Raw genomic sequence first — 122,403 nt, forward strand, 5'->3', positions numbered from 1 at the left:
CAATGAAACTTGCTCTGAATCAAATGACCAGGAGACTGGTCTCTAAAAAGAACTCAAATACCACAAAAGTCATAATTAAATCATAACACGTAGTGACACTATTGACATAACTGAGGTTAAAAGGCTGCCTTCTGGTCTTTGGTAGACCATTTTCCTGTATATATTCTGAATAAATTAATCCTCAATTTTGTCATAAAACGATCTGATTAAATCTGATTTCATCTGAACAACACAGGTGATGAAATTACAACTCTCGTAATAACTTTTTCCTTGTTAATATTCAATACTCATTGATTCCTCCCGGTCTCCCCTTTTCCAGAGTCTTTGCTCCAGCCACGTCATTCATCCTCTCACTTTGTGTAGTGCAACATAAAGTGCTGAGCCTGCTTTTGAGGTCTCTAAAGTAAAATTCTTTAATTGCTCCAGCTTAAAGCACCCAACAGTTGAATAATTTCAATCTTACCTGGCTATTTACATATACACCTAAGTATTAGGAAGGCAAATCTGTAATTCAGCAGACAGACTCTGACTGAATTTCTGCATTAATTTTAATTGTTGATAAGTCAGGGTTGGTTTCACAAAATAAAATCAGCCAAGCAATTGAAGAGTAGTTATACTTTTTAGCAAGTACAGTCAAACCCCCTAATGTAGGGGGAATGTATGTGGCACTGGAAGATACCAGTGTCAGGGCTCCAGGTGATCACTAACAGGCCCTGGCCAGCATCACCTGGGTCCTTATCATACCTACACCCTCTCATCATTGGTCCAAGAGCCACATTTAAGCTCATGCCAGGGCAGTATCATCTTTCTTAAGCTATGTCTGTGCTCAGTCTTGTTTCCTTCTGGCCTGGATTGCTTGCTGCTCCTCCAGGCTGAACCTCAGACCTATCCTGCAGGTAACTTCCCTCCTGTCCTATCTCCTGGATGGACCCTGAACTTGACTCAGTATCTTACCTTGCCTGGGACTGCTGATGGCACCAGTCATGAGCCTGGCCCTGTTCAGATCCTGCAGGACTGTGCCCTAGTCAGTGAGGACACTGTCCCTCCCTAAGCTGCCATCACTCCTGGCTCTTGCTGTTGCCTGACAGCTAGAAGACGTGAAACTTGCACTTGCCTAGAGCTCATCTCAAGGCAAGATGTGAAATTAAAATGTAAAATGTTAGTTGAATTAATGCGGTCTTATTAATTCAAGTCAAGTTCTATTGATACTGCACAACTTCCCTTTCTCTCTAAAACCTGAACTTTTCCTTGAGGAGGTTACTTGTGTGGCAAAGCGCTTGATCCAGGCTCTCTTGTAATCTAGAGAGGAGATAGATTGAGGACTAGGTCATGGAGGTGGTAGCACCTACCCATTGCTCTCCCAGAGGCTTTTCATTATCTTTCTTTCCATGAGCCAAATACCATGCAGAGGTGCACATGACATGCATGTGTGTTACCTTGAGCTGAGATCTACCCACCTTTCCCTCAGGAGAGGCTCTTTCACACAGGTAACAGAATGACTGCCTGGGCCCTGCGGCTTTTTTTTTTTTAAAAAAAGTGGCCTTAAAATACTGAAAGGAAATGCCCTCTGAAAAGGAGACTTGTGTCTCAGATGTTAAATATTATGTGAAGTTTTTACTGCTCATAAAACCAAGGTGCTCTGTGCCCAACTGCCAATGTGTGATCCCTCTCAATTACCTCCTTGCTGTCCTGAGACCTCACCAAAGCTTAAGGAAGGTGGTAGCCCCCCAAAGTCTCTCCTTGAGCGCTGAGGGAGAACCAAGCACCAGCGAGAGACGCTGGGGTGCTTGCCCTTGAGGTGAGCAACGCCGGGGGCGGCCAGCTCCACACGGCCCTCTCCCTCCCGCCCCGAAGGGCGGGAACCGCTCCGTCTCTCTCCCTCGCCTCAGGGCGCGGGCGGCTGCCGCCGCTCCCCGCCTTGTGGGGACCCCTGCGTGGGAGGGGGGGAGGCGGCGGTTCCCGCCCTCAGGCAGCCTCGCCCGCCGCCAGCGCACACCCGGCCCGCCCGAGCTCCGCCCGCTCACCGCCCTCTCCTCCCGCCCGGGTGCGGCCGGAGCCGAGGCGCCGGGCAGCCCGGCGGGCGGCTGCAGCACCATGAGCGCCGAGTGCAGCAGCTACCTCAACGCCGACAAGGTGCTGGTGAGCGCGTTCAGCTGCCCGCGGACGGGCGGCGACGCTCGCGCCGTGTACTGCTGCGGCTTCCAGGACGTCAAGTACTGCTGCGATGACCCCCACAGCTTCTTCCCCTACGAGCACAGCTACATGTGGTGGCTCAGGTAGGGGAGCGGCGGTGCCTTCGGGCCCGGTGCCGTATGGCGGGCGGTGGGGAGGCTCGACCGCTCCGGGAGGCGGGAGACCCGTGTTCATCCGAGCTTTCTTTCGGGTTTGTGTCTCCGAGGTACTTGTAGCCGGGCGCTTTCAGGCTGTCTTTGTCCCGCCGAGAGTAGCGGTAGAGCTGCAGCTGCTGCCTGGAGAGACTTCTGCTTGTGCCAGAGTGGTTTCTGAAAGAGATAACTCGTGGTCTTTGTAAGGAAGCGCTGGGAAACGCTCAGTGCCTGTGTACAGAGCATCCCTCCATCCTTTTGGTGTGAGGGGAGCAGCTCTCCTGGGGCCTGAGCGTATAAGATGCTCCGTGCATAAAGTTCCTAATGACTTTAGCTACTTTTCTGTGTGTGGTAAGGTCAAGCACTACATGACTTTCCACTTGGAAGATGGCAGATAATCAGCCTCGTGCTCTCCTGGGTCAGTGCAAGGGTCCATGTAACCCCGACTCATCTCCAGCAACGGTGGTGAGAGCTGCATGCAGCCAGCCCGGCTGCCTTCTGTGCCTGATTCCTCTCGGGCTCTTCACCATCCACACTGGCTGTGTCAGGGTGTTAGTACACCTCTGCATGGTGCTTTTACTGTTCTTTTATGGACTTTTTATCCCTGATTTTTGTCTAATCCCTTTCTGGACTTGCTTCTACTGTCTGCTTCTGCAGCCCTGGTGGCAGCAGCCACTACCTGCTGTTTGAAGATACATCCTTTTATCTGTTTTATACTGTTTCCTACTAGTTTTCTGGAGTGCCCTTTAGTATCAGTACTGTGAGATTTGGTGAACAGCAATTGCACATTCAGTTTATGCAGAGTGTTCAAAATTTTGTTTGGGGCATCAGTTTTCAACTTTCACCTCTCCAAACCTAACAGTCTCAGTCCTTTTGCATTATCATTGAGGCAGATGCTGTGTCCCACTGATCATTTCAGTTGCCTTTCATGCATGCTGTTTTTCACTCCACAGCACTGCTCTTAGAGGTGCATAACCTGGAGCCGCGTGATCAAGATGTGGGGTATGGCAAGGTTTTACACAGTGGCAAAATGCTGCCTTCAGTTTTGCTCTCAAAATCTTTCCTGTTTGCGGCCAATGTTTTGTTCGTGTCTTTGGCTGCTGGTGCACATTGGTTCTGTGATTTCAGTGATGACTCTAAAACTTTTTTTGAGTTCAGAACTGCCAGTTCTGAGTTCATTGTTGTGTAGACTTGGTTTTGTTTATTTATACATGACGTTATGTACACTGAAGCTGTCTACATGGCTTTTGTCTGCTTACTCAATTTTCTGCATGCCTTCTATCATTCCTTGCCCTCATAGTATTTGATTGCTTGCAGGGGCTTAGGATTATGAGAAAGTCAGATTTCATTCTTCTCCAGATCATAGATGAAGACACTGAATAAAATCGGTCTCAGCACTGATCTCTCTGATTTTTCTTTATACTGAAAAGGGTCCACTTAGCCCTCTGCTTTGCTCCTGATTCTGGTAAGGAGCCTTGAATCTGTAACAGAACCTTTTCCCTAATCCTGTGTCAGTTCAATCTTTTTAGTCCCACCTTCAGTGTGGGGCTTTGTCAAAGGCTTTTTGAAAAATCTAACTCTGTCCGCTGGGTTTGTTTATCCATCTGCTTACTGACGCTTCATAGACTCTAGCAGGTTAACAAGGCTGTATTTTCCCCTTACAGTAATGTTGACTCTTCAATGAAAAATTTTATATTGGGAAGCAGCAAGTGCCAGCAGCTTCCTGAGGGCAGAGTGTGGTAACAAGGGTGGATGGGGGTAGTGGCTTCACCATCAAAGGATATGTCCCTTATAGCCAGGTAAGGTGAGCGGAGCAGGTCTGGGCATCATGGCTTGGGGATAATAGTCAGGGTCAGATGAAACCCTGTGTCACACAGACGTGCTCAGTGCCCTGACATTGTGCTTATCTCTTGGCTTAGTGATATTATTCCTTTTTTCACAGACCTTTCTGTCTTGCTGGGGTGGAAGTCAATTTACTGGGCTGTAGTTCCTGGGTTCCCCTCTAGAGCCCTGTTTTAGGTTGGAGTTATGCTCCCAGGCCACCAGTCCTCTGGCAGAGTGGCCTTATGTAGTGATGGGTTGCACATCTTGGCCAGCAGGTTAGTTTTGCAATTTTGTATGTGAATTCCTTCAGGGCTCTTGGCTGAATGATATCCAGTACTGTGGGCTTACTCTCATTTAATATATCTTGCGTAATATTTAGTGTAGAATTATTTAAAATCTAGTTTGTCTGGTACAAATAGTGGGTTGAATGTGGGATTCTCCCAGCCATTCGCAGCTGTGACTGACACAGAATTACTCAGCTTCTCTGATGTGAGAAGACATCCCCAAGTGTCCTTTTTTTACACTTTTCTCATCAAATACCTATACTGTTTTAATGTTACAATTTTTTTTGCATAGTCTTTGACTGTTTCGGTTGCAGGAAGCCTTCTCAACATGGCAGGACTAGTGAAAGAGTAAGATAAAAGGTTTTGCTCTTGCATCTAGGTGAGATGTTGTAGTGAAGACCGTTAAAGCTTGATCTTTTCAGAAAGTACCTCAAAGAACTGAACCCCATGAGAGGCTTTAATGAAGCACCTCTCTGAATCTCCGTTACAAAGATTTTCTAGGGTCTGAAAAGTGTGACCGCTTAGCCTCTACCTGGGTCAGAAATTTGGGCCAAAACTTTGAAACTTCAGGATTTGTTCTTTTTTTTTTTTTCCCTTCTCTCTATGATGGCCCTAAGCTGCTGAAAGGGTCCAGGGAAATTGCAATTGGTGGGGTTTTGGTTGTGCTTAACTTCTGCCATAACTGTCTATATCCATCATAGTGAAGAGGTGAATAAATACAGTTTACCTCTAAGCAAAGTTACTGAGTGGTTAGAATTGAAATTTCTGTTTTCAGAAGTGTTTTCCAGTAACAAATCAAATAACAATTTTTAGTTACTAACAAGCTGTTAACCCTATGGTATTACAGCACTTTGCAAACTGTATACATTTGCACATGATAGTTCTATTAGGAGTTTAAGGAAAACATAAAAATAGCATTTTCTGGTCTCAGAATATTTTGGTGACTGCCTTGCCTGCCTTTGTCTCAGACTGTTGCTTATGTGTGTGACAACCATGTGTTAAAATAATCCTTCAAATGCAGCTTTTGAGGACATGCTTTTAAGACTTGAAACCCTTAAGACTTAAAACTATTGAAGAGTTAGCCAAACCAGCCAAGGTAAGTCTGGAGATTAAACTTACTGAGGAAGGGAAAGGACTTGGAAGCTCTGATGGGGGAATTGTTGCAGGTTTTGCTTTGCTCCAGAGCTTTAAGTTTCTCATCCTAAATCTTAGTTTGCTTGACTACCTCCATTAATTTGAAAGCAGTGACCAAATGCACCACCAAGTGGTTGGTGGTATCTCAGGGATTACTTGTGTTTGGTGACACACCAAGTAGAATTTCAGGAAACTATTGCATATTCTGTTGTATTTTTCCTGCTGTGGGAGACACATTGCCAGACCACTATGCAGCCAGCTGTAGTGGAAGTAGTTCAGGGAGAAACCAGCAGCCTAGGCAACCTGCAGCAATAGTCGCTTGCAGGCCTATGCTATTCTTTTTTTGCCAAATCACTGTTTCCTGTACTATGTTTAGAGCTATATACTGCACTATCCCTTGGCAAAAATGGAATATTCCATTTTCCGTCTTTTCCCCTCCCTCTCCTGCAAACACTATATTCTTTGAGTGCATCCTAATACCTGCTGTGCTAGGAGCTGCTGGACAATCATAAATAATTGACCTTTGAGCAACTCTGATGCATTTCATATTTCCCTCTGAATTTATTATCTGTTATTCAATTATTAATTTCTCACCCCTTCTTTTCTTGCTGGTACTTAAAATAAAATAATACAGTGGGGGTTTTTTTGTTAATAACAGCCTAGGTTCTCATTTCACATTTCTTGAAAAGCTGACCTCAGCAAACAAGAGTGAAGGATGTGTTTTTTCTATCTCTTATAGAAGTCAGGAGCCCATGGAAGGAAGAGACTGTTAGGAAAAGGCAAGGGTGTACAAAATTCACCAGAAGGTTATGCAGCTTTTGGAAACCACAAGCTATAAAACACTAGTGAGAAAAACACTCAACAGCTCACCCTTCAGAGTCATGTGCTGTGCATGTACATGCAGTCATCATGATACCTACTTTACCTCCAAAGCTGGGCAGGAAGGGAGAAATGCTGGGCACGTAGTATTTGTACTGAGCTGTGATGCAGTTAGGTTCAGTCAGCACCTTTTTTGTTTCTCGTTGTTTTAAAATATTTTAGAATTATTTTTGTCGCTGTGCAATTAAGTTTTATTTTGCAAATTTAAAGGGTTCTTTCAGTATCAAATAGAATTACAGTATCCATTCCAAATGCGTACCTTATGTAAGTTTAATGTAATATTAAGTATTGGATTAAAACTGGCAGGCCAAGTGTAGATTTTATTCAAAATGCTTTATTAATTAATACCCATAGAACCATGGTGGCCTAATGCTGTAGCTGAGCTTTGCTTAGCTGTACAGATCTCCAAGGGTCTGCTTTGGCTTTCCAAAATAGCAAGTCTCTTGTTCCCCTATGCACATTCTTCCAATCTCCTGGGAATATTTATGTTTGCTTTGCAAATACTGCGTACAACACATCACTGCAACAATGGCATTAGGAACATTTGATTCACTCAGATCCAGATGACTCACTAGCTTCTTTTTCATCTATCAGTGGACACCTTGCATCTGCTTAGCCAATATTTAAATTTTTCCTAGCTGTTTGTGTGGGTGGACTAAAAATAACTATAGGTTGTGTGATGCTGAGCATCCACTGACAGAAATGTCAATGACCCGCTAATTTCTCTGGACAGCAGCCTGGGGAGCCCTGCGGAGCCCGTGGAGACAGTGGAGCCTTTCGGCTCAGTAAAGCCTTTGGCTGTGCAGAGATGTGTGGCAGTGCTGCAAGTGTGTATGTGGCACTCAGTGTAACAGCCACAGTGAAATGTGTGGTATGGCGGTATCTTCATTGCATGTAGAAAGTAACTTGGGACGGGTTCTGGTTGGTCTGCGGATCTTCTACCAAACTTGGCATTGCTTATGTTCAAAGTATTGTGTAAATGCTGCCAAGATTACCCCTAGGTTTTCATTGCTGTTTTTATGCTAGGTCATAATTTTGGGGATGGGTGGGTTGTTAATGCATAGGTTTTTAGCTTGCCAGTGAGGCGACAGCTGTGGGCAAGAGTGACTTTTTAGTTCGCTTGTTTAATGTCTGTGCTGTCAGAAGACTGATCTTGAAAACACACCCTGAGGCCTGTAGACTGATATCGTGTGGACTGCTGGGTGGACTCTAAACACCTAGTGTTTAAGGTAAAGATGGGAAGGCGGCAAAATGTTTTTAGCAAGGGCTTTTCTGGGTGGATATTCAGCACCACAGTAATTGCTGTAGAATCTAGGGGACATGCTAAAGAGCTGTCTTTATTTTCAGAGGAGGGTGATCATTAAAATGGTCAGTGATCATAGTTATTTTGGTGTTTTGTTTCTGATAACAGTTTTAGCTATTAAAAAAAGAAAGAAAAGATTGTGTTCTGGTTAAGAAACTTCAGTGTTCAGAGCTATGGAAGGCATACTAAGTTCCTCTGAATTAGTTCAATAAATTAAGACACACACACCCTCCCCCAACTTTAACCCAAAATTAACCTTGAAGAAATTAATTATACGTTCTCAGAGGGTTGATGGCTTCAGCGTGTTGAGAACAGTCTGGTATTGAAACATTATGTTTAAAGAGAGTAAGTACAAACTGAATCTTAATTTCTGGTTAATTTAGGAAGTGTAATCCAGGGTGGCTGTTCAATTTTGTGATGCTGATCCCCATGTTTTGGGTGAGCTCTTTTCACATTGCTGCTGGAGCATGACAAACACTTTTAGTGACATATAACTTCTGATAAGTCTTTGACCCGTAGTAGGAAATATAGGAGAGTTCCCCAGGAACTGCTTTTCTTACCTTTGCCATTGTTAACTCACAGAGCATCTTACACAAGTTATGTAGTGATACCGATGATGCATTGTGCTGTACAATACACAACTGTATTGGTAATGTTGTCTTCTACGACTGCATGGAGGAGAGCTACAACAGAGAAGTAACAGATTCCCAAATAGAAAAAAATATTATCATTAATATGTACTTGATCTATTCAGCTTTAGGACAGCTGATGCTGCTTAATGTTTGGATAATGGTGAGCAACCTGTTTGTCCTGCGCTGTAGACTGTTGTTGAAACGGAATCTTAAAATAGGTCTAATACTGACATGACAAAAAAAGCACAAATACCCGTTTCTGAAAATGCTTTGGGTTTGTGTTACTTCCTCAAATAGATTCAGCTGTGGAGATCATTCTTGGTTCGATGGCTGCTTACCTCAGCCTCCTGTAGTGTATGTCTTCTGGTTTGTGCATTTGTGTCAAGGTGCTCCAAGTGAAAATGCAAAAACGAGGCCAGGACCCAGGTGAGACATCTGACTGTAAGAACATGTTCAGATTCCATATTAAGTAGAATACTGCTTGCCTGTAAGTTTTGTTTGAGCCAAAAAATAAGAAAAAATGTGCATAATATGTGCTAACGCAAACATATAAAGTCACTGTAGTTCATGCAGATGATAAATACCGTGAAAAATCTTCATCAGGGTAAAGCTGTTCTTTCTAGAACCAATCATTTTGCTGATAACAAATTATTTTAGTTGTGCATGGGGCTAACCATTGCACAAACTTCATTAATGGACAAATGTATACTTTGCTTAAAGTGCTCTAACAGGCTTTTCTTGCAATAAAAATGGCATTTCAGACTGAAAATATAGCTTTAACAGTTAGGTTGTTTGAGAAAAAGGAGTTTGCATGGGCTGCCTGAAGCTCTGTAATCGCTCGTTGTGTATGCGTGTGATATCATGCTTATCTGGGAATATGCACGGTGTTGGAGAATTTTTGATCTCATTGATGCCAGTTACTGCATGAAGTTATTTCTGATTTTCATAAACACAGTTTAAATCAGACTTGGGAATAGTATGCATAGGTAACATGAAATGTCATTAAGGACCACATATTCAACTGCTATGTAATGACACTGACCCTTCTGAGGGCAATGAAATAATGCCAGTTTATGTGACCTGGGTATTGAGCTCTAACTTCTGTGTGCAGTAAAAATACACAGTCACTCCCCTGCCTAAGTACAAGTAATGTCCAGACATCATCCTGACCATTGTTTCAATGGGTATTGCAGGCTGTTTGTACATTTATTTGTTTTTTCTCTCTTCTTAGTGTTGGAGCACTTGTGGGCCTGTCAATAGCAGCAGTGGTCCTCTTTGCTTTTATCATCACTGTGTGTGTTCTCTGCTATTTGTTTATCAGTACGAAGCCACGCAGCAAACTGGATACTGGTTTAAGCTTACAGATGGCAGGTAAGACCAATTGTTATTGACACATGTTATCTCCTGCAGAGCAAAAGCCTTAGTCTGTCTTTAAATGGATGTAGAGGAATCCAACAGTGTGTATTTTCATTCTCATGGGGACATCAAGATGTAGACAAGCTATCCTGCTGTTTTACCTTCTGAATGAGATGTGTACCATGATTACCTGTCAAGAGTATGTATACATATAGTAGTGATTTCATTCCAGGAATAAGAATCTCAGAAGAGCTTCTAAGTGTATTTTCTTGTGACAGGGAGAGATCATTCCTTTTTTTTTTTTTCCCCTGACATAGGATGCAGTCTTTGAAATCTACAACTCTTTGCTTCAGTGCCGGTAGGCCATACCTTTGTGCCCAAGGATGCTTGCAGGAACAGTGCATGTAGCCAGCGCTAGCTCACTGGCATGACAAAACCTGTGGCTGCTGCTGTATTTCACTACATTTGCAAAATCTGACTGCAAGTTTTGATGGTGGGATGGGATGTGATAAGTTTCACTCTTTGTCTTGGCCTTTCTAAATGTTTAAATGTGGCTTCAGTAGTTCGACCATTAAAGTTGTAGGAAGTAAAGGGAACATTGTGCTTATTTAGGCCTTGGAAGTTGAACAAATTGAGAAAGGGAAATAATTCTTGGGGAGAAGTCCCCTCACCTAAATTTTTTTTTTTAAACTAGTTTTTAATGCCTGGCAATAAATGGCCAATGAGTTACTGTAATTATAGCCTATCATACAATAGTAAGCCCCTCCCTGAGTGTCTTGTTAACACAGTCCACTTCATACCAAACTTCCTATGTCTTGTTTCGTTCTCCAGAGAGTGCAGGCTTTGGTCTAAAAGTGGTTTATGGGGCTGTCAGGAAATGCAAAGCCTCCCTTTGGAGCTACGTAAGCTGAGCAAGCTGCCAAAGTGAAAGTCACACATTCAGCAAACTGCTACTAATCTGCAAATTGAAAACTTCACACCTGTACTGGAGAGAGAGAGAGAGTGGAAATAAGACCTGCTACCTAGAATGGTCTGAATAAACTCTTGGGTGGGATAAACAAAATGCTGGGTGATCTTTTACAAGATGGTTGTGTCCTAATTATAAAGTGGCATTATGCTTTTGAACGTGTTGCTGTTTAACTTCTTCCCTCAGGTTTTCCTGCTATGGCATCAACTTTTAATCCATTGCCAGGACAGCAGCGCTGTTTTTCTCATGCTTTGTTTTTTTGTGCCAGACATGTTTGGCATGTGGGGAGCTAGGAGGGAGGCAGGTGGTATTGCATCTTTCCCTACAGACTTGAACCCTGCTGCAAAACCACATCCTGCTGTGGCATTGGAGATAGTTCCTCTCCCCATCTCATGAGGTGAACAGCATCCCAAGATACCCCACTGATGACCCAGTGTTCACATAGGCATCCTGTCTCTCATGATTCCAGGTGTTATGACTCAAGGAGGCTGAGAGCGCTTTGCTTTTTCCTAGCCATCCCCTGTCTTGTTTTGATCTTTATTCAGACTGTATTGTTTTGTATTTAAACACTGTTTTGACTTTGCTGTCATCCCATGATTTTCACTTTTATTATTCTGCTGCTTTGTCTGCTCTAATGACAATTATTTCACATCTAAATTCTGATAGCTTTAGCTGTTGATGAGGTGGGTTGGCAGAAATTGAAAGCCAGTTGCTTTGCCAAGGTTGAGAGATCTTTGAAAATGTCGAAGGATTTCATTGACAAGCTGAGTGGTTATCTTCGCCGTATTTTCTTTTGCACAGAAGTCGTGCAAGGTGTGAGTATCTTATGACATGACTGGTTAGCTGCTTTCAGGCCTGGTGAACAATAAAAGAAGCCCCTCTCCTCTTTCAGCTCTTCTGAGATTTGAGCATAATTGTATATAGGCAGTAAAAATGAACTAAAAAATTAAAAAAGTTTTTAGAAGCTTCAGAGAATTTTAGACCTGAGGACCGTGAGTTTTCACTGTGAACTCAGTTCAGCCCTGCTTCTTTTGAACTCGCATAATCTTGCCTTTAGGTGAAGGCTGTGTCACATGTTGGTGTTGCGCAATGTCTGTACCTCTGGAGCATTCAGAGAGCACTCATTTTTGAAAGCAGTATTTTTTATTATATTCAATTTCACCCATAACATATCAGCTCAGTTGGAGTTTTGTATTTAATTAAACATACAATTGATTATTGTATGCCTTTCCTTCCTCATGTAATAGTCAAAATTGGTCATAGTTCTGTGGGCTCATCCAAGATCTCCTAAATATAGAAGTGGAATTGTTGAATTTTCACAGAAATAATTTTAAGATCAATCATAAATCTAACAATAAATAGGATGTGCAGCCTTTATTAAAGTTTCTGATTCTGCAGAAGGTAGATCAGCTGGAATACGCCTCTATTTAGTCTTGAACAAATTGTCTGCAATAGCATCAATAAAGATATTACATATGGGGTTCCTGAGTTAGATAAGCATGTTTTTAGCCCTGGCAAAAATTAGCATTTTAATTTGAGAACTGAATTTCACGAAAAACTAGCTCAGTCACTGGTGTAGACCAGGAGTAACTACTTCAATGTTAATGGAGTTATACTGATGCATACTGTTGTTACTCACTTCTATTTGTAGTATCATATTGTAGAGTTCAGAGTAGATCCCTTGTATGCAAGACAGTGTGTACAGGCAAATGAGAAGATCCCATATCTCCAGGAGTTTACAGTCTACTTTCTTATCCAATCTAGTATTTCTCAATAAAAAGCAGCAATGCTCTTTATTTGCCTTTCAATTAAATCCTCTCCTTTTGCAGTCAAAGTCTCATCACTTTTTATACATTGCTTGCTTATTGCTTGCACTCTGCCTCAGAATGCAAGGTTCACCGAGGATGTGGCGTGTGGGTTAATGGTCTGCCTTACTGAAGTGTCAAAGTGCTTCACAGTTTTTCCTCTATTTATCCTCACAGCTACCTTTCTGAAGCAAGGAGATGCTATTACCCCCATCTTACAAGGAGAGAGAGCTGCAGGGAAGTGTCATATTTTTAATGCTTTGTGTGTCAGTGTAGACATTAATGTCCAGTGGAATTTTGAAAGGACATCACTAACCAGCAGACCTTTGTCCTTTTGCTTGTGATTCCTCTAAAAACATGTTTTTTAAGACTAGCTTGACACAGAATTCTGTGGTACAGAGAATTGCGCCATGCTTTTTGAAACCAAGGTGAGCATTCAAATCATTGGAGCATACTTCTTAGCGGAGTGAACTTGCTTTTTAATCATAAAAGTTGTTCGGTAAGCTCTTTCTGAGAGAAAGGATTTTTCATTGAACTCATTGTAGGTGTTTCTGTTTCTCGCATTTGAAGGCTGGAGAAATATAAAAGTGTTTCTTCTTGGTAAACAAAGGCCCCAAATAAATCCAAGTCCTAAGAATGCAAATGTTATAGATTTTCCCAAGATGAAAGGGAGTTTGGTCTCATGTTTTGTTCTCCTTCTATCCATAAAACTTCACTTGTGCAAAAGGTTTATCCCCTTCAGAAAGATACTAGGGAGTCACAAGATTGCAAGTGTTAAGGTGAGTGAACAACACTGGAGCATCTAGGGAAGATGAGGACTAAGCAAATATTGCATAACTGTCAGGAGAGGAGTGGCAAACAGGAAGAGAAGGATGATTCTAGAGGCATATCTGCTGCTCAGCTGTGGGACAGGGTGTACATATGCTTCCCTTGAAGCTGATGGGAGAGGAGTGATTGCATGTGCTGACCCCTTTAGAATGGATTTTGCCATCAGAGGTAAAAAGGTAGATAGACACTCTCCACTTGGTGACCCAAACAGTTTGTAAACACATTTTCTGAGTTGTCCCTGTATTTCTGCCAGCGTTAGTCTCGGAAGACCTGTGGGGTGAGGTATGCTATACCACTGCAAAGTGAGAATAGCAAGTTACATTTTATGATAGTAACTAATGTTTGCCTTTAAAACTTTGAATGCACTACTAAGACCTCTGTCTTACGGTGCCAGGTCAGGCAGCAGGGACCTTTGGGTTGGAGTGTGGAGAGAACTGTGGCCTTATAAATTACTCATAAGTGCTGGGAAAAATGTGCTTATTCAAGAAGAGATTAATTCTGTGTTCTTACAAAGCAGTGACATCATAGTATGCAAATGTTCATAGTTTCATTTCAGAATAAGGAAAAAATCAGCTCAGAAAATAGCCATATGACCTTCCTGTCCCTACTTCTCTCATTAATTAAAGATTCCTCATGGGGCACTATTGAAATATATGAAACATTCAGATATTTTGATGAAAAAACACCAAACTCTCATGCTTTCTCCTCCTTAGCTCAGTAGAATTATCTCACTCTACTGGTTCTGAAACCAGATAGCTGCTGTCTGAATTCAGAGGCACTGTGCGTGGTTTTTGGAGTATTCATTGATAGCTTTGTTTTCTACATTTTTCAGTAATTTCCTCTATGTGGTCTTTCTGCAGCTGGCCTTAAATTTTCCCCAGTTAGGCTACTTTTCTCTTTGCTAGCCATCTGCCTCAGATGTTTGTATAGGGGAAAAATCAGCCAAACAGGCTCAAGCGTTTAAAAAAAAAAAAAAGATTTTTATTTTTTCTTTAGGAAATTAAGAAAATTCCTATTTTGGAGTTGGGAATTAAATTTAGTGGAAAGGTAGCATTAGCTCAAAGTTATATCACTAGGAAAGGTTAAGTTTGGAAATGTTTAAATTTGACTCCTCAGATTTTAAATTTCCCAGACTTTCTTGTAGCAGTGAGTTTTTTGCAGCTCATTAAAAGTCAGGATTTTTACTGCACCGATACCCATAGATGATGTAATCTGGTTTAGATAAGAAATCTAGACAGGCTTCAAAACCAGCCTTCCCCTATAACTGATTATGAATTTTTTTTTACTTTTTGGGTTTGGGCTTTTTTATCATAGCTGAAACAACTCACTGAAAAGTCTTGGTTTCAGCTAAGATCTTGGCTTAAATATTACTGTACAGATTTTTTGAAATGTTGAACTATCAAATCCCATTTTGATATTTTGAAAGTGCAGGTTTTTTAAATTCAAACCAAGTGCAACTTTGAAAACACTTCAAACCCAAATAACTCCTTTGCCCAACTTGCTTTGTTTCAGTTTTTTTTTAAGTGAAAATACTGCAATTCGCAACTATTCATCCCTGTTGATTATAGGGAACCTTTTTTAATCACTTCCCCGCACACTTCCTTGGACAGAAGTACCCTGCCCAGTTATGCTTATCTTTTCTTTTGTCTTTGTTCTCTGTGTTGGCCCAAGCAGTGGGAAAGTGGAAAACGAGGTCAAAGACAGTATTGCACTAGAGGCTAATAGGAGATACAGGGAAATTCAGCCTGGGAGGAGGACTGACAAGCTCCGTAAGGAGAGTTAGATGAGAAGATGGAGCAGGGAGAGGTTTTGGAGCCAGTAGATAATGGAGAAACTGCACCTGAAAAAGGACCTGGGTGTGCCTGGGAGCATGTGGAAGAGGGATGGGGCTAATGGGGTTGAGAGCAGCAGAGCAGGGAGGCAGTGATGCTGGAGGGGTTGGAGGGCCAGGGTGGAACAGCGGCCGTGGGTGGGCTGGAGAGCAGAGGCGGGGTGCTTGGGGAGAGAGATGAAGAGGATGCCTTGCAGATGGGAAGCATGCAGAGGGTTGGAACAGCTAGAGATGTAGGGCAGAGAAGAGATAGGTAAAACTCAAAGTATGAACTGTTGTTCATGGAGACGGCAACTAGCATGGGAAGCACAGCTGCAGAAAATTAGGACTGAAAACAGAGTGAGGAAAGTGGGAAGAGAAAGGAAAAATGAATATAAGTTAAGAAAGAAAAGAAATTCAGTTCAAGGTGTGGTCAGAAAAGTCTTTCCTTCTAGAGCTTTGCTTTCTTTGTTGTCAGCAGGTATCAGTGAAAACCACTGGCAAAGTACCTCTCTCTTCCCTTCCCGACAGTGACCCACTGTAGACTGCTTTTGCTTTGGTTATTCTGATCAGTTGGGCAAACTCAAGTTGTCTGCACTGAATCTAAAGATTCCAGCCCGTCTGCTCCCAGCAGGGGTCTGTATCAGTTACCTGGTAGAATTTTAATGAAGTGTTATTTATTTTAACCTATGAGGTTGTGCTCTGGAAAACAATATTCAAGTACTACTAAGCTTCAAAACCAAACACTCCAAAGATGGGAGATGCCAGAACTTAAGATTTTCTGGGCAACTGGTGAAATGCCTAACTAAAAATTGCTTTATTTGCTCCTGTCATCCATTTAATCTTTCTGAAAAACAAGGGTAACACGTCTTTCATGCAAAGAAGTATTGTGAGCCCTTTGGGATCACTGGGTGGAAGGTGCAATGAAGGCAATAGTGACTGATCATGTTTGGAGAGGAGTGAAAGCTTGAGATTTCTGATCTATTTTCTTAAATATGGGAAATTTTTCTGCCATTTCTGTTAGGAGACTCTCTTGATTTCCTGCTATAAGTCCTACTTATACCACAGTGCTTCTACCTGAAACTGCTCTTCATCTTAATGTTTATTCCTTTTTAACACAAGTTAGTTAATAATTGCAGCCTCCCAGAGGCTCAGGAATGGAAAGTGGAATGGCTCTGGTCTATCCCATCCTCTAAAAATTATGGAGGAATATTCCAGGAACTGTATTTTTTCCAGTGCAGTGGGCACATCTCTGTATTACTACTTGCAACTAAAGGAAAAATAATGCTTTTAGTTTTACTAAAAATGCTTTTGTTTTACAGACAGTGAGACTAGAGGGAGTTCGATATGTTAAGAAACGGAGGCACAGGATGGATTCTACCAATGCCATAATGAAAATAGGTACAGTGAGAACATTTATTTTCATCTTACTCTATTGTATTTGTATCCCTCTGCTCTGTTTTATATGTGGTGATACAGAAACAATAAGCATTTTTCAAAATGCCATGATTCTTTGTGTGGGTTTTTAGCTTTCTGAAAAGCGCTAGCAAAGTGTCTCTGATTTACTTGTACAACCCTGATGTTGTCCTTGCACAGGGAAATATCTGCAGAGGCTTGAACAGAGTCCTTCCACAGAGAAATCTCTTCTTGATTTACTTTTACATTAATACTCCACCATGGTTGTGTGCTAGAGAAGATTGTGCTGTCTTATGCTTACGCTGTCTGTCCTTTCCCTGATGCTGTCCAGGATGCACTAGAGCTTACTAATGAGGCAGCCATTGTAACTTACCATGCAAAAGAACTTCTTTAGCAATGAACTGCTAGAAAGGCTCCTGTGTGACAAAGGGTAAGAGCAGTGAAACACCTGGTGGGTAGTTTAGTCATATTCTGCTTCTTGAGGATGCTACCTACAAATGCTGAGTCAAGTCTGACAGAGAACTGAAGAGGGTTATCTTGCAGAAAATTGTTTCATATACTGACTTGATTTTTATGCTGAAATCATGTTTAAAGGTCAAACTACCTATGGCACAGACCATGCAAAATAGTATTTAAAATGTATGCCAGTACAGATGAATTGTACTTCAGACTTAAGAGGAACTTTATGAATAATGCAAAAAACTTCAGATGGCATGAAACGTGCATTTTACTTTCTGCAGGGGGTGAAAGCTTATGGCCAAGCAGCCACAGAATGTGAGAATAGCTGTAGATCAGCAATGTCTGTCAGTAAAAAAGAAAACAGTGGGCCTCTTTGCTCAACAGTTGTTCTTAGATGAGCAGGAAAATAAATGTGTCAGATTTCCCTGCTTTGCGTATTTTCTCTTGTACCCTTAAAAAAAAGCCACCCTGTGCATTGTAAGTGCAAATGCATCTTTCTCAGTGCTCTTTAACAGCATGACAGGTTGGTTTGGGCTGCTTGTCCTCATGAAAATACTTAAGTGTAACAAAACTAATTTCAAAACTCTTAACCACCTCCACACATTTTTTTTTTTTTCTGCTGTTGCACATGAAATGGCTTGTGGGAGAAAAATGCCATGGGAAGGCTAAAAAGAATCCTGCAGTCAGAAAGCAGTCTGTAGTGAGAAAATCCAAAAATATCTGAGGCAGGCTCTAAGCACTGCAGTGAGACCCCAGTTCAGATCTGTGAATGTGGCATTGCTTTCTGAAGGTTATTAGCTTGTCATTTCCTCACGTGTCAGTTTGCCTGCCTTCCACCGTGTTATAGAGACTGATGTTTATGGAGTGCCCTGAAGTGTAGCCTGCTAACCACTATTGCTTGCAGGGCGAGAATTGAAAGGCCGGCTGCAAAGGACTTTTTTGTAGGGTTTGAATGCATGCACTGAATAAAGAACAAAAAATGTAGAAGCGTTTTTTTGTGAATTAATTATCCAATTCCTTTTTTTGTTGGCAAAATGAGGCTGACGTTATCATGAAGACTCAAAAAACCTGAGACTTTTTTTTGGGCTGAAACCAGGAAAACTATGCCCTTAGCCTGTGAGCCTTTGACTTCCAGATTCAGAATGGAGCAGCTGGGAACTTTCTGTGAAAATGAAAAGGGTCTTTTCTGAAGTTCAACAGATAATCCAGTTAAGTGTTGGTAGAAATTCCAGGTCTGTGATTGTTGTTTGTCCTCTGCTTTTCATGTTGCCCACTTGTTGCGGATTTCATGCCCTCACCTGTTATGGGGAGCCACTTCATAGTGTAGTGATAAGCTAGAGAGTCCATCGGTGGCTGCAAACCTTCCACTGCTGTGAGAAAGCTACATGTGGCAATTAGATTTGATTTAGCATGCATACTCCCTCTGCCAAAGTCACTGGGTTTTAATTAGGAACAGGACCCCCTACACCCTTGCAACTGATGTAGTTCAGCATACAATTCAATGTTCTTTTCCAGCAAAAGGGCAAATGTGGCTCTTAGCTTTAAGGAATGAGAGGAACTAAGCAGCTGGAGGCATCACTTTTAACTTTGAGTGATAATATATCAAATTGTTAAACAATTGAGTTACGCACAAGAAAAATCTGACACAGATTTCATGAAGACAAATTGTGACAAACCAGGTCTAATGTCTTTTTTTTTGTCAAGGTAATTTTTGCCTGTCAGATAAGTGGGAACAAGTGGCTATGACTACAGGTCTTTATGAAAATGCAGTCAAAGAGAGGTTTTCAGTGGCTCATTCTCAAACTCATTTTTGGAGGGAAGGATGTCTGTACGCTATCCCATTTGAGTACTAAGAGCTTGGCTGAAGGACTAAAGAGCATATATATAAACTTTATGGATGACACCACCCTGGGAAGGGTTGCAAGGCTCTGGGGATAGAACTGCCCTTCAGAATTATCTCAGTGCCCTGGAGAAATTATCTGAAATCAGAAAGGTGAAATACAATAAAGATAAAAGTAAAGTACTGTATTTAAAAAAGAAATCAAATCCTCAAATATACCTAAGGGAGAAAAACTAAGTAGTGTGGGGAAAAATATCTGGGGATTTACAGTATGCTATAAAGAGAGTATTGATGTTCTGGGCTCTTTTAGTCTGACATACTAAAGAGGGGAACTGTGTGTAGGATGTAAGATAATAATTTGGTCCAGTTAGTGCTAGCAGTACTTCTGTTACAGTGTTGATATGTCTCTTAGGTGTTGATATACTGGAGTAGAGAGAAAACAGAAGATTATGAAGATTTTGGAACAGCAAGATGGACTTAAGCTGGCTTAAGTCTAGAAAAGAAAAGATGAGTGAAAAAAAAAAAAAAGTTCTGTTATGTAAAATAGAGGACTAATTATTTTCCATGACTCTGGCAGGCAGGGTAAGTAATGTGCTGAATTCCACATTGAAGTAGACCCAGATTTAGTAACAGAAAATAGAATATAGAAAATAGAAAATCTTCCAAACTGTAATGGCAGAAGTAGTACTGGACCAGCCAATGAGGCAACCTGTGGGACTTTCTTCCAAGGGCATCTTGAACAGGCTTAACTCACCCTTGCCAAAAGTGAGACAGATGAAGGGTCTCTACAGCCTTAGTGTGTGTGGGGCTGTGTCTTAGCCCCAGGAATTCCTTAGGCCACACCAGCAGCCCCTGGCTTTTGCCAGACTGTGTCCAGGTCTGGGAAGGAAATGTGTGTCAGGCTGCTCTGAGTAGAGACAGTCTTGAGTGCTGTGTCAGGCTGTGTGTGGGTCTGACCCCTAGTCTGGAGGAAAAATAGTGGTGCTAATAGGAACATCTGAGCTCCCTTCTGATCTGGTATTAATCAGAAATGCTGTATGTGGAGATAGAATAGAATAGTTGGAAGGGACCTACAATGATCATCCAGTCCAACTGTTTGACCGCTGCAGGGCTGACCAAAAGTTAAAGCATGTTGAGGGCATTGTCCAAATGCCTCTTAAGCACTGACAGGCTTGGGGCATCGATGACCTCTCTAGGATGGCAGTTCCAGTGTTTGAACACGCTCTAGGTAAAGAAATTCTTCCTAATGTCCAGTCTAATCCTCCCCGATGTAGCTTTGAACCATTCCCATGCGTCCTATCACTGGACACCAGGGAGAAGAGATCGGCACCTCCCTCTCCAAGTACTCTCCTCAGGAAGCTGTAGAGAGCAATGAGTCACCCCTCAGACTCCTTTTCTCTGAAGTAGACAAGCCCAAAGTCCTTAGCTGCTCCTCATAGGACATGCCTTCCAGCCCTTTCAACCTTTGTTGCCCTCCTCTGGACACATTTGAATACCTTCACATCCTTCTTAAATGGTGAAGCCCAGAGCTGCACACAGTACTCAGGTGAGGCTGCAGCAGCACTGAATGCAGCAGGATAATCACCTCTTCTGACTGGCTTGTTATGCTGTGTTTAACGCACGCCAGGTTGTGGTTTGCCCTCTTGGCTGCCAGGGTACACTGCTGACTCATATTGAGCCTGCTGTCAACCAGATGGCAATACTGGGGGAGGGTACAAATCTAAATTTATGTCTCATGTTTTAATTTAAGCTGGTCAGGAATGTATAACCTTCCTCAGAGCCTTAAGCAGAAGAAAATCTGAAATCTACAAAAAGTATAACTGATAACTCAGATAAACGTCATTCCTCTCAGTGAACCAGTATTGAAGTGATGTTCTTTGCTGGTTAGGATGCTCTTTGCTGCTAGTTGCTATCTGCCTTGAAATCCAAGATTTCACACTTCAGAACTTTGGTTGGTAGCTGAATTAGCTGAGATTTTTCTGGCCAGACTTCAGTGCATGTCCATTGTTTTTTGCATAGCCAGACAAACATGTGCTTCTAAACCCAGATGTAAGATGTACCAATAGCTGTCATGCCTCACCTCAGAAGCAATCCTGTGTTAGTGAGCAGTAATGTCTTTGTATAGAAATTCTTCACTTTGTATGTCTATCATTAAAAAAATTAAATGTGTGGTTTAATGTAGATATTAGTGGTGCATTTTCCAAGAGGCATAGAAATGTTAGATGAATGACTGTCTTTATCTCCTAAGCCTTTTTTGTTTTGTTTTAGCACTATTGTGTCTTGAGCCTTTATGACATGCAAGGTGAAATCCTCACTTGCACAGCAGAGGAGCAACAGCAGATCTATGCATCCACATACATCCCCAGAGGAGACATTTAGTGTTTCATAGCTGTAGTGATGCCCTTCAGAGGTGTAATTCTTTGCATGATAAAGGTTAGGAATATAATTAGATGCTTGGAAAGAAGTAATGCCAGTGAAGTGGATTGAGCTGTTTGGTTTGTTCTGGATTTGTTTGTAGGATCTCCTTGTCAACTCTGCTGTGCAGCAGAGGAAAAAAATCTTCCCCTGTTCAGTCTAATTCTTAACTGTGATTGGTATTTTGCAGATACAGAGCTGCATCCTTCACAAGGCTCCCACCGAAACAAGCTGTTGACAAAGTCAAGTGTCTTCAAGAGGTTTCCTGAGCTGGATGGACTGTGACCGTAAGCCACAAGAGCCTGACTCGCTCTTCCAGAGGTTTCCTGGCTGTTAAAACCACTGTTGATAACCAGAGGCCAATCCTGAAGTTGTGCCAGGATATATATTTGTGTATGGTTACTGTACTGACAAGTAGTATATTTTGATGTGCACATACCAGCTGCTGCTGCTAGCTGTTTTGGTGCAAATTGTTGTCTTTACCCTGTGCAATTCCAATGAGCTAACACAGTTGTCAAGCAAAGCAGAGTTTGGCACACCATGGTGACCAAGCTTTATTTTAAGCTTTCCCTGTGCCATGTTAATGTGGTGTCTTCACGTCATGGATATATTTGTCTTTAGCCAAATATGATTGTTCGGTGCACAAACATATGTGAACGTAGTACCTCAATAAATCTGGCATTTGTGTTGTATTTTCCTTAATTTATCATTTTCCCCTACCTTTGACTCCTCAGAAGATTCTCATGGATCTTAAAATTATTTTGATGAGAGAATTTTCCAACAAAAAAAGTGAAGTTAGTAAAATGTGAATTTTTGTAGGGAAGTTCTGATTTCAGTAGCTGTTTTCACAGGAAACGGTAAATACTGAAATTAATTAAAATAAACATCCACAAATGTTTTCCAGATCCTACATCAAAATATGTTGGAATATTTATTTTGAAACTTTAAAAAAATTCCAGTAGTGTTCCAGTTTGGAGCACTGACTTGTGAAATGTTGGAAGTTCCTTCAGGTAATCAAAGAACTCTTGATAACACATTTTATTTCCCCAGAAGTCTTAGGAACGACTAGCATAGTCTTAGCTGTCATATTTGAGCTTTCAAGTCTTTCAAGCTTTCAGAAGCCTCGGAATCATAAACATTAATGATAATGTTTTCTTTTTATCTTGTAAGGGTTCTTTAAGATCAGTGATCAAAAGAATTTCTAAAATATTTAACCAAGCTGTTTATGTTAAGGCAGTAGACAGATTATATCTTTCATTTGCAGATGAAGCCTAAAGTATTTATGTACCATGTCAGTTTTGTCTCTCGTTATGCTTCAACTTTTTAAGACCAAATCCTTGTCTGCTGCTTGGAAGTGACATCTTTGTGTGTGTGAGTGCTTGAAATTTAAACTTCTTTATAGTTATCCGTATTATGCATCAAAAAACCCCAAGGGTTTCCTGTCTAAGCTACTCGTAAGTCACATTACTTGTGTGAAATAATACACCAGTGCCTCCAAAAGAAATAGGGAATGCGGTGTATCTTCTTCCTGTAGCTGTTTGCATATACTATCTCACTAAACTGGCATTTGCCATTGTGGGCTTCTAGAAAATTAAAACCACATTGGATGCACAAAGAAAACATTTTTATAACAATAGAACATAAACCTGATCTTCCAGCCTCATAACTTTCTTGACTGGGACTGTCAAAGAGCAGGATGGAAAAAGACTTACCGTTTTTGCCATCTGGTTTGCTTTGAGGATCCCAGCCCTGAGATACACATTCTGGAAGCATATGCTTCATTTTAAGTCACCGATAAAAGACTTCTAGAACATAAAAAAAAAAGAGGATTTAAGTTATTTCAACTTCATACAAACGTCAACCAGCACTTTTGTAATTTTTAAGTTTTAAAATATTAAAGATATTTTAAAGTAATAAAAGATACTCTATTCTATTTTGAATGTTGCAAATCAAAATATCTTTGATTTTTGTCTCTTGGGCAATTTCTAAGTGTTTGATTCCTTAAGTGACAAGGTTATTTTTCTTTCCAATATTGGCCTTTTTATGCATTTTTGAGTATCTTAAGATACAGAAGTAACAGAAGAAAAGTAGGACTAGAATGCAAAAAAATGCTTCCAATTCTTTGCCTATGTTTATATTTTATGGCACCATTTTAGGAAAACCCATTTCCTTGCCCTTTTAGCTAGTTATTTTATAATTGAGGGTTTCTAAATGTCACAAAAAAGTACCTCCCATGCTGGTTTGATTAGTGAGTTTGGTATGCTGCCCGTAACAGCTTTCAGACGTAATGTGCAGTCTCAACAAGGGTGGCTCCCTGTGCTTAATAGATATAATAAGGCTTAATGTACTTGTTAGGCATAGCCCTAATTTTTGCCCTGGGAACGTTTTAAGCTTAAGTTGTTTAAATGGCCATAGTAAAGCAAACTCAGGGCTGTTCTGCTACCATCAGCCATACAGAAGCTAATAAAACTCACAGGAGCTGCTATGAGCATTTTTTTGTTGTTTTTGAAAGTTGAGGAATTTTTCTAATCATAAGGGCAAAATAAAAATGTGTAATAGTATGCAATAGGCCTCATGGACTGTAGGATATAGGAACTGTGCTTTGTCTCTGTACATTTATAGATCCCAGCAGAGCAGCACAAGCGGCAGCCCGTGATTGATTTCACTGGGACCAGACTGGTTGGGTCGCACTGGTAGTTCTGAGACTGGCTGCATCTTTCTTTGGAGTCACGCTGGCAGAAGTGGCAGCTCACTCCGAAGTGATCTACCTTTCTCATCCTTACCATTCTCTATCTATTTCAATATTAATCACTGGCTATTCACTTGTAATCTTTAATCTGACTTTGGATCTAAGTAGAAAATACCTAATCAATGGTCCCACAGTATCAGTCAAGTGCATAATGCAAATTAGTTCATAATGAATCACCTTATTTAAGTATAATTCCTGAAAGTTTTGGGCTTTGCAATTTCTAAATTACGGAAGAAAGACCAAAGAAAAGTCATGGTTTTATGGAACAAAAATAATGTCTATTTTAGTTGATTTCCTTACAAGACAAATGTGAGAGATCCTCAAGATTGTTGAGTCCTTCAAGCTTTGGAAAACATGAGGCAGGAAAAGCATAAAGATTCAGCTACTTCCTGGGAATACAAATGAGAAGCTTTTAAGTTTTCATATATTAGCCTGAAGCTCACAGAAATCTTGTCTGTCTTAATTTGAGGTAAGGAATTTAATATTTTGTTGAATAGATGTAGAAGTGATTATAGCTATAAGGTCAGAGGAATGGTCAGTTAGTAGAATGGTCAGGTAGTAGATTTCTGTGGAAGATCTACTTGTTCTTAGCCTTTTGTTTAGAAGTTTAAAGTTAAGAAAAAATATAAATACACTTCATATTTTAACAGGTGTTGAGTAGTTGGATAAAGATCCATTAATATATTGCATTAAAAGCAGAGGATGAAAGAATTCTGCAATGGATAAGTTTTGGGGAATCAGTTCCTAGCCACATGAAGCTATTTCTGATTCATAAGAGAGATCTCTGCTACACTGAGAAATTGAAAAAATTGAAAACCTGATCTGAACAACAACCAACACCAGGATCTGTCAGAGTTCCCAACCACCATTTATTTCTGGAGTAGATCTTTGGAAACAGGGTGCTGGTTTCTAGTCGTCTTAGCTTAGTGGTTTCTTAGCTTCCCATTTCTGTCATTTTGTTGTTCCTTAGTGACTGTGACAGTGTGTCTACAAGTAGAGAGAATTGATCTCTACATATATGTGTGTGTCTATATAGCATGTTTGTATAAAATGCCTTTGTATGGGAAGAATCTATCCAGTTATCTCTGAATCCATAAATCTCTACCAATATATGAAAATTTAGGTTTTCGGTATGTTATACACTTACTACTTAAAAACATCATTTTAGTCTTCTCCATTTTTCCTATGCTTCTTCCAATCCACATCCTTTAGAAAAACTCTTGCAGATCCTTGCTTTATATACAGAAGAGTACATTTTGATAGCAACAGCAACACAAAGTGTTGAAATTGATTGGTGAAAACAGTGTAAGTACAAAGAGCTGCATATAAGCATCTTTTTTGCAGCTGATGGTTCAGGATACTCTAGCTGAAGAGTATGTTATGAAACTACAGCTTCCCTTTATCCCTTGTTAAAAAAAAGCTGGTGGCAATAGGGCGGTAAGGACCATGATTTTTTTCTCTGTTTCATTAACTGTGCTGAGCATTACACCAGATGGGTCAAGCAGTGTCACCTAGAGGGAGAAGATGGGGTGTTCAGGCTTTTGTTGGCTGTGGATAGACTTCTGCACAGGGGCATAGAGGTGTTGATGGGACAGCATCCTGAACCTCCTGAGCCCTCGTTCGGGCAAAATCTGTATCGATTCCAAAAGGGTTTGCAGAAGCAAGACCTTTTGCTGGTTCACCCCCAGAATTAGAGGGAAGTGGCAGGGGGCAGCAGGCAGATGGCTGATGAACTTTGTATGTTTTCAATTCTCATTTTTACTATGATAATCTGGATCTATAGGTAACACCTTGCAATGGCATGGTCCTTTGCCATTATCTCTGCCTATATGGTCTCCCTCTTTCACACAGCGCGTAGCAGATGGAAACCCTTCAGATGTTCATGTAGGGTCAAGAGAGTACCAAAATAGCTCTGCAGATGGCTTTCAAATAGCCATGGGACTGAACTCCATCTGGGAAACCAGAAGAACGTTGTAGAAACCAGGCCTCAGGTCTAGAACCATCCCTGTACAACATTGTGACTTAATCCAGGGAGGTGAGTGAGATGTTCCTCTTGTTACTGATGAATGACTACCTGGTTCTGCAAACAAATGTAAGGTAAGTACGTTTCCTATAATGAATGCACTGCAAAACGGAATCAGTATTTTTTCCTAAATGCATCAACCACAGAAATTTCAGTAAATTGAGTCTGCTCTTTTTACAATGCTGAATCAAAATGTCAAACCAGCACAACTCAATTATAGGAGAGGAAATAAAGCTACGTGCTGAATACCAGCAAGTTATTTATGAAATACTTCAAATTGCCAATGCCATAACTACCTGTGGGAAATGAGAACAGACAAAAGCATAGATTCAGCTGTGAGAAAATTGACTCAGAGCAACTTGTTTGCAAAGTTTCAAAATTTGATTTTTCACCCCATCTGAGCTTTATAGACTGGTTGCACCCTTCAGTCTATTACTGGTTTTGCTAAAGAGATTTTTTACGTGCAGAGAATTGAGGGGAGGGAAAGGAAGAATCAGAATTCACGATTTGGATTTTAAAAAAGGTAAAGGAACTTGTTATTTTTTCAATGCAATATTGTTTTGCATTTTGCTGTTCTTAAAAAAGATCATTCACCCCAAAATCCTTTCTACAGAGGAGACATATGTTGCAGCTGAATAATTTTTCTTTGCATTTTTAAGCAGAGATAAGTACCTTATTCCATATTTTAATGATGCTGAGAGATAAGGTGCAGTGACTTTAATGTCATGAGTTGTATCTGAGTGCTTCATATTGAATGAGAAGCCAGATATTTCCAGTGAAATAAATAGCTTGCTTTATGACAAAAGCAACAAATTCAAAATCTCTCCACAGTTAATGGGAGACGTTAAGTAGCTCCAAGAAATACATCTGGTATTCATGCAATACATTGTTTTTTAAAAGTAATAGTAACAGTTTGAGCCACAGTTGGGAAATCAATAACTAAAGCTAACGGCTGTAGTGACTACATGTACAGCTCACCTCTGAGTTATATGATTCTTCTAAAGGGCAAGTTACTGGATCCTGTAATTTGTGAGTATTTCCTATTTTTTATTTTCTGCATTGCCATGGAAAGGCAGGAGCTGGGAAAGCAAAGGTCATGAGGTCTGGTCAAATCTTTTCAAGAGCTGGGTGAAGTGGCACAGGTGTCCTACAGATCCTTACTTCTGCTCCTGAGGGTGAACATACTGAGCCTGAGCACAAACTGGTGGTAAAGCTGGTACAATACTGTGGTAGGACTGTGATACATAGTCCTATGTATACTATCATGACATATCCATATCATGATATGCTCCATTTGGGGCTGTTGATGTCATTTTCTTGGGTCTTGCTGTGCCTTGGCTTTCATTCTTTCCTCTCCTCTCCCCAGGGCTGTAATGGTGCCCCGTATGGCACCTCCACTCCAGCGGGAGAAGGGCTGGAGGCAAACAGCCCTTTCCTTCTCTTCCCCATCACATCCTTCTCTGTTCCCAACAAAGCAACAGAGCAGAATTGGCTGCCTCATCTGTAGTTGTTGGGTTCCAGGAGAGTGGTGTGCTCAAAAAGGGAATCCTATATGCTAAAAAGTAACTGCAAGACAGAGAAGGTCCCAGCAAGTGTATTGTCTCCCTGTGATAGTCTTCGGGGTTTATCATAGGTGATCACAGTCTTCCAGTGGGATTGGCTAGGAAGGAAAAAGCAAAATAAGAAAGAAACCTACAGTTCTTTGAATTTCTACTGACCTTTTCTTCAAAAGGTGCAATAGCACTGCAGAATGTGGGAGCAGTGTGACACTTGTTTGATATCAGCATCATGAAAAATTCAGCCCAGCCCACCTGTCCACCACTCTAAGTCTTACAGTTCTCCAACCACACACCATGGCCATGTTGATGACAACAGTGCGAGTGAGTCTGTGAGGGGCACTGATGGAAAGGAGATACCTGGTTTTGCACTAGAACTGACGGAATAGATGTAACCACTGTTGGGAGTACCCACTTCTTACCCCACGAGAGCCAGGCTGTGAACTCAGCCCCTGGCAGAATAAGACCCACCCAAACTCCGTTCTGGCAGCTCTTGATTTTCAGTCATGTCGGCAACTTCTTCTCATTTTGGTTATATGGAGGAAAAATGCCAGAATTCACTCGGGGTGATTTTAAAGCAGACAGAGTTTCTAAGATATGGTCTCTAATGTGTTAAGTGACTTCACTTCTCATTGACTAGATGGAGACTTGAGAGTACTCAGCCCTTTCCAGGATGGAGATCCAAAGAGCAGCCAGCAAGAAGTAGCATGCTACCTTCTGCATAGCATTGCCTGTTTCTAAGCTGTGTTCATGCTGAGAAAATGTGGAGGTAAATGCACCTAAGCCAACACATTAGGGATGTTTATTTTGTGTTAGAGACAAAAATGGTATGGACAAATTGCATTTGTTTGCACAAATTGCATCTCATTTCTTTCCAAATAAGAAAACTGAGAGTTCAATCTGAGAATGTGGAAACTTCATTCCTAAAAATTCCCACTATATTTAATTGTCTAACATGCAATTTACTTTATCAGATGCAGAGTAATGGCTCATAATGCAGACCAAAGCATGTCTATCCCTTTCAATAGCAGCAAACCTGGGACTGGAAGAAATTCTCACTGTAAACCCAATAATCTCTCAAAGCTTAACCTTCCACCTCTGAGGAGTTAAACTACCACGTCAGATACAGAAGTCTTTCGCTCTCAGATGTGAATATGAATCCCAAACCTGCAGCACAGCCCCACCTCTAGTGTTAAGACAGTAAGTAGAAAGGATGAGACAATAAGGAAAATAAGCAGCAATAAACCTTCAAGTGACCAGGAGTCTGAGCGGTGTGACCTAGTGTTTGGCTAACTCAGATAGACACACTGCCTTTGCAGACCTTGGAGCTTGGAAGAAGGCAGATACTTAGGAATGCATCCAGCCAGCAAGGGCCTATAGAGAGAGGCAGTGCTGGGACACTGTGTGTAGCAGATGATCATGGACTATTTTCAAGTGTATTAACTGCATTTTTTGAAGATGGAGTGATCAGATCATTTGCAGGGAGAGGGAGTCTAGGTCACTCATGGGAAAGCAGGGTGAAAGTTTGGGTTAATTTTTGACAGCAATTTGGCCTAGGCCAGGGGAAGGGAGACGAAAGGGAGGTAGAAGAGGATGGGGCTGGCATTCTGGGACTGCAGGGGAAATCTCTAATTCTTCCACTCTGACTCCACTTTTCATTCATGAGTGGTGATTCACCATTGCTTCTTATTCTTTTTTCTGTGTATGGATATAAAGCACCCAGTCTTCTTTTTCCAGGTATGGAAAATACCTCTCACATAAATGTCATCTGCTTTGCGGAGAAAAAACAAAAATACCATAAAGGTACAGCAGATCTCTGCCAGCCTTACTGGTGAGTAACATGCAAGTGATTTCCTTCAAGTTTTAACGAGTTTTTTGAGTTTGTGGTTTTGGCTATGACCTTTTGCTGCTGATTAACACATTAATGGGTGGCAGCTGGAGTAAAGATCCATCCAATACGTCACAACTGGAGAGCTTGTTCCACTTGAGGAAAATAATGTTCCTTGCAGGTTATCAACAAGTGATGCTTCATATTTATCAGCTTGGCAACAGTAACTGGTATGAGGTGCTGAAGAGTCCTCAGTGGTAGCAGTAACATTTCAATAAAGTAATTTTCTAACTTATTCAGAATACCGCAATATCTTAAATAATAAACAAAAAGAAGTGGTGAAGTGGTTGCACTGAGCAGTCACTGCAGTGTTAGACAGGGGATGTGGAATAATACTTTAACTAACCAGGTAACTGTTAATTATGAGCCAGCCAAAAATAAAAGCACCACAAAACACGATGCTTTGTGCAGCTGCTTGCATGTCTTTTTGGAATAGCATGAGAAAGCATAAAATACCCCAGGACAGAGAATAATGAAAGTGCAGAACTCTGTTTCAGTGATATAATTGGACTAAATTAAATCTGGAAGTTACCCTTGGGGATTCAAACACCCACAGAAGGAATTCACTGGTGGATCATTGGGCTGTATCTGAACGGTGCTCAGAATCCATTGCTAATTCCACACAGTAACATAGAGGAAAAGGGAAATAGAGGAGCAACAAGCATGCACAGTAGGAAAGGATGGAGTTAGAAAGGACTCGTTCTACATCATATATCAGATAACAGAAAGCCTGTGGAAGGCATTGGTCTGTCTGGTCATTTACACCAGAGATAAAATCTGTAAAATTGTGTTGATATGTCCTGTCAAGGACACTGGGCAATAGACAGCCAGGACCAGCTTTATCCTAATGTGCAAAAAAATTCTGTGGTCCAGGCTTGTTTGGGACAAAGTTGTGAGGCACAGTGCCAGGGCTAGACCATCTGTTTTCTTGTGCTATTTGAAAAAGCACATAAAGAAAGAGGAAAAGAAGGACCAGGTGAGACAAAAAGATTCTCCATACAGGGCTTATTAATCCAGAGGGGATGCAGATGTGCTGCTGTAGCAAAAGAATTCAGTGGAGGTTGCTTTCATGTTATCCTTCTGCAACTGTGAAAGCTCACGCTGTTGTACTCAGCAATGCTTGCATTACAGTCACCCCTGTGACTTGCTTTTAATGACAGATCACATGACAGCATGACACATTGTCAAGTGTTCACATCCAAATGTTCACACGCTTCTGTACTTTTCCTAGTGTCTAATGTGGCAACAGAAGTGTGAGAGAAAGATTTTTGGGAAAGTTATTTTCAGCCTTACTGATTTGAAATTCTTCCTTGTTTCTGCCTCAGGAGGGAACAGCATTTGTGCAGATTTCAAGTCTCGCAGCATAAGATGATTCAGGGAAAAGTTTTGACTTCTCGTACATACCTCCCTTAACATTTACACTTTTCCAATTTGTCCTTCTCTTTCAGGAACACTCTGTTCAGTTCAGTACCTCAAACTCGGGGGTTTGAGTGGAAAATGTTAGATTAATCCCTGGTAACGTTTGGAATCTAAGCTCTTCTGAGTTTTTTTGAGGTATGTCTTGAAACCGATTTGGAATATGAGTATTTTAACAAATGTTTGGGTAACACATAGGCTTTCCAGTCTAATGACTAGGAAGAATATGATCCCACAGTATCAAAGTCACATAACAAGTTTTTAGGAGGCAGGAATGCTGCACATGCTTAAGAAAGGAACTGGAAGGCAACACCCAGGAGCACACATTTCTCTAGCAGTTAAGGAGCAGACTTAACATCTTATTAAGCATAAATTGAGCCTGAGAATTAGATCAGTGTTTATCCGTTACTTTGTGCTAATAAGGAACATAAGTTTAAAAAGAATGGTATCTCTTAATAAAGCAAAAATATCATCACAATTATTGTTTCTTATTTTAGCATGAAGAAATATAGTAGTTTCATGGTACAATTACATCATTAGAAGCAATTTAAATGTCATCTTATTTCTCTATAGAATGTGATTAATACATGTCTAATGTACCAAGAATGTTGTTCAAACTTGTACTAACTTCATTTTCAAAACACAAGAACTTTAGACAGAAATCTTGAAACTCTAAGTAGCCACTAGCTCTCAGTGTTAGCAGTTTTACAGAATATTGCTTGTTTACATTGAAGTGATAACTTCTTACCTCACTGTTTCTGCTGTGACTGCAGTTCCCAGGAGCTCTGAACATCATATTCTAAAGCCTAAAAGTGCCATTAGACAGGACTGCAAGCATTTCTTAGACTTCTACTGTCTATATTGATTCTGTGCCTTTTCTCGCACTTCAGAATCCTTTGCTCCATAAGGAGACACTGAGCTTCATGGCTAATGGAAGTGCACGGGCCTCTCAGCGTGGAGGAGGACCCCCAGCAGCACAGGGCAGCTTGGTATGATAGCTGTGGATGGATAGTAAAGAAGAAAATACACACAAGATGCACGTAGCTGATATGTAACCAGGAACTTGGCTGGACAAAGGGTTAGAGATGTTGCTGTGAGGGATTCAGGTAAATGTAGACTTTTGTGATATTGCTATCACAACGGAAAGAATCTGGCTTTTCCTTTGGATCGCTTCTGCACACTGATTTGAGCTGCTTTGAGGGCAGGCAGTTGTTCTTCAGCTGCCAAGGCTGCATAGCTGCAGGTTCCACTTCGTATCTGTTGACTCCCTTTCTGCTGCGTACCTGCATCCCTGGCAGATGATGTTTGTAAAGCTGGACCTCCGGGGAACGATCAGTAAGCAGGTCACTAGTGCCAGAGGTTGGGTAAGGTGGTGTGGCAAGGAAAGCTGCTTTGCCCCAAACAGCAGCAGCACGCCCCAGCCAGTCGCAGGTTTGCTGCCTAGTGCCACAAGTGGAGAACTGAACCCTCACTGAATATATTCAGACATGTTTCTTTTCTGTGTACTAGGGCTGAACAAAATACTTAAGGACTACCAGGCAAACACGCATGCCCCAGCCAAATTAATTTCCTCTGTTTTCCGTGGCATTTTTCAGCAGCAAAAAGTGATGAGAAATACTTGGCTACTGGTATTTTCAGCTACATCTATTTAGTCTTCCAGAACTGAACGGCTTAGCTGGATGCTAGAATACCAGAGCAAAAGCCTCCTCATCAGTTAGTGCACTGAGACCAGCCACACTGCGCTTCTGCTTCCATTGGGAGCTCCTGTAGTATCTGGCAAACATTTTTCAAGTCTGTGTTTAAAACCCTAGGAAAATACAGACTTGACTCACTCTTGGACGATGCTGTGTGGCCTCGAGCTTCCTGCTCTGCATCTGTGATTCAAGAGTGCTTTTGTCAGGTCACAGCTGCAAGCAGAAGGGGCCTGATGCTGCCCTCATATGCAGTGGTGTAAGCTGATTTGTTCAGAGCCCCTGGTATGAATGGCTCTGAACAATATCAGAATTAGGCCTTGAGTCTTAACTAAGTATTGTGATCTTTCTAAATCAGTTGCTTTTCTGTCTTCTATGCTTTATTTTCTCAGATAACTTTTAGCACATATTTAATTAATCAAGTTCTGGGCCAGAATGTCCACTCTGTTGTGCTTCGTGCTACACAGTTCCTTTCCCTATATTCCTTTCCCCAGCCCTTCTAGCATGTTACAAGAGTAGACAAAGGACTGTGGGTTTTTTATAAATCCACTGAGGTAGGATTTTTTGTGGAGAGGGAAAAAGGAGTTACTTGAAGTAATTTTATAGAAAGAAATAATATTTTTGTCACCAATGTTTGATGTGTCTATCACTTTTGAAGTACCAAAGTCCCATAATTTACAGAAAATACAGAATTACAGTAATAATCTTTTCATTCAGAACTTCCTATTCATCCAAGAACATCCTAAGTACCTACTTGAAACTCAAAAGCACCTAAGTGATGCATGTGAACGTACAGAAGGAGAGGTCCATTGGGACATCTGCAGTATGCAGGTGTTCCACTGCTGTTGACTTTGATGGCATTAGCACCTAGATGCCTTGAGACAGCCTTAGGTGCTTACCTGTGTCCTTCCTGTCTCAAACATCTCTTCAAAAACTTACCTGTATGGGTGATGGGGTGGTGGGAAATCAGGGAAAAGATAAAGCTCCTCTAGTAGCTTGAAAAATGGGATGTGAATACTTTTAAAAGGTACTTTGTTTTTCTGTGCTCCAGTCTCCCCATTTTTAAACAGAAGTGAGTGGTCCTAGATATGCTGTAGTGGTAATGTTTAGTAGTCAAGTACTGTCTGTTCCAAAGTGCTTTGCTCCTGAACCCAGTTATGGTTGCTAAGTGACAACCTAATTTTCTCTCATGACTTTGACTAAGCCAAGCATTTAAAAGCAAGAAAGTGAAGTGCTAAGGACAATGCAGCTCTCCTGCTGTCCGTGTAACAAACCAGTTTTGGTACTAATCTGTTTTCTAGAGCAGACAAAGGTATTTGTTTGTTGTTCTTCTCCAGTAACTTTATTCTTCCCAAGAGTATTACAAAGAATTACATTAATTGCTATGGTAATCATAACAGGAAGCAATTACTTCCAGCAAATAACAATTACTTCACCTTCCCAAATTTGTTTGTGGCCACACCTGGCCTTAATCCCAGATTTATAATATACATTTTTCTAGAAACTATGAAAGAACAGATATTGCTTGCTTTTTGGTAGGGAGGACTTACAAATCTGTATGCTAGGATCTTATCCCCTGCCAAACCTCAAGGACACAAACAGTTACTTAAAAATCTCATTATTTTTGTAAGCATCTCATCGTATTGTCAGGGGTGGCTTAGGACTGCTTTTTATTTGTGATTGTTAGTGTGGTGTAGACAAAAATGCAAAATACCTGGGAAAAGGCTTGAATCCATGTAAAAACTGGGACCAGCTTGGTTTCACCTGACAATCCACTATGCTGGTTACTTTCCTATTTCCTAAGTAACTGCTATGTTACTTTTCCTGTTGTTGTGGTTTAACCCCAGCTGGCAACTCAGCCCCGCACAACCACTCACTCACTCCCCCAGGTGGGATGGGGGAGAGAATCAGAAGAGTAAAAGTGAGAAAACTCGTGAGTTGACATAAAGACAGTTTAATAGGGAAAGCAAAAGCCACACACGCAAGCAGAGCAAAACAAGGAATTCATTCACCAATTCCCATGGGCAGGCGGATGTTCAGCCATCTCCAGGCAAGCAGGGCCCCATCACACGTAACAGTTGCTTGGGAAGACAAACACCATCGCTCTGAATGTCCCCCCTTTCCTCCTTTTTTCCCCAGCTTTCTGTGCTGAGCATGATGTCATATGGTCTGGAATAGCCCTTTGGTCAGTTGGGGTCAGCTGTCCCGGCCGTGTCCCCTCCCAGCTTCTTGTGCACCCCCAGCCTCCTCGCTGGTGGGGTGAGAAGCAGAAAAGGCTTTGACTCTGTGTAAGCACTGCTCAGCGGTAATGGAAACATCCCTGTATTAGCAGCACTTTCCAGCACAAATCCAAAACCCAGCCCCATAATAGCTACTATGAAGAAAATTAACTCTATCCCAGACAAAAGCAGGACACCTCTCTATGGACTTTAAAGAAGGTACCTATGTGAAAATAGATACAGGAGAAAATCTTAGGAAAAAACACAACAGGGCAAACCCATTTTCTGTGTTAACATATGATTGTTACTATGCAAACTGATAAATACGGTGGCATTAACAGTACAAAAATGTTATAGAATGCCTCACAAAGACGTTAAGTGATGTCTAAAGATAAATTCTTTAAGTTAGTGCTGTGTATAATAGCTTTCCCCTGTGTTCCTTTTGTTTTTTAAGCAGAAGTTGTATTTTACCCAGTACTGTTTCATAAATTTTGGGTTTTTTAAAATCCACTGTCCCTGACCTAGGTTGAAAATTTTCATTGATAAATGACTACAGCAGTGTTTGGCTATTCACAGCAGTACTCCTCAACATCGCTAATATTCATTAAACCTGGCAGAATGAGAAATCCCCAAACTACTAATTACCAAGGTGCTGTGCTGTTCACATAAGTAAACTGGAAAACATTTTGTCCTTGTTTTGTACTAGAAAGATGGATGGCATTTTCTGTTGTTTGTGCTCTCTGGTCCAAGACCAGCTCTGGAAAATACCCAGGGCTACTGGTAGCAGGGGATGCTTTCATCTAGCCAGTATGAAGGTACAGATGGAGGATTGATAGTAATTGATGCCCTGTTTCCCACTGGGCTTCCACGTTCAAAAGTGTTCTTCAGGGACTCCAGAGAAGTAGAATCAGTAGCTGGAGGCTGGAGTCAGCACAGCAGGCTACGAAAACAACAGGGAGCTCCCACTAAGTTGGCTTGCTAAAATCTTCCGTATGTACTTTGTGGCCCAGGTTCTGTTTGCCATGACACAAGTAAATCCCAAATCCATAAACTGTGTTTCATCCCTGTAGGAACTGTATTTTCCCTGGAGAAAGAGCTCTACAATGTTAAATAATGTTAATGTTTTTCACTGCTACTTATTTCTAGTACAATGATTTGTGGTCCGGGACCTGATAGGCAGGCTAAGTAGATTCCCTGTGGGTTTGCTGGCTGAGAACATTTGCAAAGCCCTGAACAGCACAACACATAATCAGACTGTTATGGCCAGATTTGCTTTTAATCTCTGCTTCACTCTGTGCCAGCAATTTGGAGGAATAATTTATGTTACCTTGATATCTAACGGTCTGCCTACACAGTTTTATGAGCAGACATGATCTCACTCTGTACTTGCTAGGAAAGTACCATCTCCAAAGAATGGGCTAGCAAAGCCCTGACTCTGTGCTGATATCTGCATTTGCTCAGCTTCAGGACTGTGCTGTCATAGCTATATGGCTCTCAGCCAGCCTGAAACACAGGCTGGGAGAGCTAAGGGGAGAGTTGGAGAAGAGAAAAGGAAGATGGACCAGTCTTGAGGAAGTTGAAGTGAGGTTTATAAAACAGACGGTAGCCTACTTCATCCCTGGAAATACTCAAGGTCAGGTTGGACGGGGCTCTGAGCAACCTGATCTAGTTGAAGATGTCCCTGCTCATCGCGGCGGGGTTGGACTAGATGGCCTTTAAAAGGTCCCTTCAAACCCAAACTATGTTATGCTTTCCTATCCTAATTAAGCACTTTGCTGCATCTCCAGATACTTGAATGTAATTAAAAACCTTACTTAATGTGAATTAATGTGATTGGAGTCAGAATTCATCTTGCTAGGTGCTTTCTTTAAATGAAATATAACCTAATTATACATGCCAATTATCAGAAAAACTGTATCATAACTCCCTCAGCACAGTTCCAGAATATGATCCTAATGGTTTGGCGTTTCGGACAGTACAATGCTGCAAGTTTGGGCACCATGTGATTTTTAAGTGATACAAAAAGGATGTGAATTGCCATTGTACACATGTTGTCTTCCAATACCCATTTTTTTAAATAGCAGTTCAATTTTCAGTTTTGTTTATGTGGTGCAGAAGGGTGAAGGACTGAAATAAAACAGCTTTTCCAACAAAGCCATGTCATTAAATCCTGACACTTGGCCACTAAAGAATTCCCCAGTGGCCAAATGAAAACTGAAGAGTGATGAGGGATATTAGTGACATGCTAAATCATATCTGGCTCCCAAATTAGAAACTATCAGAATTAGTTGAGGAAAAAAAAATTGCTTTATTCATGTCAAATTTTAAAAGATACTGTATTATTAGAGTGAAGTAAATTCATGGGGAATGTGAAGGACAGCTGGGAATGTGAATTAATTAGAAATATGGATATGTAGACCATGAGAACCAAATTGTTCAACTAAATTGTAGCAATAACGTTCTTTTCCTCTTCCCAGAGAATTAACAAACCAGATCATCTCTCCATTTTACCACTGATAATAAAAGCTGATGAAGTCCCGTTGTAATGTTGCAAGAGAAGGCTTTCAACCGTAAAGCCTGGGTACTGCCATTGCCTCATGCACGCTTACGACTGACGGTTGCTCTCTGGATACACCAGGCCACTGGGTCTTGGTACCTCAATTCTCTAGGTTTGCTGGGATTTCTGATCACCATTGTGGACTTCATCATCAGAACGAAATAACAAACTTGAAGCACAAATGATGGGTAAGATACTCAACCTAGTATTGCAGGGCTAGTCAGGCAGTAGGGTACTTTATTCCTGAATGTATAAAATTAGCTTTAAAAATTAGCTTTAATTAACAGGATTTTATGCATCTGCCAGATTACGTAAAAAAACATGTGCAGTCTGGCTATGGGACTGAACCAACACCCTGCAAAGATAAAGACTGAGCTGTTGCAAGTTGTGATAAAAATGTGACCATCTTTAAGGTTGGGTATAAAATTCTTGTCCTCTAAGGGAAAGGTACAAGAGGCTTGTAATACTGGGTGACTAGTGAGTTACATCCGCAGGAACTAACATCTGACTATGATCCTTTCAGATTACCCAGAATCTTACTGGAAGGAGAAGAAAGCATATCGTTTCAGTAGCCAAACAGTATAAATAATAATGAGGTAAATTATCCTTTGAACAAGCTACTGATCCTCAATGTATATATATACACTTTAGTATGGGAATTTAAAAAATGCTTACTAAGCGTATATCAAGACTCCATAAAAGTGATTTTATCTTTATTCTATGTGATGCAAATGTAATTCATTTTTCCTATTCATATTCCCTGTTCAAGTGAATAAAAAAACAGCTTAGGCTTTTAAAAATGATAGTCTTAGCATGAAGAACAATAGGCATCTTTCTTTTGGCACCATGGGAAAGTTGCAATAACCATTTCTTTAAAGAAAAGACATAAATGCCATTAATCTAGATTACCAGGGAGTGGATGAGGAGGCTAGCTAACAAGTCATTTATTGTTACGAAAGAAAAGCATCCTTTTATGCGTATGAGCATCAGTGATGCTGGCGTAGCTAAGATCCCATTAAGAAGCTTAAGAACCAAGTTCACTATTCTAGTTTCTTTAGCATGATCTCCGTGACTTTTAATTATTTCATCATGTCCATGATGGTAACCTCATTATACAATCCTGCGCCCAGTCTCGTCTGGAAATCCTCCTCTTACCACCTTCTTGCTTTTGATGCTAGGTTTGCACCACTCACAGTACTTAGGCAGTGTGTCCTCTCTTCCCACCCATTGGTTTCTAGCATGATTTACCTGCTGTGCTCCTCCCTGATCTTAAAGCACGTTTGACTGTTTTTCACATTAGTAATGGGGTTGGGTAAGATGATTACTAAATGTTTTGCCATGGATTGTCTCCCAGGAGCTTGCACAGATCTGGGAGGAGACTTTTCTCTACAAGAGCTACACTGTCACTCTCCTGCTCAACCATGTTTGTCCGTAGACTTGTTGATTCAGTTTCTTGTAATCATTTCCACAAGCTGGCCTGGTGGAGCTGTCAGCCTGAGTGGTCTTTTCATTCCCTGTAGTTTCTCTTGGAATACTTTTTAAATCACACTGTTCACTGAGGAGCCAGTAAAACACTTGAGCAGTTTTGACTGTCACTTCTCTCCAGCAGAGAACAACCCTGGCATGGGCATGTGCCTGTCCCCCTCCCTGTATGCTCCCCAGCTCCCTACACCTGCCTTCCGCCAGAAAGAAGTAAATACAAGTGAGAAAATAAGGTGGAATCATACGATGTTCTAGGTTTTAAAAAAATGAAAATACAAATTAGGCTAATTTTAAGTTTACATGAGTGAAAACCCCCACCCGAAGCATTTCCCCCAACCCAAACCCTGCTGTACAAACAAAATAGTTATAACACAGCAAATATGTGTAAAAGGCAACGTCTCTCTAGCATCAGGAGTGTACTATAACATATGGCTTTCCATTATGGATTCCTCTGAGAGTCCTGCAAATTAATTGCAGTTAATAACTACTGCTACAAATAGTCTCTTATTTTTAAAGGACTAGGGTTTTTCTCCTTCATTGTATAATTGGTAGCAATAATGTTAATTGGTAGCGCCTCCTTTCAGTTTGCAATTCTAGTTAAGGATTGCTATGGATTCTTGCACAAATAGACCACTAGATAGGAGTAGGGTTTTGCATATGCTTCTCTTGTTAAAAGCAAGAGACAGGCAAAGGAAGAACAGCCTGACACAAGTTTTACACTGGTTCCCTGCAGTGTAGACAGGTGGAACAGAAGATGTTCTTTCAAACTAGTAATTTTGGAAGGGCAAAGAATAGACAAATGTAAACTTTTCAGGCGTGTGTCTCTGCGTGATCCAGTATTCATTTCAAACATCAGAATTGCTGAATTCAGAATTGCTGAATTTCCATCTTGAACCCATGCAAGCGTTCATTTCAATCTAGCAAGAACCTCAGAGTGCCCACTACCAGATGCTTTGCAGGAAGGAGGTTAAAAAAACAGTAGTAGATAGCTAGGGAAGAACAACAATGTGCCAACGGGGGGAGGAAGTTTCTTTAATATTCCTGGCTTTGTCCTGAAAGCAAGAATCTCGCTTATGTTTTGTAAAACCAAGCAGATCTTTTAAAAGCAAAGCAAAACTGCAAAGGGTAGATTTGTCTCACCTTGTTTTAACTATCTAAAAATTAGCTGGTTTCAGCTATTTGTCTACACTTCTGCTGTAGCCAGTGGAAATAATAGACAGCAACCAGCACTTGGCAATTCATCCTGGCCCAGGAGAGATATCTCACCCTGTAGCAACATGTGTTCCTGCCATTTGCTGTTGGAAGGGACCCAGGTGGCTGTCTTGGAGCCAAGTATTTATAGGCAGGTGAGATGAATCCCATTTGGCAAGACTGCAATGTGCTTACCATTGACAATAGGTAAACACTGAAAAGCAGAGAGATGCATGAAGATTTTGTCCATCTCTCACAGTTCCCACAAATGTTTACGAAAGATATCAAATGCAGATCAACTCTCACTTTGATATATACTGTATTGATCCTATATCACTGAAATCAGCAGAAAAACAAACAAACATCCATTAGTGCTGATACGAGTAAGCAAGTATCCAAAACTACCCATCATAAAAGCTGCTGGTAACTTTGCCTCATGATGCTCTCCTGGCTCCTACTGTTCTCCAGCAAAGCCATCAAACGTTTGCACAGTGCCCGGAGGAAGGTGGCTGTGGTACCTGGGTGCACCTCTAATGGAAAGCAGCAATGAGGAGGCATTTAACATTTCAACTGCAAGCAGTGTGTGACATCCTACCAGAGCTGTGGAATGGCATCACTGCATATTAGAATGTAATGAAAACCTGTTGTACAATGAGGTGCCTCAGGCTCAGAAAAGTTGAAATGTTCATACAAACTGTAGCTGACTATTTTAGTGGAACATGATCCAGACATTGCATTGATTAAATGTTTTTTGCCTAGTCTGAGTGGAAGAAATGCACTAAACCATTTGTTCATTACTGAAACGTACTAAAAAAAAAAGAAAAAAGAAAAACAGTTAATTTACTAGAAACATGAAAAGTCAAGACAAACTTGCTTTTTAAGAATTGCTATTATACTTTACCTGTGAAGTGTCTGTCTATCTTCTCTATCTGGAAATGTTTTGAACACCCAGAACTTTAGGCTGCTTTAAAGAATGGTTCTGAAATGCAAAGAGCATGTAAAAAGCAATGTAGTGGTCTGTTCAAAGAAAGAACATTTTGTGTTCTCACAGTCAGATGTGAGAAATGTGACCATGTTGATCAGAGCAAAACCTTTCAGCAAAACTGGCCTGCTTCACTGAGTTTCTTTTACTAGCTCTTGTCCATGGCAACTGGACATTTTATTTTATAGATGCACATTACGCCTACTCTTACATGCCCTATGCAGTCTTCACTGCTTCGTATTGGCGATTATTCCTCTTAAAAGGAAAAGATGAGGCAAATTAATGGACAGCATTCGCCATTTAGGAATTCATGAAATGCAAATGGTGAGAACAAGAAATGGTTCAATACTCTTTATGACAGCTGTCTGTGTCAGGGTTAATTAGACTCCATCAGGTAGCCACATATTCCTAGAGGTAAAAATCTTTGTTATTAATGAACACATCTGGCTTGGATTTTGTAGCACACAGTCTGGTAATATGACAGAATAAAAGATTGGTGGCTGGCGTGGGCTTTCTTCCCAGCCAGATTTGACCCTTGCAGTTAAAATGACTGAATTTCCTGACTGTCAGGCCTCTGCAAAAGCCTGTGTTTCCTTCAGTACACTTTAATACAATTTACACTCTGAAGGGTGTTTTTCTTCCTCCAGGATTCCAGTGACTTGCACCTTGCCTATTAGGACTGCTTACCTGCCGGTGCTGGCGTGGAGCTGGCAGGTTTTCGGCAGTTCATCCACTCACAGCTGCCATCTGGCAGCTCCACAGAGTGTTCTGAGGAGAGGCGAAGCCAAACTTCTCCAAACTTCATCTCATTACAGAGATTTTCCTAATTTTTAAACAGTGCAGAATTGCTACACCGTGGTGCTGTAGCAGAGAGCTTGCCATTATTCTTAGCAGGCACACAGGAGTTGCTGTGCTCTCTCGTATCAGTACTCCATATGCTCCAGAGGTCTGCCTCTGAAAGTGGGTGGGATTAGCCCCGTCTAACAGGACTACCACAGAGGAGACAGTCCTGGGAGACTCAGAGGAAGTTGCTACCTTTTGGGAACTGATTTATGCCGGAAGCAGTCTTTGGCATCCCTTTCATGTTTTCTCTTACCTGAGGTAATGACCATTCTTACCACCTGTGATAACAGAGAATGCTGTGCATGAGAAACAGTATTATTGAAAGCCTTCCTGGAGAGCCGGTGTATGCACGTACAGGCACATTGTGTTTCAAGCATTCTCTTACTGACACATCTTTCCTTAGCATTAATCATGATGCGTGAGCTGTCCCATCGCGGCATGCTGTAAGGACGAAGGTTTTATGCAGGGTGAGCTCTTCACTGAGTCTGTGCTGTGCCCAGAACCACAGGCTCAAGGTGAGTGAGAAAGAGTCTTAAGTTTTACTACAGTAATAATTAAAATACTGCAACTTAGTCAAACAGGGCCTCGATTTGGCCAGCTTAGAAGGCCAGATCCCTGAATTGCAGATCTTGTGAGAAGTTGTTTTACTTCCACAATATTTATTCGCTCCCTGGTTGCAGGCTTTTAATTGATTTGTTTTGGAGATAATTCCTGATGAACAAAACCCATAGAACTGTCACATCTTCACATAATTCAGTGACAAGGTTTGCCATTTTGCAAGTCATTTGTCACAAATTCACCCTGGAAAAGGAAGCAGCTACAACTGGAGGTTGGAAGAGCAGGATGGGAGGCTGTTGTGATGTAGAGGGATGCAGAGAAGAGCTGCTTGTGCAGAGGGCTCAGCCACTCCAGCCTGCAGTTATGAGGCAGCTGGTCCCTTGAGTAAACCCACTCTTAAATGACTATGGGATTTCCATGGAAGGGTGCTTCAACTCCCCATCTGCACAAGCGGGAATAAAAGTCACCTCCCCTCAGCTGAAAGCCATGTCCAGCAGAACACTGTTCTTAATCTGTTATTTCTGGTAAAAGGTACAGGTTTCGTAGCCTGATTTTAGTTCCATATGTGTTCGGGTTTTTTTCCGAACTAGGGATTTCAATTGCAAGAATTTCTGCAGGAAGTCCTCTTTCTCCTCTTGCACCTTTGCTGACGTACCCAGCTGGGCCTGATGCACGGTTGAGCAGACAGTGGCTCTGATTATAGCCCTGCAACATTTTGATAAGAGAAGTGTGGCAATTTTCTATGTCAGGCTGTGATGCAGTATAAAAAGCCTATTTCTGTTAGACTATTTCAGCTTAAGTATTTGCGCACTGTTCATGCCAGCTTCAGCTAGAAAATAACACCGTGCTGCGTCATGAAAAATTTCTAAGTGAAGGCAAGCTGTTCCAAAAGCAACAGGCAAGATATTCTGGACAGGCGTAAAAACACAACCACTAGCTGTGCTTTGAGATGGACAAATGAGAAGTCCCAATGATAGTGGGACTAGTCTAAATTCCTGCATCAAAAAAACTGTGGAAACAGGGATTAATCACTATAGTAGTTGCAAAGATGGAGCCAGCTGCAAACCACGGTGCTGTGCAGCCCCTACCACTGCTGCAACATGCTCCAGTTGAGCTCGAGTAGGGTGCATGGCTCTTCCTCAGCTGTTGAGGGAGCAGGGGCTTCTGCTTGCAAATCTGGCTCAGATCAGGCTTCGGAATGGCAACTCAGGACAAAATTCCTCCCAAAACAGAGCATGTCTTTGAGCTGAGAGAGATACTGTGCACTGCGTTGCCTTCGCGTGCTCCAGGGTAAAATATCGCCAGATCAGGATGCTGCATTTTACAGATCCGTGGTAAAGACAGAAATGATCACATGGTGGGTAGGGCTTGGGGCGACGAAGGGTTATTTCTCTTAGTAATGAAAAAAAAAAGGGGGGAGGGAGTCAGCAAGTGAAGGTGGGATAGAGAGAGCAGAGAATGGCTTTTCCAGTGCAGGGGTCTCCAGGGCCTCCCCCTTCTGCTGTGAGCCGTGGGGCAAGGGGAGCCACCACACTGTGTGTGCCGTGGGCGCTGCACACCTCGGCTCTGTGCTGGCGTGGGGCTGGGAGGTGGAGGGCTCACCCGACCAAACAGGGTGTGCCTCTGCTTACCTCTGCTCTGCCATCCACAGCCACGATGCAATCCGCTGGGCTTCTTTTCCAGAAATTGTCTTTATTCTGATTTTAATTTTTCTTTCTGTGTTTCCTCTTCCAGCACAATGAGTTTCCCAGCACAGAGCTCTGGAGCAGAGCTGTCCCTCTGCTCCTGCATGGCTGTCCCCTGCCACAGTGGCTATCTCTTGAACAGGAATCCAACTGAAGGGGCAAGTAGGTTTTGCACTCTTAATATCTGGAAACCTCCTCAGTGATTCTTTGCAGATCTCATTTGTTTCCTGTGTTTATTGCTATACGTGTAGTTTCCAAAGCACAACTCACAAGGAAACATGAAGCATATTTAATTCAGACATATTCTCAGACCTTCTTTGCTGCAGACAGAACTTGCTCAAATGAGTAGATATATTTCATTCTGCAAAGCTTACTGTATTGTTTTGTTAGACACAGACATTGGCCACAGCAAACATTTTTAATTAGCGGCTCTCTAGCAGTCATGTTACCTCTCTCACTTGCCTTACATTGAGGACAGTTTATCTGGTCTACTTCGGATGTACCTGATGTGCTAGTGAAGAGGACAATAATGATGCTTAGCACTTATACAGCACTTAGTCCATTTTGCTGCATAAATACTAACTGATGAATCTTCACAAGAGCCCCAAGGAATAGATGAATACTATTATCTTTCTATTTAGGGAAATAGAAGCAGAGAGGTGAAAGACCATATGAAAAGGAAACAAGTGCACAGGTGTACTTTTCTAAGCTTTTTTTGTAGCACATGAAGAGAGGCTTGTAGATGTTTATAATTCTGCTTACAGTTTACATTTAGGTGTAACAGGAATATTAGATCTTGCCTTCCTCTGGCTTTACGTCTCAGGCACTGCTTCCTCGCCATTCTGCTTTCTTCAGAAGTAATCATCCTGCTCCCCCATGCCCAGCCCTGCTTCAGTACTTTCTGAGCCGCTTTGGTGTCACATGCAGGTCTCCACACCACAGTCCCTGGATTTGTGTTTTAAGCCCAAACTGAGCAAGAAAAAAGGGAGCTGGTTTTGGACAGATGATAAGCACTGGCTGTTCTGTCATCTTCCCTTCAAAAAACTCTCCAGTACTTCTTTAGTGACATTGAATATACTTAGTTCCAAAAAGCAGAAATCAATCCCTTCAACAATTAAGATACTTCATTCTCTGATAGCATTACTATCCCTGAAGAAACACAATACATAAATAATTTTATAGCTTATATCCTTGAAAGATGAATTTGTCCTTTCAAAACAGAGACATTATGTTCTTAAAATCCATTTTTAATTGAAAAGCCTCCCACTGTCTACATACAGGTGTTGATGTTCTCCGATTACTGCTAATCAAACTTCAGAGTTGATGTGTTTCCTGTTCAAGGGAGAGCCAGATAAACTCATGCTAATGAAAGAGGGGAAGCAACATTAGTCTCAGGGGTTAAAACAGATGAGTTTATCTTGACTTCCATTAAGTTTGCAGAGAGTGAGTAAAATTGATTTTAGAGAGAGTGTGTTCAATTAGATGCAATGTTTTTATATACCAAGTATATAGCACCTCTCCTAGGACAGAGACTGGGAGCAGCAGGTTTCCACTATTTGCCAGGTATTGGTCAGCTGGCTGGGATTTCTGATGCAGTCTTTGTACTGATGTGGTACAAATCTCTTTTCTTACCAATAAATAAATAAAGCAGCTAATTTCAAGCATGTAATTGCAATGACAGCACTAACAATAAAAATGAAGAGCAGTTACGCTTTGACACAATTGAAAAATAAATCTGGGGTGATCCTTATCACTGGTATAAAAGGCTACTCTCATTTATTCTGCCTCTCTCTTTCATCACAATTAACTGCATTTTTACATTGACCCTTTGCTGGTTATCTTTTCTGATGCTGAGGAATCATGTCTTGTCTGCACTTCCCACCATGCTGAAAGGACTGTTGTTCTTCACCTGGTTGTAGACAATTCCCTATGGTAGTCAACTTGAACCTACTAAATGCCTGAACCAAGTAGGGCTTCCCTTAGACTGCCAGGACTTCTGCATCTGTGCTGCTGTTGGAACAGGGTCATTCTTGCTTGATTACACGTTGTCCTTTTACTGCATTCATTCACTGTATCTGTGGTGGTTGAGGGTATCATAGAATCATAGTATAGTTTGGGTTGGAAGGGATCTTTAAAGGTCATCTAGTCCAACCCCCCTGCAATGAGCAGGGACATCTTCGACTAGATCAGGTTGCTCAGAGCCCCATCCAACCTGACCGGGAATGTTTCCAGGGATGGGGCATCTACCACCTCTCTGGGCAACCTGTGCCAGTGCTCCACCACCCTCATGGTGAAAAATGTCTTCCTTATATCCAGTCTAAATCTACTGTCTTTCAGTTTAAAACCATTACCCCTTGTCCTGTTGCTACAGGCCCTGCTAGAAAGTCTGTCCCATCTTTCTTATGAGCCCCCTTGAAGTACTGGCAGGCTGCAATAAGGTCTCCCTGGAGCCTTCCCTTGTCCAGCTTGAACAACCCCAATTCTCTCAGCCTGTCCTCAGAGGAGAGGTGTTCCATCCCTGTGATCATTTTTGTGGCCTCCTCTGGACCTGCTCCAACAGGTCCGTGTCTTTCCTGTGCTGATGGCTCCAGAGCTGGACACAGTACTCCAGGTGGGGTCTCACCAGAGCAGAGTAGAGGGGCAGAATCACCTCCCTCGACCTGCTGGCCACGCTGCTTTGGATGTAGCCCAGGATACGTTTGGCGTTCTGGGCTGCAAGCGCACATTGCCGGCTCATGTACAGCTTTTCATCCATGCTGGCTTTTCATAGCTTTCTGCTGGAAAGATCAGTAGACAAAGGAAAAAATTGCCTGCAGCAATTGTGAAGCCTCCAGTAGAGGTTAGACAGGGCACATAGCTGCCAGATATGATAAATACAGATAATTCTGGCTTGGGACAGAGAAATAGACAGCATAACTGCAATGCCCCTTCTAGCTTATTTGCCCAGGCTTCTATATAGCAAATACATTATTAATATGCATATTAGTGTCCCAGTGTGGTGGGTTTTAATATCACTCATACTGCAATAAAATTTTATTTCCCCAGGAGAACATTCATACAAAATTACCGTGTGCCGTCTGCAAGAACTAAGAAAGTATGACTTTTGCATCTAAATGCAATGATGTTTTCAGGACAGAAAACTGGTAAGCAGTGTCTGATATGCCGAAGAGCAGTGCCTGGTGTGAGTGTGCATTGCTGTGTCCTGAACAAGGCTCGGGCATGCCACCATGAAAGTGGTGCCTCTTGAACAAACTAGGAAAAGTGGAGCCCCATGTCATGGGATGATCACAAAGGGTTGGACCACTGGGATATAGCTACATTTGCAAAATAGAGGAGAGAGGCTTCGTAGAAATAAAATGGAGAGTTCAATTTTTTTAATAGGAAGATCTGATCTGTCACAGTCTGGGCTGGTTGCCTAACTCAATGTACTCACTCACTAGACCCCCAGCACTTCTGTGCTCTTGGATTCAGAGCAGTTTTTTGGTTACGGCTCCTGGATGCCAAAGTGAAGGAGAACTCTAACACTTTTTGTGCAGCACAACCCTACAGTTTAACCTCTTGGCCTCTGAAAAGAGAGGTTTCAGCCCTCTCATCTTCCCAACAAGAAATGCAAAGCAGGTCCTTCAGGCTCAGCAAACCAACCTGCTAATCACCTTCCCTCTGTTCTTGAATTAGGCAGGAACAGTGCAAATTCCTGGAAGACAGATAAACGCTGAATGCTGCTCCTGCACCAATGGCTCCCATGTTCCTCCTCCCCAAGCTGCCTTCTCTATCCCCTAAGCCTTTCTGGCAGGCAAAGCCAGCAGCCCTGCTTACAAAGATGGGATCATTCAGCATATGCACCAGGCACATCCCTGAATTATCAGACTTGCTCATATTGTCATTAGGTATAGCCACAACAGAAGACATGGGGAAAAATAATATAAAAGCAGTATAGCCTTTCTGTATTTGTGACTTTTACCCTTTTTCTCCCAATACAGATTAGTGGTGTCAGTATTTGCTGTGCCACAGGATTTGGTGATTACAAATTGCCACAAGTCCTTACCAGGTTCCCAGCTACCTAGTGTACAACTCTGTCCACTTACCACATTTATTGCCTCATTTTCTCAACTTTTGTCTGAGATCTGATGGTTTCTGTTCACCTGATGGACCTGTGTTCTTGCTTCCTCATCTGCCCTGTCATTAGCCTGGTCTCCAGTTTCCATAGAGACAGCAAGCCTCACCTTGCCCTCTGAATCAAGGTCCCTTTGTTGTGTTCCATGGCTGCAGAAGGACATTAGTTTGCTCCAGGCACTTAAGTAGAGAAAAAGATGTATCTGATTCCCTCAGCATAACAGTAATTTAAATGAGAGCAGCCTCAGACTGTGGAGGGACTACAGAGAGCAGGTTATTGTGCAAAGGTCACTGCACAGAGGCTTTAATGAAACAGTTTCATGGAGCACTTGATGGCAAACGAAGGCAGGACCTTGGGGTCTTGAGAGGAGACAAGACTATTCTCATTCCTCTAATGCAAAAGCAACAATGTCCTTAATACAGAAAGCCAGAACGATGAAGAGACACTGATCATAGCTCCCAGGCATTAGCTGTGTCTTCTGGACCTGCCCCTCCTGTTACCATGAGACTGGCTGTGCGTGTTATGCCTCATGATGTACTGATGATGATGATGCATGTGGCTAAAAAGAAATACATCTGGCCGGGGCAGCTATCTCCTGTGCAGGAGGGCAGAGAAAAAAGGCCCAAACCTCACCTCCCATTAGCACTTCACTGACAAGACAGTGGCCAGTAGAAGTACAGAGATCTCTCAGAGCAGCACCTGGAAGGGGAGGGTGCAGCAAGGCACAATCATGTAACTTGATGCAGTGGTATCACCTGGAGCTGTTGCCTACCAGAAACCTGTCCAGTTGTCTTCCCAGTGCTGCTGCAGGAATGAAAGAAAAACAGAGCAATGTTTTTATCCTGTTAGCTTTCTGAATACCCAAATGCCAACTATTAGAGGCCAGCACTGGTAGCCAAGGGAACCGTCCTCCCACAGGAAAATAAGAAAAACACAGCTGAACAGCATGAGGGAGGACAGCACACAAAAGGCTTACCAGATCATGAGAACATTTGAGTTTTTCTGTGGGGTTAGGGTTGGTTTTTTTAAAATATAGATGTCTAGCTCTAATCTTTTATCCATTCTGTGCCTGCAAGCCAAAGTGCTGGGGCACTCTTCAGCCTTTAATGCATTCTGGGAATGCTTCAAACAGCTATTGCAATCCCATCAAATAAATGCACAGTTGAAACTCTGAACTGAAAAACTTGCTCCATTTCCAAAAACCAGAACTCTCTGTGTGTGTGCACCTACCCACTAGTTCAGCCCTGGCTACAGATAGAAAGTGAAGAAGCCCGTGATGAAAGACTTTGTTTCTGTCCCAGCGCTCATCTCCTGTGCCCCACAGGGGTTTAAATTCTGTGCAGGCCCTTATTTAATAAAGGCACATTAACGGCCATATGTTGGTGCCATACGGGCATATTCCTGCTGGGAGTTTCACCCCATATGGATTGTAGAGGAATTAAGAGAGGAGATCTTGAACTTGTGAATGATTTCTGTTTCAGGTTGTCCAGACACTTTGCAGGTGTCTAAGAGATACTTTGATCTGATTTGGGATTATATTCCAGGAAAGACCTGATCTGAATATGCTATGATATGGTTCCTTTGTTAAATTAACAAAATAGACTTTGGATTGTGATTATTTCCTTTAGGAACACACATACCTGGGACCAAGCTATGGAAATCATCATCTGTTTAACTCCAGAGCTAAACAAGGTAGTCTAGCATCTATAAGGAGTCCTAGCAGGCTTTCTGTTGCACACAGTGTTACTGTAGCTCTTGCTGCACTCCGGAGACATCAGGGAAGAAAGCAGTTTGATATAATGCTTTCCTGCGATCAGGAGATGCTTTAAGGGCCAAATTGAATTACTTGTCCTTTTACCGATTGAGCAATGAGAAAAAATAGAATTCACTTTGAATTAATTAATCACTTGATCTCATCTTGTATAAGGACAGCTGAGTTCTAGCTATAAATAATTCCTCTGCTATGCAATTTATTCTGGCTAATTTTTGTTGTGAACCCACCCTTCTTTTCAGACTCTGTAGTATTTTGATCCTGTTTTTCTTCAACAGCTCTGCTGTGAACTATCTTCTTAGAGTGTTTGGGCCATGCTAAGTTACACTCCAGCAAGTCCTTTACAACAGTCACATAGGTCCCAGCTGAGGGAAGCTGATGCCTGATGTACTGCTGTATATGTGCAGAGTCCCTTTCGTTTTAACTATATTCATAGGCTGAGCAGTATTGCACACAGCAATTGCTAACAAGAAGCAACATTTATGTTTGTCGCTTATTAGTTCAAGCCTCCAAGCACAGAGTTCTCAATCAATTCCTCTCCACACATTCATCTGATCAATTTGCAGTGTCATGACAAAAGCAGAGAAATATCTCATATGCCAGATTGCACAAGGACCTTTCTGAAAGAACATTTTCCAGTATTAAGGTTCAATGCAGTTAGTTTTCAAGGTTATATCTGTTTCCCAGTCTCACAAGACCTCTGATTCAGCCTAGTGAACAGGAACTGAATCAAAAAGCTTTGTTCTTTCATACTTAAACATTAAAAGACGTTACTAACTTACTTTCTGTCACCTTATGTATGTCCCCAGGCAACATTAATGCCTTTCAAGAGCACTAAGTGAAGTGTTAGCAGCCTGAAGCTTGCTGCTCTTCAGCAGAGTCAGCAGTAGGCTCCTGAGCACCAGGTGTCCTCCTTTGCCTCTGTTTGCCATTTTCCCAGGTGGTGTGTGCGATGCTGGCATTGCAGTCTGGCAAAGGACCTCACCTTTGGCTCTCCAGGGGGCAAAGTTTCGACTGCTGCTTCTAAGATGTAAAACTTTTCCACAGTTTGGCTCCAAGTTCTCATCTGTTGTTGCAATGTATCTGCTTGTGGGATGACAGTGAGTATTCTGGCTCAGTACTGCAAAATGCTGGGGGAAAATACTCATTGAAATCAAGTGGAGGTTATTTATTTATTCAAATCATAGAACGAAATGCTTTCTTGAAATCGTTCCCCAAAGATTATAATGGGGAAAATAATTTCCAGGGCTCTGCTATGATACAAATATAGCCTTAGGTTGCAGCTTGTAACTGCATAATGTCTAAGGCAAAATCATCCTGCATTTGAAAGGAGTGAATGCTTTACATTCTTACCTAAAGATCATGAGGGTCACATACGGGTACTGTATAAGAACATACATTCTGACCATATGCTTTAGTTTAACACAAATATTAGGATGGCATTAGATTAGGAAAGTTCATTCTAGAGAATTAGAACTGATCACTAGGGATCACCTATCTCTTATCATTTATAGAAGTATATTTACTAGCTTTTAATTTGTGTTGCAGTTTAAACCATCAATAGATCAGCATTGTCACCACAGTGTCATAGTGTGATCTGGAAATGTCCGTAGTCTGTTGTGGGAGCAGTGAACAGAACAGCCAGCAAACATCACACTTGAGCATTTCAAGCTGTAATACACAGAAGACAAAAATTACAAAGCCAAGTACACTGCAGAGACATTTCATTTAACTGTTAAATGGTGTGGGAAGTTTTTACTGTTTGCTGTAACAAAACCTTTGTGCTGCTCCTATAGAAACCATCACTTGCATTGAATTTGTTTACACATCCTGTGGCTTTTATGTCAGGCCCTGGCGTCGTCTGGTATCAGCCCCTGGGTTCTGAGGAACATGTAAAGCTCACAAAACCCAGCAGGAAGGAACTTAGAGTAAGCTTGGAGTTTTCAAAAAGATGTAAAACTTTCTACCTCAAATTATATATAATCTCTCTGAGGGCCACTGTCTGTTCATCAAAAATGTAGCGTGAGCTGCCAGTCTGAAGCAGGTTTGGGTCCCTGTGACAGCTAACATCACTCTCTTGTGGCCTACCTGACAATTAAGAATATATATTTCCTTTGTACCAACTGCAGAACGAATAAGCAGAACAATGCCGTAAAGAAACATTCTACTTAAGAAGGCACACAAAATAACTTCCCTGAAGGTAAGTCTTCCCTGAAGACTGCTTGCAATGTTGACAGTGTTACAGCTTCTTATTTTCTCTTCAGCAGTTGTTAATAACACTTGTGCTGAGGTGGCTATTGCATCTTCCTGCAATAATATTCCACAAATACTACCAGAATAACATTCAAAGGCCAGTTTCCCATCTTAGTGTTTCTTGGCTTGTAAAGAATTGACAAGTCCTTGCCGTGCTAAATACTGTTTGGAGAATAATCAGTTTGGGCCCCTACTGACATTGTGTGACCTGACGTAAGTCAATAGCCTTTCAGTGCCTTGTCCTCCCTTTCCTGTACTACAGAGATAATACAGGTTTCCTCCTCAGGAGTTTGCAGAAAGGGTTGTTGCAAAGCAATGAGAGTTTCTTGGGCAGGAAGCTCTGTAGGAACATGGTGTGCTTCCAGTCGTGGGAGAGCTGGAAGGAAACCCGCTCACTTCTTTTCAGTGTTTTTTGTGAGACAATGAAATGCTCAGACCAGGCCATCAAGCATCAAACAAGGGCTGTCAGAAGAAAGAACTTCCAACATAAATTGAGGTTAGCCTCGTTTTTAAGTTACCGAATGACATCATGGCTGAACATTTTTCTTCAGTGGCTTTCTTTCCTCAACTCCATACGTCACGGCTCTGTGAGATGAAAAGCAAGTCCGTGTTTCTTGTGATTCACTGGTTGAAGGGCGTTAGAATGCTGTGAGTGACAACTGCTGTATAAACATGCAGGGTTTTCATTTTCTTTCTTTCTTCTGTTTTACCAGAAACCTCTCAGTTGCTAAGAAAAACTCTCCAGGGTACGTTTAAAGCACCGTGTTTCAGTTTTGCACAGACAGAATGAGATCTTAAAGAGAACTCCCACCATACTCATGAATTGGAGTGTATGTATACATTACAGTTATGCTGCTCCCAAGTCCCCATCTAAAATCACCACTTCAGAGTGGTTTTCGTTTTATAATTCCATATCACACAAATTTCTTACTAGTTGATCTAGGGGAAAAAAGGATTACGAATAAGACTATATTACAAAACTGTATTACAAACAAGACTGTAAAACAAACTGTGTATGTAAGAAGTATAAAACATCATATTTGGAATAAATATACTACCATTGGTAACTGTAATTAGCGTTAGAGTAGTAGGCAATAACAACAAATTAGAAATAAGTGATATAGTGTAAGTAGTGGTTATTGTATTTGCTTCAAGTGTGGATACTGAAAAATGAAAGCATTGGGAGGCTACAGATAAGGCATACAAAACTAGACATTGAAAATTTGGCACAGAATTGATCCTTAAAGTCTTAAAGAAATCTGTTTTGTGTGGATTATGGACCATATTGTTGATAAAGTGTCTGGAAAATCAGAGCAAGATACTAGTGTTTGATACTGAAATATGTACTAGGGAGTTTGTACAAACCTGAATCTTAGATTGTGGGTCTCTAGGCGGGCAGTGTCGTTAAGGGTGCATACAAATGGCCTAATACCATGACCTGAATTGAATCCCTGGGTGTTGCCCCAGCACAAATTATTGCAATAATACAACTGATATATTGCTTATTTTCTATTCTGTTTCTTGCCGTGCCATGACTCCTTTTCCTCCCTCTGCCTTCCTGCTTTACCCCCGAGAAAGCCCAGCCCCAAGCAAAACTGTCTCAGTCTGAGGTCTAGTGGATGAGATGCTGGGAAGTGCAAGGGAAGGAGGAATTCTTCCTTCCCCATCTACCAAAGGAGGAGAAGAGCTACCTGGCTGGGAGAATTCCTCTCTCTCATATGACGAAGTAAAAAATTGCTGATAGAGTGAATTTCTTTCTGCCCTGAACAAAAAGTTTGTACTGTAACAACACAATATTATTTTGCTTTCTTGGTGTGGCAATTACACAAACCAAGTCTCCCAGACCGTCCATCTGGGTGGGTGTATACAGCTCCAAGAACTACCTTCACACATACTTTGCACAGAGAAGCTGTTACTGGTGGCTGAATAAAAGGTAAGCAAGCTGCAAAACTGCTTTTATTACAATATAACACAGAAACAGAACTACCAGAACGTCTGTTTTTCTGTTTCTACAACGTCATGCGGCTTCTTTACCCAACAGCATCTTTTGTCCAGAATTAATCCAAATGACACTTAATGACACAATGGGATGTGGCGCTAGTGTTTTGTGTATCTCAGTACAAAACCAGCACTCCACTGGCAATCTTTTCACAGCTGCAGGAAGCATCCTGCAGTGCGTGCTTTCATCATTTAAAACCCTGTATTCATAAATCTGTTTAATTAATTACAGTTTGTCACCATTCCTTCTGAAGTATATTGCTGCTTTATTAAAGGAGGTCAGCTGTATCTTAGATCAATGCAAACAAATGAAAGAGAAAGCAGACAGTGGTTTAGGAGCTGTGAAGCTGAGGTAAACTCCATCATTTCTCCCTGATCCTGAAGAGATCAACAGGTCTTCCATATTTCCAACTATGGTATTATGATCACATATCTATGACTCTTTATGACCTTAGAGGCTTTGGATGCACAATTTTGTTCCCAAAAGGACATAAAATTTAGCCTTTGTAACATCAGGTAAAAAGAAAGAGCAGGAAGATATCGGCCTTTTGGTAGTACCCTCAAATTATCAGAGCAAGATGGTTATAAGCCAAGATTTGGAGTACAATTTTCACCTCTTAACGGACTTTGATTACATTTCCTGAACATAATCTCTAGGTTGAGAATAGACTGCTCTGTGTAAGAGTCTGTAGTGTCTGCTATAGACTACATTAACCCCATATAATTTATAACATGCTGAATTGAGGCTGGCTGATCTTTTTTTTTTTGATGCTTTGTCACTTTGGATGGAAAATAGTCAAATAGGAGAGGGCCTTGCCCATCTAAAGCATCTGTTACAGCATCATCAATATCTGTGTAAAGAAGATATAGGTGTGTCCATAACAGGCAGCAAACTGTCCAGAGACAGCCTGAAAACACTTTAAACTGGCTTTGACGGTGTTTTAGTGTAAGAAAAGAGCCTTCCTTAATTTGGGTTTGCCTTTTCAACCAGTGGTACAAAATCGGATGATACTTCATAAACTTATCTGTACTAACCTACTCCACAGCTTTTATGAAAATAGTTCATTTTATAATACTTAAACCCTGCATGTCTCTGAGTTCTCAAGTGCTGTGAAAAAAACCTCCCTGCAATGAGCGCTGTATATGTGGCTTTAATTATCTGCAACGTGTGTCACTTTTATTGAGGATGTTCCCAGGTGCCTGTTTGCTGTGTGGACTGGAAGTTCCCCGGGGGCTTGCTGACAATCACTAGTCCCCATGGAGGAAAGCCTGCTCTAGTGCAGCAGGTTTGTTTGGACTGAGGACCTGAACAAGCCACTCGGAGGCAGTGAGCATTACAAGCTCAGAAAAAAAGATCCAGGCTTAAAATGTCACCCAATTAATCTCGCTTTTGTCACCACTGCTGTATTTTTTTTTCAGGCTGCTGAAAACAAGAGCCATAGGCCTTACACCCAAGGTATGCAAGAACGTTTTTCATACACTGCCATCTGCCGTTAGCGTGCCCTTTTCATCACCACTCCGTGCCTCTCTGGGCTTTATTCCAGCAGTAAGCATATCCTTTCCAAGAATTCTGTTAAAAGTGCAGTTAAGTTGGAAGAACTGCATTAATTCATATGTGCGCTGCCTGAGGCAGCATGCAACGAAATTCTAACAACTCTGCTTTCAACTGTGGCAGTAGCCAAATTAGTGTTGTTTTTTCTCCCACTTAATTTACTTCAACAGTAAGTTTGTATCTTGATTCAGACTATAGCCAGAGCATTCACGTTCTAAATCAGCAGTAAATTTACAGCAAAACATACATACAACATATCACAAACTTTGCATGTATTTATACACACCAAAATTAAAAAGGATCATGTCAGTGCATGAATACCTCTACATATACTGCCCTACTTATTTAGACAGCTGTTTCAGAATATGCATGTTTAGTTACGGTTTGCATATATATCTAAGCCATGGATTTGACTCCAAAATCTGATCAGTTAACATGTTGTTCCCTAAATCTGTATTATAAAAAATGGAACATAATTTTTCAGAAGGTGGCAGGAAAGTAAAACAATTTGTGTGTAACTGAATAAGGGGTGATCACCGTGCGCTGGATTGTGATCCTGAAGCAGTTGGGCACACATGGCAGTCAGATAAACTGACAAACCAGTTGGCAAGATGCTAAAAAACCCATTCAGGCTAAAGGTATTTAAAACCTGCGTGCATGCCTTGTCTGAAAGGGAATCTCCGGCCTTGGATACTCATCTGTAATTCAGTAGATCTAGGCCAATTCCAAGCTGTCTTACTTCCTCCACAATCTGGGGCAGCTCTCTTCAGCTCTGCCCCTGTAGGTCATCTGCCCAGCAAAGCTAATTAAGTTACTTTCTCTCCTGCCTCTGTCTCTCCTGCCTAGTTCATCTGCAAGATCTATAGGCAGAGATGTTTCTATGTACATAACTGCCATACAGGCTCGTTACTGTTTTGGGCTTGGCATCATCTGAACATGACTTAAATGCTTCTAGATCTAAGCTGACCAGGGAGAAGCTTCACGCTTCCAGGGCCTAAAGCAGTATGTCCTCCCCTGAACCTGGAATCATCACAGACAGCAAGAGGCACTATCCAGGACAAAATGCTGCCTGGATGAACTCCTCACAGTTAACGAAGCTGACAGTACAAGCAAAGGAAAATATTGCTGTGTCCAGAGAGAACAAAATAAGCATGTAAAGTGGAAGTGGTGAGACTTAAACATGTGAAAGCAGCTCAAAATCTGTGCTTGTTCCAGCAGGGGGTTAGCTCAGAGAATATGTGGGATTCACAACAGTCTCTGAAGAACAGAAACTTTTGCACAGCAGCAAGCTATTCAGCCTGAACCCAGTACAGAATTCCAGCTCCTGGTTATAAACATTTGCATTGGAGAAGGAAAAAAAGGATGTTGTGGACTAATTTTTCAGAACTCGCTCACTGTGTGTGATTGCTCTTTAGTCAGTTTGATGCTGTAAGGCACTGAAGCTTATTTCCACTGGTCACCATGGATTTTTATATTCAAAAAGGATTCATGGATTTTTATATTCAATACAAGGCTGTATTTCTATATTCCACAGACTATTTCTATATCCTTACTTAATGTACTATGGAAATCTAGGGGCAATGTAATTCCCCAAGAAAAACTGTACAGCCACCTTGAAACTGGCTGCTGATATTGTTCAATACGTTTGAAGCAGAATGTATGCAAGAACCTTCTTTCACTTGCATCTCTCAAGGTTGTCACATGCAAAACAAACAAAAAAAAGAATCATACAGCATCCGGGTCTATTTGTACATTTGATTAATCCTCTGTTTTTCCTCTCAGTTTGCATCTTTTGGTAAGTTATTACCCTTACTTATCCAAAATCCACTATAAATGTAAAATTTAAACTTTGAATCTAGAAATACTAAATCCTCGGTTTGAAAACAAAAATTCCTTCCAAGACACTTGTAGTGAGTGTTGTTGATGCTTCCTTTAAGAGTAACGGTAGAGTTGCATAAATCAACACACTTTGAAGCTTTCTCAGTATAGTGAAGCTTCAGTGCCAAAGAACAGCTTTGAAAAAACTAAAGAGACATCTTAACAACCATTTGGCTCAGGTACTTCAATAGAACATATCTAGAGGATTTAGAAATCTGTGAGTGCTTGTAAATATCTAGCCACCAGCTCTCACAGAGGAACCATCTCACCACACGAAGCAGAATTACTCCTGCACGTATTAGTAAGTTCTGGGCCTTGACTTTTAAGCAACAGCCGAAGAGCAGGAAGATCTAGCTGCTGTTTGTACAAATCTGTCCTGTTCTGAATTTAAGCTGTAGGTAGCAGAAGACATGCTAGCGTAAATTCAGTATTCCTCCTAAAAAAAATAGGAGTGAAAATAGGTTAGAAATAATAGAAATAATTCTTTAATTTCAGCTGTGTGCAAGCTGAAATGCTGAGAAGCACACGAACGCATGTACTTTGCTAACTGGCCAAGCGAGCAGACATCCTTTCAGCAGTATGGTTGTAGCGTAAACCAGTATCCAGAACTATCCCCTGGTCCTTCAAGTATAACATTCACTTCAGACTGAAGAGTCCATATTGTTAGCAGCTCTAACAGAACCTCTTCATGCGTTCTGAACACACGTAGCACAAACACAGCAACCGAGTGCAGCATTTGGCACTGGCACAGGACTGGTACATCCCGCATCAGGATGTTTGCACACCTACTCTGTTGTAGGTGAACTCTCAATGTCATTTTTCACTCTCAATACCAAGGCATTTGTTTCTTTCTTTTCAGATTGAGTGATACTATTTTTTTATTTAAAAGATAATAAAAAGCAACTGTGAGCTGCTTTTTACCATAAGAAAAGAAAAAAAAAAAAGTATTGGAGCATTGTAGAAGATTCATATCACAATGTCTAGAAATGTCAATGAATATATACAAATGGCACATGGGGCCAAAAAGCAGTCATCAGATTGAGTATAACACCAACGCATGAAGTTAAGCAGGAAGGAGACTAGTGACAGTGGGGTTTGCACGGGCACTCCCTGTGCAAATCAGTGTTCCCAGTAAAGCGAGGTCTGTGACAGGGCCAGGCACACACACCAAGCAGGGCTGTGCACAGGTGGGCATTTCAAACCCATGAGCGCACACAGATGCGGCTCACCTTGTGAATGGCACAGCACCAGCACCCAGAGGTTGTCACCCAACAGGAACCTGTTTCAGTTTTGTAAGCTAGACCTCCATTTAAGAAGACAGGGGCTCCATACAACTCTATCCCAAGACTGCACACTGCTGTAAAACAGCTTTTACTTGTATGCAGAAGTGATCCACCTCTCGGTTTCTTCACAGCTTTCCCACCTGGCCCTTTTTCCTGAACCCTTGTTCTTGGACAAGAAATGTTTGGCTTGGCTCCAATTGAATGCTTAATTATTTAGAAATCAAAGTATATCCAATAATGCAATACCATCGATTTACACTCAAATAATAAACATTTGCACAAGTGAAATAATTATACTAACAGCCAGTAAACCTTACAAACCAAATTCAGAAATCAAGACTTCTCAGATGAAATTATGACATTAAGCATACAATTTAAACATCAGTAAGATAACAAATTATTGTACTCCCCATAACAAGTCATGTCTTCTTTTCTCCTAGCTGCAACTGCTTTTCTCATGGTATGACAACAAAGTAACTAAATCAGCAAGGCTAAGTACTACCTTAGGATAACAAATGTTACCATCAGCAAATAAACCTCCTCAAGTTTCTCGAGCCATCCTGGCACAACGCAGGCTTACAGCAAATCCCCCAAGTGTGCACACTTACCAAAGCTCCCCAGCTGCTTGTAAGAGAGATTGCACAGTTCTGAACAGCCAAGCAGTGATTACCTTGCAGCTTTTTTGTCTGTGGGTGCGTTAGAATTGGCCTGAGCACAACCCTCCGTACTGAATCGCAGTACAGCGCCTTTCATACTTGAAACCACGGGGACAAAATTCCAAAAGGCCAGAAGTTTTGCCTTCCTTAAAGGGGAGCGATTTAAGCAATACACTTAAGAACTTAGGTATTTAAAAAAAGTAGAAAGGCACAGCAGAGTTGGTCATGTGTGTTGCATCCATAAAACCAGAATTTTATTTGCATATGCAAATACTTACAGGATATTTATTTGTTATGAATGAGAACTGTAAGCTCACAATTTAAATAACAAGTTCACTTGCTATTTAAAACTGCAGTCTTAATAATTGCAACTGACAGTTTTACTCCCCAAACACTAAAGAACTTGAGGCTTCTTTCTGTTCTTTATGCAACTGTTTTGCCCTGTTTTTCAAATCCTCTGCCTTGGCATCATTCTTCTCAATGCCATCTCCCAGTTTGTACATTCGACTAGCATTGGCACAAGCCCATATGTGACCCAGCTCACACCCTTTCAGCGAGTACTTCAAAGCATGGTTCATGTCCTTAGGGACCCCTGGAGCTCCCTGGAGGTATATTACACTGAGGTTGAAGCAGCTAGGAGCAAAATTGCCATCGCAGGCTTTTGTGTAATAGTCTCTAGCGACAACGGGATCAGGTTTATCGTCGTTTACTTTCCCATCATGGGCCAACAGCCCAACGTTATGACACGCGTTTACTGACTTCTTCCCACCTTTCTCACATGACTTCATAAAAGAGTTGTAGGCAGCTTTCAAATCTGGGTCGAGTCCACCTGTCAGCCAAGAAACCAAAAGATTACTAGAAGGACATGCTAAAACAGATGGGAACTCTCTGCTTTGCATCATGCTTCCCAGGGCTCTTTGGGAAACACGGCATCCCTCACTTCAGATGCTACAGACAAAATTTTGGACTTGAGATACACTATAATTGTCTCAATTACAAAGGTTTTGCTAATGTGTTTAAATTAGGAAGCCCTCCTCCACTCACCAGGAATCACACCACCTTACACAGACAAAAAACCCCACAAAAACAAAAGTCTTTCCACTACTATATCTATGGATTTAAAAGCTCACACTAGGCAAAGTATTCTTTTGCCAGTATACCTATAGTAACACTGACTAGTTTTTAATTACAGTAAAAATATCATCTTCCTTCCTAGTACTGTAATTTGGAAGACGACTCACTAGCTTAACTGCATCCAATTACTGTACCAGCAGATACATGTTGAGCAGACTTGGGGCCTACTTATGTATCTGTAAGCAGTGTTACAGTCTGTAAGTTCATTTCTTCCTTACTTTCTCTAAAATAAAGAACAGCGAGACAAGAAGAAATCAAATTTTAACAACAGGGCACACAGCAATATTCAGCACTGGACATACTTACCACTTGTAGAGATATCATTATAAAGAATAATACACGTGGTTAACCTACAGTTGATTCTTCAGAAGGAGGCAATTTAAGGTTTTCCACCCTTCCCCAGTTTTTATTACGTGACCATAAAAGGGGCAGGACAGGGCGTTCCTCCTTCAAGGACTTGACGGTGTTCAGCACCGTTGGAAAAGCAGGAGCTGCGTTTCCCCCCAGGCATCAGGCACCCTCCCCGTCCCGGTGCCCGTACACAGAGTTCACGCTGCTGGCAGGGCCACCACAGACCGGCCTCCTCTCTGCTGCCGGTGAAGGACCCGCAACCCGCCCAGCACCGCGCTCAGCCACCAGCGGCCCCGGCCCGAGCGTGACGGGCAGCGGGCAGGAGGGGTTTAGCGGCAACCCGAGGGCATGCGAGCAGGAAAGGGAGCCCCCGCCGGGGCACGGGGAAGGGGAGGCTGCGACACGGGCGCCAGGACCGCCCGCCCCTGGCCCACCTTTGCCGATGGCCTGGTAGGCGCCCAGCTTGTAGCAGCTCTCGCTGTGCCCGTGCGCCTCGCAGTTGTCGCGCAACACCCGCGCCGCCGCCGCGAAGTCCTTCTTCACGGCGTCCAGGTAGTCGGCGAGGCGCTGGCAGCCTGCAAAGCACCGGCGAGAAGGGTTGAGGCTCCCGCTGGCTCCCAGGCGGCGAGCAGGGTGTCACGGGGAGGCCGCTTACCGTCCGGGTCCTTCTCCTTGAAGCACTGATAGCTGTACTCGACGTGCAAATTCTCCAGATAACCCCGCACCTCCTCCTCGTCCTCGAAGTTGACGAGCCCGGCCATGCCGGAGCCGCCCGCGAGCGCCGAGCGATCGATGCGGCGCCTTCCGCGAGTGCCGAGCGATCGCTGTAGCACCGCCCGCCGGGTCGCGGGGCCGCCCCTCGCCGGCTGCTCCTCCCGCCCTCCCGGGGCCGAGCCGCGCTGGTTCGGACCCGGGGCACCGTGTTCGCGTCCCGGCACCACCAGGGACTGACAGTCCAGAAGTTTTAAGCAATAACGTGTTTTCAGTATTTTACTTTTCGAGTTTTGCGCCACTGGATGCATATTTCTGAGGCTTTATGCTCGACAACCAAATCCCCAAGTTGAGACATCAGCGCATACGTTAATACATACATTAATACACTGTACGTGGTAGCCAGCGCTGCTTTACCAATTCCCCAACCTGCTGCCAGCACGCTTTTGTCTCGGATTAACAGCTAAACAATTTCCAACTCCGTTTTAGAAGGGGGGAGCTGGTGCTAGTTCCCATCACCAGCAACTCTTCCTTCCTGTGGTACAACAACAGATCTTGCAGATGCTTTTTGATGAGATGGAATATTAGGATATTAGATATTAGGATATTCATACAAAATACGGCACACTATCCAATTGCAGCAGTTTTGAGCACAAACTGAGTTTTATGCAAGTATAGCAGCACATTAGAAATTTATGTGACAAATTGCTTAGAGTTAAAATAAATTTCAACAAATATTTCTCAAAATGCTTTGTCCCCAATTATTTCAGTAACATAACACTGGCTTGTCAAGCTTTTGGGATAAATAAAACTCGGTTAAATCTCATGCATAGGCTCCCACAAGAAGAAACCAGGTTGGTTATTATCAGCTGGAGCTAATTGTGAGAACCATTGCCAGTGGGGCCGATGCACCAGCTGCCGGATGTGCTGCTGAAATACCAGTTAAAATTTCTCTTAAAGTATTTACTTAAAACTTTTCAGACTTTTCAGTATTGGGGTTGGAGTTAACATGCATTGTCCACATGAAGCTAAAATCTTGTTTTCAAAATGTACCGACCAAAACCCAGTAATATCTCTGTGAGAATGCAATAAAGAAGATACCGGCAGCTTGGCTGATGCTGACTGAGCATTTTTGTGCAAAGTCCTCTGTTCTGGAGAAGGCCTTTGGAAGATGAACTGCTTTTGTACCAGAATACTCTTCCTCTGAAAATCAGGCTTTGAAAAATTTCAGTTTGCACAGGCTCAGTAGAAGCATTTTGAGTTTTTTGGTTTAAACCTCTGAAAAGTCTGCTCTTGCTGGGATTTTATCTTTGCAGTTTCTGATGCCGATGTTGAGCTGGTGCCAACTCAACCGTACGGCCTCTCCATACTAGGAGTGAAGTGGTGCAGTGAAGCTTCCTTTGCTGCTGCAGCTCTTGAGTACAGTGGGGCAGGCCAAGGACGCACACTGAGAGCAGGGGATCTGTCTGTCGCTTGAAAGCGTTCACTGTCTGAGTCCAGACAGGAGAAAGGAAGATGGTTCCTGTCGTAAATGCGGATAGAATGAGAAAAAGAAGGTAAAGACAAGACATCTGGTGATACTCGTGTTGGAGTGAATGAGTGGATTTGTTAACAGTTGTGGAAAGAACAGCCCGGAAGCTCTACAAGACATTAGGATGTGGAAGGAACATGTAAAAGACTAGGACCAACAGTACTAGCCCCTCCCTAATCTAAGATAATTTCTGTGTCCATAATTATATGCATTATTTCTTCTAAACAGGTTAGATTTTTAAGTGGTCAAATCCAGAACACGAGGACTTTTGATTCTGCTCTTGTCAGATCCTGAGCACATAATTTCTCTACGTCAACATCCTAATCTAAAGAATCGGAACTATAACTGACCTTTGTTATGTAGTCCCTAAACAGGCAACATTGTATTTGATAATGTTTGTAGAATATTTTGTCATCTTCTAATGACAGAAACAAATAATTTTAGCAGTTTTTCCTTAATGTTTATCTAAGTGTTTTGTTGGTTTGCAAACAAATATTATTTAAAGCTGCTGTACATAAAATCAGCAATTCCTGAAAAGGTTTAACTGTAAACTATTAATAATTTCATTTTACTTGGACAGGGTAATTGTATCACTCTTCACTTTGTATCCTGAAACAAAAAATAACTATTGTCTTTACCAACAATACATTATGGTATGTATTTGTTGGGAGACAGGTTTTCATCACTACTACTGTATCTGAAGCCTGAAATTATTGTGTATAAAAGCTTATGGCAAAGCTCCTCTCCAAGTTCGAAGCAGGATGCAAAACCTATTGTACTGGAGCCGATTATTATTCATATTACCAGAAGAAACTAGTTTAGGCAGGAAACAGGTTTCAATTAAGGAGGCTGATCTGTGAGCAACAGGCATAAAACCAAGGTTGAAGTCCTGGTTGTGAGGTTACCCAAAGAGAAGGAACTGCTGAACAACTGGTTCAGCCCTCAGCAGCCCCTGCTTGGAGGCGCTTCGGTGTTGCTTCATCCTTGCTCCGAAATGAAAGCAACTGGACGTCAGGGAAGGTCTCTCACACACACCGTAACACGCGAATCCAATGCGCTTTGCTGCGTAATAGACCCTTCTCCTGACACTTTACGCTTTGCATACTTGCACCTGGATTTTAAGATTTCCACTCACTCAGAGAACCGCCAGCGTGTGCCTGGCGCGGCCCCTTTAAGGGAGGCGGGCCTGGCGCTGCTTCCCGGCCGGCCGAGGCAGATTCACTTCCAGGTCGGGGGGGGTAAAAAACGGCGGGGGGAGGGAAAAAAAAAAGAAAAAAAGGAAAAGGAAAAGGAGCCAGGCTCCGGGACCCGGCTCGCTGGGCGCTTGCCTCCGGCACCCGGCGCCGCCATGGTGAGTGAGCGCCGCGGGCAGCGCGGAGCCGAGGAGCTGCTGAGGGGGTGGGTGGGGGTCGCCGTGGCTTCGGCGGGGGCGGGCAGCTCGCCCTGGGGTGACGGAGCCCCGCGGAGGGGAGCTGAGGCGAAGCGCCGCCGCCCCGGGGGAAGGGGCCGTTATGGTGGCGCCGCGAGCCCCTCTCTGTCAGGCGGGCAGGTGAGGCCACCGGCCGGAGCGGGCGCGAGGCAGGCGCCGGGCGCGCGCCTGTCCCCCCGGCCCAGGCGCTGAGGCGCAGAGCCGGGAGCGGCGTGCCGGGACGGCGGCGGCTGCTTCCCCCAGGCGCACACGCGTACCCCCGGGCCGGGCGGCAGCGCTCGCTCCCCCCGCTGTTGTGTAACCGCTGCGGCTGCCGCCCTACCGGTTATATAAAAGGGCGACCGAAACCTGGCAGAGGGGAGGTTCAAGCCGGGCGCGATGCGAAAGGGCAGCGGCAGCCTTGCCCGGTGCGCCCCGGCATCTCCACAGCGCTGCGGGAGCGATGGCCCGCCCGGCCTCGCTGCCTCGACCAGCTTTTCTCCCCGGCACCTTGTGGGGCCGAGGACCATCGGCTTGCGGCCGGCTTCCCGCCACCCAAGAGCGGGCAGAGATCCTTAGCTGGCCGGCATGAAGGGCAGGACGGGACAGCCGCCTCTACCTCCTCCAGCTCCTGCCCTCCCCAGCCTGGGTGCAGTCCAACTCTCCAACAGCACTTCTCCCACTGGGGCTTGCTTTGTCCAGGGACTGCCTGGAAAAAGCCGTGCCACTGAAAGCACGGGTTTTGTGGTATGCATGGTACGTGGGCCGTGCTGATCGGTGTAAAGTCTAGTGGCGTGCTCTTGCAGCAGGGAACTGGCCAAAACTGGCGGTGGAGAAACACAGCCTTTCTCTGTTAAAAGGCAGGCCTCGGAGCAGAACATATGGGTGCTGTTTTGATTGCTCCTCTGTTGGAGAGATGAGTGTGCATATTCGCTTTTAAAGGACTAGCAGGAACTTCCTGGGTTATCTAGTCTCATCCCGTTTTACTAAAAGCATAATCTCATTTAATCCCCTAATAAGTTTTTGATTTTTATTTTAAAAATAGGTACCCTTTGTGCCTGCTGTTCTATTCAGTGGACTAGGGTTGAACTCCATTGTTTGATGCTTTGGAGCTATGTACTGACATCTGAATTTATGGCAAAATTCTAATTCATGGCATTTCTATGTACCTTTGTTGCTGTGCTGGCACTGTGCTTCACCTTAATAGCTTTTCTTCCTCCTCAGTTCTCATTCACCGTGCTGTATTTATAGGCGGCATTCATATCTCTCACCTTTTGATCTGCTAGGCTAAGAAAAGCTGGTTTTGTTTCCTACTCCCAACATCCTATTTTTTTTCCCAGAGCATTCTAGTAGCTGCTATGTTCACACTGAAATGGTGCAGGTATCTCTTAACATAAATAGCCCCATGAGATCACAGAGTGTCTTGAAAATGACATAATACTTACTTATTTTTGCTTAATGCCTCTCTGGATACTGTCTTTGTCTGCCCCAGGTTGTTTTCTTGTGGTTAAGCAAACCATTCAGGTTCTTCTCTCCAGTCATTTATAACTGATGAGGTCATATCTGAAGGTCTTGATATCAATCTTGAAATACGTGGCCTTACTATGTAGTTTTAATGTGGTACTATTTAATTTTAGACCGCTCATGATCTCTGCCAACTTTGTATCGCTAGCAACTTTAATGAGTATGTTCCCACTTGTGCCAGAATAGTTAATATTAAATTTTAGTTTTGAGCATAATCCTTCCTTGATTCTGGTTAATAAATTGCCTACTCCTGTTTCATTCCATTTAATTTAAGTAGGATAATCGTAAAACTTTCTTCATAACATAAATCACTGAATTGTTTGATTTTTTTCAATGCCTTTTCTTTCCTTCATTAGTGCTCAGAAGAATTTTGATGATTGTTTACTTGAGTTGCTATTTCTTGATCATTTTAAGAATGTTCATTTTAAGAAAGTAAATAAAGTGTTGGGGCGGTGGAGAGGTGGAAAACAGTGAGAAACACAGTATGTCCAAGACCAAAGATTAACGCTGTAAATTACCTGTTATTTCCTGATAACTTTTTGAGAGAAATAACAGCCACAATTTGAAAAGTCCCTCATCCTGTACCCCATCTCCTTTTTTGAGATTTCAAAGAGGAAAAAAAGCAGATGAGCCTGGCATAGAGCGACTTTACACATTTGGGTTTTGTCATACTGAGTCTGCAGTTGGGTATAAAAATTGGGGAGTACATCACAGGAATGGAGCTGAAATTGGTATTTGTCTTAAGATCATAGATATTTCAGGTTGGAAGGCACCCATAAGGATCATAGAGTCCAGCTCCTTCTGATGTTTTATACTGGTTTATTCGCAGGGGAGGGGGGGATAATAAAAAACTACCTATGGAAAAAAGATTTGATTTTTAATGAGCCTGAGACACAGAGTCAGAAGGAACTGAATCTTTCAGGCTCGAGGTGGAGATCACAACACCTAGAGTGAAAAAGGCACACACAGCAGTGGAATTTACTTTTTGTGCAAAGTTAGATTGCAATTACTGATGGAAAACATCAGTTAAACCTGTCTTTTCTTTAGTTATTGATGTATAAGCAGGTGGCTGTATGGTGATGCTTCCCCAAAGGAACAGGATTTTGTTTTTATACTCACACTCAGCTAGTTAATCTAAGCATAATGTTGGTCTTAAGATTCTCTAACTTATTCCAGGTACTTTAAGATGTCCTCTTAAGGTCTTTATTCTTTCTAACTGCATTTTGAAATATAGGGTAAATATATTCTAGCAATATTTAAAGTTGATTCCAGGAGTTTTTAAAAGAAAATGTGGAGGATAGTGTTCTTTCTGAGAACCTTTCCAACTGCTGAACAGGGTAACATCATACTGAAGTTGGTATTGCATTTCAGTCCACTAATGTACTGGATTACTGTTAGATGCCAGTAGCCATGCAGTTTACTCCCCCCTTACTGCCCTCCCTCCCCCCCTGATACGTTTTTGTTTGTTTGCCTTGGTTACATTAAGCACTTATAAATTTATATCTTTTTTTTTAAAGAATTAGTTTAAATAAGCCTTGAAAAGACCATCTAAATGAAATTATACTTTTTTTACTATTCCATAAGCTAGTTGATTTTTAGATATGTCACATTAGCTAAAACACATAGTAATGAGTAATGAAGACACCCAGACTTGCATCACGTAATGCATAATTTTGTGGGTTTTGGAATTTATATTTATTTTCTGGCCACTTAATTTGATAGAATGAAAGAAACCATGAGCTTACATGGAAGTGTCAGATAGTTACGATGGCTATGAAAAAGTCAAATATACATAGTAAAAGTTCTACTCAAATATTGCTGAATGATCTTTATTAAATAATATAAAAAAAATTCCTGCGCTGTAATTGACACACATTTACAGCATCTCATTAGAGTATTAGAACCAGAAGGTGAAATGAGCTGAAAAGAAATGCCAGGTTTGTTTTCAAGTTGACATTCAAAAGCATAGCTAGAGAAAGAAACCACTTAAATCCTAACCTTGTAAGAGCTTAAATACAACTGAAGACTTTTACTATGAGGTCTTTAACTGGGCAGTATTCTTCTTCAGTAAAGAGAAGTTGAGAAAAGGAATGCCACTGGCTCACATAAAAGGTTTACAGGCTGCATTCAAGCTGATCTGTTTCAGTAGCAGACAGTCTAGGAAATTGTTTTTATGATGCTTGTCAAGGGACTTTATTAGATACAGATAAACCTGCCTATCTGCCCAGGTTACCTCAGGAGCCTTCGTTAGGTGTGTTTCTTCAGCCTTCTTGCAGCAAGTTGAAGAAACATTACAAATGTCTCCTATAACTGGTATGAGTGGAGTTAAAAATTATACTGTGTTTGCAAAATTCACAAGATCCCTGCTTGTGGATTTTGTTCCTTTATTGTATGAAGGTGTACTGTATGGACTTCTAAAGTGATTATTTTATACAAAAATTAAAAGGGTATCTCCAAATTATAGAATGGCCAGTTAGAGGTACTGGTTGAAAAAATAGTATTCTGAATCATATGCTAGCAGCCAATCTGCAAAGCTAAAAATTCTTCTTGGAGTTTGTTCACTGTTACATAAAAGTGTTTTTAGCTTTTCTGGCACAAATTATGGAACAGTGCCAAAAGGAATGAAGACAGCCAGTATTCTGCTTTTGTCATATTTAAGCATCAAATTAGAAGCACAAGATCTGATGGGAAACGAGGATGTCTTTGCTTCAGTGGGAATAATTTTCATATGCCTTTGAGCAAGGATTCCGATTTTTGTTTGAATCGGCAGCTGTCATATAAGTCCTGGGTGTGTGTATTAATATCAGGTTAAAAAGAAAATTTTCCCCTTTCCTTAAAAATGTACAATTTTAAAATAAGTAGTTGTTTTTTCTCTTTAGAAATGTTTCAGGCATTGTTGCACATTATAAAGAAACAAAAGATGTGAACAGTTCCAAATTCTGTCCTTCCTTTTCATATCAGCTTGAGATTGGAGGCAGCCAAAATTGTTGTTTTCTGGTAATGTGAGCAAGACGCATCACAAAATTACTCTTGTTTCTTCAAGAATAAAACATAATAATCAAGCTTTAAAAAAAAAAAAAATTAAGCATTTAGCAAAATCTAGTCAAGGAGTTGAAAGCTGCATGTCAAAAGCTGCAGAAAGAGCTTGTATTTGAATAATTTGGAGTTTCAGATTCCCAAACCTGTACTTAGTCTTCAGGAGCTATTAAACTCAAGTCTCTCATTGTTGTCAATACATGATTCATTAAAGATAAACTCCATTCCATCTTTGCCCTAATGTGATACCTCCCAGTCTTCAAATATATGCACCTTATTTTAGAAGACATATCTGTAATTTTCTTTATATTTCTTCTATATAACCTTTTATCTATTTCTGTACTTCTGTGATGAGCACATTAGGTAAATGAAGCAACAGAAGAGAAGTTAAATGAGCTGGGAAAGAAAGGTGAAATTATCCAAAACTTTCAGTATAAAAAGCAAGCTACAATTTTTCCTACAGATGAGATCTGGCAACAGTTGATGCTGTTATTTTCAAAATTGTCTGGGGGAGTATGTACCAGTCACTGGGCCTTCTTTTGTGTAGTGCTGGGGATGATTCACAGTGCTGCGAGTCATTCTTTATGTTGATTAATCTGTGTGACTGAAAACAGTAGGCTATTATTAGACATCAAATAAAAAAAAAAAAAACAACCCCTTTGAGATTTTCATATATCAATGTACAATCTCAGACTCTGAAGGAGAAGTTCAAGCTTATATTCTGCCTTGTCCTTTGTACCCAGGGTTCTGCTATAGATGATTTCCAGGAGCTTAGCATAAAAAGGAGGAAATCTGTATCTGTAATTGGAAAGAGTACTGTAACAGTTGTTACTTTATTTCCAAATTTTGTGCAGCAATATAATAGATCTTTTTGAGTTTCCTTTTTTGATCTAAAGCTCTAGCTGCTCCTTTGAATATCAAAAATTGCTCCAAACAATATATGAAATTTATCTACATTTCTCATGTAGGTTGGTCATAGACTTCAAATGTGAGTTGGCCTAAATGAAAGATTAAAGTAAATAGTTTAAATCAAGAAGTAAAATTTGATTTAAGTCTCCTTTCAGTCTGTCTTGATTGATTAATTCCCAGCAGACTTCATAAATTCAAATAATCTTAGCAGCAGTTACTTTTCTTTCTCTGAATGAGAACAGGGCACAAGCTCAACAGACCAGACTGGATGTGGTTCTGGGGGTGACTGGGGAAGGGAGGCTGCCCATCAGTTTGGCCAGTCATCGCATTTGCGTGGCTCTAATGAGAATTAGACTAACAAAAGAGAATGATTTGCTGAAAAACAACATTATAGAGGGAAGGAAGATTCATAGATGGAGAGAATGATTTCACTAAATCTCCTTTGTTTCATTGTGTTTTGCATACAACAGGAGGAAGCTTCTCCTTATTCTTTACTTGATATCTGTTTGAATTTCCTGACTGCCAACCTAGAGAAGTTTTGCACAGAAAGGCAAGATGGAACACTATGCTTGCAGGAGCCGGGAATGTTTCCTCAAGAAGTGGCTGATCGATTGCTGCAGACAATGGCATTTCATGGTAAAAACAATTATTTGTGGGTCATCTGTGAAAATATTTTACTGGAATGTGACACTGCAGTTCTAGTGTATTTTCTAGTAGAATCTGCTGTTGCAGCTGTTAAAGCTGTGTTCCTTAATCTCTTAATAGAGAATTTCTGTTATTTTGGCTTTTACACAGCTTCAGCTGAATGTTGCATTGCTGTATAGAGAGTTCTAAATAGAAAGTCCTTTGTCTTGGGTTTATGATTTTAATTAATGTCCTTCTAATTGAATATTCTTTAATAGATTTTCTTTCAATCACTTGAAAAAAAAGATTTATTTGATTCTATTACCTCCAGCAGCACTCAAATATGTCAGTATCTCCTGCAGAGCAATTAATTGAATTTTCTTTACTGTGTGTCCTTGTGATTAAACTAGGAGATAATCTTATGATTTTCATTAAAATAGTTTCTCATCTCTTTTGGCATTTTTGTTGAAGTGGAATTATTTGCTCAAAAGCAATCGGATTCAAGAGTAGTATAAACATCTGTGAAAACCACATAGTGATGTTCTTACATTTTAGGTACTGGCCAATCATCGTGTTCTCTGTCAGCACATCTTTGAGGAGAGGGCTTCCCTCTCCTTTCCTTGCTTTAAGCATGACAAAGAAAAATGTGTCAATAAAAGCTTCTTAGCATGAAAAGGCTGAGAAGAGGCAGGGGACCTATTCCTGGAGGTCCTGGAGACTTTTATTTAGAGATGAGACATTACACTAGAAAAATTACTTTAAACAGACCAAGCACCCTATCCTATAGGTGCAGATTTGATTTGGTCTTATTGTGCAAATACTGTTGTTCTGGTTTTCTCAAGTTGTTCCAGTCAGCGGTACCAGAAGGAATGGTCCTAACAAATAAAAAATAAAAAGAGAAAACCCAAAAAACATCTTCATCAGATGTTACTTTCTGATAAGTAATTATTTAGAGTAGTCCCAAGAAATCAGGTTTGAGGAAATTGAATTATCAGAAACTTATTACTAGTGCTAGTAGTGATGAAGGCAGTTCCAGACACTGAAACATCACAAACACTGCGTCAGAGTGCAAGGTGTCAAAAAAGTGCATGCTGGATAAACAGGGTGTGGCTAAGGTAGGCCAGTGAGAGACCCTTAAATGAAAAGGTGAGCAAAAGTTAAGAAGTAACGTAGCTGTACATTAACCAAATTATAATTATTTATTGCATTTAATTTTTCTGCCGGGTGCCAGTTGTTTATGTTTTTGCTTTCTCTGCAAAAGAAGAATGCCCCAACTACTTGGTTAGAAATGCCTAAACTGTTTGCTCTTTAGAAAGGTCTGTAAATCTTAATATTAATTTGACTTTGTCACAGAGGCTTGTGACTTAAATACAAACTGTAGTGGCAATGATGTTTTTTTATTCAAATACATTGTATTTTCATTTTCTTTTCTGTGTTCAGTATGCTTGAAGATAGAAGATAAAAAAACCAGGAGTGTTGACATTTTTAACCCTCTAGAGTGAAACTGGAAGGATATGTTCTTCCTACTCCTTTTTTGTGCATGCTTGTGCAACCATACCCTTCTCATGGCTTTCTATAAAGCAGTAATCCTGTTGATACAAATAAGAAATCTTGGTGTTTTCAATGTGTTTTGGATAATCCTGTGCATGGGACTAAATGTATTATTTCAGTTAGGATGTTGCCAGTATGCCGCAAGAAAAGGCTCGTTATGCAGTCATCTTGCTACTGAGCAAAAAGATAATAATCTCCAACGCGATTGTTGCATTTCCTTTTTTCATTGCTGTCTTCCCACCCTTTCCTTGTCCTCCTCTTTCTCATCTTTGAATCACTTTTTAGGTTTCTTTCTCATATTCAGCTTGTTTCTGAGCAACACTCCTACCTTCTTCTAAGAGGTATATAGAAGCACTTAATTAGCTTAGTTTAGTGTATTGATCCTACTTACGAATTCAATCAAATGCTAAATTATTCTAATGCATTAAAGCAAGATGAGAACTGGTCATTCATTGCTGGTACTATCTTGAGGTTAACGGAACTGTGACCAGGGAAGAATAACTTTCAGAAGTTTTGAAATTCTGGTTTTAGCACATTTCTAATCAGTTTGGTGAGGAAAATCCAGAAAATGCAAGCACCAGTCTGAATGTTTTTGAATCATATCTACATTTTATTTATTGCATGTTCAGTGTTCTGAACCAAACAGGCAGCGTGTATATACTACATTTTAATTTATCAGTCCTATTCTTAAACCTGGAATATTCCTGACGGTGAGATAGTGATCTTGAAAGTGGAATCTCAAATACAAAATTTTGGCATCAGTGGCATAATGATCCAAGACAAACTACTTTGCAATTAATTTTCTTTGTTCATCCTTTCTACCCTTTGGGTTCTTAAAATAAAAGTGCTGTTCTATAACACTGGAAGCAAATACTAATGCTGTTTTCCAACAGGGCTTCTGAATGATGGAACTGTGGGAATCTTCCGAGGCAACCAGATGCGTTTGAAACGAGCTTGTATCCAGAAAGCGAAAATCTCTGCTGTGGCTTTTCGGAAAGCATTCTGCCATCACAAGCTGGTAGAACTTGATGCTACTGGGGTGAATGCAGATATAACAATCACGGACATTATAAGTGGACTTGGCAGCAATAAATGGATCCAACAAAATCTGCAATGCCTTGTGCTGAACTCACTAACTCTTTCTTTGGAAGACCCATATGAGAGGTGCTTCAGTCAGTTGTCTGGGCTTCGTGCATTGAGTATTACTAATGTTCTGTTCTACAACGAGGACTTGGCAGATGTTGCTTCACTTCCTAGATTAGAAAGCCTGGATATATCGAACACCTCTGTCACTGACATAACAGCACTCCTTACCTGCAAAGACCGACTCAAGTCTTTGACCATGCACCACCTGAAATGCTTGAAAATGACCACAACCCAGATTCTAGATGTTATAAGAGAACTAAAATACCTGAATCACCTTGATATTTCAGATGACAAACAGTTCACATCAGACATAGCACTTCGTTTACTGGAACAGAAAGATATCCTGCCTAACCTTGTATCTTTGGACATTTCTGGAAGAAAACATGTTACAGATAAAGCTGTAGAAGCATTTATTCAGCAACGGCCCACAATGCAGTTTGTAGGACTGCTAGCTACTGATGCCGGCTACTCAGAATTCCTAACAGGAGAAGGAAACCTAAAGGTTAAGTGGGAGAATTAATTTTACTGAAAAATTACAATGTGCAGGAAAAATGGAACTAATAATTTCTAACAAATGTATGTGGGTGTTTCGGAAGGAGGCTGTAGGTTCATTATTTTTAAACTGTTAATTGTAATTACTGACTTTATGTCAAATTCCTACTCAATTTTGGCATAAAACTGCTAAATTTACATAGTACTATTTTAAGAAGCATCTCTTTTCTGTGCCTTTGCAGTGAGCATTAGATCCTGATATATCAGATCTAAGAGAGCTGAACTTTGTCTAGCCTGAAGTAATTTACTGGAATAACATTTTGTGGTTTCCAGCACAGTATCTAGCATAAGGCAGCAATATGTAAGAGGTGGAGGTACAATCTGCGTAAGCTTTGAGCAGTTCATGATTAACACAGCAGATAAAATAAAAGTTAATAACTGAGCTGCTGTTGTACTCCATCACCTCTTCTATTTCCTATTACAATATCTCTACCCACCTTGAAAGGTCTTTTGGTGATGAACATGTAAGAAGCAATTACTTAGGATGAAAAACTTCTTCTTGAACAAATCCTAAATTACTTAGTTCCGTAGGATGAGATGATGTTTGCTGAAGTGCGTTTATTTATCTTTTAGTGCCAGGCAACAAGACGTCGTTCCATGTTCTGTAGAATATGCATGCGCTTACTGGAGAATGAGCCTATCCTGTCCCTGCTATGAAGGGGTCAGAATTAAAGAAGAAAAAGAGATGTTTTAGACATGTCAGTGTCAGTGGTATATCATCTTTGACTCTTTGAGTTTTGTGTTCTACTTTGTCATGAGGATGATGGAAACTGCAGAGGGAATGAGGAAGCGTTTGCGTAATGTATCCATAGTTTAGTCTGTCTCCTTTGCAAGCTGCGTTTTGCACTTCAGTTTTAAAATTGAGAATGCTCTTGTTATAGGCAAGTGAGGTAACACAGCTACACAATTTTATAATTTTTTTTTTTCCTGGAAATTTTGACAGTTGTTAATGGCCGAGTCTCTTGAGTACTTAATTGTCACAGCTAATAGTGATGTGTATGAACGTTGAAATGTGTTGTTGGAGAAACCAAGTTCCCGTTTGGCATGATTGACGGATAGCATCAAGAAATTTTACCTCGTTTTGTATAAAATAATTCAATATAATTCTTGCTGCTTAGAATACATGCTTTATACAAGTGCCTGTGCTATGAAGGGGCAGGAAGGCAGACAGTGAATCATTGCTGCAGTCACTGTTTTTTAAAATTCTTCTGCATTTTTAAAATGCAGAACTTGTTCTACTTAATGTGTCACATAAAGGAAAGCAAATGTTCCTGGATTGAAGTGTCACGTTCCGTGCATCCTGTATCATATAAAGCCAAATTTTTCAAAACCTGCTAGATCAGAAATATATTACAGCCCTCAGAGAACTGATACCATCTTGGATTTTGTTTTTTATTGTGTAGTGATTACAACAGAGCAATCATATTTACTGACATGTTTTGCAGCCAATTATACACTATATGAAGAATTTCCACTTGGCTTCATATTCTCAACCACAGTGTCTGTCTAGTGTTTATAATCTTTCAAGAATTTCTGTAATCAAATTCCACAGGACTGCTGTAAAGACAGTAATATTTTAATTTTACTGTTTCCATCAGTGCTGTGTCCTGTTTATTCTTTAGCAGTATCTAGACTCAGCAGCTGAATATTTCAGTATAGTCACTAATGAATTTCAGGTCACCAAAAAAAAGGGGGGGGGAGGGGACGGGGACAAAAAACCCCAATCGCTGCCCACAGTCTCTTTTTTTTAAAAAAAAAAAAGACGACAGAAGTACAAACTGCTTTTTCCTAACTACTTGATGTAGACAAAGAACGGAAATCTTTCTTTTAATTGTCAGAGCTAGAACCAGCCAAAAAATTACAGCCAAAATACCATCTTCAGCAGTTTATCAGCTGCATTTGACAGAGCATTCAGTTACGACGAGTGCTTCTAGGCATTTGGTGCATCATAAGCAGCTTTTGTTAGTTATGAAGTGCTACTTTTAGTTAGTGGTTTCATATAGTTCTGCTTAAAGGCATGACTTAAGCCTGATTTTGGCTTATAATGTGGATTCTTCTTTACGAAGAATGTTTGAAGATTGTGTAGTTCTGGATTAATATGGCCAGATAAAGTAGTCCTTTGCTTACTGAAGGATTTGCCTAGAAGTATCACCACCTTTGAAACTGCAGCTTTTCACTTTTTAAGAACAAAATTTTTCAAGCAAAATGATGACATCTTGAACTAAAGATTATTTTTTTCTGTTCACAGGTGTCAGGAGAAGCAAATGAAACTCAGATTTCTGAAGCACTGAAGCGTTACAGTGAACGGGCCTTCTTTGTGAGAGAAGCACTCTTTCATTTATTCAGCCTGACACATGTAATGGAAAAAACAAAGCCTGAAATTTTAAAGGTAAAATAATACAGTTTTGATGATTGTCATGCTTTTTTCCTTAGACTGAGCCCAGCCCCAAAACCCTGGTATAAATTATTTTATAAGCTTCTACATTTTTTGGTTGTATTTTTAAGATTAAAATTTTAATGTTGGATATAAATTAAGAACTATTTAAACAATAGTGCAGAAGATGCCCTGTAGCGTTTTATGTTAGGTAGTATTGATCTGGACTAACATATAATATCTAAATTTTCTAGCATCTAAATTAATTTTTGTAATGTAACTTTGAACATGATATGAAAATTTCTTCAGATGCTGAATTCTGTCATTAGAACATACCTGCACTGGGTCAAATCAAAGGTCTGTCTAGTCTTACTCCCCAGGTACAACAGTGACTTCGGCTGATGCTTACAAAGCAGTAATAATACGGAAGGCATTCAGTAATACTTCTCTCCACTGTCACCTTCCAGTATGATAGCAAGTGAATAAATGTTGGTAGTGTTCTATATTGGCCTCCCACTTGGAAAATCCTAGAAACTTCCTTAGAAATACATTCTAGGCATTGGCTTTCCATGTCTAGAACACCAGAAATGGTTTAATTTTTACTGTGATCATAAAAAGAGACATCAGGAGGACAGATGATTTTTGTTTTTCCTATCCTCTTTGAAGTTGAGCAAGTGACCTTGATTTTGTTTGCTTTAGTATCAAAAAGATTTTGGCAATCAATAGTCAACAAGAAAAATATTTTCTTAGGTGAGATCACAGTCAACATACATAGCCAAAAACATAATTGAGGAAGAAGGTGCGAAAAATATATACTGACCTAGCAGCTTAGGATGTGATCTGAAATTACTAGTTGCCAAACAACAAGCCACTACATCATTACCATTGCACTGCAGAAACTTACTCATCTCTGAAAGGATTTCATGATTTTTATCCCAGTGTGTACAGCAAACCTTGGATTTTTCTAGGGATCTCTTGTATTCCATGCAGCATGTCCTTTGAGAAGCTGCTTCAAACAATGCAAAGTGACTTCGAGAAATACAAGTTGTCAGCTTTGAATCACTGAGCAGAAGGGAATGTTCTTCCTGAGAATTAAAGTCACACCAGATGGATTTTTTCACTTAAGTAAAAGGGAGGCAGAAATTGGGTGCTGTGAGTCGTTGTGGCCTCAAGCAACAGTGGATTGCTCTTGAGGTGTGTGCACAAGCATGTAACGTGGGCAAAACTTTTGCATTTCAGCTTGTGGTTATTGGAATGAGAAATCACCCCCTGAACTTGCCTGTGCAGTTAGCAGCAAGTGCGTGTGTATTCAACCTAACCAAGCAAGATTTAGCAGCAGGCATGCCTGTGCGGCTTCTGGCCGATGTCACTCACTTGCTTCTGAAGGCCATGGAACACTTTCCAAATCATCAACAGGTAAAAGATGAAATTTCTTTATTTTCTATATGATTCCTGTCTTGTGGATCTTACAGAAAGTTTCTCTACATCTCATGACCTCATGGAAATATGTTTAATGATTCATAGCAAGAAAGTATTCTGAAATATGTATGTCTCTGAGGTAATCCTTTTTCATTTCTCATAGCTGCAAAAGAATTGCCTTCTTTCACTATGCAGTGACAGAATCCTTCAGGATGTTCCATTTAACAGGCAAGTTTTACATGTCAGTTAAAATTAGTTGTAGCATTGCCAAAGATGTTTCTTTGTTGTCTGTTCCTTCAGAAAGTTTGTTTCTGGTCTCAGATTTGCTCAGTGTAAATCCTTTCAGTGTGCTGAATTTGTCTGGCCTATATTTTGGGCTTGTAATTCACAACTGAATATAGGACTGAAAAAAATCCTTTGGTATACAGGAATTTTTTGCTTTACCTGAATGGGTCTGTCACTAATTTCATGTAACAGAAGTCAGGATTTCTGTAGGGAACTATGGGATTGCTTTTTGCAGAGATTTTTCTACTTAAATGTTTTGCCCAAATGCTTTGAAGTGTGTTGGTCTGATGTTTCAGAAGATTGTGCCAAATTTTTCTTCCTTCTTTGGAAGCAATTCCTGTGCACTTTGATATATAATTAGAAGTAAGAGACCCTAAGCAAACAGCTCAAAGCTGAGTGAGGCTCGTGTAATACCTGTAATTTCACTGTGTATTTCTACTTTTTATTGGTACGAGGCATACTTCTTCCAGTTTCTTTTGTCTTGCGTCTATTTCTACCTGACTCGTTGTCTGTGTACATCTTTCGTTTACTAATACTTATGAGACTTCTGAAAGTTAAATTTATTTTTAACTTCCAGGTTTGAAGCAGCCAAACTTGTTATGCAGTGGCTGTGTAATCATGAAGATCAAAACATGCAAAGGATGGCTGTAGCCATAATTTCCATTCTTGCTGCAAAAGTAAGAAATTTAAGCTTTGAGGTGATAGGATAGTATTTCTAAAGTCTAAAAAATTGTTGATATGGTTTTGTTTGTTTACAGCTTTCAACAGAGCAAACAGCTCAACTTGGTGCAGAGCTCTTCATTGTTAGGGTAAGTCAGATACTTTCCTGACAGTCAAAAATACTATCCTCTCCAGCTATTCATGCTAACAGTATTCCTAAAGATATAAAATAAACATAAGTAAATAGAATTCTAAGAACACATTAACCTGTGTTCATTTGAAAGTTCTTTAGAAGAGAAAAGCCTGGAGAATGTTTGAGATAATATCAGAGACAGTGCTAATGAGACATATTAGCATAGATGAAAAGAAGGCAAAGTCAAATTTGACACAATTAATACAAAGTAAAATAGTAAGACATCTCTTGATTTGAAATACATTGTATAAGACGAAAGATGCTCAAAAAGAGATTATTTGAAGTAAATGGTTAGTGCTGTCAATGTTCATGTGCAGTCTGGCGTTCTGTGGATGGCTTTGTGCCATCCGTAATAGTACTACACATGTAAATATGGTGAAAACAAAGGAATTCCTCTAGCAGATAATCATGTCCAAAGAGGAGGCAAAAAGTTTAATAGCTGTTTTATTTTGTATAGTTTGACCCTAAATATGTAGATCTTTGCATGTAAATGATAGCTGTGCATTACCCAAGTTGGTGCAAAAAGAAGCAGAGGAGCTAACACATTTTTTTGATACACAGTCATAACTGGGATTTTGGGTTATTTTTTTGTCCTCAGCAACTTCTACAAATAGTTAAACAGAAAACAAATCAGAATCTTGTGGATACTACCCTCAAGTTCACACTGAGTGCACTTTGGAACCTCACTGATGAATCTCCAACAACATGTCGGCACTTCATTGAAAATCAAGGGCTAGAACTTTTCATGAGAGTCTTGGAGGTGAGGAGTACAGTTTCGGTGGGGATTGTCAATGTAGGTTTATAATTAACATTGTTTCAATAATAAGCATAAATGGTTACCTATGGTTTGTTTCATTTTTCCACAGTCTTTCCCATCTGAATCATCCATCCAACAGAAAGTTCTTGGACTTCTGGTGAGATGAACAAAAAACAAAAGCCTGAAATACATACTTTAAAAAATTGATTTATTTTTTTTTTTACCCCATGCTAATCTGAAAATTTGCCTAATATTTTTATGCTGCTCTTTAATCTTTATAGTGTGTGTTATTACAATTGACATTGTTTTGGACTGTTTTACCAATTCTCCAAAAGCACTAGTTCTACTGAAATTGATGGTTACAGTAAATAGAGAGAGCTTTTAAGAAAGGGCAGTGAGTAAGGCTTCAGATGAATCCAAATGCAATAAATAGGTTGAAAATCAATGGAATTCAGAATTGGGCACTACTGAAGCTTACTGAAATTGAGTGTGTCTGTTGAAACTAGCTTTTAATTTAGTGTAATCTGCATGCTAATGGCCTAAAATTACTTATGTGAAAACCTTTGTTTTGAGGAAAATCCCTGCATTAGACTGGAAAAGTTCTCAAAAGAGAGAAGTAGTATTTTGGCATCTGGTGGTCACCTGGATATATGAAGATCTCATCCTGGTGTTTATGTGTATTTACTTTCAAAATGTAGTTCAAGTTTCTATGTTTGTCTCCCTTATATTGTATTCTTTCTGTTGATATTTTCTCTTTTCTCCCCACCCTGCCTCCAGAATAACATAGCTGAAGTTAAAGAACTCCATTCTGAATTAATGTGGAAGGACTTTATAGACCACATCAGTAAATTATTGCACAGTGTGGAAGTGGAAGTTAGCTACTTTGCAGCAGGGATTATTGCTCATTTGATATCTCGAGGAGAGCAGGCCTGGACATTAAGTCGCAGCCAGAGGACATCTCTCCTTGAACAGCTGGTACAGAAATGATGGTGAATTTTATCATACTCTTTTATTTTTTTTTCAATGTTTGTATTTAACAATGAGTGTTCTTGGTTCTGTATTTTGCAGCATTCTGCCATTTTGAATTGGCCAACCCCAGAATGTGAGATGGTGGCTTACAGGTAATTATTGTCTTGATTTAGAGTTTGGAAAATAAACTGAACTATATTTAAAACTTGCTCCCAAAGCAGAGTTTGCTGCTAGCCAGACATGGTTTTGTCCAGTGGAAAAACACCTGTCAGCTTAAAATCTACAGCATGTTAATTTTCCCTTTGTGACCAAAAGAAGGTTAGGGACTCCTGTAAAACAAAAATGTAATCTTGTTCTGCCTGCTTTTCTATTAAAGGTGTGCAGCTGCATGTCTGAAAGACTTAAGACACAAAGATTAACCAGTAAGGTTATATTGGCTAGCACTAGGTTAGCACTATCTGTCCTAGATAGAAGAAGCTTGAGGCCAAAAAGTACAATTATCTAATTACTGGCCATCTAATCCTTGTAATTTCCACTGTTTACTCCTGTTTTTAAGAAGTAGAAGGCATACAAATGCTATGGTAAAAGCATACCACATATCCACTATATATGATTTTTTGCTAGTAATTGTCTTAAACATTAAAAGGTTCACCTGCTGCATCTAAAATTAGTTTATCAAACGTCTCTCCTAGTTAAACCGGTAGCTGAATGAGTAGACAACATGTGACCTGAAGTAATAATATCTAGTAGCAAAGCAAGTTGCTGATTGTCTCCTTTTTTTATAGGTCTTTCAATCCATTTTTTCCTCTACTTGGTTGTTTCATGACTCCTGGTGTCCAGTTATGGGCAGTGTGGGCCATGCAGCATGTCTGCAGCAAAAATCGTATGTATGAAGATTAAATTACCTTAAATTCTTATTTCTTAACATCGTATTATTAATTCTAATTATTGTTAATATGCATTAATATTATAACAATGTTATTAACAATTAATTATCCCAATTAATATAAGAATTCCTAGGGCATTCATTCCTAATCCTCTGGAAAAACTACATTTAGGCTTTGAATAAATGGTGCAGGTAAAGACAGTAATAAAAGTTCTTTATATCCTTCTTATTTACTGGAATTTTACTGTTAAATGCACAGTATTAATTTCAAAATGTGGACATGTGTTAAGATTAACTGCATTTTTGGCGTGCACAGGTGTTTTTATTCAAAAATGTAAATATTAATAATGGGCAACAAATTTCTTTTAAGCTAAGAACAATGATTGTAGCAGGTAGCTATCTCTTATTTTCAGAACAGAAGTTTTAGGTAATCCTCATCTTTAATCGTCTTTTTGCAATAACTTGCTGTGACATCAAGGTCAATTTTTTTCATCTGTCTTTTCACATCTGCAAAATGAGAACACCAACATCTTGTTTGTAAAATGATGTGAGAGTGTGTGATGAAATGCCGAAGTGTTGGGAAAGGAAGTAAATCCCCTGAGCATACCTAAATCTAAGACTGGACAAACCTTCCTGGATTTTTATGCCCCCCCCCCCCCCCCTTTTTTACATAAATTTGTATGACATGAATGTGTGTATTGTCATTAACTTCTATCAGATATGAAGCAGCTTTCCTTTAAAGTATTAAAAGTCTTTTCTGTAACAGTTTTTAAATCTGATTGACAGCAGTATATCTACGCTTGTTTACTCCTGTCCCATAAATAACTATTTCTACAGTGAAAAGACATCTATTCAGGACCAAATAACAACATGGCAGTAATAGATAATTACACATAGAGCACTGTTTTCCTGCTCTTTATAGAGCTTGTAGCTGTAATGAGACACTCTTCCCAGGGTATACTGTCCACAGATCTATCAGGACTTTTCCCATGTTGAAGTAGGACTGTTCTGACTGATCTGTTTTACTGACCAGACTGTGGATAACAGTTTTTGATTAAGATCCTGTAATTCTGTGTTAATGAAATTAAACCAAGCTTTCTCCCCTCTTTATGCCTCAGCCCTGTCAACTTAGTATGGTTCCATTTATTTTTAGTGTTTATTTTGTGCTGCTCTAACCTCTGGGCTTTCAACATGCCACAGAGGTTTGTACTGACAGTGAGTAACTGCTCTGTAGAATGGAGAGGCTGGAAATACTTTGACGGTGTATTCCTGATTTGAGATCAAGAGAGTATTCTGGAAGTTTAATTCTAATGGTAGTTCGTGCCAGAAGCTTCTGGACAAAGTTGCAGAGAAACCAAATGTTTGGTAGCAAATGTGATAACCTATTCGAAGGGAAAATATGTTTACTTCTGACATACGGAGATTTATGCGGGGGGAAAATCTTAAACTTTTGGTGCTTGGCACAAAGACGACTTTTTGTCTTGGAGAGGAGATGTATTTTATTTGACCTCCCCTTTTAGATGAGCGTGAAAAGTGGTATGAAATTAATGGTAATTTTTTTTTCCCTCCTTTTGCTGTTTCTCTATATCATATCCACCTCAGTGAGCTAACTCGACTAAAATATTAGTAGCACTGCAGTAAACATGATCCCCAGTGAAATGCTTAAGGTCAGCATTTAAACAACTCTGGTGTTCCTTCACTGTGATGAATGGTGAAATTGGGCACATCTGAGGTAATGCTCTGTGGATTGCATTACAGTCATCCTGACCTTTTTGTAACAACTTCTGAAGCTTGCATGTTACATTAAACATATGTCTCTTTTTATAGATGGTCCCTGCATGTAGTAATGCTAGAGCTGATGTAGGTGTGCTTTCAACTTTTTAAAATTGGCAATGGAAGTGGAAAGAAAAGTATAATTTTATCCCTGAAAAGGCATTCACAGCAACTTATAACTAGTTAAAGGCCACTATCAATAGTATTTGGCAAACTGTTTTCAAAGGAACTAGTTCCTATTCACTCTACAAGCCTGTACAAATGATGTGGTATATCTGATACCATGTTTTGGTAACTGTTCTGTACTGAGTTTTTGGTGAAGGTGATATTTTTACCTGGGTACTCATAGATACTACAGTACTTCTGATTCCCATTTATTAAAATTTATATATGTACACTTAAAATGCCTGCAGAGGAGGCATGGGGAGAGAGAGACTACTGTGCATATTACAAGGCACTTTCCAGTCAGCTAAGACAGACATGGAGACAGACCCGATTACAATTGGAGTCCTGTCCAAACAACGCTGCTGTTCTGTTGTCACTTGTTCAAGTACAAATGCAGTTCTGTAGACACTTTAGGGAGTGTCCTAAAGGCTGCCTGGTCTAGGATAGGAAAGTGGATTTGAATCACTGTTTATAGTATTTGCTACACTTACCCTAGATACACTTTTTTTAATTTCCCTTTTTTTAATCTTATTACAGCTGCCAGGTACTGCAGCATGTTAATTGAAGAAGGTGGTTTACAGCACTTATACAACATCAAGGAAAATGTCCACACTGATCCACATGTCCAAAGGATTGCTATTGCCATCCTAGATAGTTTGGAAAAACACATCATGCGTCATGGGAGACCACCTCCATGTAGAAAACAGCAACAAAATAAACCAAACTGAAAGCTGCAGGTATAGGAGTGTAAAGTATTGTCTCTGTAATAATCCTTTCTGATGTGTGTGTAGTTGGAGTAACTTGTAATATAGTGGTCACCATTAAAGTGACTTGCCAATAATTGTGGTACCCAGAACCATGTACGGTAACCTTTGGTGAATGTCAACTTTAATGGCAACCGCATATGCAACTTGTAAAGGGCCACTGCTTGAGCTGGTCATACCTGTAGGATTACTGCTGGCTACAAAGAGATGGGACTTGTACAGATCAATATGCACATCTGGGAAAAAAAACTTGTAGGAATATCTTGTTTTGTGACTTCTGGAACAGAAAGTTATTTCATCCCTATGATTGCTGTTCATAACACTGTTTACCAGTTTGGTGTTTGAATAGAACTGTGCGTGTGGTTGTGAATCCCAACACTTTTACAGATCAAAACAAAAGTACATGCATGCAGGTTGCAATGAGACTTGTAACTAAGGCGACCAAAATGTCCGTTGTCTCATAACCCTTCTAAACACAAATGGGGTTTTCAACTTCCTTTTCCTTTTGCCTGCAAGCTGTGCTCTTTTGTTTTCCTTACTGCTAGAACAATGCCTTTTTGCAGTTCAGCTCTCCTGAGTCCTCCCTACTCTTAGGAAGGTGGGGATTGGCATTGCACCAGGGAAGGGGGAAAGCAATAGAAACAGGATTAAAAGGAGCCACAATACTAAAAAGATGAACTAAGCTTGAGATTTTGAACTTGATAACAAGGGGGTTGTGGTGGTGTTTGACTACTTTTGGTTGATACCTTTCTTTTGTTTTTAGAATACTGATAGGGAAAGGAGAAGGCTCCTTAGAGCAAGTATTGACTTGCCTTCATCATGAAGGGGGTTGCATGTCTTGATAGGAGGCCCAGGATATTTGGTCACCTTATTTATAAGATGACTAATGATTGCTCTGTTTTCTGTAAATATTCTGTCAGTATTGTGCAGTGAATTATATTTCCAAGTCATCACAGTGCAAAATAGCACCCAACATTCTGTGTAAGCCCTGTGTCAATTGCATTGTTTTGTGGAGTGTGAAATTTTACATAAAGATGCTAATTGTAACAACTCCTTTCTTTCTTGGTTACCTATGGGTTTCAAATGATACGTTGAATGAAACCTATTGCACAGCATACAGATGCCTGATAAAATACAAGTGATGGAAGCAAACTGCATGTCTGGTCAAATTCAGTTTAATTTCAGGTATTGTTTTTGTTTATCTGGTTAGTCTCCATTTTTCCATGGCAACTGATTATTCTGTAAATACATTGATAATTGAGTTTAAAAAGAAAACTTATCCCTGCTAGTAAGCTACCAAACATGGCTTCTTCATGATGACCATATTTTACTATTTTTAACTCCTTCCCTCTCCCAATTCCCATCCTTCAAATAAAAACATCACCTCTAAAATCTTCAATAATATAGTGTATTTTGGCAACTTCAAAAGGTACTGATCCAGTAATTTAATCAATGTTGTGTAATTGCTTTTTGTATGAAAGTATAAATTGGCTAGCATCATTTTCATGTGTGTATCTGGTTATATACAGTTTTCTTGATTCGGAAAGGAATTAAATTGGTTGTAGCTTTGAATTATGAAGGTGGTTTAAAAAAAGAAAAAATGGCCTGCAAGCCTTTACCTACCACCCATCTGAGATGTCTGCTATGAAATTTCCACTACATGAAATGGAACACAAAACTTGTAAAAATTGATGTTAATAGAATGAATATATAAATCAATTGCTACAAGATTTTAAAATAAAGATGACAACTCTCCTTACAGTACTGGTTTTTCCTAATAACAGGAGGCCTTGCAGAAGCATCTTAACTAAAACTGTGGGGAAAAAAAAAAATCTAATACTACATGCAGCACAAAATGAATGTGATGCTGACATCAGTCCAGATGGTGAAGATGTCACTTCGTGAAGTTCTGCAACCAGCAACCATAGAGATAGAAAATAATTTACAATTTGTTTTGCTCCCACTTGCTTCAGGTAAACAAACAATGAACAGATTTCAAATTTCAGACAATGTCAAGATGAGAAGCAGGAATGTCTACAAGGTATAAATCCACTAAATTTAGTTGCATGTGCCAGTTACAGAAAGGTCTTTTCCTATTGCTGTGCAGCTTCAGGAGTTCCTGCCAGGGTAGAATGATACTGGAAGCAATGTTAGAATTCTTGCATTTATTTCACCTGTGGCATTTGTTACATTTTTTGTGAAGGATGAAGATCATGACTTTGCTTTACCTTTGCAGATCTTTACATAGAAAACTTGTATGTGTATAATCTGATGTGGTTACCTCACCTACATAATTGTTTGGTTAACTGTTGGCACAAGTGAAATTGTGATTTGCTTCACGACTATCATAGCATGAAGTGATGCTCAGTTCCAGTTTGGTAAAGCCACACTTTCATATATATACTAATTCACTTTTGCTTGAAAGCCCCAGTTCAGGGAAGTAAAAAAAAACATAGAGCTAAACTGTGTGGCACATCTCAGTGCTGGAGATCCTCCAAGCAGAAGGAGAAAAAAACTTCAGACGAGGAAAATGGGTGATAGCAGAGATGTGGCAAGCCTGAGATGTCTGGCATAGACTGATAGAGTGGCCATATATACAGGCACATACAGGCCTTGCATTTTCTCAAGCACTGATACCAGAGACATAAGTTCAGTTGGGGGGAGTGATAGCTCAGCATTTTGCACTACTCAACAGATCTGGGGTGAAACACCATTGCTCTGTGTTAATACTGTTAATTCTGTGTGCTTAGCTGGAAGAGCACTGATAACAGGAACGAAGCTTAGGAAGGCTTTCCTTGTATGTTGACTTTTTTTTCTTTTTCCTATCAATGGTTAGATGCAGCATGCTTTTTTTCTTTTAAACTTGCTGATGGTGAGCCAAAGCTCCTTCATACTCCTTACTTGACATCTGTTTGAGAGCCATAACCACTGACGTAAGAGGTATGCTCTTTAAAAGGATCAGCTGTACAAAGTGAAATCTTTATTTGGGAATTCTCACAGCAAAGTGATCCAGTGGAATATTCAGAAATGCAGTCCCAGGCAAGGACCTAAGTACACAAAATGCAGTCATAAAAATAATTCCAAGAAATCAGTGGGTCATCTTCAGTCCTCCTATACCTTCAAAAAAAATCAAGGGGAAGCTAGGAAGCATTATTTTCCAGTAAACTGAGGTGGTCGTTTCTCCCTGAAGGCAGCCATCCCTTCCTGACGGTCTCTTGTGGGAATATTCTATGTCAAAAAAAAAAAGAGTTTTTCATTGACAGGTCTGATGTGTTTTTAAGTACTGCCTAATTTGGCAGTAGCGGTCTGAGACTAAGATTGCTTTTCTTTCAATGATATGTTAAGTCCCACCTTCCATGTTTTGCAATTTGGAAGATAAAAGTAGTGTAAATCACAAGCAAAGAAAGCATCTAAGACAAAGACCATAGACTAGAGAACTATACAGGAAAACAGTTTTCCATTAATACTTTACCATCTTAAAATACAGCGGCACAGCAGTTACGTTGTTCTGTTAGCAGAGAAAGGTGCATGCTCTCAAAGCTTGTCAGAAAGAATGACAACAGAAGAATCTGTTTTTCAATTAGTTAAACCCAAAGCCATTCATAACACTCATCCACATACTGTTGAAACTAACAATATACAATTACTTTAGACACAAGGGTATTTAAGGATGGACTTTGGTCTCAGGCAGGCTGAGAGAGGCAGCTATGCATCACACAACAGTTAGTATTCTGAAACAGAAATATGGAACTGCACTCAAGTATGTTCTCAAAGCTTTAGATTTAGCTGTTGGTGTTCCCTCACAGAGAGGAAAATACAAGAGGACACTGAATATCTGGCTTAAGAAAATGTACAGTTGTTCCTTTCAGCGAAGTATTCTGAAGGTAACCTACCTGGGCGTAACACATCCCCTCAATAGCCATCCCCGATGCAATGTCAACCTGGGGATGAGAGGGAAGGAATGAGATTTGTCTGCAATAGAGCCCTCAAAACTATTTCATAGCCCTCAAACCGATAAACATTCACTTGTAGTGAGTGACCTTCAATCCTGTATTAGAACTACAGTGTAAGGATGTGTAGAAAAAAATTCTGATGTATTACTTTTGTCTTTAAAGAAGGTCCTTAAGACCCCATAAATGGTGTTAAATGCCTTGTCTCAACAAAGATGATAACTCATCTGTTCTAAACATTTTTACTGTAGTAATTTGTAGGAGCTGCCTGTCTGCTTCATTTACCTCAGTATTTTAAAAAAAAAGTTACCTCCATTCCTCTGTTTATTGCCAGTTTTCCCATTTTCACAGCAAATGGAGCCTTTATTAAAAAAAAAAGCACAACAGAACTAAACTAAAGCCACATCAGTTCATAATAGTGCAGTTGTTCATCACTATCCTACCTCCAAATGACCTTTTAGTCTATAGAAATTTGCAATAAGTTAGTATTTTTAAAAATCAATTTAGCATTATCTACAGTTAATAGATAAACACAGTGAAAGGTTTCAATGTGTCCTGCAGGTCTGCATAACCACAAATGGGAGGTAAAACTGTCCTACAGGTTAAGCAGCTGGATGTTAACACTTGTTCCTACAGAAAATACATTCACAAGAAAGAGTTAAGAGACTTAAACATCAGGAGCCAAGACTTTAATATTTCATAGCAAGGAGTTTCAACTGTTTGTTTGCTGTCAAGGGAAGCAGAAATGCGTTCTTTACATTGACAACATGAATAATACACTTACTTGAGGAAGGATTTCTTTAGCCAAAGTTAATGCTCTCTGGTAAGCTGCGTCTCCCTCACTGTTTTGTGGCACTGTGTGATTTACTAATCCCACTGAGAAGGCTTGTTGTCCATCAATCTGCCTACCAGTGAAAATGAGTTCCTTTGCAAGACCTATTCCAACACATCTGGGAAGGCGCTGGGTTCCACCTTATGACAAGAGCAAAACCATGATTTTCCATTTCCGAGTAATGCCCAAAAAAGCAATAGTATTTTGTCTCCTTATGCAATAAGGAGGTTTGAAAAATAAAGGAATCGTATTTCTTTAATACTAGCTGAATACATCAACATTTTGCAAGGCATCTGAAAGGCTTTAGCATCCTTTTGAGTATTTTGATAAATAAGGGTATAAAGGGACTTTCCTCAATTCATAGCAAGTCCAAGATAGGGCTTCGAACACAACTCTGGATTCACAGATCTCTTGGGTCAGTGTAAGATGCTACTTCTAATTTACATTCAAAACACTTCAAGTGCTCTAATCATAAACTATTTACTATACAGCTGAGGAAGTAAGAGACTGAAGATTTAATGAAGGTTACCTGCTCCGGGAAGAAGCCCTCTTGTGGTCTCAATAAGGCCCATTTTAGCTGATGAAGCTATTACAAAAATAAATACAGGGTTTAGTTACTTTTTGATCTGTATAACTATAAATTTTACATACTAAACTGATTTATTAATAAAACTACAAACTGTCAATACTGAACTGGAACAGTTCTCCAGGTAGCTAGAAAGTCTGAATACTACAGTGCTTAATCTCCATCTCAAATCAGATGAAGGATGTGTATAGTATGACTGCTTACCCCTCATGCAGCAATTTTATCTAGGAAAATGAGCCTTGGGTCCATACTAGATGAAATGTAATGACGAGAGAATGGAAACAGAAGAAGGAGACTTCCAGTCCAAGCTGATTTAAGGAAGCTTAGATCTCACCAGAGTGCTGATCCAATATTACAATAAATAGTTTGCTGAAGGAGTCCTAATCTTGTCTAAAAATAGGCTTTACTTTTTAAACAAGGAAACTGCTTTCCCAACAGTAACTAAATGTCACAATTTCTGGACAAATGCCTACTCATTTCCTGAACTGCATAAGTTACTCTTAGCCTACTGGATTCCATTAAGAGTCAGCTATCGTACGTGTAAGTTCTCTTTAAAATATAGTCACCGATTACAAGAAGAATCCCGTATTAAGCAAAATACAAACCTGCTACTCGAAGGTCACAAGCTAACGCCAGTTCTAGTCCACCACCCAATGCATAGCCATCTATTGCAGCAATTGTGGGTACAGGTAGGGCAGCTAGAGAAGACAATGCAGATTATATAGTTTTGTTCCAGAAGTTCTGTCCCACCCATTTCTAGAATTTAAATGCTTAAATTCTAAAGCTTTTAGTAGTTCTCCAATTCAAAATTGTTCAAGAATTCATTTTCTTCTACCACAAACTTTCTGACTGTCACTAAATAGTAGGAACTGTGTCTTTGCACTTTTCCCTCCTCTGTAAGAAGAATGCAAAACATCTCCTTACATGCAAAGAAGCATGCAAATACAAAGTACTGCAACACAAAACAGGATGAATTGTCTCTGTGCCAATTTATGATGTGAATATCCAGCTGTTGCAGTTAAACAGTCAAAACAAAGTCACCATCTCTAGTCATTGTTACAAGGATTAGGTTTTCTGGTGCTTTTGTTAGCCAAGGCTCCTGAACTTGGTACATACTGGTACCTGGAGATTAGCTGCTTGATAAGATACCTTTTTAAATACTCAGGGAGCTGTAAGCAGACTTCAAACGTGTGCTGTAACTACCTGGACAACCCCCCAGTCAGATTTCACTTTCTGGTGAGAGCAGAACAATTCAAAAATAGGGGAAGAAAATCAGCTGCAGCAGCCCATATTCCTTCTGGGAAAATAAAAAGGGGGGAAGGGGGGGAAGTTATAGCTACAAACCCCTGACATTCAACAAACCCATTCAGAGATCAAAATCCATGTTCCTAGGTCATCACCATATCATGAGCGCTTCCGAGCGTGTATTAGAAGTGGGACAGCTAACATTGCTCATTTTGCCTAGTACTGTCTCCCAAGGATGACACAGAACTGTGTATAGAATGCTTTGTTACAACAGGTACTTATTGTATGCCTGTGTGTGTACTGCTCTTCATCCTGGAAAAGGCAGTACTGAAATGCACCTTGTCCTTGGAGTGGCAGCAGGATAGTTCATATTTAATTCTAATTAGATCTTTGCTTTAGGCATAAGCTGGAGACATTTGGGAAGCTACTCCTAAATGGATAACCTGCTGGGGCTAGCATCCTTCCCCTCCTGCAGCATTTCTAAATGTCTCAGTACAGGCAGCCTAGGACAAATTTCCCAACTGAGGCAATCATTTACCTATTTCGTCCATGAGATTTCTCAGCCTTTTAACAAAATGTCCAACTTCTGCATCATCCATGTTTGCACGTTCCTTTAAGTCTGCTCCTAAATAGAGAAGAAAAAGGTTAGAATCCAGGAACAGGGAAAAGACATCTGAACTGTGTTACCTCTTGTCCATCTCAGAGGGAAGACCATTTCCAAAGTCTTGAAAAACTGTGTTTTGGCTAAGTAAGGTCAGTGGAATTTGGAGTGTGGACATTTGGGCTGGAGCAGTGGCTAGGGTGCTCCTCTGTGCGCTTTGAACAGATTTCACAGAGGAGCACCAATTGCTGTTATGTAAGGACGATAATCCATAAAACTGGAAACCAAGGGCTGTAATACTGGAGGCACCTGAGCTTGAAGGTGGTGATAAACAGAAAACAAATAGTAGCACCACAGAGCCCGTGCAGCTCATTCCATCACACGTCTTTGTCACTGAAGTTGAGAGGCAGATAGGTGAAAGAGAACGTGTTTGTTACTCGCTACACAAAAGCATGCATTTCCAACTGCTTTTCTGCACGATCTGATCAGCACGCAGCCCAAAGAGGCACCAAATTTTTAACAATAGTTTGCAGAGCTTTTGTTACTTACCAGCACAAAATACACCTTTCACTTCGCTCTTGAACACCACCACACGAACCTTCTCATCAAAGCGGAGTTGTTCCAAAGCGCTGAACAGCTATGAGGGAGTACAAACAGGAGAAAAACTTTAAGCACATGGATGTATATACCTAAATTATAACAAGCTCCTAATCTATGATAAAAGTTTCTTTTTTTTTTTTTTCCCCCTGCAGGTGCCAGGAATTTCCTAGAAATCATGTATGTGGAGCCAGCAGGATCCTTCCATGACAGCCTCAGAATGACATGTTACCCCATCTTTTTTTCTTCCATTCAGAGATGAACCTTTGCTGTACCTTAAACTCCCCTTCCTGTGCAGACATGAGCCAGATTTTCTCTAGACTGTGTCAGCCTCGAACAGATCATCTGCTAAGGTCTGACAATGAGTATGTTTTTGTTGCAATTACGCAAGTGAGGACATTAACTTGCATCCAAGTTAGCCAACTTAAATAACTCCGCTATCTGTGTCCAGTCCGCATCTGAAGTTACAGCAGCATAGACATATCATGATCTCTTTTTCTTCAGGCCAACCTGCCTTGCCCCGGTGCAGTCTCCTACTGACCTTCAGCAAGAGGTTAAGTTTCTGTTTCAGATTTCCCACAACTATTCTTACTGCATTTAGTTATTGATTATGATTCCAAACACATTTCCAGGCCAGGCCCATACTCACTTCATTTACAAATACTTTTCCCAATGAATTTCTTGCGTGGGGTCGGTTCATTAGGATTTCAGCAATACCTTAGTAATAGGAGACAATTTCAGTTATACTTCATTTAATTCTCTGACACAGTAATTCAACTGGGAACAATATCTGCATATGCTGCATCTTCTCTTTCCTGAAAATGCATATAAAGTATATTCTAAAACAATCAGTTATTTTAAAAGTGGAGGTGGTAGACCATGTCTACAAAACCCAGCTATACAGGACAACTGTAAAAATCAGTAGCACTGTGAATAATACAAATAAGCAGACTTAAAAAATGAACACGACATCCAAAAATATATCTTAGAAGCACTTGCAGGAATAGAAAAAAAAATCCAAATAATCCGTCTTAGGTTTCTGTTTTGAATGTTACTTAAGTAAGTTTTTACTGTACAGTCTTACTGTGTTCATGTATATTCCTTAATGAAGAAAACCATCCTCTTGGGATTGCTGTTTGCATGAGAACAGCACAAACTGGTCACTCTTGGTTCACATTCCAGAACCGTTTTGAAATTGCTGCTCCATTTAATTTGAAATTAATAAACTCATCAGTGAAAAGGACTTCACTCAAAATTCCTAAGCCCAAGCAGAAAAATAAGACCACAACATCTACCTACTTCTCCCTTGCATTTGTGTTTTGTAAATTATTATCCAATAATTTGTGTATGCTTTGGAAAGAAAAAACATCTCCCGTTTCCTTGGCTGGACTTCTGCATGCTTCCCAGGCCTTAGCATTCTAAGATGATGCTGCTGCTGTAGGCGCACAGATGCGCCTTGCATCTGTCATACTTGGTCCTTCTGCCCTGCTAGAAGGTGTCTATCTGTCTGTCTTTATTCCTCTGCCTATGCCAGTGGCCAGACAGTAAAGGAGATACGTCACACAGGAGCAAAGACACAGGTAACAGCGGGCACCAGCAAACAAGGGAAATTCACAATTCTGGTACCTACACTCGTGTTTATGTAACTAGCAAAACTACCAAGAACGCTTCACAAGCTCTGGCAATAGTTGCCCTTCCCAGAAAGTAACTCGATTGACAATCTGAACCAAAACTCAACTCGCTTAGTGACTCTCGTGCATAAATATGCACAGACATGCCCTGGTCCTATCCTACCTTTAGTGCTGTACATTACTGGTATCAGAAATACCCAAGCTATGCAAACCAGAACTTCCTGTATTGAGATCTCCTGCATACGTAACTTAAAAAAAAAAAATGCATCTAGCTATTTATTTGGTAGCTGTGTTCTTGAAAAAAGTATCAAGGCAAAACTTAAAGCAAAGATATTACAAGCAACCTGCCTGCTACGGACTCCGCAAGGCAGTCGGTCACCTTTCGCGCTACGGAGAGCGCCGCAGCAAGGGACAGTTCGGCCGCCCCGGGACCCCTGCGCCGCGGGGCCCCGTATGAGATGTCCGGCAGCGCGGCGGGGACAGCTCGAGTGTTCCCAGAGCCGGGCTGAGGGACAGCAAGGCCTGGCTGCGACACCCGATCGGCTCCATGGACCCCCTCGGCACCGGCGTCAAATGAGCACCGGGGCCTAACCCCGGCCCCCGGCGGCCCCCGCGCCCCGCGGGCAGCGGGCGCCGCACTCACCGCTGCTCTCCCCGCCGACCGCGCCCACCAGCACCTCCGCGCCCCGCCGCGGGGCGGACGCGGGGGGCCCGCCGCGACCCCAGCGCAGCAGCTCGCGCCCCGCCCGCCCCAGCCGCATCATGTCGCCGCTCCCCGGGCTCCGCTGCCGCCTGCTACTGGCAGCGGGGGCCGTGCCTCTGGGGGCGGGCAGGGCGGTGCTGCGCCTTTAAGCAGGAGAGGGTGGCAAGGGGAGCGGCGGTCTCCACCTTCCGGGCGCTCGCCCCGCCCCTTCGCTCAGCTGTCGCGCGCCGCTGCCCGCGCGAAGGGTCTCGGCGGCGCCTCGGCCGGAGTGAAGCAGGAGGAAGGGGTGCGCACGCGCCTACCACCGCCGTCATGCAGCGCCGGGTGTTCGTGGTGGGCGTTGGTATGACCAAGGTACGGGGCTGTCCGCCGCGCCGGCCCAGCTCCGCGCCACTGGCCTGCGCTCTCCCCGGCACCGCCCGCGCGCCGAGGCCGTGCGGGAGGGCAAAGCGACACTTGGCGCCCGTGGTGGTGGGGGAGTCGGCCCGAGCGGGTCTTGCCTCGGCGGCGCTCCTGGGGCGTCTCCCCTCCGGCCGGCCCTTGTGGGCGCCTCCCCCGCCGGCGGCTGAGGGGGACGCGAGGCGGCGGCAGCGCCGCTGTGGGAGACGTGCGCTTCCTCCCCAGGAGGGCGTAAGGCCCCTCACAAAATACGGTTGCTGTGTCAGGAGCTCATTTGCAGGGAGGAGAGGCTTGTGGTGCCAGCCTGGGCCGGCCGCTCAGGCCGCGGTGGAAGCGCAAAGTTCACCTTTGGTTGGTATTCGGCAGGACGGCTCCACCGGCCAAGTTAAACGTTTCGAAGCTCCGTTGAACTGATCGATGTAACAGACTTAACAATGGCCAGAGTGTGTCCCCGTGGCACTGCGACCTCTGGTCAAGGGCTCGTCCCCTCTCTTTGGGGGGCCGGGGGGCCGATGGGAACTTGGGGAACGGGCGCCAGCGGGGCGGATCCCCTGTAGCTGCCGTCCTGATGCGTCTCTGTACCTGGCCGTGCCGTTGCCGACACAGAGTTCACACAGTGTGGCACATTTGCAAAGCAGCAAAAGCTAAAGGAACCCTTTTTATGTCGGTGGATGAAACTTTGATGACGACTTTGACATTTGCCAGAGTAGTCAGACACCACCCACCCCCCCTTTTAAATAACCTGTTGTTGCTGCATGTGATGTGATATGGGAGGAAATAAAAGGTAAAAGACTTCATTCTGTTAATTGTGGTCATTGGACTGGATCACAGGATGTAGTTTTTGGAAGTTACTGGACCTCACATAAAACTCAGTTGTGATGTGCTTGAACAGTAGTACTAAAACTTGTCAGACACCATATTACATGTTAAGCATTTTATTATCAAGTGTTATAGGATTGTATCCTTTATCTTTTTTAATCTTGATGTAATGTCTGCTAAAAATTGGTACACTTTCTCAAAACAACAATCTGTGTTTCCTGTATGTATAATTGTCAGTCCCACAGACCATGCCTTTCATTTTCAAAAGTGGATCAATCTCAGTTACCAGTTTAGTGTGATTTGAGAGATTGTCAATACTCTCTTTCACTCTTTGTTAGCCCAAGTAATGTCAATCATGTGTACAGACTCTCACAATGGTCAATTCACTGACTGATTTTTCTTATGACCTTCAGTATGAAGGTTTTCTGTCTAAATTAAGGAAAGGAGGCACTACAGAAAGTACAGCTAAGTGTGCAAAAGGCTGGAGTTGGGGAGGTAAGCATAAGGAGGTAGCAAATTAACTTTTATATACTAACAGTTAAAGTCAAATAATTTGTAGAACTAGAAATAGAGGATTTTTTTTTCATCAGTGACACTTTTTGTTAATGATGTAAAAATGCAAAACATGTATTTGTTGGTGGACTTGAAGGAGTCATAATACAAAGAAAACAGAAATACCACCTCTACTCCAGTGGTTTAACATATCATATGTATTATATGATTTGTAACAAAGTGGAATAAGGCTTGGGAAAGGGAGGCTTATGTAGAATTAAGTTCTGTACAAAGAACAAGCATTTTCTTGTTACAAGTAGGAGTATTACAAAATAAAGTGGAAGGGAAGTATTTATCAAAGCCTTAGTGAAGATTATATCATCTATTATAATGAATTGGTGAAGATGACACTTTATTCTCTGTCCCACCCACAGGCTTTGGACAGGTTTATCGTCTGTCTCTGTACAAGTCGTGTCTTTAAGACTGAGCAAAAATGATCATCAGCTTCCACAAAATTACACTATTTTCTGGTTTTGGCTATCTGGCAGTAGAACTTGGGAATTGTGCAGATTTTGTGCATGTACTTTTGGGTCAATTAAATTAAATTGTTTGCATTATGTAAAACTGATTGTTCACAAACAGATTTCTAAGTTAAATATAAAACCTCTAAAGGTATCAGTTTGAGCAAAAGATGTGTTAAACCTCACTGTGATTTGTTTGGGTTTTTTTTCCTCCTCTTTTTTTTCTTGTCAGTTTGCAAAGCCTAATGAGAAGAGCATTGATTATCCTGACATGGCTAAGGAGGCAGGTAATTTAATAATAAAGCAAGCATTTTGTTTGATTGCTGACACTTATTTTAAGTCTTACAGTTAATCTTTTTGTTATACATATGAAGAGACAGCTATTGTTCAGTAAATACATACATATAAAAAGCTAATCTAAAATTGATAAACGAGAACACTTTCACAAAATCATAACTGTTCAACTCACTGCCTTCCAGTACTGAAGGCAAAAGGATAGCTTAAAATTGAATTGGACGCTTAAATAATTTCATACGTACCTATATTATTCAAACATACTTTCATTGGGACAAACAACCTTTATGCATGAAAACAGAATTGATTGCATGAAATTTTCAGATAAAGGAGCTTGTTCAGAACTCAAAATACTGCAAAATTGTCCTTACGAGAATTAAGATGCAGGACTATATTAAGTTGGCATCATATATTAAAGAATTTTTATAGCGCTCTCTCCTTCTTGTTTGTGAATGCATGAATCACATATAGTAAGCTAGGTTTGCTTGTTATGAGAGAGCTGCTTTTTTTTTAACCTTTTACACCTTTTAAACTTTTTTCAACTTTTCAACTGTTTTTTTTTAGGCCAGAAGGCTTTAGCTGATGCTGGGATTCCTTATTCAGCGGTAGAGCAGGCATGTGTGGGTTATGTTTATGGTAAGTAATGCCATTTGATTGGGATGTGACGTCTGTGACGTTTGCAGATGTGTGTGGATAAAATGTGGGGCATCCCGCCAATTTCAGGTTATAGTATTTAATCGTGTCAGTTTGTAGAACTGTCTCAAAATTTAAAAATTTTAAAAATTATTATTTTTAGGTATCACAGATCTATGTCTGTTTATTTGTGGAGTGCACAGTTCTAGTTACAGGTATGGAAAGACTTCCATAAAATTGTGTCTTGCAAATGAGCTTTATACAAGTAGCTCTTTCAGCAAGATTGTGTGGTATATTTATGCAAGTGGTGCAAGACTTATGTATTAAAATGTTTATGGAAATAGAGTTGAAATTCTTTTATTCTTTGCATGATGCTCTGTGTACACTAGAATGGATATGCTTGTTTATGCAATGCTCTTGAGTTGAAGACACTTGCTAGGGGTATTACAGGGATCAAGCATCTACTGCGTCCTTGCACTTTCAGCCCAAGAGCACAGAAGAGATACCTGCTTGAACTCAACTCTGTGATAGATGAGATCTAATCTGTGAGAGATTCGTAACTATTTTAATCCTATGGGCATATGTAAAACATAACCATGGCTTATGTACTTTATAAGATTATTGAGAGCATATGCATTAGTATGGCTCTGGATTAATGCTTCACAGCTGATGTAGACAAAACTGAGTTGTTCACATAACATCACAGTGCTGCCCTGCCTTCATTACCAGCAGAACCCTTGTGGTTTAACCCCAGCCAGCAATTAAGTGCCACACAGCTGCTCACACACTCCCCATCAGTGGGATGGGTGAGAGAATTGGAAGGGTAAAAGTGAGACCACTCGTGGGTTGAGATAAAGACAGTTTAATGAGTAAAGCAAAAGCCATGCGTGCAAGCAGAGCAAAACAAGGAATTCACTTACCACTTCCCATCGGCAGGCGGGTGTTCAGCCATCTCCAGGAGAGCAGGGCTCCATCACACGTACCTGTTACTTGGGAAGACAAACGCCATCGCTCTGAATGTCCTCCCCTTCCTTCTTCTTCCCCCAGCTTTCTGTGCTGAGCATGATGTCATATGGCCTGGAATATCCCTTTGGTCAGTTGGGGTCAGCTGTCCCGGCCGTGTCCCCTCCCAACTTCTTGTGCACCTTCAGCCTCCTCGCTGGTGGGGTGGGGTGAGAAGTAGAAAAGGCCTTGACTCTCTGTAAGCACTGTTCAGCAGTAACTGAAACATCCCTGTGCTATCAACACTGTTTCCAGCACAAATCCAAAACACACATAGCTGTTATGAAGAAAATTGACTCTAGCCCAGCTAAAACCAGCACAAGCCTCTAACAGATTTTAGCAGACATTCTCAGCAGATGCTTTTAACTTGCAGTTGCTGCTTATTGTAGTGAGAGGTGATGGTGTTAAATGACTGGTTTGAACCTTTTCCTGTCACTCCACAGATGTCTGATGTATTTCACAAAACAGTCAAAATCAGATTTCTATCATAGGGAAATCTATTTCCATTCCAAAGAGAGTTTTCTATTTACTTTCTTCCTGTTTGCCTATTAATGACTGTATTATGGCAACTGAAGTAGGGTCTGTCAGGTGTAGTATCTGTAGCCAGTTTCCAAGCCACACCTGTAAGACATTTCTGTCCAGTGCAGTTACCTTCACGGCCTGTTATCACAGAAGCAGAATAAACTTCTGTTTTTCAAAATCTGATGATTTTAATCTTCTTTCTCAGGTTCTTGTACGGTGGATACTTGAGAGACATACTCAAGATGACAGTTCAGAAGTTCAAGTTCACAGTCTATAGCATTGCACATGCCAATCCACATGATGGGATTTCTTTTTGCTAGTCAGGTTTGAGTATGTACCTTATTTTAATGTTGTGTCTCTCTATAAAGGTGACTCAACCTGTGGACAACGGGCTATTTATCATGGTTTGGGTTTAACTGGCATTCCTATCATTAATGTTAACAACAACTGTGCTACTGGATCAACTGCTTTGTTCGTGGCCAGGCAGCTAGTACAAGGAGGTAAGTTGTTTCTGCTCTGGGGCTGGGTAATACATATTCTCTATTTCTGTAGAAATAACTTGAATGAAGAAAAGAACTAGTGAATGTATGAGTACTCCAAGTTGTAAATGTCCTATCCTCATAGGCAAAATTGTGTTTTCTGCCTCGCTCAGCTGTAAAGGTTGGTCAGTTGTATAGACAAATAAAAGACAAAGCACTTAAGAGAGACTATGACTACGAACTAGAGCATTATGTGTGAGTCTATACCTAAGAGACTATGCCTGTGATGCAGTAAGATGGTATATATAGATATAAATGTGCTTTCCTGTATTATAAGCTGTATGAACCTAGTAAGTAATAAGCCAGTTAAGTTTTTTTCTGGAAGAATTGTTCGGAGTAGTGCAGAACAAGTTGCATTACAGTACTGCAAGACACTAGACTCTGCAGGATGAAAAGGAGAGAAGAATCTGCTAAAGAGCTTAGCTTTTTTTTTTCTTTTCTTTTTTTTTAACTTGAAGTTAACACAAGTGTTTGAATAATGCATTTCTGGAAGGGAGCAGAAGTCTGCCTTGTGACAGACTATACTTTGAACTGAGAGATGAGTGCTTCCTTTTGTTTCTGTGGTTCCTTTGTGGACTTTAATACTTTCTTGCACTTAAATGCTGATGTTTTTGTAAAGAAAACTATAGTAACATTCTGTATGATTATTCTAGTATTTGTAGTAGAGACATAAGTGCTTAGTCATCTAAGATAATTGCTGTCAAACAATTTAAAAATAAACCCAACCCTGTAGTGAACAGGGGTTCATTCTTCAGTATCAGTATGTTTGTATCAGTATCATTCTCATCCCAGTTTGACTCTCTGTCAAAAATGAGGCAAGGAGGAAGAGCAGCTGGTAGGTGTTTATGTCTATTTCTTGTAATGGAATTGTTGTTAATATACAATGTCATTTATATTTACATTGTGTTTTAAATAGCCACAAATTTTATTTTAAGGTTTGGCAGATTGTGTTTTGGCACTTGGCTTTGAGAGGATGGCAAAAGGATCCCTTGCTTCAGGTGTAAGTGTCTGGAACACTTTATACGTTTCCTTGTATTTGTAGATGAAATACACCTCCTCATTCTCTCAGACATGTTCTCATAAATACCAGTTCCTTTAAGATGTTGCTGTAGATGATTGCAAAATAAACCATTATTTTGATCCATGGAAACTTTTAATGAGTTTTATGATTGTGACTGTGGATATGATATACAAATTTTGCATGGAATGTTTTAGCATTGATGTTATAATACATACCTATTCATGCTTTTACTATTTGGCCAAGAATACGTTAAAAGCAGGGTTAATAGGGAAAAATGAAAATACCAGATACTGAAGCATTGAGCAATTGAAGTGTCTTTCTCAAAATGACACAGCAAATTGAAGAAAGATTCTGGGTCTTCTAGCTTTTGGCTTCATGCTCACTCAGTTGACCAGTTACACACTTTTCCCAAAAACTAAGGGCTTCTGTAAACCATTCTTTCTTGTCTCTTCTTTATTTTTACTGGAGAAGTGTGGAGTTTTTGTTTCTATTTCACCTTATGGCAATCAATATTAGAGCCCATATGTTGTTTAACTACAAAACTGCCAAATTTGATAATATATGCAGAAGTTTGAGAAATGTTAAATTTAACAACTCGTTGAAATGAGTAAGAGTTCTCTTTAACATGCTTTATAATGTTTTGTCTACGCTTCATTGAAAATACTAATACAATATTAATTTTATAACTTGGAACTATGTTAACTATAGGATTTTAAGCTGAGGTGGAAAATACCTGGAGTCATCTGCTAAAAATAGTGCCTGTGATAGAAATCACATAGGGGTGTTCCTTGCCATGAATCAGTGCAAGGATTATAATATTAAGCCTTTGCTGCTTATTTACTCTTTCTTATAGTTGGGAAATTATGAATGCTTCAAAACATGTTACTGAAGTGCAACATACTGTCCAGTGGAATTCTTAAAATATCTGGAAAACCTCTATTTTGCTTGAAATCCATGCCACTTTCATGGTGATGTGTAAAGAAAAGGAAATTATGACTTGCTTTATAACTATTTCTCTCTTTTTTAGTTTTCAGACAGAACTAACCCAATTGACAAACATTTGGAAATTATGATAAATAAATACGGCTTAGCAAATTCTCCAGTAGCACCTCAGATGTTTGCAAATGCTGGCAAAGAACATATGGAGAAATATGGTATGCTAAAATACATTTTTTTCATTGTCCTCTTTTAATGAAGTGATTAAAAAACCTATATATATATTAGGATTTAATTTTTAAAACATTATAGCATTTAGTGTCCTTTCTTTTACCCAAGTACTACAACTGCAACATCTGCAGCTAACACATACAGGAATACATTTGGATAAAGAGTTATCTTCAGAAAAGTTGTTGATGTGTAGGCAAACAAAACCATCAGGAGACAAAATTAAGGCTGTGATACAGGGTGTCTGGTAATCATGCTACTGGTATGGTTTGTGCTTCTGTAAGGTCTGGGCCATAAGGTTGCATAACTTCCTGCATTTTTTCCTTGTGTCTTAGGATGGGTAGATATGCTTGGGACTGAAGTGTTTGATAAAAGCTTTCAGGTATTTGATTCGATATATAGTACTAGACTGCTGCCACTGCTGTTCTTACCCCCTCACCAGACAAGGGAGTTGGCTCCAAGGCAACTGGCTGGCCTGCTGAGTATCTTTTATTTGCACGTAGTTTTAGACTAGTATATGGAAAAATTTTAGACTTAGACTCCAATATTTCACTGCAGCTGTTGTGCACTGATAGGAAAATAAGCATTCAAGTTTCAGTAATTTAATAATACCTCAAATAAAATGCACTTATTTTCTGTACTATTGTGTTGATGTAAAATATCCAAGTAGGATGTTCTGTTAGCTAAAACTCAGCCGTGTTTAGTAGTCTTTATCTAATTCTTAGACCTAAGTTGAGTTCTAAGGAAAGCCTTGGTAACAATGAGTCTCTTGTAAAGATGCTTGTAAAGGTCAAATTCTCATGACATGGTATTTAAAATGCTAGGTAGTACTGTTTGGGTAAACAAAGTATTTCAACACAACATTATTTCCCCTTCCAGGGACAAATCCAGAATATTTTGCAAAAATTGCATGGAAGAATCATAGCCATTCAACTAACAACCCGTGAGTAATGTACTCTACCTCTATATTAAACATACGTTGCTGTTAAAAGATTAATGCAAAACTATTATTTTTAGAAATACTTTACAGAGTATATTCTTTATTATGCAATGAGAATTATACCCAGCATAAATTCTATATCCTGTGCCTTATACTTTGTAAAAATTGCTAATAGTTTGATATTAGTATGGCTACTGCTAAGGACTGTGCTAAAACTAAGATGGCATCTGTATGTTTTTCTTAGGTATTCCCAGTTTCAAAAGGAGTACACATTAGATGAAGTTCTGCATTCTCGCAAAATTTTTGATTTCTTGACTGTCTTACAGTGTTGGTAAGGAGAAGACTTAGCATTGTGAAATAAATCTTGATGTTAAGACAAATATGGTAGGACATGTATTTAAATAAAAGTCTGTTCGCGTGTAAATTAAAATTTACAGATTATTTTAAGTAAAACTTCATATCAATGAAACAAATGTGGAATCTCTGTCTTGACCAAACACTATGTAGATACTTGTTCACAGTATAATACAGTAAGCTGAAATACGTTTTGTACTTTGGGGCTCTCATGTCATTCTGCATCTTTTACCAATGTGCATCCGTTGCTGTTAAGCGTTGTCTTCGGCCTTTCCTATACACTCCTGAAAGACTTGTTGTTAACAATGTTTATAGCCAAGCAGAAGCTTTGATTTTTTTCTAAATTGAAAAACCTTAATGCTGCATTTCTATCTTGATGTTATGCATTTCAAATGTCTGTTACAAATATTACTGAAAGTGTCCAGCAAACGCTGATGGAATTTATCATTTCAGTGGCATCAGCCAAAGAAAGTGGCTTTTCATTTGTCCTTTTTGATTTTTGGTTTGTACTAAAAGATAGTTCCATGAAAGATTGACATTACTAATTTAGAATGATGACATCATTATTTTTCTTTCAATCAGTCCGACATCAAATGGTGCCGCAGCTGCAATTTTGGCTAGTGAGGAGTTTGTAAAAAGGTGTAAGTTGCAGCCAAAAGCTGTAGAAATTCTAGCCCAGGTGATGGCCACTGATTATCCAAGCACATTTGAAGAAAACAGTTGCATGAAAATGGTAGGTTTACAATTCTGCATTCCCTGGTACTCCTTAGGTGGGTTTTTTTTTTTTCAGTACCTGCAAGTCCTAATGATACTGTAAGCATTTTTATGTCAGTAAGCAAACAATTATACTTTGTGGTGAACATAAAAGTAATTTAATTTGGGCAGGTGGAATAAGAAAAGAGTATGGCTGTGGAGTAACAGTAAGGAATTTATAAACAGGCTATCAAAAACCTAGTTTTTAATAAATTATTTAAAGCTACTTTTTGAACAATTTGAACAGCAAGAAACACATTTATTTAATTTTTCTGTTTATAAGAGTAATGAAACTTAAAACCGTTTTATTTATGTCTGTGTAATAACTGAAGCTGAAATAACCTGTCGGGTATAGTCATGATTACTTGTGTAAGTAGAATGAAGGGGAAGACCTGAACTGCAAAATTCGGATCCCACTGCAAATTGACTAAAATAATTGGATGTAAGTCAAACCATTAGAATATCCAATAGTTTTTACTCTAGTCATGTTCTGTTTTGGTTTCAGATACAATTCTGGTCGGATGGCTGATAGAAAAAGGTAGCAAGACAGTTTGAAGATCTGTTTCAAGGTTGTTAGTCTGAGTCATAAAATAGAGCGATTTGGCTTGTGAGCAACATTGAGAAAATAGAGGATATTCTCCAGAAAAGTTTCCACATACCAACAATGAGACTTAGAATGTATTATTTCTTTCTATACTATTCATACTGTATGAATATTAAATGCTGTAATATGTGATGTATTAAAATAAATTAGAGTGCTACCTCCTACAGGTTACTTTCACATATATAGAAGTAAGTTTAAAATTAAGTGTAGAAATGAAGTTCCTAGCTATGTTTCCTTAATTATATTTTAACGTACAATTTGTTATTGTTGCAGGTTGGCTATGATATGACTAAAAAAGCTGCAGAAAAGTGTTTTGAAAAAGCAGGCCTGAAGCCTACAGATGTTGATGTAATCGAACTTCATGACTGTTTCTCAGTTAATGAGTTCATTACCTATGAAGCTCTCGGTCTCTGTCCAGAAGGTAATAGCATAAATGGAGATAATCTTTTAATTAAAATGGAAAGCATTAAAAATACCTTTAATCTGTTCATATAATTAGAACTTTGAGTTGTCTACTGGACAGATCTTCTATATTTGAAAGTCTTACTAGCTAACCTCATAAGAGGGAAAAGCAAGTTACCACTGTAGTAACACAAGGAAAACCTGCAAACTGTAGAACTAGTTTAGCAAATGAGCATGGTAATGTGTTTTCTGAAGAAATATGCAAGGCAAATTAAAGTGTTGGACAACTACAGGAAATTATACGGCTAGCTTGTGCAGGGTGGCTCTTTTAAGCAAGCAAAGCAAGGAGATCAAGGACTCTTGTGATCCAAGAATTACCTATAGAGCGCCTTACCAAGTTACTTATCTTTGATACAACTTTTTTTAAAAATCTTGAAACATCTTTGCCTTTGAAAATACAGAGTTGTTGGCAAGTTGTGAACATGCCTCTAAAGTCAACTGTGTAACAGTTGCACAATCTGTCCAGATTAGTTTAATTTCATTGAAGTGAGTGGATTTACAACAGGTTAAATGGCAGTGGAGTTTAGTTCTATGAATGTAAGTCAAACCATTAAAATTTTCAACTTAAGAGGTTTTTTATTTGATTTCAAATAAACAATGCATTAAAATGCTACTTCAGTATTTGATATATTTAAACTCTAAATGTATTTTCTTTGCATAAATAATAATCTGATGTAATCTTTCTCTAGTTTGTTTTTAACTAATTTTGAGGAAATATCATACTCTATCACTAGATGGTGTATTGTATTAATTCTAAGCTTTCTCACTGAAACAGAGAAGTTTATAGATCTTCAGGAAGACTTTTTATGTGTGTGTAGGTCTTCAAATATTTGCCTTTGCTTGCTTTTTACTGTCTTTTCTGTGTTTTTATGGTATCTGCAGTAAAAATGTTAAATGTTTGACATGATTTAATTAGGTACATTAAGCTTTTAAGCTTCATTACTTTATTCAAAGATACAGAAGAATCCTGATGGTACTTGTCTATTTGACCAATAAGTCTCATGTATGGTAATATAATAGTACAATTCTCACCACCTTTCAGTCAGTCTGACCTTAATAGTATGTGAAACTTATGTTGGATTAATCTTATTAGATTAATTAGACATAGAGATTAGTGAAATGGCATAAACCACATTGTGGATTTAGATGTGCAAGACGAAACTGCTATTCTCAATTAATGGCAGAAGTTAAGTTATAAATACAGGAAATGTGGCAGATTTTTTTTAGCCTTTGACCTTAGTGATGTAGGCTGAGGAAGCTGGTACAAGAATAAAGGAGTCAGGGACTGGTTAAAGGGGAGAACTGTCTGCTGAAGGCATGGGAACTATAGCCTGGAAAGTTAAGCAATTTTAAGCATTAGTCTTACGAGTGGTTTTATTTACTATCTTAATGTCTTAATGCAGCCCAGAGTACTTGTAGCCGCCTTTGTGGCAAGGGCTTATGTTCAACTTGGTGTTCACCAGGACCCTCATGTTCTGGGGGTCACAAATTAGTACTAACCCCTCTTTTACAAAAAACATAATGCAGTTTCATTGATAAAATAATGAACAGCTTCATTGTATTGGTTATATCCTAACAGTTTATATAAACAAAACAGCAAATCTTAAAAAGTTTTTGTATCAAACAATAGCCTTTTTACTACTTTTCCATGTTCTGCTTTCTTCAGTAGTATAAGCAAATCTTGTTTATGTAGTTTGGCTAATTTCAATTTGCTCTTTGTAGAATCTGTGGTGTACTGTTTCCTAGGTTTTGACTGACATGCAGCATCTTTGGTAAGTGACAATAGAATTGAAACTTCCTGTTTTATAGGAAGAGCATGTGACCTGATTGACAGAGGAGACAATACTTATGGAGGAAAATGGGTTATTAATCCTAGTGGTGGCTTGATTTCAAAGGGACATCCACTTGGTGCTACAGGTATGCAAACAACTATTTCATTTAGTCATGCCAGTTAGATACGAGATACGGCGCTTGAGCAGGCAGATGCTTCCCACGTGTATTTGTCTGTATGAAACAATGAGGGCTTCCTAAGACTAGAAGGAAGCTCTGGAGTTGATTCTCATTTCCAACTAATGGCAAGCATTAGGGCAGGTTGACTGTGCAACATTGCTCAAACCAAGAGAGTTGGAGTGTGAATTTGATCATTAGCACTTATTTAATGTTATGGTGCTACTTTTTCTTTTGTTGTTAAAGCAACCTGGAAAACAGCTTAACGTCTTTTCTGAATAATGCTTAATAGCGCAACTTCTGATGAACATAGTTTGAATAACTATTTTTGTATGTTGTCATGCTTTAAAATTCAGATTTTGGAGGTTTTTACTGCATCTGAATAGACTGTACACTTGTTAGCTGTAATAAAAGCTATTTCTGTTGAGCCTTGGATGTCAAAATATTTATCTGATGTTTACAACAGAAGCTCAGTTAGTCACCATTTCCCAGCAACATAGGTTTTACTTTTTTTTGTTTTGCTTTTTGTTTTCTTTAAACTGCTACACATGTTTCCAAATGAGATGGCTTTTGGATAAAATGTGTTTGGATTTGTGATGATAATTCACCTTCCTTATTTGTAAATGAGAAGTTGTCAGAAAACTGGAGAAGAGGAAATGTTGTAAAACAACAAACCTTAATCTAAACAGCTGTAACAGCTAGATAACCTGCAGTTAGTGTAGGGGGGAAAGTATTAGGAAACTTTGAAAGAAAAACATTCCAGGTAAATAAGACTGCGGGTATCTGTAACAGGATGAGAGTATTACATTGCTTGGTATGTGTTAAATTTTTGTCAGTTGTGCAGTGATAAATGTAGAGGTGATTACTGGTATTCATGACTCTCTATTGCCAAAGGATGGGGGGGAAGAGTAATTAAAATGCACAAAATTACATGTCTACAAACTGTCAGCTTAATTTCACTATAAAACAGTCTTGAGGCTTCCTATATGCTAATCAGGGGTCATATCAGTCATCTTAAGTTTCTAAACCATTCTAGGGCAGGATGTACCATGGTACACATTCTGTCCTTGAGGCTGAGGGAGTGTAAATGAAATCTGTTAATTCTCATCTATGACCAGAATTATAAAACTTCTTACTCATCCTCTTGGTAATGTTTCACTTGGCAATGCGTAAAATTCGGTGCATAAAATACAGATTCCTCCTCGACCTTGCCCAAGGGCCTACAGAGTTGTCTAGGGGAAGGGAGAAGAAGGGGTGGAGGTCTGTGGGTGATGGAGGGAGGAAGAAATGTGCGTGCCGTGGAACTGGATCATAATTGCAGAAATAGCTGATGGAATAGTAGGGGGAGACTGAGGGTAAATGTAATCTGAAAATCAGGGCAATAATGAAAAGGGATTCACCTTCATTTTGGGCTTCCCAAGAAAAGTTATTTCTAGGTATCTGAGCTGTCAAGAATTAACTTTCTCAAATCCTATTGCATATATTCACTTAATATCTTATTAGGAAAGGAAGTTTATGGAATATGCTTGTAACATATTCCTTACTTCATTTAACCAGCTACGCCCAGCACTAATTTTAATTACAATTCAGTTGTGTATTCTAGGGCTTTTTCTTCTCTTGTAGTATAATACATACTTCTTATGAGCATTTTTAATAGTAGGCATTTGTATTGCAAAGAAGAAAAAAAACGGTTTTCCAGAAGATCTTTGGTTGTATTTCTGTGTTTGTTAGATTTAGCAAACTAATGTTGAATTCAGGTTTCCACTCTGAGGTAAGTGTCGATGTGGAGAGGTGAGCTATACTAATGCTTCTGAGGTGTCTTCAGTAGCTATTACAGCATTGCTATAAAGATGCCGTAGCACATAAAACTACTTTAATATGCTTATGCTTGTCATGTATTTGTGTCTTGGAGGTTCAAAAGTCGATCCTGAGTTGTCTGTTTGATAAGGGCCTTTGGAGTTTTTTTAGGATAGCTCACACTGTATGTCCCACCACGTGACCTCTTAGGCAATAGCTTTGTCTAGCTTCTCTCTATGCAGTTCTTGTAGAAATGTGAAAAACGGGTACCTTTGAGTTTCAAAGTTGCACGTACTCAAGAGCGTGGATCGCTTCTGTCATGACCAGTTTTTCTGTGACTTCCCCACAGTGTCTTTTCTGGACCTGCGCTAAACCGGCCGTCTTTACAGCTGGCGCGGAGAGCAAAGCTTGCGCATTTAATTTTAAATCCCCTTCTGTTAACCCGTGTCATGTTCCAGGAGGGCAGGGCGCGGGGGATCCGGTCAGTGGAGGCACGTGGGGCGGTTCCTTGTTGCCCCCTCCCCACGCCGGGCTGGCCCGGGCCCATGCGCTCTGTGCTCGATTTTTCAGGCCTGGCGCAGTGCGCCGAACTCTGCTGGCAGCTGCGCGGTCTGGCCGGGAGGAGGCAGGTCCCCGGGGCAAAGGTCGCGCTGCAGCATAACCTGGGCCTCGGCGGGGCCGTGGTGGTGACACTCTACGGCATGGGCTTCCCCGGAGCCGGCAGGTGAGAGCCCCGCGAGGCTGTGGCTGCCCACAGCGCTCAGTCGAGACGAGATGGTCCGATTCCACTGCGTAACGCTCTGGGAGAAGCAGCTGTGGGGCAGTTGAGGGTCTGCCCTGTGCGTGTAGCTGACTTCTTGAGGAGGAAAAAAAAAGCACCGTGTGTACTGAAAGACCTTACAAAATAGTCACTTTTTCAGTCTGTATCACTGTAGAGCACAAGAAAGTGCACTGCTGAATGAAAATGCTCGTTCAGTATTCGTGTACAGGTATTGGTTATGCTGTCGTTGGAAACTTTAAGTATGGTTTCAGTAGTGGTGTAATCTAAGCTCACTTTGTATTGACTGTGCTCCCATATCTTTGTGTTTCAATACCAAAATTTATTTTTTCTAGAATTACTGTTTGTTTCTGTGCCAAAGATAAATTGCACTGTAAACTAAAACTTCCTCAACAGTTGGAACTGTTGTGTACCTACAGCACTGCAGGTGTATATATAGATCATAACTTACACAACATCTTACTCCTGATAGACAATATGCACTGTGAGTTATAAGTTACTGAAAAGAACAAACTGGCCCATAAAAATGGCTCACATGATTTCCTCTAAGGAAAGGTCTCATGTTTAGAGGTAAAAAGCCAACAAAACAAAAAATCCTTCCAAGAGCAAAACAGGCCACATTGAATTAACTGAAACTAGGGACTTGCCAAAAACAGCAAGACATACATGAGAATAGAGATACTTGCTGCTTTCACTGCTAAAATTGTTACTAGTTTGGTTTCGTGAAGAATTCCTTTCAGCTGTATGTGTTACATGTGGTATTCTAAGTACTTGTTAGAATACAGGCATGTTACTTGTCCAGTCCTGGGTAAAGAATTTGCCCTTGCAATTGTAGCATACCTCAGAGTGAGAGGAGAACCCTGCTGTGAAGCTGTCTTGAAATCTGCTGTAGTTCTATCCTAGGATGGCCGGGAATTGAGAGAAAATACTTAAAATGTGTAAATATACCAGAATTTTAGGAGAGACTTTTTTAATACAGAGTTCCCTCTACGTTTTCACTTTCAACCTCACTTAGAAAGATTGAGCTACTTTTTGTGGGTACTATGGCTTTGGTTTTAAAGATTGATACTTGGCATCAAGTATTATATATACTTATTATTATACTTATCTATAAGTATATCATACTTATATTTGCTCTAAAAATCTACAAACAGTAAAATTTATCATGTGGTGGACTTCCAGAAAGAAATATTCCCTTCCCAACTCATATTTTTAATGTCTGTTTTTGCTAGACGTGTACAATTCAGGTGACAGTGTAATCCGTGGAAGAGGTAATGAGAGAAGCAATTGAACTTTGAAGGGCTGCAGGAGTAGTTTTTTTGTAGTACAGTGTCAGAAGTGATAATCTTACCGCTTCTGTAATCTGTAAGAGGTTAGACCATATGAGAAAATAGGTGTGATACAGGAAAAAAACATGTCTTCCCATGGATTCTCTTCAGACACGCTCACAAAACTTGGCAGTGGGTGTTGGTACTCAGTTTTAAATGAGGGGAAGACTGTTGTAGGGAATATACTATTTTCCATTCCTTTGAGCTTTTGTCTTTAAAAATACTGTAATTTTTCCTGTTAGGAAAAGCTTTGCATGTATAGATAATGTTTCTCCTGAAGAAATTAAGTCAAATTTCCTATAATTCACTTCACCTTCATTGGTATTGAGAATTTGTTTAATTCTTTCTTAGGCACATCGCAAAGCAGAGAAATCTTAGCAATGCTAGATACTAGAGAAGCTTAAAAACGTTTAGTTCTCCCAAACGCTTTGTGTGTGGGAGATAGCCGATACAAGGAATTGCACTAACGTATATCAGACTTTGAAATGAAACAGTGCAGCTAATCTGTTCAGACACCACTTATTTAATTGAATGATGTTGTGTATTGTGTAATAAAGGGAAAGGTGGTGGCATTTCATATTTATGAAGACACTTCATACCATTTTTCCTACAGCAGTGCATGTAGACTTAATCATTGGATTCAGATCTAACCTGTAATTGGTGGCTTTAGTAATAGCTGCCAAGAATGTAGATCAAGGTAAATGACAGCAGGACTTGATCCATGTTGGACTGGTCTTTAAAACAGTTCTGCTATTTTTTGACACCTTACAGTTTTACCTCCTGTTAGTATAGCCTTGGTTTATTAGCAAAATTGATGTGTCGTCTTCAGTTGACACAGTCCCTACTATTGCCACCCTAGTAAACATCTATAGGGTAGTGTTAGCACCATACAAATAAATTCTAGCAACATATTCTTAAGTGATTCTGTTACTTCATTAGTATCAAACCTGACCACAGTTTTGAATACTGCTGCCAAGAGATGGTAATAATTACAAACTTGTTTTTCCTGCTGATTGAATTGCCATTTCTTTGGACATCTCTATATTTACTTCGGCTCTGGGTTCCTCCGCAGAATGCTGCTGTCAGGCCATGCAGGAAGACTACTTCAGAGAACTGGGAATAAAGATTAGTACCTCTTGTGACTGTTAAGGCCCACATGAATTGGGAGGGAAAAGGGCAAACAGTATTGCAATTCCATGAATGAATGGTTTTATATGAGCTGGAGCAGGAAGTCTCAGCATTACGTTTGATGACAGCCTATTGAAAAGATACAAGAAGTACCCTGCAAAGAGGCAGAAGCTCTCTGATATAACATTCAACCCAGAAGGAGAGCTCTCAGTGGGAAAGTGGAAAGTACATTAGTGCATGATGATCTGTAAGGATGAAGCTCTTTCCATATGTGCAAAACCCAAAATAATTGGCTTTTAATGTAGCCAGTTCATTTTTAAAATACACTTAGGAAAACAAAACAAAGTTGTAATTAACTGATTACTTCAAATGTCAGCCTTTGTTTCAAAGGAGATACTCAAAGCAAGTTTAGAAACATTAAGTCTTGCTCTTTTCAAAAAAAAAAAAAGACTTCTTGTTTGAGAGTATTTTTTTCTACATATTTGTTGTAGTGGGTTGGTGAGCCTTCATAGCTTCTACTGTAAATACAAGCTAGAAATTATTTTTACTAGAAATTGTTGTTAAGCAACATGGCAGAAACTAGGACCCCTTCTGGAAGTGCAACAACTAAACTTTTGGAGCCATTTTGTAAGGGAATTTGTTTTGCCAAAAAAAAAAAAAGGTAGTTCTCTGAGATGGTGCATGTGCTGCTCTCTCTTCACGCAAGGTGTGGCAATAGTGTTTGCTGATTTATCTTAACAAGATTACTTTGATTATAAAATCAGTGTTCTGTCCATACATGCAAAAATGTCTAGATACTTGAAGTGATTGTAATTCAAGCTGTCAAGCCCAGCAGAGACTAGGCTTCACTTTGATATCATATAGTTGCTCTATACTGCAGAAGTGTTTCAGTGTGTCTGTTCTCGCTGGTGGTAGGCCTGTTCATGATAATTTGAAGATTATGTAAATGTGATTAAAGGTATGTAAATGAATGGGTTTTTCATTTCAGCACCGGCCGTATTGCGGCTGTGCCTCTCAGTGCAGCTGTTGATGGATTTAAGTCACATCTGGTTTTCAAAGAGATTGAAAAGAAGCTCCAAGAGGTATTTGAATACTTCCTCTACCTACAACAGGATTTTAATTTATGACAGTACCCGTGTGAAACCTGATGGGAATATAGTAGCATCAGTCACTTCCTCAGTACTGCTCATTGAAACAAATGTTACAGCTTTGAATTTTACTATGTCAGAAATCTTTCTGTGCTGTGCCATGATTTTAAATTATTTTTTTTCAGATAGTTCCTATCTCATAAGGGTTTCAGTAAAGGCAAGTTTAGATTGTATGCGAGGAGCTTGCTAACTAACACAAGAAACTTCAAGTTTGTGTTTGTTGCTTGCTTTGTAAGTGTGATTAGAAGAAATCACATTTTGTCAGCCTTGCATTAAGACAAGACTGTTAGGACAGTGATCATTCTTCTTAGTTCATAGATTTTTAATAAATTTATAATTATAAAATTATAGCCTGTAGGTTTGGGGGGGTGGGTGTTAAATGGTTGTTTAAATGAAGCCTAATAGAGGGAAATAGGTATTTCTATGTGAGTAGAAAGGGTAAAGGTTTTACAATTACTTTATGTTTAACTCAAACTATTTTAAAATTACTTTGAAGTAAATGAATAATTTGCACATTACATGGTCATTACAGGAAGGAGAGCAATTTGTCAAGAAAATTGGTGGAGTCTTTGCCTTCAAAATAAAAGATGGTCCCGGTGGGAAAGAAGCAACTTGGATAGTAGATGTGAAAAATGGTAAAGGCTCTGTGGCAGTTAATTCAGGTTAGTGCTATTTTATTATGTCGTTGCAGAAAACACATAAAACTGATGAAGAGAATAGAAGTTCATATTCTGTTTAAGCTAATAGTGACCTTGAGCATAAATGGCGTAGAGCTGCCTTAATTTTAAACTTTTCTTATTACTGACAGTTTTAATCCATGATGTTTTGGACCAAGAATTAAATGTCTTCTACTCTGAATTCTGTCTAGATAACTGCATGTTTTCTTAGAGGTTCCAGACAGATCTGTCATATGACTTTTACAGGAATCAGAATTAAAAAAAAAAAACAAACAAAAAAAACACCTTAGGGCTTTTCTTGTTCTCACCTCTTAAAATTTGGGCCAGAAATGTAATTTGTAGCTATATCTTCAGTTGCTTTGTTGGAAACACTGGTGGGCGGTAAGCTGGTCTATCTTGTCAAGTTACTTCTCCTCTGCAGATAGTTAAGCAATAAAACTTGATTGATTTCAATACTGTACCAGCTGATGTAAACTTCAAGTTCCATTTTTAAAAAGGCAGGCATAAATAAGACTCATTTTGAGTGGTGGTGGTGAACCCCATAAAAGTATTGGAAAAAAAGGATTTGTACCTTTGCCATGAAAATGTCTTGTGTCATATCTGAAGTCATGCATCCTAGTAATGTAAATAAAAAGCCAAAGACTCTGAGTCTGTCCTCAGAATCTCATATATCCATGAACCTGCATCATAAAGCTTGTAATTAAAAACGTGACAGGGGATTTCATTCAGAATTCATTGATCTAACTTCTATCTTATAAAAAGAAAAGCACCATTTTCTGTTGTATGGACAACATTTTATCAAAGAGTTAAGTTTAATAATGAGATGAATGTAGCAAAAGAGCTGTGCCTTTTGATATATGTATTAACATTTCTGTCAGAGCTTATCAAGATAACTTTCCAGCTTATTTCTGGTAAAAAGATCCAAAAAACTTCTGGATTTGAATTAAATCAAATGAGCACTTTTAGAATGCGCATGTTGTTCCCATTGAAGGAGAGGGCAGGAAATGCCTGACATTTCAGTGATGATTATCTTCAGAGAGTGTCACAGGGCAAAACACATTTATTAAGATCAACTCTGAATACTAGCAAATTCAAGCTTGATAAAACTTAAGACGATTGTCAATGCTTGCAATTAACATCCTGTCTGATTACAAGCAGTTTATTATTTCTTTTCAAGGACTGAATTTGCTTAGCACCTTTTGAAAGGTCCATCTTTCTTCAGTGTTGGGATGGTCTGTGCTACAAGGTGGCACAGATGCCTGTTGGCTATTGGATGATCTCTTGCTGATATTTTTATAATGGCCCTTATTTGTATGTACTTCAGGTACCATTTTGCTAACTTGTAGTATCAACAGATTCTTCATGGAGTTGCAGCTTCTATTACTGTTTCATCTCTCAGTTTGAATCTTCATAGTCAACTCTATCTTACAGATAAGAAGGCGGATTGTACAATTACAATGGCTGACACTGATCTGTTAGCTCTCATGACTGGCAAAATGAATCCTCAGACAGTAAGTATAGGAAAGATGAGATAATAAGAGGACTGTCTGTTTGTTTTGAGCGTGTTTAAGTTGAAATCATTTAAATAAATCCCCTCCTCCAAAACTGCCATGGCTGATCTGAAAAATGACAATTCTTGACTTTCTCTGAACAAATTGGCCAAAGAAAGATTAATCAAGAAAGACAGTATCTACTTTTCTGAACTGGTATATATTATCTCAGACATCCTGTAGGTAACCAAGAAGGGAGTATAATAGTGCTTGGTTTGCAGAGAAGAGGGGACAAGTAGTGTTTGTAGTGTGACTTGAGAAAGGAGGAATGTTGGCCCTCTGTTGGGAGGGCTTTATGCTCATAGCTGGCATTAGCGTAAAGAGTAATCCTGATGCTGAAGAATGGAAATTAAGGTGAGCATCCACTGAATGCCTGTGACTGTTTCGGTTTTTATTCCTCACTGTGTCAAAAGCAACTGTAGTGTACAAGTAAACCGGACATTTAAGTTGATGTTCTGTACTTCTAAATTTGAAACGCTCTGGGTAACATTCTTTTAAGTTTTTGGTCTGGTAATCACAGGATAAATAAGAATTTTCACAAACCAGAAGAAGTTTGAAGGTAAAACACATTATAGAAATGCTGAAATGTACATGTAGGAAATTCAGAAGCGATTACAGTTTTACATCTAGAATTTGGATGCAGTTCATCTTTTTACAAGGTCTGGAGGAAAAAACCCATATCTCCAATGTGTCTGCTTCACAAACTAGGTTTGTAAAATTGAATTCACTGGTAACAAAACCAGTAATGGCTGTAGGAATTTCAGTAAGAAATCAGTTGTGGCATCTACTGTACATTATTGCTTTATAGTCTTCAAATGAAATAGTGAACTTTTATTCTATGAACTGTCATTACCAAAACATTGGGTATTCTACCCTGCTTTGTATACAGTTCCATTGCTATGGTACTGCAAGGAACACACAATACCAAGTTTATTCTCTTTAGGTATCACAAATATAATAAGCATACAACTTCTTCCATTTACTATTCTTCCTTCTAGTGTCAGAAAATATATTTGTTGATGAATGTAAGATACCTGCTAGGACTGTTGGAATTATAAAAGTGTAGTCCAGGACCTGCACGTATATAATAGTCCATAACTTTTGGGAGGGGTGCATTTTGTGATAATATGTTGTATTGCATTTCATACCATCTTTCTTTCTTTTTAGGCATTCTTTCAAGGCAAGTTGAAGATTTCTGGGAACATGGGCATGGCAATGAAACTTCAGAATCTACAACTTGAGCCAGGCAAAGCTAAACTTTGAGCTCATTAGAGTAAACAGTCAGTACTTGATATTCTTGACAAAATAGTAGAATGAAACTAGACATTATCAATAATACAGCACAGGCTGGGTTTAATTGGACCTCTCTCACCTAAATTCTGTGGTTAGAGACCTTAATTCTCTTAATAAATTCCATCATTTTGTGTATGGCAAAAGATTTTTAGGCTAAGCTTGAAGCACTAACTCTTACAAATGGTATATGGTGGGTCTTTGTGACAATTTTTGTTTTAATCAATATGAAAAATTTTATAAAACTTAGTTGAATGAGGCTGCATAGTGTTGTTCAGGTTAGTTGGGAAGAGAGTGAGGAAGGTTATAAATAGTTTGACATATCAGTTGCATTTTTTTAAAAGCCGTAATAGCAGGCCATACAAATGCTTTCAGATTTCCATTGTAATAAATCTGCTGCTGCTTAAATTAAAATTAAAAGGGGATCTCTAACACCATTTTTTTAGAATAGGCTTTAGGAATTTGCTATAAAATACTTTTCTTATTACTACTTTGGAATTAAAAAATAAGCAAAATATGCAGAAGTAAGTAGGAGCTGGAAGGTTGCTTTGAGATTCACAGGGTTTGATAATACTTCACCTTGAAAAAAGATTAGGTTTGCCAGGAGAGCAGAGATGTTGTATAACCAACATTTTACCTGTTTTCTCCTGAGAAAATCTGGTGTTGATTATTATGAAATTCTTATCAGTAATGGAAAAGCTTTAACTTCTGTTTTGGGAAAATGTATTCTGGTTGGAAGTTTAATAGAAAATTAAATGTAATTTTCCTGTTCGTTCTGTGTGTCACTTCCTCAGATTTGTAAACATGGATTTCACGCTAATGCACCGAATTGACTATTTTATTCAGATCGTCACGAAGGGGTCTTGCGGTCCTTCATTTTTTCCTCCTCAGGCCTTGTCAATAGATACTCCATAAACTACATCTCAGTCCAGTATATACACCTCACATCCTCACATATGTGGGCCATGACTGAGGAACTTACACATAAACTTTCACGTCCCTGGTTTAACTGAAATCATAATAAAAATGAGCCAATTCAAGGCAGTCATTCTGCCTATCTGGTGTGAATGGTTAGCAGATTGCTGAGCAGTAAGAAGAGCTGTACTGAATCAGACCAAAAGTTGATCTAGCCCACTATGTGTTCTGACTGTTGATACCTTGGAAGGAACAGTAAGATGGCCCAAACATTCGTTTACCCAGAACATTTTCCTAGCTGCCAGTGATTTTAATTTTTTTTTTTCAGCGCACAAATTTGAGCCAGAAGTGATGTGTCTGTGTCTAAAATTCTTGGTGGGTAGGCTTTCCTGAGTTTGTCCAGTTCCTTTTTGAATCCCTGACAGCTTTTTAGCATGGGTCAAGAATTTCTGTAGCTTACTACATACATGTCATGTGGAATTAAATTTATTCCTTTTTATCTTATGCATTGCAGTTTTATTTTATACCTCTTAGTTGCTTTTTTGTGGGTGGGTTTTTTTTGTTATTGTTAGTTTTTGTTTGGTTTTGTTTTTTTTTCTACTGGAAGAAACAGTGAACAACTTTGAAGCGCTCCTGGTATTGATAATCTTGCCCTATCACCTTCAGGCTTCACAGCTCAAAGAAGAGGACATTCTATTTAACTGTGTCACATGGGCAGGCCCTTGTAACCTTTTGGCCATCATGTATCCTTCCTGTATGCTGCATTCCAATTGTCCTATGTTAAAAAGCTTTCAAAGTACAAGAGCATTTTCTGCTTTTATTTTTCTTTCCTCAGTTGCTTTTCTGACAACTACTAGTTTTGAGCTGATGTTTTCGTAGATCTGTTAGAACTGGTGCCTCATTTCTTTCATATTAACTTGGTGCTTATTTCTGCACTGTGAAGCTGGAACTTTTTTTTTAAATATTCCATATGTATTGCTTTGTTTATGCTGAATTTCAACTATCTTTTTCTGTCCAGGCATTCAGTGTTCAGACCTGCCTGCAGCTTTTGTACCCAGCCCTTGTGTTTAATATCTGGATGAATCAATTTTTATCACCCCACTGTTCATCATCTTTTCCAAAGCATTAGTTTGGTGTCGAATAGGACAGATACTGCCTTGCTCCACTGAAAACATCTTAAAATACCATCTGGTCATATGAATCAGGTTAACTCTTGTGTACGTGTTTATTGACTTACCAAAAGGATTGTAGTAGAGAGGAGTCATGTCTCAAATGAAAGCACTGCTAGTTCTCTACAAAATAATATTTGCTAATGTATCCACTCCTTGTTCCAAAATTCTTGCCATTTGGCTTGTGGGTTAAAATAAAGGGGAATTACAAGATTGCAGCAGTAACTTTGTACTGAAGACAGTTTGTTCTTCTACACAGACTTGCATATACACCCCTTCATTAGCAAGCTTTGTCCTCCTTTTGAATCACTGATATGACCAGAGGAGCTTTAAGTAGATGTCTGTTATGCAAGCTAAGTACCTGTCTTTTCCAAGAATTTTGAGTACAGGCACAACATATTTTTGGCCACTGTTTAATTAAAGAAGCAAATGAATTTTGAAGTGTGAACAAACTAAAATGGATCGTAGTAGTCCACAACAATCAAAGTTTGGCTAATATGGGCTCGCGTGCAGGTTGAGATTACTTTTTAAGGTATAAAAAAAGCTGCACAGGAATATACAACACACACCCCCCGCCCCCAACAAACAAACAAAGCAAACAACCACCAAAACAGTGCAAAAAATAACTTTGGAGTTTGTTTGCTACCAAGAGAAAGACTATCCAAGTCTGACACCCTGGTCTTCAGAGAAATCTCTAGGTTTATACAGGCCCAGGACTTTTGGGTTTGGGCACTTGCAGAAAGGATGTCATTAAAACAGAGAGATTCCAAATTAAATGTAGATGTTTAGTTCACTTACTGAATGTAGCTAGCGGGACTAATGTAGAGATTAGCACAGCCTGCTTTCTCTGCTTGGAAGTAAGAAAACTAGTCCGTTCTGTATTTCTCTTGCAATATTCAAGACGGAGTAAAGAACAAAGTCAAATATATACAAGTTAATATCTTATTTAGACATCTGTCTTGTGTTACTCCTTCACTTTCAGCACCTCCTTTGTGTCATAACTTGCTGAGAATTTCTTAAATATAACATAATACTTTTTCTAATTTTCTTTTTTCTGGGAGTGAGACGTGGAGAGTCTTTTCTAAAAATCACAGATTCTCCATTTACATTCTGCAGTCTTAGAATCTGATAACTTTGAATAAATAAATTCCACAGTCATCAGGAATCATTTGCCCTGTTCATCATGATGAGCAGATTTTGACATTATCTCCAAGCTCTGTTATTTTTTGCGTAACTCAAAGCATTACCTAAGTTTTTACCATTTTAGAAATCTCTTTGCAAAAGTTTTCTTTCTCAGTCCATAACGCTTTCTTGACCATGCAGCATTAAGCCCTTTTCTCCAGCTAAAATCCACTGTAACTTTAGATCAGCCTTTCTTCTGAAGTTTATGTGTTATTCCAATTCTGTTACGTTAACTTGATTACTTGAGGGCAGAACTAGAAAGGTAGCTAGCAATACCAAGAGGTGGCTAGTCACTGAACGTAGCAAAGTTTAAATCTTTGGTTTCAAAGGCCTTGTGTAAAGAAAAAAAAATGTCTTAATCCTCTAGGCAGAGGGCTTAGTGTTCGCAGACTCCCAGTTCACATGGGAGGAAGTTTCAGCTTTAGACATTAAAATGCTCAGGAGGGTTGTTCTTCATTCATGGACTCTGGTGCATATCATTTGCAGCTATTGTTTTTTGTTTTTACCAGCTGTGATAAAAGTGTTAATTATTTGACAGCTAGAGATGCTGTCAGGTTGGCAGGTATATCTTATCTTTACTTTCTTTTATAAAATTCCTGTAATTCTTTCAGATATGAATTTTCCTAATTAAAAAAAAGTAAAATGTTTCATTGCTATAAGAGAAGCAAATGGATTTGTCAGAGTTGGAGCCAGTGAGGAAAGCGATGCCTGACTCAGCAGATCTGGCTTGCAGGAACTTGAGTGAATGCTTTGGTTTTGGAGCACAGATTTTCTTTTTAAACTTTTACTTGAGTTTTGTTTTTTAGTCCTGCTGCTTTGCCTAGTCAGAAATAGGTACAATGCAGTACATTACACTCACACACTTTATACCATATGCGTTTTCAAAAGTACTGCTTATAATTAATTTGGGTCATTAGAAGAAAAGCTGATGGTCAGAGCATGGCTCCTTTCCTTAAGAAAAGAGTCATGCTACTTCAGGAAATCTCAGTTCCTATGTTGAACTGGATAACAAATAGGAATTTGTGATGAAATTCTGAATTTGGGATATTCGCAAGAGTGGATCCCTCTGTGGATAAATGAGGGCATATCCATGGGCAGATGAGGCAGTCTAGGGGGAAGGCAGTTATTGCAGCTCTATGGCTGACCTTACCTCTTGAATAACTTCATGGGGGTGTGTGACACCGAGTGCCTAGTACAGGTGGTCATAACTGCAAGTGCTAGAAGGGGAATGGAGAGTCTGGCAGGTGGCTCATCATGGCTCTATTTGTGTAAAGCACGTCCTCCTAGTACGAAGTAATCTTGGATCCCTTTGGTAAGCAGCAGAGAGAGATTGGTTTGCTCAGTTGAGGAGGTTGCAAACAGCTGAGGCAGCTGGGTTAAGGGGCTGTTCTTTTGGGCAATAGATCATTTCAGCATGTGGGAGGATGGGATGAAGGGACTTGCCTAAATCTTCCCTGTCACAGTAGAAAACAAGAATCAAGTAATCACAAGGCTGGATTTGTCCATTTCCAAATGTCCAATTCATCTGAGGTCGGTTTAAACTGTTGCCTCCTTGGAACAGGAACTACATCGCTTCCTGTTTTACAGAGCACTGAGCTGGATGTCGGCTCTCGTTAAACAGAAAAGAATAAGAATGCAATTTGCCTGGTGGATAAAAGGCAGGAAAAAGTCCCTTAACTGAAAAATCAACACTTGAGGAAGCAAACCACATGTGGAGAACAAATGCTGGGAAAAAACCCAACTGTTTGGAACAAATTCCTTTATTACTTAAATAAACAGCAGTGTAATTTGTTGGAGTGACAGTGTAAGCTGTTCTGTACCCTGTATCTGGAAGAAGAATTCATTGCTAACTTGAAAGCAGTTGGCTTTATATGGCCCTGGATGGGTTCTCTGGGAAATGTTAGTTATATACTGTGATATAGGAACAGAAATACCCTAATAACGCTGCAGCAGGCTAAAAGGAACATGGATAGTAAAAACAAGTACAAAATACGTTGTGTCTGTATCCCATATTTCAGGTAGATTAAAAGCAGTCATGGATTTTTAAATTTTTTTTTTAAGCAGTACATGTCCTCTGGGAGAACAGACATCTTAAAGTTCATTCGGATCAACACACAGATGCCAGTAGGCTCAGGGCCAGGCTCCGTTGTGCATACTTAGGTTTGAAAAATAGTTCCCTTCCTGCTTTGGAGACAAAAACCGCTTTTACTCTTTGTGTTTTGATTATTCATTTTTTAAAGTAAATGATGGTGAGTTACTTAAAAGAATTTTAATGGGCTTTTTTCTCTCATTTCAAATAAAGGCACAATATCAGTATATAGCTGTGGACACTTCAGGAATGCCAGTATTTTTGTAGAGTCTTATTTAAATTGGATAAATAAAGGTGAGAGCAAGAAATGTTTTATTACATTTTAAAATATAACTAAAACTTAAATCTCCTGAATGCCTCATGCCTCACTCCATGCTGATCACAGGTGAGCTGATGTA

The 122,403-nt window shown here is 40.2% G+C and overlaps 5 protein-coding genes across 6 annotated transcripts; 3 read left to right on the forward strand and 2 right to left on the reverse strand.

Moving 5' to 3' along the window:
• The first annotated feature begins 2,086 nt into the window (after window positions 1–2,086).
• Window positions 2,087–10,638, forward strand: SHISAL2A (shisa like 2A). The gene is made up of 2 exons (XM_082003276.1): window positions 2,087–2,276; window positions 9,612–10,638. The coding sequence occupies exons 1-2, from the start codon at window positions 2,095–2,097 to the stop codon at window positions 9,769–9,771; spliced, it is 342 nt and encodes a 113-aa protein (XP_081859402.1). The 5' UTR covers window positions 2,087–2,094; the 3' UTR covers window positions 9,772–10,638.
• A 49,363-nt stretch (window positions 10,639–60,001) lies between these two features.
• Window positions 60,002–61,867, reverse strand: COA7 (cytochrome c oxidase assembly factor 7; the record flags this gene model as incomplete). Of its 2 annotated transcripts, XM_082002814.1 has the most annotated exons (3): window positions 60,002–60,450; window positions 61,541–61,681; window positions 61,762–61,867. In XM_082002814.1, the coding sequence occupies 3 exons, from the start codon at window positions 61,865–61,867 to the stop codon at window positions 60,002–60,004; spliced, it is 696 nt and encodes a 231-aa protein (XP_081858940.1). The 2 variants fall into 2 exon arrangements, with proteins under 2 accessions (XP_081858940.1, XP_081858941.1); XM_082002815.1 differs by lacking the exon at window positions 61,541–61,681.
• Window positions 61,868–65,344: 3,477 nt separating this feature from the next.
• LOC309407531 (protein zyg-11 homolog B) lies at window positions 65,345–84,307 on the forward strand (the record flags this gene model as incomplete). Its single annotated transcript, XM_082003076.1, has 14 exons — window positions 65,345–65,512; window positions 70,696–70,861; window positions 73,294–74,048; window positions 76,347–76,487; window positions 77,712–77,888; window positions 78,055–78,119; window positions 78,754–78,853; window positions 78,935–78,985; window positions 79,628–79,789; window positions 79,896–79,943; window positions 80,564–80,761; window positions 80,855–80,907; window positions 81,541–81,638; window positions 84,117–84,307. 14 exons carry the CDS (start codon window positions 65,345–65,347, stop codon window positions 84,305–84,307), a joined length of 2,373 nt encoding a protein of 790 aa, XP_081859202.1.
• Window positions 84,308–86,796: 2,489 nt separating this feature from the next.
• Window positions 86,797–94,776, reverse strand: ECHDC2 (enoyl-CoA hydratase domain containing 2). The gene is made up of 10 exons (XM_082002715.1): window positions 94,429–94,776; window positions 92,804–92,871; window positions 92,107–92,194; window positions 91,495–91,581; window positions 90,317–90,409; window positions 89,655–89,711; window positions 89,078–89,265; window positions 88,604–88,654; window positions 88,237–88,284; window positions 86,797–87,571 (listed from the first exon to the last, which is right to left on the reverse strand). Exons 1-10 carry the CDS (start codon window positions 94,547–94,549, stop codon window positions 87,494–87,496), a joined length of 879 nt encoding a protein of 292 aa, XP_081858841.1. The 5' UTR covers window positions 94,550–94,776; the 3' UTR covers window positions 86,797–87,493.
• Window positions 94,777–94,800: 24 nt separating this feature from the next.
• On the forward strand, window positions 94,801–116,623 carry SCP2 (sterol carrier protein 2; the record flags this gene model as incomplete). The annotated part of the gene is made up of 16 exons (XM_082002716.1): window positions 94,801–94,842; window positions 96,952–97,006; window positions 97,578–97,649; window positions 99,539–99,670; window positions 100,645–100,709; window positions 101,758–101,884; window positions 102,774–102,837; window positions 103,079–103,165; window positions 103,771–103,921; window positions 104,819–104,966; window positions 106,817–106,924; window positions 109,322–109,475; window positions 112,974–113,067; window positions 113,666–113,795; window positions 115,242–115,321; window positions 116,528–116,623. 16 exons carry the CDS (start codon window positions 94,801–94,803, stop codon window positions 116,621–116,623), a joined length of 1,605 nt encoding a protein of 534 aa, XP_081858842.1.
• Between the last annotated feature and the right edge of the window lie 5,780 nt (window positions 116,624–122,403).

This window comes from Phaethon aethereus (assembly GCF_964289735.1).
Source record: "Phaethon aethereus genome assembly, chromosome: 8".
NCBI lineage: Eukaryota > Metazoa > Chordata > Aves > Phaethontiformes > Phaethontidae > Phaethon > Phaethon aethereus.

Excerpts from the sequence above, each read along its gene's own strand:
- ECHDC2 (XM_082002715.1), bottom strand. The coding sequence starts at position 94,549 with ATGATGCGGCTGGGGCGGGCGGGGCGCGAGCTGCTGCGCTGGGGTCGC. Across the intron at positions 92,195-92,803 it reads GAAAAGTATTTGTAAATGAA|CTGTTCAGCGCTTTGGAACA; the intron begins GTGAGTATGGGC and ends ACTCCCTCATAG. Across the intron at positions 88,285-88,603 it reads CAATAAACAGAGGAATGGAG|GTTGACATTGCATCGGGGAT; the intron begins GTAACTTTTTTT and ends TCTCATCCCCAG.
- SHISAL2A (XM_082003276.1), top strand. The coding sequence starts at position 2,095 with ATGAGCGCCGAGTGCAGCAGCTACCTCAACGCCGACAAGGTGCTGGTG. Across the intron at positions 2,277-9,611 it reads AGCTACATGTGGTGGCTCAG|TGTTGGAGCACTTGTGGGCC; the intron begins GTAGGGGAGCGG and ends CTCTCTTCTTAG.